This window comes from Scleropages formosus, chromosome 22 (assembly GCF_900964775.1).
Source record: "Scleropages formosus chromosome 22, fSclFor1.1, whole genome shotgun sequence".
NCBI classification, from domain to species: Eukaryota; Metazoa; Chordata; class Actinopteri; order Osteoglossiformes; family Osteoglossidae; genus Scleropages; species Scleropages formosus.
In genome coordinates, this window is record NC_041827.1 from 11,185,244 (window position 1) to 11,320,605 (window position 135,362).

Sequence of the window (135,362 nt, forward strand, 5' to 3'; positions counted from 1 at the left end):
CAGAAAAAATATTATAATGAATTACAACAAATACAAATTATTCTCATTACTGGCTTTACAAATAAATGAACTACATTTGGCAGGTTTGTACACAAAATTATGTCTTCCCCATTTGTGTTCCCTAAAACCTTTAAAGAATGCTACAGTGAATATAAAATGTATGCTTCAGAAATTAAATGCATTATTATTTTTTCCATAAAAAATCATAAGGATGAGCTCAACACAATTCTAAAACATCAAGCGAAACTACTTGAAAACTATAAAACCCACTGGTATGTTTTTCCATAGTAACCGTTCACATTTAGAAGCTTTTTCTTTTTTTTTTTTTTTAAAAGTTTGCTTAAACCAGTCATGCTGGGGACTAAGAGCCAATCAAACCATGAAACAAGGAGCAAAAACCTGCCGTTCTTCTGAGGTCTGTCAAGTCAAGTGATCTAAGACCAGAGGTCTTCCAATGACTGTTGGGGACATAAGAATTTTGAACTCAGTAGATGTCACTTGGTTGGAGAAGCACACTAGTGAGCACAATTTTAATGCAGTATTTAGATTGTGAAATCCTCCTTGTAAAATCTACCTGCACAAGTTATCCAAATTCACAAAACACACACTCACACACACACAAATGAAATACAAATCATGGTATTACAGGTAGTATTAAAAGAAGAAAACGTGGACTTGAGATTCCCAATTTGATCCCGTAAAAGTGATATTTACAATCACACTGTGACAGATCAGTAAACCTTAACAGGTCTTTAATATTACAAAATGTTCAATTTATTTATCTTCTGTTTCTCTTCCGCTGTTACGTTATATTCACAGAGGCCACTTGTAGAACCCGAAGAAAAAGGCCCATATTCCAATAGCATTTCCACAGAGGAATTGTCCATGGCAAAGCAAAAACAAAAAAAAAAAAAAAAGAAAAATAAATAAAATACTAAAACGAAAATAATCAGGCAAGAGCTTCTGACTGTATTTATATATTAAAGCTGAATGAGCCCCGGAAGCAGGCCGGTGGATTCTTTTCTGTTTGAAGGTAACATGGCAGCCGTGTCAGACTCCGGAATCCCGGATCAGGCCGGTAAATTCTAAGTGCTTGGCAAAAAACAAAAGGCTCACTAGTAGTCTTCAGGACTTGCATGAAATCCTTCTAAAAACAAACAAAACTGACAAAAATAGAAGTTATTGGGTGAAAGGGTGCGTGGGGGCTGGGAAAACGGTTGGAGCGGTGAGGGAGGTGGTTCGAGTGGAGGGGGAGTCGGGGGTGGGGGGTGGGGGGGGTCTCCCTGGCGTCTTTTCTGTTCAAAGTCCTCCAGCTTCAAGTGAGGTAGAGAGGCTTGTCCCTGGCTATCATGCTACTGCAGAAAACAAGAGTTGAAGAGGAGAAAGAAGCAGTTAAAAGGAGAACATTTCTTGGGGCTGTGATGGCTGTTACCAGAAAAAAAAAAAAAAAAAAAAAAAAAACAACCTTTTCTGTTTAGGAAAGTGCAGAAGCAGCCGGGCGGCAGCCTGCTCTGATCAGTTAAAATGTCCGATGGCGATTTTGTTTCTCGTTCCTATGAGCGAGCTAGACATTTTTCCGAGGACAATAACTTAGGACGACGCTGGGCTGCGGAGGTTGCTCCAGCGCGCACGTTTCACTAGAACTTTCACACGTGATGTCAAAAGACCGGCGCGGTTTCCGCGTTCTACTCCAGGGCCAGCGGAGCCGGACGCCGAGCAACGCGCAGGTCAAAATACACGAACGCAAAGCGGCGCGGAAAAACTCGACCGTTCCTGCCGATCTGTGCGGAGAGTTCTGAGAATAACTAAAAGACAAAATCACTGAGACAAGCGAGAGCAGCTTGAGCCCGGGTGGGGTGAGGGTCCCCCAGTGTCGTGCCGCTTTCCTGCTACGGTAACAACGGTCCACCGAGACGTTACCTGCAGAGGTTGCCTCCACACTCCCTATTGCAGTACTCGCTGTCCCACTCGGCATTCTGTCCTCCCACCGGAGGGGACTGGGATCCAACACTGTTCTGATACTCTGACTGGATGTGAGGGAACCCCTGCAAACGACAAACACTCGAGAATGACTTCCCCCCACAACCTCCCGTACGTCACTCTCGTGTGCGGTTTTCTTACAGATAAAATGCTCTGCTTTCCGAAATAAAATAAAAAAATGCAGGTTTAATGAGCTGCGGGGAAGTCATCCCATATAAGAGCGGAGATATCCGTGAGGATACTTTATTGCAACGGGGATGTGAGGATATCCACGTACGTTCACATTTAGGAAAGAGGTGACATTTTCGGCACAACGCGCTCAACGTATTACGTAACTAACCTGCTGGCCAGGAGGAGGTGAGTGGAGAGAAGACTGAAGCCCCATTTGGTGGGAGATGATTGGCTGCGACTGAACCTGCTGCATGCGGATTGGCTGGTTGAGGATGGAGCTCTGGTGCAGCGAGAGCTGTTGGTGCAGGGGCGGGCTGATCTGGAAGGAGGATGGGGGAGACGCGCTCATGCCGGACAGGATCTGAGTCTGGCTGAGGCCGTGGTGCGGGGGTCCGCCATAGCTCTGCAGGTCGGGCAGGGGGAAGGAGCCCGGGCCCAGGTACGGGGAGGAGGGCTGGGGCGGCACACTGTAAAGGGGCTGCTTGGGGGGCATCATGTGAGAGGGCTGGCTTGTTTGGGCACTTTTCGATTCTGCTGGGTCATTATAGTTCTGCAAGAAAAGATTGCAAAAGAAGAACACGACACAGCACGTAAATGAAGTGTCCAGACCAAAGCCAATAATGCCATCACATACTTTTAGTGCAGTCTGACACTATACAATACAAATATTGTAAAGTAGATATTAAGGAAAGAAGACCTCCTGATGCATTTCGAAAGTTGGATGAAATCTGATACGCTTTGCTTGAAGTTCGGCTCAGCTTAAACGGAATATATCCCTTTATATAATGAACATTTTTTCCAACAATACATTAAAAAGTTCCAAACAGTGGCGCATATGTTGCAGTTTACATTCTCTGCTCGAATTGCCGATGTGACAAGGATCTGACAGTACTGATTATTTAGAAATGGAGAACACTTCTATGAGTTTGCAGTGGAAGACAGGAAGAACAAGAGCATATCTGTAGGTGCTAGAGGAGAATGATTTGTCTCAGATGCAAAGAAAATGGGGCGACAGTGGAAATCACAAGATTCAGCCGTGGAATATTATGTGATGGGATGAGAGTGGAGGGGCTGGGGGCTCTAGAAAAGGAATCAGAATTGCTCCTGGCTCTTGCTTGCTACAGTGAAATGCCTGCAATAATAAGGACTAGAAAAACAAAAGTTGTGCGACATACACTCATTGCACTTTCACAACGGCACCTGCAAGTTTTGGCTAGGTAATATATATATGTGTGTGTCTGCACACACATCGTCTGAACCGCCAGCCCCATACGGGGTCGCGGGGAGCCGGAGCCCACCCGGCAACACAGGGCGTAAGGCCGGAGGGGGAGGGGACACACCCAGGATGGGACGCCAGTCCATCACAAGGCACCCCAAGCGGGACTCAAACCCCAGACCCACCAGAGAGCACCACCCACCGTGCCACTGCGCCCCGCACCACCGTGCCCCCCTATATGTGTGTGTGTGTACACAAATTTATTTAAATTACAGTATATGTAGACAGTGCATATATTTATATGCATGCACATATAGGGATTGCTAAGCTCATACAGAAAATGTATTAGATGGAAGCTGCACACGTAATAAGCAATAAATACCAAAAGTACTTCAATCAGACTAAAAATATTTTAAGCATTCATCAAATGCCCCTTCAGATATGAAATATTTTCAGTTAGGATACTAAAATAGTTTATTCTGAAACATATATGTCACTTTCTGCTTGCTCGAAGACACATAAGTTATTTGCAGCTATTTGTGTGTTGTCTTAAGCGCTTAGAACACTTACAGATATGACAAAAATTCCCGCCAAGTGTCTGAATTTAGATTTGCCAGAATATTTAACTACACAGAATAACAGAGATTGAGAACCGACTGAAAGCAGTTCTTGATAAACACTGACTTGGGAATCAGCAGATGAAAAACCATTCAGAGTGTAATCAAGGCTCTTGTTTATTGGGCTAAAGTTAATTTGAGAGGGATGGCAGGATAGACAGGGGAGCTGAGTGAGGAAAGAGGTTTTACATGGAAATTCAATGCCAGCAAAAATAACACTGGCAAGAGAGCAACAGTGTAAGGGTACCTTGTGTAGTTTCATTCCAGCGTAACAGATACATGTTAAATTAATTAGCAGTATTCATCATATTCAGTATTTCTGCTAATTGTCCCAATTTATCTTCTGTCAAAAATGCATGTAACACTTAAGTAGAAAATTATGATGCTGCGCAGTTCAACTTAATCTATAAAGTTTATTAAATGAGAAGGAAAAAATACTTGCAATTTAGTATACGTATATTGATTCCATACTTCTTTACTATTACTGTCAGCTGATTTAACGTGTGAAACATTGGTTTATTTCAGTAAGAAAAAAAAAAAAAAAAACTAAAGTCAATTCTCGCCAAACAAACATCTATCACATTTTGATTCTGAACAAATGTGGAACAGAAATAGAAGACATTGATTTTATAGCACTATTCATCACTGTATATAACAAGTTTAATTCTGGCTACTGAGAAAGAAGATCATCCATTTCGAGACCCTCCAAACTCGAACAGTGACAAGTCTAGGAGCCCTATTCCACGATCACAGAGCAGCCCAACACAAATTGGTTGCACTGGTACATCTGGGCATGTATGAGCAAGTTTAGCACATTTCACAACTAGAAAATGAAGTGCAACTTACAGAAACAGGCTAGAGGAACACAGTGTCTTCAGAAAGGATTCACACCCTTGATTCACATCTTGGTCTATTATACTAAAATTTGATGTGCTTCCTGTACACTAAAACAATGAAAAAATTTTTTTACCAAAAATAATTTTACTTAATAAATGAAATGAGAAAAAGATTCTCATTTTGCTAGATTGCGCTGTGCATATATTTTTACAATAATGAGCCCTACAGCAGAAAAGTGCAGAACAAAAGCCAAAAGCTGAAAAGGCAAAAGAAAGCCCGACATAAAAAATCCAACACACACACACATACACACGAGCAATTTAGTCAGTGATTCATCTCCAACATGTCTTTGAAGTGTAGGAGGAAACCAGAGCACGCAGTGAAAACCCATACCGACACAAGGAGAACATGCAAACTCTAAGCAGGTTTGAACCCATGGACCAGGAGCTATAAGGCACCCATTGTGCTTCGCTGCAACCCAAGAAAAACAGAATAAAAGAACTAAAAAGAAGAAAATTATAGTAGAATAAATAGTGAGGGAAAATGAAAGTAAAAAAAGGAAACACGCAAATATGTTAATAGTAATGGCGAGTTCTTTTTACAAGACTTCTTTTTACGGACAGTTCTTCAGGAATGAATTATTTTCGTTATATGAGGGAAGCCTCTATTTTACTTTCATGAGAAAGTGTTGGACTTTAGTCTCGTTAGACTACAAAATCTTTTTCCAGGCAGGACTTTATATATATTTAATAAAAATACATAGTTAAGACATTGATTTAAAGAACCCACGGTTCAACCACCAACTGCATGTCAGTAGAGGGAGCGAACTGAGCTGTACCATATTCATTGCCTTAGTATTTCCTTCAAGAGTGTTTAGTAAGTCAGCAGAGGGGGCATTTCATCAAGTCTGAATGCTGAATTTGTTTAAAGAGTTTTCTGTTTGGCAGCGGTCTTCTATAATATTATACAACATGTGGGGAAGGCATAGTTAACTCTAAACCTTCAAGGTGATGATGAATGTGGCGAACAGAACGCACCGCACCCTTGCGTTGTGCTCAGCCTGTCTCACCTTGACCATGATGCAGCACTGTTCTTTAACATGAAAATAAGTACTGCACCTCATGCCTATAAAAAGGCATATGAGAAGAGAAAATTTCCCCCGTGTCACGTGCGTTCGTTCTTTCGTCACTACCGAAACAGAACTCTGCTGCTGAACTCTTTTGTGGCACTGGAGTAGTGCCCAGTCCTGATCGCAACGCGTACAATAACACAATTCCGGTAATTTATTCATAATTTAAAAGTGGCACAATAAGGTGACTATACATCATCAATTTATATATGTGATTTACAAGAACACGCACTACAGATGTGGCTGAAAAAGGGAGATTCGCAGGCCAAGGTAAATGTCAGCAGTCATTTTTTGTCATTGTGTTCTTTCACCAAACAATCCCTCCCATAATATTAGTATGAATTCTCCACCTAATTTATCATCACTATATCGGCAGTGACCCTTGCGTATCGAAGATGCAACCCCTGTTACCTTGGAAACGAGACTGGCTCTGTATGCGGCCAAGGCCTTCAGGTACTCCTTCTTGGCAGCCTCTGTTTTCTTCTTGTAGCCCTACGAGGAAGCAGGCAGAGCAGCGTTCAGAGCATGGACACGGACACACATTTCAGCCACCCTGACCTTTTAACCCTCAATACGAACATCGAGATACACTGCACACTCGACCTTAATAGGATTGCTATGTCAAGGTGTCAGTGTTCTTTGTCTCCATTTCTAATCCCCAGATTCAATTCAAATTTATTCCACATGACACGTTGACATTAATGCTTCATACCGTTATGTTTGCGTTGACCGTGCACCAGACTTTCATTTCAATTTCTGTATTTCTAAAGATACAGAACAGCTCCTTACATTTATAAATGCTAAGATCTACTGATCTCAGAGCGACCTATTAATCACCATAAACATGTGTCCATTCGAGGTACATAAAGCATTTCGTGTTCTTTTCTGCAGACTGGATGACGTCCAAGTTCCATGGCAGCACCGAAAGAATTTATTGTCGTGTTTTGTAGCGGCTAATGTTAATTTGCTTTGAAAAATACCTGCTAAAGCTATACCTGCATCAGTGTCCTAAAATCCCGTGTGGTCGTAAAAAAATTATGCACAGCTGCAATAGTGAGGGTTTGCTATCTTAAGAGTGAAGAGGCTGCAAATTTCTAGAGAAATGAGATTAAATAGTCAACCACAGATGACTAGGAAGATAGAGAAGGTTATTTTTCAGCCTATATACTTCTTTCATATATACGTACAATACACAGAATCTGTATCGTACTGTGAAAAAGGAATCGCAGCCAGATTCCATATGATGGCCTGGCATCACGCCCAGCGAGTGGAGCTTGGAAATAAAGAGAAGAGGAACTTGCTTTCGGAGAGGGCTTTCTAGAGTAACGTGAGCTCGTAGCAACTCCCCTTTTCCATACCATTTAATCTTGCTCTAATTTAAAAGACACACATATTTTCAAACAAAACCAACAAACCTTTTCTCTCGTCACTTAAATATTACTGGAAGTTGGGCTGCCTTTTTAATGAACTCCAAAGAACTCCCAGCAGTTTTAATTTCAAATTAATTTAACACAGCTAATCATTCATGGAAACCCAGATATTTTTAAATAAATTACCATGCCTAAGGAGTTCTAATTATTCCAAAGTGAGGGGATTCATTAGCAATTGTAGCCGTCTGAGGCTACAGGTCAGGAATGCATTAAAAATAACTAAGCTGCAAAAGAGCATATGCTGTGGTCGCAGTTCTGACATCAGGGTGTCCCAGCAGAATTAGACGGTAATTGTACCTTAATGAAATGTTCTTGTTTGATAACCAGTTAATTACAGAAGACAATAACTCCACACCCTGCTGACACAGGCAGAACAATTACCAAAGCCTGTGAAAAATGACAGAGGGGTGCCCTACTACCAGCAGGTGCTCACCACCCGAGCTTAGCCGAGCTCGGTTGCTGAACAGGAAGAGATCTTGAATTCATAAGGCTGTCACGATGAGATTTCATTACTGTAAACACATGCTACGACTGTTGTTTGCGACCGCACCGACGCGGCTTGTGCTGCTTGTGCTTCTGCTTCCGTTATTTGACTCTAATTCAGTGCATGGGAATCGCACCCTGCAAAACACGTCAAAAACTGCGCTCGAGTGTATGTGGGCTGCCGTGAGATGTCGGACAAATAACAAACTGACCAATTTAAACATGACGAATGAAGCACCGAGGACTCTTTTCTTGGTGTCTGCTTAGGATCGCAAGGGAGAAATCCTATGTGTCGTCTTCCAGATAGTCTTTGGATCTTGCAACGCGAAGCTGACGCTACACAGAACAGTGTCAAATGGTCACGTGAAAGTCTACCATAGGACAGCAGTGCTCTGGAGCCTAACCCAGCAATACAGGGCACAATGCTGGAGAGGGGAGGGGACACACCCAGGACAGGATGCCAGTCCATCGTAAGGCACCCCAAGCAGGACTCGAACCCCAGACCCACCAGAGAGCAGGACCCGGCCAAACCTGGTGCACCACGGCGCCCCCCTCCCTCCTCTGCTGACCGGTGCATCCAAATTACAGTTCGTTAAGGATCAAAATTATTGTCACAGGATCATGACTCTACTTCCAACAGCCCAGGTATGAATGGAAACATTTATTAAAATTCTAAAAAGTTTTAATAATATGAAGGATCAGCCAAAGTTGTAAAAGGGACAAGGGATGATGGGAAATGTGCTGCAAGGACGGACCAGCTTGTACCGGACATCTTTACAATACACCAGATGGGCTGGCTGAGTAACTCTCGTGTTTTTATGTGACATTAGCTAATAAAGAAAGTCTTAAAGCCTCAGAGCTGTAAAGAGTTAAGTGGGCATCCCCGTCGTTGCCGCTCCATTCCCTATTCCCTCCTCATTACATTACTGATGTCGGGTTCCTCGCAATGGTTCATCCTCCACTGCACACCTAAATCACTTCCATTCTCAGTCATTTTTTAAAAATTGTAAAAAACCCATTCTTAGGATATAAGTGTCTCCTCAGGCATTGCAATAACAGCTATTTTGCATCGCCGCCTGCTGAAATCTGTTATTCGCTTGCTCCAGGGTTCAGAAAATATTCGTGTTTTAAACATAAGATCAAATATTTCTTAATCAAAACAGTTTAACTGCAAGAAGCTGTTAAATGGTCTCCCCTGGTTACTAAATATGTTAAAAATGCTAAAACTTGAAGCCTTGGTCATAAAGTGATGAGTCATTTTGTATTTTTTTTTTAAATGTGACATTTTTATAGGCTTACAGATTCTTTTAGAAGCCTACAGGAGACACTGAATGTGAGAATATACATACATTTAAAATACAAATGTTTCCTGGTGAGGTCTGACAGATCATAATAGACTGTAATAGAAAATATTAATACGACTGACTGGTGCAAAATTCATTTTAAAATGAATGTTTTACCTCTGGGGCTGAAATGACAAGTCCAACGGCAAAACAAACTGAACACATTTAATTATAGGGCTATGATTAAGCCACGATATCATTTTCATCGAACAATGATGAGAGAAGCACAAATAACACAGAAGCTCTGGAGATTGTACTAGAAGGCATCAAATTTAAACATGCATTCCTTAGATTAAAGTAACCTAAAGGACTATTAAGTTAATTTTATTAGGTGAATGGCATACTTTTGAAATGACCTTATGTAGAAAAAAACATACTATTTACTAAGACGAACAGAGAGGTAAGACTTTGCAGAAATAATTGCAAAGTTTGCTGTAGGTGGTAGGTGAAGAATTTCGTGGTCGAGATCCATGAATAATCTTTTTCAAAAATGTTTTTACATGAAAAAGCTGCTTACATTTGAAATGAAAACGGAACATCTCAATTCACCGGTACGGACATGATTCAATTCCAAAAGTATTTTTTATAGATTAAAATCTCATTAACATCTTATTAACGTTATTAAAACATGCAGCGATCACGCAACTGTCAAAGCACGGTGAATTAACTTCAATTTGCTTTCTATTTAAATCTTGTTAAAACATATCAAAATAAAATCATGAGGCCCGAAAGGGTTAAGCATCGCAAACAATGCCAGCATTTCCTGAACAGATGTCCTTGAGGCGAATTCAAGGATGAGGCAATTGTGAATTTTATATTCGCAGCATGATCAAATCACCAGGCAACAGATATAAATAAAAAGACAGGAAATGAGGAATTCACATTCAAGGGTGTCAGAAGCAAAATGAAGATTCATTGTGAAGAAACGATGGAGGGAGGGAGGGAGGGAGGCTAAAAATTAACTGCAGGAGGAAGAATGCAGGGCCCACCGAGGAAAGTGGGTTAGGAGAGGCTCACTGAAAATCAACACTGCAGATTAACACACGCTGCCAACATTTCATCAAGAAGTCTGACTTCTATTTGACATGCAATTTGGGTGTTACACTGGGAAACTCGTGAACACGCATCTGTCTCGTGCTGAACACGGAGTATGTCCGCAAGCCATGGCGCTCCTTAAATCAACACATTGTGTGCAACTTTCCATTTGCATCAAAATGTATAAAGAAAAGTGACCAGTGGAATTTTTTTTTGCAGATTAACTCTTTTCATACTTGTGTTTTTTCATTACCGGAGAAATTTGTGCATTCAAACCTGTACTGCAGGCACCTAGACAAGTGCCCCTACACCTATCATGCCAGGGAAATAACCCTACAACAATGATGAAATAACCCTAACCGTGGGATTTTTTATGAGACGCAAAATTAAATAAGAACTATATGTTGCAGCCTGCTGGCCCAACAAACATAAAAACAACATGCGAATGGCATATATACCGATTTCCTCTTTAAAAAATATAAATGAGTTTACGGGACAGCATTGATATTTTCTTTTACATCAAAATATCGTAGAAGCATTTTGAATCACTGTCAAATGCTAAAATCAACAGTGGCCTTGGCAAAAAGTGTCTGCTAATCGAATAAACGTAAATGTAAATAAAATGCAAAGGTAGTTGAGTGTTGTGCACCTAGCACTGCACTGCACTGCAATGACAGAGAGCGCATATCCCTCACCTGTTTCTGCTCTTCTCCCAGGCTGTCCCACATGGATGCCACAATCTTGGAGACATCTCCGAAGGTGGCATTGGGGTTCTGGCCCTTGATGGCAGCCTGCGTGTCCCTGAAGAAGAGCGCGTAGGCTGACACGGGTTTCTGCGGCTCATTGGGGTCCTTCTTCTTCTTCTTCTTCTGCGGCTTGGGCTTCTTGAGCATCTCTGACGAGGGCCGCTTCTCGCCCGTGGTCTTTGAGGAAAGAGGAATGCGGGCGATCAGTAGCTACCCCAGATGAACAGGGTAGATTTAACAAGCAGTGATCATGACATTCTTATCATATTCTCAGTACTCATTTTTTGGATGTTGGATTCTTGCTGAAGCAGTCTGGGTGAAGTGCCACTCAGCTAGCAAGTTCTAGTCTGTGGCCGCTAGTGAAGAGAATGTCTACAGAAGGACTAGAATTTATATGGGCAGTTTATAGGCAGCCTCTGAACTAGATCTCACAATGAGCTTTTCATGTGTCGGTGATCTCATATAGGCATAAATCTGCACTGGGTGAAAATATGGTAGCACTATTCATATGAAGGTCTGTTACCACAATTCATTGATTTACATTGAAAAGAATGTTTGGTATTTAGTACAAAGCTCTTATGAATGTTTCCTTATGACACATGTAATTAAATAAATACAGTTCATTGATATATATGTTGTTGTAATATAAGCATAAGATAAAGAGGGATGGAAAAATATCAGTTTATTCATCTTTTCATTGTTAATTGTTATTGCTTTTGCAGTGATGCAGTGAAATATCAATTTAGTTTTAGTAAAACAGAAATTTAAATTTATAAGAGCTATGTATGGGTCAACATTACAGCAAAACTAAACACACTAACAAAATATTGTTTCATCATTACTCCTTTACAAAAAAAAAAAAAAAAAAAAAAACTGTTATTCCTAAGCAAAAAAAAAATCATCTGATGTATCTGACGTAGAGCAGATTGCTTAATGGGGTGATCAAATTCACTAGCATTTATTTGGAATTAGTGCTACTGTAGCTGACCTCATACTTAGTGCCGAAAGTATGAAAAACATTCTGATCTTCAGAATGTAGTTCTGCATTATAAAATAGTGCATTTAATTCATGTAGGAGTACTGTAGCACCCCAGACCGAAGTTAAAAAAAATTATCGTGCACTAAAACGCTGTCAGCTGTCAATACATTTCTGCGATCAGCAGGGAAATATTTCAAATAATAATGTCTGTGTACTAATTTGACGATTGACAGAACTTATGTTGTCTGCACGCCTGTTTGGGTGTTTTCACCAGGCAGGCCCTTTGAAGTACACTGCCTTCAAGTTCTCCTCTGTGATATTATACTTCACACTCCTCCAACATCTGTCCAGCATGTTAATCAGAAGAAAAAAGCATGAGAAAAATGAGGTTGCCTTGCTTGGGTTGTATATTTTAAAGTAACAGGGGCGCGAACAAAGGTGATCTTAAAAACGAGAACAAGGCTGTCCAACATTCTTTCATCCTTCCTCTATCTTGCAGGCAACACTGAAAACCCATCTGCAAGTGGTTTAATGAACTAAAATATCATCTTGAAGATCCGGCAATCTGCTGGTCGACAAATGTCGGTCCAGTGAAAGCAAAACTTGTAGAAGCGTACCTCTGCCGGCTGGAGTTACGGCGTGCGCTGCCGCACTATCAACACGCTGATTCTTTCATTTACCTTCATTCTGTGTACTCTTTCTGTCCACGTACCACTATGCCGTCTTTCAACTTAAATATACCTTTCTGAGACGGGATGGCGCAAAGGTACAACGCAAGACTCACTAGCTTGTAAACAGGGCGCACGGGAATTTGATTTCAGGAAACCACAAAATTCATTGATCCCAGAAAGTGTATCCCGTCTGTTGTACGTTTCGCTGTTTGTTCACAAGTTTTCCTTTGAATGCTGCTTCGGAGAGTTGAGACAGTCCTCCCGGCCTGCTACAGGGATGCGGGTTTGAGCACCGGCATGCCGTCTGAGCCTGCGGCGATGAGGCCCGAAGAGCACCGGCGATCCTGGGTTCGCCCGGGCAAATGACCGAGCCTGGCTCCTTTCCCAGTGACCTCAGAGTGACACCCAGGGCAAGCTGGGAACAAGGGGGCTGCACATGGCATCAGGTGAATAGCGATCTCCTCCAAGCATCATATCAAGCGAGGTGACTCACAGGTCACCCAAATTTCGGCTTTACTGTGCTGTCCTGCCTAAGAAGCTCTCTCGCAATACAGTAAGAAAGGCCCGAGATGCTACGGGCTACATTTGCTGGTTGCAAAATTAAAACATTGGTTTAAAGCTGTTAACACGTGCAAACTGAAATACCTGTGAATAATCACAATAAATAAAACATTTGTCCGATATCTTATATCTAGAGGGGTTTAGGTACCACCTGTCCTACAACTGTTGCGGTTTCCTTCCTTTTTATACCTCATTCATCTTCACTTTACCCTGTTTTTATCGCATTTCCGACATGTGTAGCTCTCCATAACCTGAATCTACCAGCATTTACCCCACGTTGAAAATTAGGAACTAATAGAGGTGCTAACAAGTGTCCTACCATTAATGCTCACATGTATCCCCTGTGTGCTCACGTAGGCTAAGCCACCGAATGTATCAAAGGGTGACAAACACACTATTTTTCAGGACTGAGATCAGTTTCTTTAAGAGTACTTTATCACTCCTACACAAAGGTAAATTACACACCTCCATGTCTAAACTGCAGGAGTTCTGGGTGACATTCAGACATTCATAGAATTTATAAAGAATGCGGGCGCACAGAGAAAAGAAAAAAGCAGGGAAAAGCTATTTATCTGACAGTTTCGAAAATCTGAGGGACATAAATAGAATGGGACGGTGATGATAAAACAATTTATGTAACAAAAGTGTGTGATCATCTGACCAATATATGACTGTAAAAATATAAAGAGAAATACAATTGTTTCGTGTCTTTCATATAACTTTTATAACTGGATACATGTAAGTCATCAGCCTGGATTCAGCAGTAGGCTACTTTGTGATAGAGATTTTTACTTTAATCCTTAGGATTTTAGCAGAATAATTTTAATGACTCACTTCTGACAAATATTATTGAAAATAAGCAGATGGAGAAGACATAAGAAAATGTGCTTGTGGTAATTCCCTAAAAATGTGCTTTGGTTTTCGTTTAAAAAAAAAATCCCACCGGTGGCACGTTTATAAATCCTACTGTGGAATGCACTTATAGATGGTATGTACTTTTTCATGCATGCCCGCTCTGCCTGCCAGCACTCCTAACTTGGTAGCAAAGGAGAAACGTTTCCACAGCAGTACCTTTGAGTGGGAATCGGTTTCCTCTTCCTGGGCGGAGCTGGAGGGAGAGGGCGTGGCTGATTTACTTCCCGGAGGTGAGGGGGAACCATGGGTAAGGGCACTTCGCAGGCCAACCTGTGAGTTCATCTGGGACAGTGCACTTATGTGATGGGTCAGTATCCTAGGTGACCTGTTTATCAGGGGGCTGTGGTGGGCGGCGTCATAATGTGAGCCATCTAGGTGAGCCATCTCCTGGATCTGGGTGAGAGAAGAAGATGTACTTTACTAATTGTTCGTTCCCAATTGCCTACTGTCAGAACTTATGGCGCTCGAAAGACAGGTTTCACCTTTTCTCGCCCTTGTCACTGGGGGTTGGGGAGGGCGGAGGGGGGGGGGAGAGAAAAACATACATTCTAACAGGCCAATTGGTCCCACTGCACTCCTACATTTGGCTGGACAAGTGACCCACTTTTCCCTCTCTCCTCGGGTTGAAACTCAGTCCATGCTGACTCCCAGCCTACAGCACTTTTCTACAGCTCCTATTCAGAAAACTCCCAAATCAGTAGACATCTAAAAGACGTTGGGTTAGTTGACCAATTTCTGGCATCTGAAAAGTAAATATTGAAATATGTTTCTTGGCTACCGGATGCTTTCCGTGTAGTCCGAAGGGTCAGAAAGAGTGGATCCTTTGTAAAGACCTTGTATGTACTAGACACAAACTTTACTATAGGCCCTACTTCAGGTGCAAAAGGACGTTTACTAAGGATCCTGCTCAGTTAAACTGAACTGTTCACTGCTGATAAACCCAAATGAGGCTTTAACCAGAAGGACCAAGTAATCTGCTACTCATCTCAAAAAGAGCAAAACATCTACAGAATGCCTAATGTAGGGTTACTCTGGTTTTATGAGATGGTATCTATTTTAATCTACACTAAAAACTGCAGCTTGCCCTATTACTGCTTAGATGAAGGGAATGATGATGTATAGTGTTTGGGTTAGGAACAATCCTTCCTGTTATAGTATTTGGTTTATTGGTTTGTTGGACAAACTACACTGAGTCCCCATGTAATGGATGTTTGAGTTATGGATTCTCAGTTTATTTACAGATTTTTAATAGTTTTTCCTGTATGGTAGCACACACTATGCTGTCTCACAGCCCCTGGGCTTATTTGGTGTAGGTTTTAATCCAGCTCAGTCTGTGTGGCGTGATCATGGGTTTCCTCTGGGTGCTCTGGTTTACTCCCACATTCTAAAAACATGTGCTTCAAGTTAACAGGCAAAACTAAATTTCCCTTGTTGTGTGCGTGATGGAATGGCATCCCATCCAGGGTGCACCACTATGGTCAGTGACTTTGCTTAGGCTCCAGGCCGCCACGGCCTTGACGAGGACAAGTGGTTCGCGAAAGCGAGTGTATTTTCTTTATTTCTCTCTTTTCAAAAAATTCATCCCGCAACGGGACCAGATTAATTCGACTCTCTTCCACAGTACTTACGGCTTGTGTCTGGTGTTCCAGGGTGTCAGTGATCAATAGCACATGACAAACATTACACATGCTTATGGCACAAATCAGTTGACAACTGGCACCAAATAGCACTGAATAGCACTTTGTGGAGATTACTTTTATTTTCAATAATTTTAATGTTGTTTCAAGCTATTAAAAGATAATTTAATAAATAGCATGTGCAGCTGATGAAAATTAATTTTTTTTAAAAAGTTTGAAAGTGAATTTTAAATTCATCATAGGTTTAACTGAGGTTTGTGCAGAACCTAATCTCTGAATATGTTGAGGGGTGTCTGCATTAATAAGCTTTATTGAATGTGATGTAGCGTTAAGAGTGACATCTGATTTATAAACGAATTGAGTCACGAACAGACTTGCGGTCCCAGTTGTGTTCGTGAATTGAGCGCATATTCAAAATGTATATCCATACTTTGTCCAAGGCATACTTTCAAACTTTATTATGCTCTTTTCAGATGCAATAGTCCCAAAGAAAGAGTAAAATGCCACAAAACGAATAACAAGTGAACACGAGCAGCCAGTTCATTGTCTGAAATATTCTAAAAAGCATAAGATTCATGCCGAAGAATCCATTTTATCGTGTGCTGATAAAATGATCTCCTGTACATCACCTCCTGTACACAGCAACTGATAGAGATGCAGAATTTATGCAATAATTAATGAGTAGTAAATGAATAACCAGATAAGTGTTGTTTTTCATGTTCAAATTTATGTTTGACACAGGACTTGAACTGAAACATTTCATTATAACGATCAAGGGAAGAATAACACAACTATAACATGGTATACAGCTTACTGTAATAACCTTTGACTCAGACTGTCTTTGACATCTAACACACATTTGCAAAATGTGTAACTTTTATCAAAGGTATTAGTAGTTCAGCAGCTTTTTTAAACGCTAATTTGAAAAGGTGAAATGTATCTTATTTTAACTGAAATAACTACCAACAAGAGCAGCAACAACATTAATAATAATAATGATAATGATAATAATAATAATAATAGTTGTTCTAATATGTGTTTTATAATAATAAGAACAATATTATTATTTTTTTATTATTATTATTATATTTTTTCATAGGTGTAATAAATAAATTATAACTGTGTTTACAAATAAAACTGGAAGGCCCTTTTGTGGTAAAGCATCTATAAGACATATGACTTTTCAAGTACTACAGCTTCCCCTGGAAATTGCCATAATAAAATCTAATGCAATTACTTAAGGAAATCAAACTGTTACACCAAGTACATTCACACAACACTGATTTCCAAAAGCTCTGTGGCTGTCAGCATAGGCCTACCTGACTAATGAGCTTCCTTTGGCATTCCATGTTTTTCATGACTCAAAACAGAACCTCCAAGGTTTAAATAATAATAGAGTGCCACCACTTTATTTCCCAGACATGTTGAAATGGATTAAGAAAAGTTCCCATTAACTTCCCCCCGCAGTATGAGTCTGCCACAGAGGGGTCGATGAGACCAAGCAGCAATGTCAAACCAATTAATCAAATATGAGCAGGCAATCAAAGCCAGAGGTGAGCTATTTCCATAGCAACATAGCAACAGCTCCACCACCTTCCAGCTGTGGACTATGTCATTTCCTCCTAGACAACACAAAATAAGAGAGAGCCAAAGCAAACAGCACTACATATTTACACAAATTTGCAGAGGGAAATTTCTCAGAGTAAGGCATTTCTTGGAATGTGAAGGGATTAGGGAATTATGAATGAGCGATTAAGCCTTTTTGTTGTGATTGTAACGGCTGAAATTGGCCTAACCAGCAACAGCATTCCGCAAGGAAAAAGCCCAGAGTTTTATGCTAGTGCATATAATGAAATTCAAATAGAATTCATGTTTATAAACAGGATTAAGGAATGCAGATGACTAATAATTAAGCACAGAGGAACCATGGCTGCCCCAACATAATTCTTTGCAACATAATTACAAAAAAATTATATTTTTACAGTTTTTTTACATTTATTTTTACTCTTATTTACATATATTTCTACATTTTTTAATGTCAAATGCAAATTAAAACTTAAAAGCAAAAAAATAAAATCCAGCTAATGGTCCGTCACCTTATAAATTGCACGGAATCTACATACTGCATCACCTGTTCTAGAACTTTACCCTCTTTCTCTTTTGTCAGTTGGGAGACACGATCTCATGTCCAAACACTCATCTTTCAGCTGAAGATAAGGCATAATGACTGCTGCACACACAGTGCGAAGGGATCTCACAAAGGTTCTCTATTTCCGGAAAAGTGCATGCTAATCGCTCTGTGCTGCAGATGTCTAGTAACCTGGTAGTGTGACTAACAATCCATCACTTACAAAAGCCAGTGGGAGACAAAATATATATCAATTTTATTCCAAAGGCAGGTAAACAAAGAAAATCCATTTATGTCCCATTGAAAACATTTTATTGGTGTTTATTTCTCTACTTTTGCCTCAATGGAGATTTTATTTAATTTAAAGCATAAAAACACATATGTCAGCCACAATACATGGCCTACCACAACTCCTGTACCTCCATGTAACAATTCCAGATAAAGACTTTGATTTATAGAAAGCACACTGCAGTGTTCCTAATAACCATGGCAACATAGAATAGCTAAAGGGTACTAGAAAAATAAGGGCATGTCTGCTTCTGCAAGTGATGGCATGAGGGAGCAATGAGTTTCCATCCATCCATCCATCCATCCATCCATCCATCCATCCATCCATCCATCCATCCATCCATCCATCCGCCACCCATAAGCACTAGGGTGGTAGGGATCTGGAGCCTATCCTGGAAGAGCATGGTGTAAGACAGTGCACACCCCGAATGTGACACCCTTTCCACTGCAGGGCATTCACACAGACACATCCACTCACACATATTACAGGCAATTTATAGTCACAGATTCACCCGAAACACATACTGTATCTTTGGACTGTGACAGAAAAGCAGAGCATCCAGAGGAAAGACACACAACCACGGGGGACATCAGGCAGCATCAGGCAAACTCCACATAGACTGAGCCAGACCGAAACCTGTGTCCGAACCCAAAGCCCGGAATCCGTGAGACACCACTGCTACCTGCTGTCTGTCCATGACATGGGTGTGTGCTCTCTGCCTCAACAATATCCGTAGAATAACACCTTGTTGAAAATACAGCCTACTTTTTTAAACCACACATTTTCTTGCTTTTTGCCACAAACAGTAAAATAACGAACGTAAACTATCGTGTTAATTTCATTTTATTTGCAACAATAGGTCTTAAGAACGTACGGCCGCTTTTGTACATTTCTAAGCACATCATACTGAGGAGAAATAAAATGACAAAGGCTGCTCGATTCTATTCAGCTCCACGTGTGTATGATGAGATATCAAGAGGGCTCTTCTCCTTTAGATCTGTTGACCTTAAGTCTGAAATAGTTTCAATCTCAGCTGAGATTGCCTGCAGCATCTTATTTGCCAAAGGATATTCAGAGTGCAGCAAGGGCAAGTCTCTTAAAGTCACAAGAACATTCACATTTCACCTAGCTGCCCATTCCTGTTAAAGAGCCTATAAACTTCCTTTGAAAACAAGTCTATGCAAGACTTACAATACAAAGGGAAAGAGTATCAGGACTTGGTACCAGTGACTGTCCTGATGCAGTAGTAAAAAATTAAAAAAAAACAAAAGGACATGATAGATAAAGGGAAATAAGCACACATGGTCCCGCACCTAGACTGTAAATATACACAGTTGCATCACTGTGTCAAACAGTTGGTTTCAATGTGTTTAATGCATTCTCCACAGTTCGGTAAATAAGGGTATGAGTATGGTACCACACACCATTAGCAGAGCAGGCAAACAGAGTGCCCACACTCCCTGGGAAGGGAAACATCTTGTTGAGAGTAATAGCTTACTTGCCAGGTTCACGGTTGCTATTGTAAAATCACAGAGCATTTAATTGAAACAAATGACTATAATAATAGAACATTATCCCTGCAGGCCCTGAGCCGTGGTGGCTTTAATTATTGTTCCGCTGAAGACTCACAGAGCCAAGGCTGGAAGGGAGAGACAAACACGTTTTGGGAGGAAGTAGGCGTGCCTCCATCGCTATCCGCTCCTCCTCCGCTCCCTGTAGCCATCACTCACAATGCCCCTTCTCAACACGTTTCCATTTATCTTCAGATCTCGTCAGATGTATCTAGCACCAAAACTATAGCTTTACCAGATGTAAGGAGTTTTAATAAGGTGGATTTCTAAGCTATGCACTTCTAAGCCCAAATGCACTGCCAACAGTAACTGACATTTAATTAAAACTATGTAAGACCAGGCAGGTTATTTAATACTGTTGTACACCAATTAGCTAAAGTCATGATGCATGGAGATTGCTGACTGGAGACATTAGTAACTGATATTTATAAACATCTGATATATATCAAAATTCTATCGCATACTGGAAAACACACAGAGCGCAGAAATTTTACTCCTTGTAGAGCCATATTGTTATAACTGATGCACAGTACAGACAATTTTCTTCAGCTTGAAAGTATTTGCTTCCATAAATTAAAACTTATTTCTGTCTACCAGTACTGCTAATTCCTTGAAATTAAACTCTGCTACCCAGATTTAATAATTCAGTCTTGCTGCTCATTCCAGGTAGGCAGCTTCTTAATTGCTCAAGTGTCCTTGTTCATGTTGACCAATTTAAATGATTCATTAATTTTAACAACAGTTGTTATAGCTTATTTAAATTAGCAATTAAAATGAATATTCATAAATATTCTGTAAATCAGCTTAATTTAATTTCATTTCATTAGTACTAAATTCGGTTTCTTTCATTTATACCTGATGAAAAATATTTCTTTCATAGAAAAATTTCTTTCCTAATGCTGATGAAAAACAACTTTGCTTTAAATTTTCCTACAGTGAAAACAAACAATAAAAGTTTACTTGTGTACAAGAAAAATGGAGTCAGTGCTTATTATTTTTGTTTTGTTCAGCTCAAGAAGTATACAGCAGATACTCATATGTATCTTCAGAAAGTTCTTCCATGTCATGTTAAAAAAGGCCTGCAAGAACAAATATGCCTTTCATTACTTTTTTATAGAACTACTTTCTGTTTTATACACCTTCATATAATTTAGATTGTTGCCGACTATTACTGCTTCATGTTGGCTCAATCAGCATAGCTGGGAGGGTAGTGGTTGGAGCTACTGCCTTGGGATCCATGGGTTCACATCCCACCCCCATAAAAACAGCTCCAGGAAAAATTACACAGCAGTATAAATGGGAAATAATTGTAATCAGCTTGACATTGTAAGCTGCCTTTACAGAAAAATATCAGGTAAATGTGGATGAAAAAGAAGTTCTCTGCAGGTGAGCAAGAGTCTGAATCATGAGAACAGAAGAAAGATTATGAACAGTTAAGAGTTTGGTTGTTCTTTACTTTTTGAACCAAAGAATTGTGTATGAAGAATGAAGGTGATTGATGTCAGGAGGTGGCATGCGACACACACGCTGTCCGAAACCGCTTGTCCCGAGCGGGGTCATGGTGAACCGGAGCGTAACCCGGCCACACAGGGCACAGGACCGGAGGGGGAAGGGACACATCCCGGACGGGACGCCAGTCTGTCGCAAGGCACCCCAAGCGGGAGCTCTAGACCCGGCACTGAGCAGGGCCCAGCCAAGCCCGCCGCACCACCACACCCCCCTTATGCAACACTCTCTTTTTAAATCATGAAAATGTGCCAAAGAGTCCACTTTATCACCGTACCTCAGAATCACAGTCCCCTGTACCACGTAAAAATAAGCAATTTATACGACAACGCTTTCAAGCAACATAACCAAAATTAAAAAATTATAATTCAGACAATTTATAGCACATGAAGGTCTTCCCACAGGAAACGCACACTTCAGCTCCCATCCCAAAACCCCAAAGAACAATTTGAACCATATCCAGCTACAAAAGCAAAAAGAAACCAGAAAGATATCAGATTCTAAAAACGATTCAATAGATGGAAAAAAAGGCAACATGTTTTGATGCATCTGAAAATAATGTGCCCACAATTACATGGCACCCTCGAAATTGGCCACATTGTTTTCCAGTTCATGTGCCCAAACTGCCATCATTACGAAATGTAGATGGCACTCTGCTTTCAATATTTAAACATGTCAGCGTGCCCCTTGGCATCAGTCCATGTTCCTCATTACTGGTATTGTCAGCGCACGTGCTCTCTCAAAGAACATCACATGCCACCTCCCATTTCGCCAAAGATAGGATCTGAGCCTCGTCTAACGTGACAGGTCTGAAATGGCTTTGGAGAAGCAGCAGCCAAGGAACGGTGCAGACGGTGAGAGATCCGACAGCGATGGTTCTCTCTAATGAGGATGACATCCCCAGTCATGTAAGTTGCCCTTCGTGTGTCTCTCTCTCAGTGACTAAGGCTTGCAGCAACAATTAAATCATTTGCACATGATTTGCAGGTCTGCGTCTGCTCCTTTGATGCATCTCTAACACCGCTCCATCCGAGGAATCTGATTCTTCTCCTTCTGATTGCAACTTCTTGGAATTCAAAGAGCACAAAACCATGGCAAGGCACATGGCACACTGGGCCTTCTGCCTACTCAGCTCTTTTTACTGGAAAAAAGCATCAACAGGACAATGAGAGGAAGGAGTCGTCATGGGACCAGTACTGTGAGTGAACAGGACAAGGAGATGCTTTCCAAAACTGAGGGCCCAACCCCGTCCCACCGCACTAACACTAAGATGACTTTTTTTGCCGGATATTTTACGACCTTTCAATTGCTCTCCTGTCTAGTGCACTTATGTCGGGAAATGGGAATGAACAGATAAAGACTTTAGGACTGAGTATCCCAGAATGGATGGGCTTTTACTGAGTGATAAGCTCAGGAAGCTTTGTGGTTAAATGTAGTTTAAAATCATATCCCTTGTAACCATCTTGCACGAAGCTGTCTTCCAACGCTCTTTCTGCATTTTAGGAGTTAATAATTCAAACTAGTATGCTGTACATAATTAAACAAATAATGAAAAGTACTTAATAAAAAATCTACTGCTGCGAGCAGTGTTCTGTTGACCTTTGTTTCGTTTGGTCATATCGTAATGGAAAATGGGAACGGCCATATGCAAATACTACAGGGTGACAAACAGAAGCCCTGTGTAGAACAAGAGAAAGAAGCTGCAGGTAGTGCAACTGTATTCGGGATTTTTAAAAAACTTCCAGACAAAATGAGGTGCTTAATTCTCAGAGTACGCACTTTTCTGCCAGTTAAAAAAAAAAATCTGTTCAGATTTACATGAATCATGTAACACGACAGTAGGGTTGTACTCCAGCATTAGCTATTCCACACCACCTACAAGCATACATGGTTAAAGAGCAAATTAAGCCAAACTCCATCTTTTGACCAATGTATTCTTAAGGCTAATTGACTTCATTAAAAAAGAAGATGAGTTGCACAAAAGAAATGAAAAGCCTTTCGACGTAATGAAATTGGAAATAACTTTCATTTCTTTAAAATATTTCTCAATATACAGCTCTACAATTTTATATCATATTGCAACAGAAATAAGGCCCCTATTCCCCAGAGATAATAAAAAAAATTGAATTTTTTTCTTATCGGTCATCTATTTTTCCAGAGAAAGCTATTACTTGCTGCCTCTGGTTGCTAAGCAACAGGAAATATTAATAGCAGCTTTTATTAGCCTAGCTTTACCAGAGGAGTACTAAAACGAGGAAGTGGAAAACATGAATGTGTTACATAAATCTTTAGACCTTTCAGGGTTTGCACAAGCCTCTGTTTGTGCAGTGATTTATTGTGATGATGGTTCATTTATGAGAAAAGGGAGTGTGAAATAAGAAAATGGAACATTACCCTGAAGGACTATTTGAAAATAAATAATTGCAAAGGTGAAAAGAAAGCTGTTTAGAGTCTGGGGTTTCTCTTTCGCATATTTTATTGGCTTACTATACAAGGAAAAGAGATTTTTTTTGTTAATTTTTCCCTTTGTTACACATTGGAACATTTATTAATTTGAAATAAGTTTGGAATATTTTCTGAGAAAAATTAAAATAGCATTTTTTGCTCAGTGGCTATAACAGTTTCCGTTTTTTCTTTTATTCCTTCAGGATGTGACATCAGGGCCAAACACAATTATGTCTGACTAGAAAAAGTAAGACCATTTTTAAAAAAATTATTGCTGGTACCTCAGCAACACATATAATGTTATGTAATGTACTTAATCATTCAAGCCATTAGTAACCAACCAGCTGTTTCTTTTTTCCCCTCCTTTATCCAAAATCCATATACAAAGAAAACTACATACAGTATAGATAATAGCTAACATATAGAAAGTATAGATATATTTACTATGTCAACCAATGTTACTAAATACCAAAGGTTAAAAGAAATCTAAAGTAAAGACATGTTGACAATGTGTTGTTTTTGAAACCATCAACTGAAATCAAAGCTAAGAAAGGATCTATATATAAAGTAATTCAGATATGACCATATGGCAAGCTCATCTGTGCTGGAGATAATGTAGAACCTTGTATTATCCCCTCTGTTTACTTTTACTAATACCTTCTCCAGTTTGTACATCAATGGTAAACATTCCCAAAACAGAAGATGACTAAATTAAAAGACTACTCTTCAAAACAGCAGATCTCGGTTCTCTTCTGCAAGACTTTATTTCCTTTTTGACAACATATAATGTGTACATCGGAATTCTCATTTCCTTTTTTTCATATGTTCCTATTTTAAGAAAGAAACAAAGGAACAAAGATGTTATTATCTTTTTTTAATCTCATACAGCATGCAAAATTATGATTATGGAACGATCCTTTTTGCCTTACCTTGATCTTGTCATTGTTTAACTCTGTAAAAAAGACTACATATGTAGGGTTTTACAGTGATATGATTCTCTAAAATAGTCTGCTGTGGCCGCCCACTCACACATTCACTCACTGACTATCATTAACTGCTTGCTCAAGTCAGGGTTGCAGTGGTCCAGAGCCTATCCTGGAAGCACAGGGAGTAAAGTCAGCCTGGGTACACCCGGAATGGGACATCAGTCCTTTGCAGAGTAGTATGACTATGCAAAAAGACACTACAATTTGTTTGCAGCTGCCATAGTACAAATCCATACCTTACTCACATCTTAAACACCTAGTTAAAAAATGGAATGTCAGATATTGGTTTACATGAAATAAAGACAAAAAATGAAGATAATATATAATGCAAATCCATTTCACGTTACAGAACATTGTACTTATTGTATATTTTATATATAAATATATACAGTATATATATTTTATATATATATATACATATACAGTACATATAATGGGGTGCGCGGTGGCGGAGCGTGCTCGGCCGGGTCCTGCTCTCCGGTGGGTGTGGGGTTTGAGTCCTGCTTGGGCTGCCTTGCGATGGACTGGCGTCCTGCCCTGGGTGTGTATAAAACTACACACCCAGGGCAGGATAAAAAATGCATACAAACACTTTATTGGCAGAGAGTTATAGGTGCTGGAATATGCTGAATGAGAGCAGTACTGGTAAGTGTGCCTGAAAGAAGGACTCTGCTGGCATTGCCACCTACTGTCCTTCTGCTGTTTGTGGAATGAAAAGTTCACCTCTCAAAATGACTGAATTACAAATAGATGCAGCATTGTAAAGCTTTGTCAACATGCAGAATTGCATGACGCTATGATAAAATAGAAACTATAATAAAAATAAAATAGATTATTTGCAAATGTCGCTCCCTAGCATCAATTACTGGGAGTCACAGCTCGGAGAGCAAAATGCTGACTTGTCCATGCTAATTTAAAGGAGCAGCACGGTGGCTTATATTTAACTCAAAACCTCAGTAAATCAGACTCTTCAACAGCACCTGAGATTAATCCTTCATTCTATCATATATCATATAATCTGTACATAGAAGAACCATCTTTTCATACACATGATCAATGAGAATTACATCAGCACCACTTGATTTTAAAATAACCTCAGCTTTTCCAGTTTTGTGTTAAATATGCTGAACTGGGTCATTTATATCAGCAATGTTAAAATTAGAAAATTAGGCTATATTCATAAAGAACATATTCATTAATCACAGGACAAATGAAGCTGCAATTTGATAAGAGCTGAACTCAGAACTTAGAATAGCACGTCCATAAATAGTCTCAATGTAAGAGAAGCTCAATGTCTTGTAGCTATTTAAGGAAAAAAGAAACTATCAATGTTCCTCACCAGGTCCTGGTTCCTGTTCTAACCTGAACCCCTACCGAACTGGAGGTATGTGAGTGTTACCCAGACTCTAAACCTTTTTTAATTATGTGTATGGAAAAATGCTCCTTGTGGTCAGAGTGGCCTGGGTTATGCATTAGCAGTCATGCAAAACATGCATGGAGTAACATTTTACTCTGCCTGACCATTTACCTGTGGTTAGTTTGATGACTTCTTGACAGAGCAAAGAAATTCAATGCTCTTTAGGAGCCACAACACACACAAGTGCACTTTAACAGAAGGATGTTTTCTGGATCGAGAGTAAAAGACTGTCATAGAGTACATTGAAAGGACAGCTGGTAGTGTGGTGGTTAGAGCTGCTGCCTTTAGACCCACAGGTTGTAGGTTTGAATCCCAAACCTGGCTATAGTACCCTTGAGCAAACTACTTTCCCTTAATTGCTCCAGTGAAGTTGTACAAATGGTTAATTAACTATAGATTAATTAGCATTGTAAGTTGCTTGGGAAAAAATTATCAGGGAACTGTGCATTTACAAAATTCTAATTGTTGCTTTTACACAAAGCCTAAACTGATTTTTAAAGATATAAAATTTCACATTCTTATATGGCTTATTTTTAGTAACAGAAGGTAAGCGAAAATGACCACGATATTAAAAACTGAACGGAAGGAATATGAAGCAGGACTGCAGCGCTGCGAATAGTTTAATGTACTCGTGTTACTGCAACACTTTTGTTGGGAATGCTGTAAGGCAGATATAAATCATTCATAAAAAGCACATCTATCTGTACTGTTGATATGGAAGTGAAAGGTCTCGAACAGAGGTTTTTGACTGGGCCAGGTTGGCAGCAAAGGGAAGGGCGGATTAGCCTCCACGCCAATTAAAACGTCGCTAATGGTTTACATGAGGATCAAAGGGGGTGATATTGCGTTTTCAGCACTTGCTCTTACTTTGATATCATGACTCTTGACAGAAGGAGTGCATGCTTGCCTCTTTGTGTTTGCTTGCATTTTCGCTCTTGTGGAACGTCTAAGAGCGATCGTAACATTAAGGATTTTCAAAGCAGGAACAGAGAGCTTGCAAAGGGAGTCAATGAAAGCCGAGCACGGAAGAATTTGGCTGTGGTTTTGATAACGTGCTGATCCTGAAAAAAAGAGTCGAAATATCACAAAACAATAACCTCCCCGCTCCTGTGTGATTGGAAACGAGATTTTACAGACTTAGGAAAATGCTGATAATTATCCTTTCAAATCTGCCAAGTTGAATGTTTATAACAGATGCCTATCTGAAAGCAGAGGACGTCCTTGGATTTTGCGTGCTTCATTTCATTATACTGCCCTCTTCTAATTTTCTCCCTTTTCACTCTTCTTTGTTTCTTTATTTATATATTTGATGAAATTCGTTGCCCCAGAGACCGGAATTGGCCACCTTTCAGCATGCATGTGAGCCTGATTATCATCAATCTAATCTCCAATTAGTCATTTCACAACAGCACCATCCTCTGGACCTCCTTGTTTAACACTGGGTGTTTTGTCAAGCCGTAATGTCTCTGCCCTTAATTGGCCAACTATCCTGTTTATTTCACTACGGCTGTGCTTTCCATATATAAAACTTAATTATATGAATGTTGTTTCCAAAATCGCCTTAAGTTTGTCATCTTGAGATTGACAGTGTTAAAAATCTTCCAGATTGCATTATTCATTCTCTTCAGTCTTACTACTGTCATTAATTTTATTCACCACAGTTGAGACTTATTTTCTTATAGATTGTTACGGTTCGCACACCAGACTAAATTTCACAAAGCAAAAATTGTTTCACACTGATTGATTCCTACTCTGCACTAACAAAAACAGTGTGGTTAGAACAAAGGTCCCATTCTGAACCTTGCACTGGGAGTGTGAAACGTTTCAGCTGTGTGACCAAACATTTGGTTAAACTTGGTATTTCTACACCAGTCCAAGTTTTCAGTGAATGTGCATGTTAGGTGGTATTGTGACCTTTTTGTCCATATTAAAAAAAAAATTGAACAAAATTCAGTTTACTAATCTTTACTGTTCAACCACCAAATCTACCAATATTGCGATGTGTGAAAATTGAAGAGAACCTGCTTTGACTTACAGAAGGCATTTGGCTGGAGAGCAGATGTCCATCTTGAGCCAGCATGTTAGACATCATGATGGCGGGCAGCTCCGGGTAGCTGTATGGATTGATCAGCCCATTGTGGGGCAAGGAGTGGCAGAAGTAGCCTGACTCAGCATCCATCAGGTGTAGCAGGGAGGGATCCGGGTGGTTAGGAGGAGTGATGGGAGGAATCTCGTAGTCCTCGTCGCCGCCACCACTTCCCCCACCCTGACCAGCATAATTCTGAAAGGACAGAATGGTTTGATCACTTGGAGCTAAGGGAAAACCCTCTGTCAAAAAGCATAGAAATAAGACGTGGGCATGCTGAAAAAAAAACACCTGTACCAAAACAAAAACATGTAGGAACAAACACAGATACATACAGCATATAGATATGTATATAGGGGGCACAGTGGCACAGCGGGTTTTTCCTGTACCCACTGTGTGACGCGTCTGGGGTTTGAACCCCCCTTGGGGTGCCTTGTGGTGGACTGGCGTCCCGTCCAGGGTGTGTCCCCTCCCCCTTTGGCCATGTGCCCTGTATTGCCAAATAGGCTCCAGCCTGCTGTGACCCTGCTTGGGACAAGTGGTTGTAGGTATTGTGTATATAGGGGGTGCGGTGGTGCAGCGGGTTTGCCTGGGTCCTGCTCTCTGGCAGGTCTGGGGTTTGAGTCCCGCTTGGGGTGCCTTGTGACAGACTGGCATCCCATCCTGGGTGTGTCCCCTCCACCTCCAGCCTTGTGCCCTGTGTTGCTGGCTTAGGCTTCAGCCAATGTGTGTGTGTATGTATTTCACAGTAAAAAGGTATAAAGAGGAGAACTAAAGAATGTCTTGTGTGAATTTGACTCAAAAGGAAATTTTTTTGCATGGATGTAACATCCAAATTCCAGTCCTTACTTCTCTTTATGTCTACTTGGAAGTTTGTTTTTCACTACTGCTTCTAGTAGAAGTCATCTTATACCATAGTGCACACGCTGGTATCACTACTGCATCGTTCACCTGTGCTGAAAAGGTACCAGGCAACCAGCCAAAATCTATCTATAATATATTGGCATCCATCCTACTTTTATATCCATGATTTATAATTAATTTTACTATATTTTCTTATTCATACAGAGTTTGAACTGGATATGCCATGCTCATACCACATGGGTTCTATTTATTCTAGCTTTCTTTTTTTTTTTTTTACTTTTTTTTGTTTATTTTTTGGTTTTTGTTCTGTTATCCAATTCAGAAATAACACAAGTAAAGATTTTCAGCATCATGTTTAATATAATACTGGAAATGAAAATCTGAAACTTTTTTAACAGGTCTGAACATTGAAAAGTTGTTCCTTTATTTGGAACCATGTAGAAACAGACATGTGCAGAGAAATATGATCCTGTGCTCTAGAACTGCGCACTGTGGCTATTCAATGGGGAGCAAAAAGCAATTTTGTCAGAGGCAATCTGACTTCACTCTGTTCATAATGACTGAGTTGAATTAATCATCACAAATAATATTCCAGTGTCAGCCATTCAAGAGGTTTTTAATAGAATTTTTATGATTCATGTCTTGTGGTATAAATCAAATAGTCAGTTCTGCAACATTTCAGAAATAAATTCAATATCATCTTCATGTAGGCTGTCATCCTCTCCACGAGGACAGCCATTTATCTTGAAAACAAATACTTTTAGCAAATAAATGGCAAGATAAAATGAAAACAAATGTTTCTCGGGGGCTGCCATTCTTTCCTTGTTCGTTAACTTCAAAAATGGCCCTAACTACTGGCAAATACAAACTGTCACACTTCTCATTTACAAAATGTGATTTCTTTTCAATGCAGGTTATAAAATGGTTTGGATTTTTCAAGGGCTGGGATTATTTTTTGTAAACTCTAATTCGCTTTTTGCCTTTTGAGCACTGGCTGTGCCCATGTTCAGTTTTAGTTAGTACAGGCATAAATAATCTGAAACAGACTTTCAGCAACATGTTGTGAATGACTGAAGATAATCAAAATGAAGGAAGCAGTTAACCAAATCTTCACATAAAGCAAGTTACCCAAAAATGTCATGTGCAATTTGATTTAGTTCATCCCAGCATTGTCTAAAAACAAAAAGATTAATTTTTTTTGATTGCCCTTTGAAGATGTTTTTGTAGGCTTTCAAGGATATTGTTATTGTTTGGTCTAATGGACAAGAAAAATAACATTTCCTGATATTCAATTTCCCTCATAATTGTTGGAAGGAAACAGAATGATCTGCTGTAAACACTAGGGGCATTGTGCAAAGTGGCTCCTTGGCAGTGTCCATCGGGAACCCCGCACCTCCACGATCTCCCACAATGCCTTTGTGCTTTTATGTTCAGTGAGTCCCGCACATGGTCTGCCGTGTCTCAACGCTATGGAAGCTCAGCTTTAAGTCTAAATGGGAGCTTTGTCAAATCCCTGTTTAAAACGATGAATGCCAGGAAACAGTTTCCTCCAGCATGTGTGTGGTGAGGGAATGGGAGATATATATTTTGCATCTTATAATTCCTACAAGTCCCAAGTATAAAATAACACAGTCGATCACAATTTCACACAAAAACATAGAGCTCTGTTCAGAAATTGTGCCCAAGTGACCGTCACCCAACACTTATCTTTCAATTTTAATTTACATTAAACACACATTAACCTATTTTTGTGGCAGGACACTATTTGCTATGTATTTACTATAATATATTGCATTTTTTTACTTTACACAATGAAAAATTCGACAGCCTTTAAAAAGGAACGGTAGTAATATTAAATAGACTCAAACGCATGTGCTAAAATTAAGCAACATTAAAATCTTGTATTAAGTTTTCGGTCTAGGGGGAGCAGTGTGGCAAACTGTCAAATTATAGAGTACACCTCTGTCATGGCTGCCGAAGATAAAATGTAAATCTCAAGGGCACTGGCAGGTGAATATGTTCAAAATAAATAATTCATATGCCTTTATTCAGAATGTGACTGCGTGCACAGAGAAGATCAAAATTGAATCTTACATATAGATATCTGTTCTCTTTTTGGAAAAAGAACCTTAAACAGATAGGCTACCACTTTTAAAATCAATCTTGCATACTCTCCCTTCGAAACGTTGGCTCTGTTCTTCCTGCTTTACATGCTGCTATTTACAAAGCTACCTATGTGCAGGTCCAGTAGGGTACCTATTGTTTTAAACATGGATTTCAGACAGTTCAGATCTAAAATGAAAGCCTGCCTGCAGCTGTTACAATGTATCTTGATATATATATATATATATATATATATATATATTTAAGTATGCTGTGGGAATTTTATACAAACTCTCAGTTTTATGATATGCATAACACATTTCATATTCACATACAGCTGTTTTAATCACGAAGATCTACAAGACACTGTGAACAAGCTTTTCAATACTTTGCAGTACAAAGGAAAGCAGATGGAGGAGTTTAAATCATCCTTATTTGTGGAAGCTGGAGATTCATTTAGATCTCGAACAGCTGCACTGTCAAAAAACAAGACCATGGTCCAGTGTCTCCATACTAAAAGAACAGCAAAGCTTCCTGGACCCTTAGTGTAAGTTCCATACTGCAGTATTTCATTCTCACTTCTCAAGTTCACCTCTAACTTAAGGAAAAAAGTAATAAAAAGTTTGTTTGGAATCAATCTATATTCAGCAGCGAAACACAAATTAAAAGTGAGTGTTGGTCTGTTACTAGATATATTAACCAGATGTTGTTAAGTATGTGGTGATCATTTCCAGTCCTTATGCCACAGAGGCACCTAAAGGACATACAAGAACAACTGAGAAACTATGTGAAATCGTGCTAATTTGCTTCATCTGGACAAATTTACATCCTTTTTCACTTAGCCTTGTGAAATCCTTGAAAATTACTTTATTTCTGATCGGGCTTGACAGCTGCAAGAGGCCATCCAAAATATGAACCACATCATTATTATACAGTTAGTGAAGTTGACTGTTTGCTACTTTGCCGTCCTGGTTGTTTGGTAGCTAAATCTTAGCAGGCAACATGTTGTCACCAACATAAAAAATCTTCTGTTTTCTAAGAGTGAGAAACTTTGGCTTTACTGTAACTAGCAAGTCATTTAAACGTAATGACAGTGACAATGATAATGATCAACATTGAATATAGCACAGATAATTGACCGAGTGTTTACCGTAAATAGTAGCAGACATCTTATCAGCTGTACTGTTTTGTGATTTTGATACTGCAAGTCAGTGATGATGGCAGCATTAATGCCTAGTTTTATGTGATTTAACTGATGATAAGGCATCTTCTTTTACTGTACTGTACTTGGTATGAGTTGAACTAGAAAAATCTAGTCTATATCTGCCTCAGTGGAGACTTACAACTCAAGGCATGAGCTGACTGTAATATTCAGAAGTGCCATGGTTTCAGAAAAGCCATGCCAGCACAAAACCTTGTTAAAAATGACAGGTGCATATGGTTCTGAACTCTGCCTCTCAATGTGTCCCATTTTTAAGATTTCAGGTATTGTGTAAAATTACTTGTCGTGCTTTGTTAGTATATAACCACTGGAAAATCAATTGTCCATGCAAATTAGCTGTATACTGTATCTATGCATTTATTTATCTTCCACATGGTGGATCAGCTGTAATTACAGTAGTTCTTCTACAACCTGTTATGGATGAATTCATGCTAAGTTTTCCATTTAATTATCTGACTACTTGTATGGAATGAAGTTACTTTTTTTTTTGCATAAACTTGCGTGCTCAGAATGTCCAGATTAATATTATATGCTATAATCTCCTACAGCTCAGCTACAACCTTGGATTCAGTAAGGTAACATATGATATTCTGCTGTATATTATCTGAATATAATCCTGAATAACTACACATTTTCTGGGCAGTGGCAGAAAGCAACTTTTAGTAAATACCCTATGAAAGACTGTTATGCACCACAAAAATTGTTCTTTCTCGTACTGTCAGTGAAGAAATACACAATTATACAGCTAAAAATGGTGTCATTACTGATGTTATCAAGATTTTACAGTGGGTTTCCATAGTGACAGAGTGGTTGGACCTCAATTCTGTCAAACCTCTTGGAAGGAGAGAGGTAGCTTTGCTGGTGATGACAGATTTGTTTTGCAACTAAGATGCACCTATCTGAAAACTCGGGCAGATTATGATTTATGCTTACACCCTGAGATGGAAAAAGTCTCAGTCAGCTATCTGATTTAAACACTGTGAGTTTTTTGAGCTGGAAGTTATCCAGCTGAACTTTGGGCACTTAGTCCATTTTCATTTGTCTGACATTTCCCACCAAGAACTGTAGCCCACATACATTAGCCTTGGGAGAAGACTTGTAAACACTGAAAGTATTTTGTCAGATTTTAATGGAAGGAAAGACTGACTTGATGCACAGAGCAACTTGATATAGTCTTAGGATGAGATGGAAGGAAGTCTCAGAATCATCAATCAAGACTGACCTTACTTGTTCTTTATTCTAAAGTCTAAATCAGTAGCCCAACTAAATGTCAAGCCCAGTCAACATATTTTACAAAAATATAGACTTAAAAATTTCCTTGACTTCATAACCCATTTAACTGTATACATATAATAGATTAAATAGAAGAGGACAAATAAAAGGCTGATCAGAGATATATTTTATTCCTGACTCAAATCGTAATTCTATCCATTGGCTGCATATGAAACTATTTGTTTGGTAAGATATCATGTCAGAAATATCAGCCCATCACAAAGTGCTCACTGGGGCGTTGTTGGCTGGGTGTTTTATTACTGCCATTCTACACCTCACCCGTCCATTTTACCTCTCCAACAAAGTGTCATTCTTGTTTGTCACTCTGCTGCTGTTTGCAAATTTGGGGAATCTGAAACGTCTGCACTCTGTTTTGTTGCCAGAAAATGAAAAGCCTGGACAACCCAAAGTCATCAGTTCACCTCTCAAATACAATGCAGCGCTATTACCTGAATCACACCTTTTTGCAGGGAAATCTAAAAATGCTACAGGCAGCGTCAACCTTACAAATGACATACACAGTACTATCCACAATATTTTGACAAAGACATTATTGAAGCTTAACAATGAGAGAGGATAACTTCTGCAAATTCCATGTATATAAAACAACCATTCAGCACAGCAATATGAACAGCAACACAAAATATATTAACAGTAATGCAACAAAAAATAGTACTTCTGTCTGTATACGTATTACGGAATTAGGGAATAAAGTCACAAGAACCTTCCTTGTTCTGGCTCAGCCACTCCTAGCCAGTGCCCACTCTTCTGCAAGGTCTTCAGGTCACCTTCACATGATCAGATGTCAGCTCAGATTAAAATCAGGCCTTTTGTTAGATGTCATATTTCATTACACATTTGAATCATTCTTGGGGTCACAAGGTCACACTGATTTGATTGGATGACAGAAATGATATAATTTGTGTTTATCCCTGGGCAATATAAGTTCTGAGTGCAGTACTAATGCATTTTGCTGAGGCAGAGCAGCCCTGAGTGGCTGATTTTGAAAAGGCACCCTAAAGAGCCCTTAACTATCTTCATAGTGTTACACTGTAAAGGGTTACAGAGGTCCATCAAGTGATGGATAAGTCTTCTGGTCCCTCTTCCCAACATATAGACACTATAAATTGACTTAAAGAGGATGCTCTCTGTAATGCAGCTGATTTGGCCAGCAGGTCATTATTGCTGCACAAGGGCACGGAGCAAAATGTCAAGCCACATATATATCTGTGGTTCTCTTTCTGTTCCTCTCTCTGTACATACACACCCGTCTTTTGGTTTAAAAAAAAAAACATAATTCAGTACAAGAAGCTTACTTAAAACACTACATAAAACGAAGTAGAAAAGCCATTTTAATAACATTCAATTGCTCTGAGATAAATTAATGTTATACTCTACATGTTAAGAGCCATGTGGTTGTAGAGTTATGGACTATTGCCTGCATTTATTGTGTGGTATCTGTTTTTGCATCTTTCCATTCATTCTCTGCAGCTAGAGAGAGAGAGAGACAGAGAGAGAGAGAGAGAGAGAGTGTGTGTGTGTGTGGGTGTGTGTGTGTGTGTGTGTGTGTGTGTGTGTGTGTGTGTGTCTCACACAGCTGGTAACATAAAGAAAGGGATGTCTGGGAATCTGACACCTGTTTCATTGTTTACATGAAGGCAATGCAGAAGTCTCCTTGTATTGCAAGAATAATGGCCTTCAGTTCTGACCACCGCTGATCTGACCGTGCTGTGCCACGTCTACCCTACCCACGTCAACCGGCCGTGACAAGGCCTTTCACAGAACCTCGCAAAAAGAAAAACAGGGCATTTGATAAACAGGAATGGCACACCTTACACCCAGAGAAAAATGTGGATTCACTGAAAAACTTAAAACTCAAATTAACAGCTTGGTTCCAAAGTACAAACATAACAAGCGGCACATCAGCAACCGGCATATTTTTAATTTAGAGAAGTGAGCATGATGAGAACATAAAAGAAAAACACAAGCAAGCACCGCGCATGATCAGCACGTGAACCACGAACTGATATATATTTGGCTTGGTTTTTACTGTGTCAGCCAGCAGCTATGGAAGTGTCTGTTGTTTGCTTTCATTTCACTTGATGGAGATAGCGACAAAGGGGAAACGGTGAACGGGACAGAAAACGGCACCAGATAGCTCAGCTGCTTGAACATGTGCAGCATTATTTAAACAGCAAAAGGAAGTTGAAAATGGGGATCATGAGCTGTAACTCGAAACAGCAGGAAAAAGCCTTAAACAAGAGTCTCCGATTGATGGAGAGGTTTAATCAGTGAAATGAGCCTGTGATTTGAGTCTCAATCAATGCGTTTCCTGTCACTCACACTGGACTCGGCTCACAATCAGCCATGCGAGGGCTCGCTTTGCGTCCCATCAGATGTCCTTTCAGGACACGAGAAGGAGAAATCCAGGGAAAACCTGACGGAAGACACTGCTTTGTCCATTCAGAATAAAGGACTCAAACTCCTCATTTCTCACTCAATAACTATCCATCTCCCTCAATAACTATTGCTCAAAATAAAACGATGTTCTACAAAGTGATCACTTCAGAGACTCTAAGCATATTTGCTTCGCATAGATGAACAAAGCTGCGCTCATTATACTGTCGTAGAAGCAGCCAAATTCTCTCACGGATGATAAATTTGCGTGACAAAGATCATCAACCAAAGGTGGTTCAGGAGACCAAATCTGCTGGGGTTAAAATGTCCAAGTTCACTAAGAATGGAACATACACCTTTATTCACTACAGTCTATGGGGTTAGTTTGCCTTTTCTCGGTCAAACACACGGTTGAGACAACATGTGCCTTTATGATAGTTGTGATCGTGAAACAACCCTTTGAGTTTCAAGAAAGTGTTGCTATTATACTCTGGTAAAGATGTGCAGCCTCACAAAGTGGATATATAACACACTTTGCATTTACATACTCAGTCAGTGATTCACTTTTTAAAGGAAAGATCACGTGATGTTTCTGATGCAAAACCCAGGAAGTTATACAAATCATAAATAAATAAAACAGTGCATGTCAAAGCCTGTATACTGCCAAGAAACACATGTGGAAAAGCAAAGCGAAATTAATACCTTTAATTAATAAACTGTAAAACGAGCTGTTGGGGTATAAAAAATGCATTGTTGTTTAATTTTTCATTAACTAGATACCAAATTGCCGCCAGTTAATGGAACTGTTAATGCGAGTAAGAAACATGTGTGATGCAGCTGTGATTCATCTTCTTGGTCTTTCAATACTAGCACTTCCAGAGGACCACACAAGGTTCATAATGGAAATGGGTAAAGCACTTATAATATGGTAATGACAGAAGAGGAGGACAGATGAGGACTAGGAGACAGCTGTCGTGATAATTTCTGAAAACTGTTTCCCCTGTTTGGCATTTGACCTTCATTCTCCTGCACCCCAAGTCCATGCCTGAAGCTAATTGAAGGCAGAGCAATAGCTCATGGACACAAGTGGGAAAACACTTAACAGTTATCCATCCCTTCAAAAAAGCTACCGACTGTGGACGTACATATGATATTTCAGCAGGTGTTCACTGAGCAAATAAGCCACATGAGTAAGTAAGCAGAATTTGTGAGTAAGCAGAAGAAAGCAGCTCTCAACTAACAGCTGGACAAGGTGAAATAGAAGTTAAGAGGGTGGAGGGAGCAAACCTGTCCAATTTTACATGTTTCTCCTCTACCTTTGCTATTTTTCTGCCAAGTTTTGTTTGAGTATACCCCTTGAGCTTTACTATCAGGACCTTACCCAGCTGGAAATGTTTGTGTTTGAACTGCACTGCCCTGGCAGGGGAATTTGGCCATGGTGCAGTGGAAAGGGGAAGACAGCTGTCAAATGCAGGGAAGTCAAGGTGTTTCACCTGGGGTGATTCTGTGTGTGAGCGCGATTTTCTGCTGATGAGCCTACTTTTGGCCCACGAATTAAGGCTGCCTCTGCTGTTTTTCCTTGATTACAGCGGCAGCGAGGTAAGGATTAACAAAAAGTGAAACCGCGGCCGAGCATTCGCTCATCATTAGCTTACGTCTTAATTCACCGAGGCCAGCTGCGACACACGACATGTGAGTAAATGTTAAAAAATATCCCCGCCTTGCTCCGTCTTGCACCCCAACAGTTAAAATTTTGTCATACCTCACAAAATATGTGTATATACACAGTGCGGTGTATGTTTTTACTAGGTGCTGGCACTTAGCCATCAATAGCCATCATCTATTCAACACAACAAAGAATTTACTTGTAACTTCCTGTGTTTAACAGTGACTAACTTGCAACATGGGTGTTGCAATAACATCTCCTTTACAAAGCAGGTTTCTGTTCAACATATTCACAGCATCGTGGGAACACAGCAACACAGATATTAGTGATAACCTAGCAGCTGCTATCAGGCACCCTCTGTCTCGCTTACATTGTCAATATAGAACAAAAATGGTGTTTAGCAGAGATCACGCAGAACTCTCATGTTCACATGATGCTCGCCAATATTGAGAATAACGTGTGAAAGAAAGGTTTAGTTAGCTGGATATTAATATTGTGCGAATACCTTTATTCTGACATATTTTATCCATTCTTGACAACGATGTATTCTAAAATAAAAGGATACTGTACAACAGGATGAAAGCACCTTTGTATGAGTCATGGAAAGGTAAATCACATATCCTTTTCTGCTACTTATGACATTCTCACTTTGGGGGTAAATACTGTCTTGTATGTAGGTACTCTTCAGAGAGACTGCAATGTGAGACATGTTTTATGGTCTAGATCCAGGTTATTATTCAGTTCAGGGCATTAAAAAATGTCATGTTTCTAAGAAGGAGAGTTGTAACTTGCTACCGAAGTGGTTGATCTACAACACTAATCTCAGTCATCGCTAAAAACTACTCAAAGTTATCAAACAGAAACATAATTAATCATTCCTCTTTTTCCAAAAATTGCTTATTTTTTAAGCACGTATAATGATCCGAGTTCGATTATTGCGGTTTAATTGAAAGTAAACAATATTAAGAAAATGGTACACTGATACGATAATCCATTCTAAGGTGTTCGCAATTTGCAGTGACAGAGATTAATTGTTGTCTCCCCTTTATGTAAAAAGGAAGTCCACAAATCATAGAATTTAAACACAGCCATACATTATTTTTCAGCTGTTATACTCCTGCTTCCAAACAATTGTTGTGGCATTAAGGCTGTACGAAGATCACTGTGCTGTTTCAAATCTGTGCACTGTCCTTTCTCACACAGTGTTCTGTGACTCAGTTCTCCCGAGGTCATCGTGAACGAAGGGTATTTTTGAAATTCATTATATGATGGAATTCAGTTCTTGCTTTCTGCAAGTTTAAAATGAACAGCAATCAATCCTTAAAGCAAGGTCACTTTGAAATGCAGTCCTTTGAGCATTTGACTTGTTATTGAATCAGCACTCCTACACATGGTCAAGAGTGGTAAGGAATTGCTTGGGGCAATTGCATGTTTAAAAAAGGTTCTGCCTTTGTTTCGCAACGAAAGAGGAACCAAAGCCAATTTTTCTCCTGCGTACTGCCTCTATTATACACATTATCATCACGAGGACACACGATGAGGCCAAATATGTTTAATAATGCAACAGTGAATTATTGTTATTGTTCGGTAATCTTATAAATGTCATATTCCCTTGGCTTCTCCTAGCGAGGGTCATGATAAAATAGAAAATAAACAGCAAAATTACAGGGAACTGCTTTTAAACTCTACTGACTGTCAGACTGAATGTTTTGTACCCTTATAATTTCTCTGTTTTTTAACAGCAGGCAGAGCAGCAGTTAAGAACATGGATTTGTAACCTGAAGGCTGCAGGATCAGTTCCCATTTCCTGCTACCACTGAGCAAGGTGTTCACCTAGAATTGCTCCAGAAAGCGCTAGGCATAAAATGTTAGCTCAGTTACAAAAAAAGCAATAGTGCTTGTAATGCACAACAAAGAAATTCACAGACACTCAAAATGATCTTCTTGGTTGCCACTAGTGGCCTCCATGTCTTACTGTGACTGAATCAAGGACAAGAACAGTGGTAAAGGAATCAGTTCTTATGTTTTTCTTTCTTCACAGAAAGCAAATCTTGAGTGTATATCCTTTGTTATAATCTTCAATTTCTCAGATAGACCGCTACTTTGAAGTCAAAGCTGAACAAAGTACGTCTTCCCCTTGCAGTATCACAAGGATACACTCTCATGTTTGTTCAATGGTCTGCCCATGTTGAGGAACCCTGCATAGATCTGCACCCTTAAATGTAAGCTATGTGTGTTTTTATCCTTTCCTGAAAAGAAACTTCAAGTGCTGGGAGCTTGTTGGAATCCCTATTAGATTTTCCAAGACAAAGATAAACACCTTAATAAAATCAATGCTAAATGCATGCTAATTATTTGGCTGTAGTTTAATGGGACAAGAGCCAGAAGGGAATAATGACTAATGAGGACAAATACCATGAATGCTCTTTTTCACTGAGGGATGGTGTTATGATTAAAACATCCTTCTAGTCAGAAAAACGTATGGGAAGAACTGGTTGTCAGATCAGAGAAAACTGGCTCACTTACCTGATTTGGAGAAATAAACTCCTGGTTATTTTCATTCATGTACATGTTGTCACCATCAAACTGCAAAACAGAAATAAAATTGCAATTACATTTACTTGCTTTGAAAACATGCACGCCATTTTCTTAGCAAATCTTGCATTTCAAATTTTAAAACAATAGAACATTTATTCGGTTTACTGGGCAATTCAGACCTCACTAGGAAGTCATTTCTGAAACCTTTGGTCAGAATTCCAGTTTCTTAACCACAGCAATGGCATTTTTACTCATCTACTGAATAAAAGAGTAAAAAGAGGAGGGTCTAAACATAAATCCAATTATTTTGTCACATTCTTTCAACCTCTGTAGGTCTTCTAGATGTCAGTAATTACAGTTCATTAGACAGAATATAATTAGGCCAGTCACGAAGAGTAATGAACAGAGAGGACATCCTGACACTAGGATCATGTTGGGTCTGATGTCATGCTTCATACATGAGGAGGCGATAAGGGCAGTTAAACTGCTGTATAAATTACATCTCTGATTTATCGTGGGGTAAAAATCTCTTTACGAAGTTCACATTGTGAGGAAGTGCAACACCACGGCTACACAGCTAGCTGCAACAGGGAGACATAGCAGAAAACCCTGGGGTCATAAAGAGTTGGGGGGTGTAATACTGATGTACAAAAGAAAAAAAGGACATCATGCCAGTGTCAGCCACTAAAACCATAACCTGTTGCAGGTATGGCTTTACAGTGGACAGTGAACTCTTCAGAAAGAAAGGTCTTCGTAAGCTTGCAAGACTTGCTTCCACACGTGGCATCGTTCTTAACTGTTGCTGATGCTGACAAAAACGGACACTGGGTCCAAAGTCCTATGTGAGGACCGCCAAAATGCTGCAAAACGTCGCTCAGTCGGCTCTCGATATCTTTTCGTCACCGTTCTCTGCTGTAGGAAAACCGGGCAGTTACCAGAAGTGCCTTATTTTCCAAGATCTCATCGATTTCCCACCATGCTGTTTCGTATTTTTCAGGTGTTACACATCTCTCCTTTTCTTCTATGTAAAGCATCTCCTCATGGGAACCATTTATAGGTCTGTTTTTTTACATGTAGCAAGAATACTCCAGTGAGTAAATGAAACAATTCTGCACTGTCAGAAAACGAAAACCAGCCTTTTGAATTCTTTATGAGAGCAGTCCTAAATGAAATACACAGAACAAAGGCAAAGTATAACTTACAGTGACATTTCTCTTATCAGAATGTCTGATTCAGTTCTTTGTTTCAGTCATAAAACAAAACCTGTTTCCAGTGAAACACTAATACTGCCCTTCTGAACGCATTAAGCAGAAGTCCATTATCATATTTGTAGAGCGCAAAACAACAATGCTAAATACCTGCATCACAAAATATGATTACGAAATCAGATTATTGGAATATGGGAAAATTGTTGGAATCCTGTCAACTAACTAGCAGAAAAATGAAAACTTAATTTCATTAATTGAACATTTTTACCTAATTCTAAACAAATTAGATAAACCAAAAAATGCCCAGGATTTCCATTTACCATTACATCTACATAAATGGTAAAATAACCGTGATAAAAACATTGCATTAAAAATGAGCTTATTCTCTAAGCAAAAATGCAAAAAATTAAAATGAAAATGCAATGAGAAAAAAAAAATCCAAATAAAGCTACAATAAAGAGAGCAATATGCCAGCAAACAACAGGCTCCTGATGAACATCTGCTGCTGACTGGATGCCAACCTCAACAGATTCTAGTCAAAAAAGACACAAGAAGAGCTACAGAGGTTTAGAGAACAGAGGAGCTAGTTTTTTGGTAAGCTTGGCCTTCAGGACATATTGAAAGTCTGACCTAATGCAGCACTTCTAAATCCTGACGTTACAGTCTGGTAAAATTCTTACTTCGGTCCACTAAAATGTCCATATGGAGCACGAGGGAAGCTGTCCATGCTTTACTGCAGATACAGATACTGACGTGACACCCACCAGACTGGTAAGAAACTGCGAGAGCGAAATTCCTACTTCCAATGGAGACAACACAGCACATGGGGGACCTCCACAAAACAAGGGAAACATTTCAGTGCAGTGGCGTGTGCATGTGTGACGTAGGGGAACAGCTAATCCTTCCGGTCTGAGTTGTCACAGGCTTCCATAACAAGACCAGCGACCCATGTTCATTTCAACAATCTGATACATGTCACATCAACTTAACGCTTTTATTGACTTCTGTTTTATCAACCTCTTAAAACAAGCACGCTCACGTCTCTTTGGGGGAATGACGGGTAGTGTTGGATGCGCTTATGGCATTAACTTGTGTTTATCCATTAGATCATACCTGAAATTTAAGACTCATTTTAACTAATCAATCTGTTAACTGCACAAATGATGACACAGACCAATCAGTGGTGGTGTGACCACGTTGTATCTGTTAAAACTCCTGTATTGAAAATCAAAAATCACCTTCTGCTAAATTTACACTGTCATTTTCTTCAGCTAACTAACACATTCACAACACTATTTACATCTTAGAATGCATTGATTTGAAGCTCAGTGAGGCATAATTACAAGTTCAAGGTTGGCCAAGACTAGCGCTGACAGGCACCGACAGTTGATTCTAGAGAGTTTTTTTTTTTTTTTTTTTTTTTTTTAAGAAGAGTTGTTCATGAAAATTCAAAACCATGTTAAATTAATTGAAGAGAGCCTGGTGGAGCTGTGGAGGGACTAGGGGAGTCTGACATCTCTTTATGTCATGACGGTGGGATAAAAGTGCATATCACTGGGATAAAAAGTATATTTAATTTAACTACTTGTTAAGTAAATAACATGTAGTCGCTTGGAGCACACGGGCACATGTCCCCAGGTCAAATTACCTTAATCGTAGGTTAAACTAACATCTTGGTAAAATCTAAAACTCATGTTATCAAACCATTAGCCAGCTGCTTGATACAAGTATACGTGGTGTTAAAATCAAGTCCACAGCTTCATGTCCCAATTGACTCAGCGACATCAAACTTTTTTCAGGCTCAAATCCTGTACCTGCATTGTTTGTTTCAGCACAAATTAAAGTGCATGCTATAAATTAAAGCTGTTCACGCTCAAGAATTTACATTTTTCCAGAAAATAACGAATGAGCACAGTGCTAGGTAGGATTCAGTGCTGCATGGGTTAAACCGTGCGAGTATGTATGCAATAAAACAAAAGATGAAGGAACTCAGCGAGACGAATTTATGAACGGTTTGTCAGCATTAACATTTTTTGTTGCCCAATGTATGACCTATTTATAGTATACAGTTCAATGTGGTTTAAATTGTCAGGGAGGGGCATACATCATAACACTGACTCCACGGACTCCACTTGCATTAAGTACAGTGAGGGTTAATCCCATTTACAGGCCCTGCATTTCAACATGTTATTAAAACACTATATAATACATTTCTTTTTTTACCAAAAAACCTTTTAACTGGGGCCTTATCCTTAAAAATGTTCAAAAACAAGATTAACCGCTTATATCGATGACAAGTATATCAAATTTAATCAAAGTGGTGTTTCAGAGTAGAATCTACCTTCTAGCATTTCCAGATTCCCCATCCAAAAAAAAAAAAAACGAAACAAAAAAGAGAAAAAGTTTTACGGAAGTTTGCCACAGTGCCGGCACTGGGAATTGATTTAACTGTTTACAATTAGTGTAAGTGGAATACCTGCAAGCAATCCTATTTGAAAGAGCAAGGCAAGAGCTGAGACAGCTGAGAGCCTGCAGGACATTCAAAGCAAGAATGGATACTCACAGTTCGCTGACTGACAGGACATTTCTTTTCCCAACAACGCCGCCTTTTATATTGCTCAATGTGACCTCTGCTTTCAGAATATATCAAGTGTTTCATTTATTTAAGCGATACCCCCTCATAGTCAGCCTGTCATAAAGTGGTCTCTTGATAAAAAGGCCACTAAACCTTGTCTGCGGTTTCCATTAAATCTATTAAAACTCCTTGCATTATATCATGTGCCACACAACGGTTGGCTTCCAAGGGCAGCGCCTGGGAAAGGATACAAAGGCTTTTTTTTTTACAGAATGGATTTGTAATTTACAAATAGCAAAACTGCAAAAATTCTCCCTCTCTCGCTCGCTCTCTCTCCCTCTCGCTCTCTGTCGTTTTCGCTATCAGTCTGAGAACAAATGTCACGCGTCTGTTCTGACAGGAAGAGCAGCACGGTGCTCAAAACATTCCTCAGACTTCCATATGCAAAAAAGAAAAAAAATAATAACAAACATTTTTCTTGAGGTTACCAAGGTGTGAAGAGCTATGCTCAGCAGAAGGGAAGGAGCTACTGCGAACATCTCATGTGGTTTCCTTGCTGACTTTCATCAGCCAGATCCAGCTGTGCATTTTGCAATTAGGTGTAGCTTGTTTCAAAGCCAAGTTTCTCGCAGTTCCAAAAATATTAACACTGAAAATGGTCATAATGAGAACTCTGATGACTAACATATACAACGTGTAATTTTATTGCACCGCCAGTAGTGTCAGCCCTTTTCATCGGTAGTTAAGTCTTGTCCTTTCATTTCAGCTCTTTCCAGTGCGAAGTTCACAAAGTACTGGTCATTTTAGATGCATTATAACCGTCTTAATGCCTCTGCATTTTCCAGAGAAGGTCCCAGACTCTCACACTAAAACCCAAATCTATCCCTGGATACATATAGACAAACCAGTTCTCTGTAAGCTGTAAAATGTTCTTGATTCCAACGTGCTTTACGTCTAAATATGACATAGAAGCACTATTTTCTATTACACATCTAATTGCACATTCCACGCAGAAAAGGGATCATTAAGTCTTAATTACACACACGTTGTTTTCTGCAAACATCTCAATTTGGATTGCTTTGCATTGTAATTGTTCAGTGGGGACAGCAGTTTGAGATTTCACAGATTACCGTGAATGAAAGAGGCTGACTGGAACTAGGTCATGCCTTGCAATAAACACAGCACAGTTCTAAAATAATATACTCACACAGTGGAAATAATACTAACATCCATGTGAATCTGGGACTCATATTATATTTATAGGGCCCTAATAGATAAATGTCAGTGGTTTCTGAGCTGTTTTTACAGTCTTTCTTCTCCAGAACTTGTCAGGAAAATCCAAAAATGGGGGTTTTACTGACAAATAATTTTTTAAAAAATCTCAAAAAATCACCTATATGGGTCGGAAAATTGCTCCAGACCTCACTGCCTGACAGCAGAGCGGGGTCAGGGCTCAAGAAGGACTACTGACACACAGGAAGCTAGAGTTACAAGTGTGCATCTGATATTTAATATGAGAGTGAGAACTTTAAATATGGGCTGAAAGAAGTTATGCATAAATGAATCCTTCATTAAGATTACCTTGATCCTCTGACTATTTTATTAGGTTATCATATCACGACATTCTTAATCTCAGCTTTATTGTAAGTGAAAATTATGTCACACTTATAATACTGCAGCCAGATTTAAGCCGATCCAAAATACAGTACAACAATACAGTAGAATCAACCCGGTGATGCATAATTGCCCTTATTGCACTAACAGATCATAAAATGTGGTGTTCTATATACCTTCAGGTTTGGTGAAATATTCAGAAAATATATAAAGCTTTAACGCAATGCGGATTGTGTTCTGAACTTTTTTTATCTTAGTTGCAATGAATTTTCTTTAATAATTAAAAATTTTAGCAGATGACTGCAGTGCATAAGAACCAAGGACCTCCACATGCCGCAATCAGGGGCAGTAAGTATGCTTTTAAAAAAGTGTAAAAGATATATTTCCTGAGTGACTCTGACTTCTTTATACAGTAAGTGTATGCAAAGAGGGCCCATCTGTGTAAAATGAATTCCCTGTTAGAGAGCGAGGATCGTGCAATATTAATGTCGCACAAATAGATGGCAGTTTCAGTCCACCTAATCGCTCTGTTTATACATGATTAAGCAAGCACGCTTTGAACATCCACCTGAAACCATGAGGGGCACCCAGAGCTGCCTTCGCTCCCTGCGAAGGATGCGAACTTTCAGCTGCATTTCAGAAGCTGGAGCACAAACTAACAACCTGGTTAAGGAGTGATAGCTCCCATGCAATGGCGCCAAATGCCAAACAATGGCAGTGGTGCTGATGGCCTGCGGTGTTTTATTGTGCCGCGGCACACGGGACATTGTCCTATAAAGAACGTAGCCAGCGGCCATGACAGCAGGGTCTCTGCTCTACCTAGATAAGGTGTGTTGGCCACAGCCCGGCAGACTCTTACCCAAAAGATTGACTCTGAAGAGCACTGTTCCTATGTCACTGTAAACTTACTCCAGGTTCCCTCAGCGCATCTGCTTTGTTTGATTTCAGTTAATTTTCTGCCATTTATGAACTTGGATATATTCTCCAGTTTTTTTTCTGCAGCACTTTGCTGCAAAAAATGTGACGCGCGAACGGTTTATTATTATTTACCATTCCCGAGGGGGCGATCCGCATTCGGCATTTTCGCACCACGAAAGAGAGAAACGTGCTGGATGAAGCATGCCGTCACAATGCAGTCACATTCAGATCAAAAGAGGCACAGCAGAAAGGCCACCGCAGTCCAGGAAGAGCAGCAGCATAACAATCATGCAGCCATGATCACATCTTAAAATTGGCATTGACCAGCCCAGCAGCCTTTGAAATGAATGAGCCTTGTGTGCTCAGATCACAACAAATGGCTTGTGCTTCCTTAACCACCACATCCGTCGAGTGAAAAAATGAAGAAAAAAAAAAAAAAAAAGAAATTAGAGAATAAGTATGGTAACTATGTTGTCTGTACTGTAAATGCTCCAGGATTTTTTTTTTTTTTTCCTTCAAGATTGCCAGCTGTCCAAAACTAATTGGGGAAAAGGCCACTCAATATCTAAAATCCTACACAAGATTATTTGCTTTGTTGTCGAAAACAAACTTGTCTGGCAGAGCCGCTGCTTTCGTAACACTTCGAGCCTGGCTGTGTGTCTTCCTTGTTTCCTTTCACTTTGTCGATATGCTCTGGAGGAGATGCCAAGTGTTTCAGACACAGCTGTTAGGTGTACAAGTCCCAATAATATGAAGCAGAGCCGTGAAACTTATCAGACAATCCCCAACAGGGAGAATTTAATTAACTCTGGCTTCTGCAAGAAGCTTACAAAGTTTTACAAACTCAAGGGAAATGTTTCTACCACCTGGAGTCTTCCATCATACATCTATTTATCTGTCTACTGTACAGTATATGTTCTCGCACACTCATATCTGATAGAAATAAAAATTTAGGGGGGAAAGGGGAAGACCCGGAGTTGCAAAGGTGATATTTTGAGGTGATTTCCATTCTCACAGCTCTTGCAGGTCAAAAGTTTAAACTATGATAGAATCTTCTTGGCTGAGCAGATTCGACATTGTTTAGATAATAGCTGCAAAATCGCTTCTTTAAATCAAATTGCCCTCATTAGGAAAACAGGAACACGTCTGACCCCAGAACAAATGGATCAACATGACTAGTAGGCTGCTGACTTTTGTTGGGGGAAAGGCTGATCACCTATCTGGCAACTGTGCATTATTTATGAAGAATAAAACCAATGTGCTTAATAAAAAGAATTTTGGAATAAACATATCATATTGCTCTAATTTATACTACTCCGCCCCATTTTCAGTATGTTACAGTGCATTACACTGTTTGCAGTTCCGTGTACGGTATATACAAGCTCGGAAGACAAGTAATGTTCAAGAGTGTCAGACGTCATATCATCGATTCGCCTCAGTAGCCATTAGGTACGTCTCCTTCGTGATCCTTAAACTTTATAAAGTAGGACAGCGTAAGGTTTTATAGATCAAAACAAGTCACTATGAGGAAAAAAAGTGCATATAATTGAAGACAGCAACAATGAAAACCTGCACAAACAGTGCAGATGAAAAGACAAACCGACTGCAGAACCTGACTGAGGTTATATTTGGCAGGGGAGCGGAAACAGCAAGGAACCCACTTTTAACTGAATATGGTAAAGAGAGATGGAGCGATAGAGGGCAAGGTGAGTGAAAGAGGGCCGTGAGTCAGAGCGCTCCGCCCCTGCAGCCACAACATCTGATAACAGCAATGGAAAAACTTCTGGTTTCCTTAAGAATAAAATTAGCTACCTTAACACAGCTAAGAAGCAGTTGCATTTCTTCAAAAGATTAAGCCATCCAGTGTGGGGTTCAGCGTTCTGACAATGTTCGCTTGTCTAGGTATATAGGAAACAGACTTGTAAGCGTTTTGTCTTTTTTCGGTTAATGCTTCTTCGTGCTTTCTGTCCATCGCTGCGCAGCTTCACAGCAGAAAATGAAGAAGAGTGGAAAATGCGACCATATATATTTTATAGTTTGATGGTTGAATGACAAACACAATTTTGAGGTTTACAGACTGCTTCTAATTTATTAAAGCAGAAACCATATGCTGTATTTTAGATACGAAGGCTGAGTGCCACTCTGCTTAATACATGATATCAGTACAGTCTGTATTGCAATTACAAAGGTATGCATCAGCAATATGTGAACTGTTAGAGCCAAATGGAACCAAAATTGTAATATTACAAGGTAATTTTGAAAAACTCTTCTGTGTCATTAGAAAACTACAGAGAAAATGTAATAACTCTTTCAGTAGCACAATAAATAAAAGAAAAATGCAAAAAACCAAGCAACTGAATTGCTTAAAATTTTAGTTGAGATTTATAGGTTTGGTCTTAGAAAATGCAAATTACAGTAAATTTTAACAATGCCTTGCAAATTAGTAAGAAGAAAAAATGATGCTGTAATTTATATTGCTGATTACATGTCTGTCTATGCTACTCATTATAGAAAATATTTTAAACCCATGTTATGTTTTGGAAATATATGGCACAGTGGATTCCCCATGAAGTGAATTTAAATTGCTGAAGGAAAGGTGCATTGTTTTAACACATTCTAAGAGATGGATTGATTTAATTTTGCATTGTAGTGTAGAAAAATTACCCAACTGCAGTTAAGGCTGACAGTAACCTTGTTCTGCACCTATTCTACGTCTAAAAATGACTTAAAATATAAAATCATGGCTCAGATAAAATGCAGCACGAAAATGAAAAACATAATTTTTCAGCAAGGGTAGGAGATAGTCAAGTCGAATCCCATATTTTGCTCAGTTTAATTGTTAATAACAACATTAAAGCAGATACAGTACTTACCGATGAGTATTTTTAAAATGTCCTATTATCTGTGCTGTTGCAAATGCAAAGCAGTTTTCGAGACCAGTTGTGCAGTCAGTGAATGTACTAAAAACATGCCATGGTCTATACCATTTTGCACCGTGTGGTAAAGCATAGGGTGCTACAGAGAAGTGGACGTGTAAACTTGGATGTGCTGCATGTGGGTTATTGAAAGAAAGAGTATGAGTCTATATGATTAACTGATTAATCAACTGATTAATCAATTTGATTGGACTGACACAGAGTCAAAGCAGCAGGGATCTCCACAGTCAAATGGGATGTTGATGAGAAGGAGGCACTAAACCCTGCAGCCTTCAGCTGACAAGCCTAGCGGAGAACATCTTGGTTACCATCGAAGTAGCATCCTTCACTCTGGATGAGGACTTTTATAATGGAATGAGTGAGGTGCGAGCAGGCTGTGTCAGACTGGGTACAGGCTTGACAGATTTTTCTGTGTTTAAAATTCCCCTCACCTCATTAAAAGTGATACTTGACACAAGACCTCTTTTTTTAGACATTCATGTTATTGCTCTGCCTTTACCTGAAAGGCAGTTGAATGGCGACCTCATTTTATTTCCCTTACTGGCATGTGAAGCAAAAGTATGTCCTCCACTGTCAGATTAAAAGATATGACGAGGTTAAGAAAACAGTAATTGTCTATGATTTATTTAAAACTTATTTAAAGGCTGCACAATGATAACTCGGAGGTGCCGGCATAAATAATGAACTTGTTGCTGTGCGGTATATCCTCAGTGAAAACCGAACATAATCGTACTGCGGTAATAAAAGGTAAAATGATTCATTGTTTTGAAGCGAAGGGAGTCACAAAACTGAACCGGGGTAAAAAAAAAAATCAAAGCACGCTACATACATATGCCTGCAGTGCCTACTTACAAAAATACCCCAAGTGAACACTGAAAGACTGCGGGATTTCAAGAAGTGGAGTTCGGCTTATGTGGGTTAGATTAATAACAATACGCCGTTGCACCACAGCAGTTCTGGTTCTGGTTTTTGTGTGTTTCGGAAAGGGAATTAGAGTTCAGCTATGACCGGGGCAGAGGCCGCGCTAGATCCGTCCCCCACCGGGAGGGCCTGTCATTCATTGGCAACAGGGTTTGTTAGTGATCTGCAAAGCATGGGAGTTTGCAAGGCCATTCACAGCCACAAAGACCACGGGTGAAGTGGAACATTGGCTGTTGGGTGGGGGGGGGGGGGGGGAAGCTGGGGAAGGTGCGTCTCACCCCAGCAGAGGGCAGCCTTTTCCCGTCAGGGTTGGGGCACATCGGCAGTGTGCTGAAGAGCCTAACACCTCGCCTAACACCGTGCTCGCCTGCACTGTGTCTGCTCTGTGGAAAGAGAAAGAGGAGAAGGGGGGAGGGAGGTGGGGTTCAGCCTCGAGTTCATGAAGCACCACAATGCACATCATCTCCATCACATCGGTCCCTCCCAGAACACGTCGCTCAGTTACATAGCACGCACTTAAGAGAGCACAACACTTTTGTAAACCCACTCAACCTGTTCCAGAAAGTAAAAAAAAAAAAAAGAAAAACGCAATAAAAAGATTGAAGTTGGGTTAAAAAAACACCAGGGCAACCACGGTCCAAACCCGTGTTCAAGAGGGTGGAAATTCAATATGTCCACAACAAAGTGGAATATGTCAAAGAGTGACCCGTTCTGCCGGCCGCGGCCTACTGTGCGTCGCAGTGTGCTGTGCAAGCCGGCTAATTCACCGCGCTCGTCTGGGCAAACAGAAGCTGCTGGAGTGTTGGCACTCACGCCGGCGAACTGGAGACGTGAGATTTAATGATTCACAGCCAACGCGGTGCCAACGAGAATGTAGAGCGGCCACCGTTATGCTGCAACAGATGAATTCGCTTGCGACACCATAAACTGTTTGCGTGTAAAATTTTCGCTGTTTTCCTCCACACGTTGTATGCTGCCTTACATCCATCCCTGTTGTAAGGGCACCATCACGGTGTTTGAAGACGTACACCCCAGATTCGCAATAATCAGGAACAGCAAGCTGTTGGGAGAAAATCAAAGGAAAGGCTGCTGACTGGCCTTATAAACAAGTTAGTGGATTTTCCTTGTAAACCAGACCGCATCCTAACATCGAACTAACATCCTTGCCCCTAATAATGCAGCAATATTCAAATGACTCAGTGTGATTTTATCAAATACTTCCTAGCAGCACAAGGTGTGGTTGGAAGCCCGACCTTTTTCAGGGTGCCTCGTATGAAAGAACCGCACTTTGCAGAAGCAGAGGACCTGCAAACAAAAACCGAGCTGAACAGCAAACATGCCTCGCCAGTGCGACCAGGCCTCTCCCAGGCTTACATACACATTTACGTTTCTTCATTCAGCAGACATCCATCTCAGAAAACAATAAAACAGTGCATTACGTCGGCAAATGGACAGATCCAGATGCAGATACGTGATTCTTAGGTCCAGTCAATTTTTTACATACCACCGTATGAACCAGTATGCATTACACAAGTAGCTAAATATAGTTCTTCCTGTTTGTTTTGTTTAGGGGGTGCGGTGGCGCAGTGGGTTGGACCGCAGTCCTGCTCTCCGGTGGGTCTGGGGTTCAAGTCCTGCTTGGGGTGCCTTGCGGTGGACTGGCGTCCCGTCCTGGGTGTGTCCCCTTCCCCCTCCGGCCTTACGCCCTGTGTTACCGGGTAGGCTCCGGTTCCCCGTGACCCCGTAAGGGACATGCGGTTCTGAAAATGTGTGTGTGTGTGTGTGTGTGTGTGTGTGTGTGTTTTGTTTAATTATTAAACATAACTAAGTATGTGTTTAAGGAGCACATTGGAGATCAAGAGGAGAAATGAGTCCTAAAGAGATGTGTTTCGAGACCCTTCTTGAACGCGTGCCGACCGCTTTAAACAGTCGAAATATTGTCCAGTCGGGCTGGGGTTTTAGTCGGTAAGAGTCCGACGGTACCCATATGTAAGTTTTTTCGCGTCTCCATGATGGGTTTCCAATAAAAAAAAAAAAGAGAAAAAAATTGTGAGAGATTCAGCAGTTCTGAGTGAGAGTCGGTGGTCATCCCGCCCCATTGGAGCCAGAACCGAAACCTTTGGTCTTATCAGTCGCATGACCACGGCACATTACCACAACGCAAATGTGAGGAAATTCACCGACATCGTTCCAGCAAAGCGCATCCGCTAAGCTATCCAGAGCAGACTGCTGACCTCTTTACAAACCAGGAGCACCGGCAGAGGAAAACGCCAGGTGACCGCTCACCACTCGCCAGTACATGAACCAAGCACCCAGCACTTCTTCCAAGACAATGCAACAGCCCATCTCCATGCCAACAGAGAGAAAGCTCCAGTGCTCTTCAGTTACACTTTACATAAAACTGCAAGTGCTTCCCAATGCAAAGCAAAATAAACACACCATGGGCAACATGAGTGTCTGTGAATGTGGGTGTGAAGGATATGTGGGTTTCTTTATTTTTTGTTAATACGGATTTTTTAAACTTGAGAGGTGTGTTACCCTTATGAACACAGTGCCTTTGTTTCACTTTTTAATGGAATTCTGTATCTTTGCCCGGGTTCATTTGAGCAACAGAGGAGGTTCCCAAGGGAGAACATTTCTCCAGGTCCATTTCAGATTCATGTTCCTGCTTAGGTATAATGAAGCTACAAAGGGGAGCACGGCAGAAACCAACAAAGAGGACTAAGTCATTTTAAAGCCCACCAGCTTCTTCACAAACGGCATACAGAAGGTATGGTAAATGAACCCAACACTGGGTAACGCAAACAAATCCTATGTAGGCCCAACGCTGACCAACAGCTGGGTATTCACGTACCATCAGCCTTCACCTTCAAATCATTCCCTCTGAGGAGCAAGAAAAGGCCTCCAAAGTGAAAGTGCTTTACTACTTTAAAAGCTACATTTGCCCATTATGCATTTTATTGGTCAAGTTAACAAATGCTGTTTCAAAGTGTGTCTGTAAACTGAGAACATGCTGTAACACACGGTCATGTTGTCAGTTAATTGACACTGAGTTGCCAAAGAATTCAAACCCCAGTCACTTGCCATGCCTCCATGGCAAGGCCAACTAAAGTTTATTCATCTTCACAAACGGTATAAAATGAATTATGCACGGAAAATGCATTTTCATATTTCATTAGCTATGTGCTGGGATATGGTATGATTTAATTATTTGTTTTTTTTTTTTTTTTTCTTTTTTCAGTAAAATTACGTCTTTCAGAATTTTTTTAAACGTAACATCTGGTACCCGGTACCCACTTTTGGTTTTGGCCACTCCATAAATTATAAGTTCACTTTATTATGCAGTTAATTGTTTCCAAGTCCTTTGAGATATCATTATACAAATTATGGAAATTGCAGTCCATCACAGTTAAATTCATTATTACAATAACCTGAGGCACCGAGCAAATGCAACTAAGCAAACACATTGAGGACATCTGTAATCCAACACCGTCGTTTCTAGGGGAGGAGATTTTTTTTTATCCTGTATCCAGGAGCATTCATTTCCCTTCTGAATTCACCCCACCGACAACCAGCACTTGACTCTCAATGCCTCTCCTCAGGAGCACTGCACACTGGAACAGAATCCATCGCTGTACATCCCTTATATGTATCCCTTTACGGTGAACCTAAGTGATCTGCGTCACTCAGTCACACATGACATCTGTGTGTCTGCAAGAGGGTGTGAGTGTGTGCGCACGGGTGATATGAAACAGCACCAGGATACGGTGAGGGTGACATGTGTCCCAGGTTTATTTGCATAGGTGTCACATTTCCTTTGCTGGAGAAATGCTACATTGTTACACAGTGAGCCAGAGCCATATGCTGTGTATCGGACGGCGTCAGCTGGGTACACATGGCACCGAGAATCCAGCTGACCCTGGCAACTGATGCTCAAGCGAGAAAAAAAGGAAAAATTAAATAAATGCTCCTGGGTTGTAGGCTAGATTGAAAAAAAACAGTGCATTCGAGAACTGGCATGATTTGACTATGAGATTTGTTTAAAGTGAAATCTGGGGTCAATGATGTCAGCGAAAAAAGCAGGCGCATACGCAGTGTAAACCAGCGTAAAGGATTACTTCCACACGGCTAGATATATATCATGTGCACAGGGAATACGGGTCGATATGATTAACTGAAGACACTAACATACCTTGCTCTTCAATCTAATGCTTCGTTTCTCTCTGGCTGGAAGCAAAAACAGGAAGCTTTTTCAGATTAAGATAAACACTTTCATTCTGCTCCTTTTCAGGTGGGACGTTGAAACTCCCGACAAGTCACTGCTGGTCATTTTGCAGCCTGAATTCTATAAAAACGAACTGGAATGCGATTATTTCTGAGAAAGGCTGCAGTTGCATACACAGGTCTGACGGGCTTCTTTTCAAGTAAGAAATTGACTATTTTAACTCTGAAAGTGATTCAGGGATTATCTCTCCGACGCTGCCACGAGTGCATTAAAGCAATCTGCTGCTCAGCGCAAAGGAAGAGCCCCTTTTTCACCCCTCCGAACCTGGCTCTCGCCATCTGTTCCTGCCACGAACCCCATCAGAAGACTCATTTGAGCAACGGGAGAAATTCCTGCATGTTTAACTGTCAAAAAAGCTTCACGGGCAGCACGGGCCCGGCGAGCACAGCGTGGACCGCGTGTCCGGAGCCGCGCCGAGCTGCATTCCTCACCTTATTAGAAGACAAAATAAAGGGCATTTGGCTTTGTCTGGCAGCCGACGAAGGCCATAAGGTCCCGCCGTACCCGCTGAGGCAGTGCCATGCCAACAGGCTGGGCGGATGCGTGCGACAGGCCAGACGAGCGAGGGCTGCCGCAGAGCACGAGGCCCTACGAGAAACACGGGCGTTGCGGCGCAATGTTGGCACCAGGGGGCCGGGCCGAGGCCACCGCGCTGCTAAACCCCATAAGAGGATCTCCTCCCACTCGTAGTGACACTGTGATCACTTTCAGAGACCCCCAGTGGCACGCGTGTAAGAGTCAGAGAGCCGCCTTGAGATCTTTGTTCCTAAAATACGGGGGAAAAGCTTTGAAATGGAGGCAACAACTCTAAGTTGCGCACACAACATCTGTTGGTGACACCGTCAGGCACCTAGCGTGGATTACAAAGGCGAGCGCAGCGCACGACGGGCGTTTTTATATTCCTCGGGCCTAAGGAAAGGAATATGTAAATGTAGAACACAAAGAAATGCTTCATTTTCTGCATTTTACTGCCGGAATAACGGAGAGTCCCTCGCTGCACTGCGAAAAATGCTCTTCGCTGGTCATACGCAGGCCTACTTATTTTACCGTGAATGAGCGGCATTCAGCGTCCAAAGAGAACAGGAACAGCCCCCGCTACGCACTTTCGCTGTGCTAAACAGGGCCCGCAGCGCTCGAACGTGGTAAAGATTTCTGCATTTGCCTTTGTCTTTAGCAACTTTGCAAATTACGCTTTAGTTTGCAGGAGAGCTATTTAAAGAACGGCTTCCTTCGTTCCGCACTCCTCTCTCGCGATAAACACCTAGAGCTTTCGCTCTTGCTGAAATTTCTCAGTTTGCCACCATAGGTATCAAAGAGGTGTCAAAGAGTAAAAGAATCCAAATCCGCACACTTTAGAATTCACGGCCACGGGCTCCGAGCGTGCGCGAAGCGGTTACTGCCCGTTGTCTTATTCATTTTTTTTTTTTTTTAAATTTGGCACCTAACGTTTCATCAGCCGTACGACAATTACATATAAGGAAGATAAACTCTAGATGCTTTTAACATAAATGTTCTCCTGTAGGCCCTTGTTGCTATTTAAACACGAGACAGATGATAGCTGAAGTATTAACTAAGCCTCTGTGGCTGCTGTGGCTGGTATTTATAGGGCGCGCTGTGCAAGTCCTGACTGCTTGCGTCTCTGCTGGGTTTCGGCAGCAGATGTCTCATGTCGTACAACACTGTAAAATATTATTGCCGATGACTCAAACATCAACAAAAGCCGAAACTACGGGAAATGTGTAAACAGAGAGCAAAAGATGGCCCTCTCTGGGCTGGCCCCGTGGTTCCAGCCCGGTGGGGCGCGCATGCAGCTGGTGCGCTTCCCACCTGGAGGCTAATGGAAGACAGGGTCAGGATGTCCGTCTCGAAAAACCACAAAGCATCTGAGGGCAACCGCTCGGCTTCGCCGCACTTTTTCAGTTCGAAATCCCCAATTTATGTTAAACGAATAAGGACGCACGCATGTCGAGCGCAGCTGACAACAAGTGATTAAAAAAAAAAACGCTTGTCGAACGGAGGGAAATGACAAGGGATTACTTTCACACACAACTTTATCTCTTTTATGTGAACAAAAAAAAAAAAAAAGTTGTGTGGGAGGAAGGCATTTTTCTGCCTTGGTGTTTTATTTCATCACAGAACATTTCATCAAAAAAAGCACGACGGCTTTAGCTGCTATAAAAATGTTTTGCTTGAAAGTGCAATATAATTCATTTTGTTCCTTAAAAGGCCTTTGGTGTTTGGTTCCAGCGAAAAGGACATGTTCCAAAGGGGTGCTTTTAGGGTGGTGTTTGTACTGAGCCATGTGTGCTTCAATCCGTCAGCCCTTACATTTTAGTCATTGTTTTCTTCTGGAAGATCTGCCCTATCCCGGGACTTCCTTTCATTTACCACGTTTACTACAGTACAGGCAGCTAACTTGGAACATGCGGTGCTTTGACTCGGCAGTATCTCCCTGGTGGAGTTATCCACCCCCAACGCTGCCAGCTGACCGTCTGCCCGAAGTGTGGAAAGATTATGTAATGAGGAGAACCGCAATGGCCCCATCCCACCAAACATCCTCATTTTTGACAATATCAAGAGGAACCAGTGAGAGTGTACAGTTCATTGGCTTTCCTCTAAACCACTGTTAAATGATTCATGTTTTCACTTGCATATTATCATAAACGATGGGGCTCTGCGAGCAATTTTGAAACTGAAAATATGCAGCGTACACCTGCCAAAAATTAATATCAACTTTTAATCGGAATTAAAATCTACAGGCCTGGTTGGGGGTGGTGGTGGTGTTAGGGCTTTTGGGGTTATATGTAATGCGAAAAACACAGTGAAACCACAGGCTATGAAAGAACAAAGATCTCGAGATGCAACTGCATATAATGTTGGACCAAAATAGATCACATCTCCCTCTTGCATGTGAAGCTGCCCAAGGAACATTTCATTTAGACGCGAACGTGTCATTTAGATAACCTAAATAAGTTGTGAAATTCCTGCTGCCGTTTTGCCTCTTCCTCACAGCGAGGCCTCAACAAATACATGCATGATACATTAAGTCCAGGTCCAGCGTAAACAATCTAGGCGCCGCCATATTCCACCTAAACTCCAGTGATGCAACAGCTTACGTTACAGGTAACTCAATATCTAAGTGGCCAAGAAGTGGACATAATTATATTAGCCATAATAGAATGCACAAATGGTCCCATCTGATGTGAATGCACTGATGGCAGCTGGTATTCTCAAATAAATGCTAAGATGACAGATTATTTACAATGCCTGACATAAATCCACTTCTTGTGATAAGGTCATCGTTCTGCCTACTGCTGAAATAACAGGGCTGGAACCCACCGCACCCAGGGCCCATTGTTTCCTTCAGCATTCTCAAGCCTTCGGTATTAATTTTTCCCCTTTTGTTCTGGGAGATGCTGTGGAGAGATTGGCTGTGTGATTTCAGAGCTGAACTAACCGGCAGTGTTTGCTTTGGTGTCTGCTGGGGGAGTCCCAGCAGAAAAGCCACCGGTCGGCAGACATTATCTTCGCAAACATGCTGGGTGAGCTTCCTGTGGCCAGAAGCACTGCATTTGCTATTCTGAAGGTACACCAAATGTTGAGCTCTGTCAAATGACGTGTTGCACTGCTCCCCTTAGTCCAGAATAATCACAAATGTTACATTTGCTTTTGTTCATTGACAGGGAAAAAAAAAAAAAAAAAAAAAACATTTTATTTACATATTGGCGATGCTTAACATTTAATATGCCAAATCAATAAAAAAAAATAGCCATTAGGTATAAATGAAATAGATGAGAAAAATCTGCAGTTTCTTTTCACATTAACTTGAGCGGTAGCAATATCAATAAAAATACTGATTTTTACACTTAAATGTTGCAGGATTGAATTCAGCAGAAAGTAATTAAAGCCCATAAGAACATACATGCAGCGGCAAAACAGCAAGGATAAAACATGACTTTCAAGCCTTTATTTTACAGCAGCATTAATATTTATAACCCAAAAGCTGTCGACAACACTCACATCACCAAAATAAAATCCAATTTGGTCTTTGAGAGACTATTTGCACATGTCAATCACAAGCAGATTTTCTTTTCTGAATAACTTGAAACTGTATGCTTTACCACTTCACATTATTACTACTAAAAATTGTGACCCTGCAGTGTTCCTAATGGCTCTGCGATATTTTATCGTACTCCAGAATGAATGTCAGGATGTATTCATATGCATATAAACATTTAAATATTAGTTCAGTTATTTGCGTCATGAGGGCCACCGCACCTGCCCAGATCATGACTGTAAGTAAATAATTGTTCAGACAGTACAAGTTATGACAACAAACTAGATTCGGAACAGGAATGTGGGCTTTTATTGAAGCGGGAGCACAAGTACCTGTTCCAGGCTGAAATATGTTTCTATTTGTTAAGATGACGCTTCCCTCCAAAGTGAATCACAATGTTAGGTTTGTATCCTAACCTACATACCATGATTTATCCATTTATGCAGCTGACAAATTTTTACTGTACCAACTCAGGGTAAGTACTTTGCTCAAGGGCGCTATAGCAGGAAAAGGACATCAAACCTGGGTCCTTCAACTGCAAGGTGGCGCCTCGAACCGCCGCACTGCATGCTGCCCCTCAGGCACTCTTCTGTTGTATCAGCTACGGTTACCAAGCATTTATGAATCTGCCACTACATCTTTAGGAAGGCATTTGCAAGATGTTGTGGTGAACAAGAAACAGTCATATATGAAGAGTAAATGTCATTACTTCATCTACACCAGCATTCTGTGTAAAAAGACACACACACACACACACACACACACACACACACACACAATGCTATATGTGTACTCCGACTTGGCTTTACTGCAGATTTTCTCACATGCCACTTATTTCCTAACAGGTCCAGATTTGTTCCCACCCTCTTTCTGAGCTACCACGCAGGCCCTGAATGGAGCTGTGGCCAGAAGCCGCCGCCTTGCTGCGCACATTTGAGGGTGAGGGAATGTGGCCGGGATGCTCTGGAGGCTGGGAAGCGTCGGTGTCGGAGTCGGACTCCGAGTCGGAGTTCTGTGCCAGCTCCCTAATGAGCGTGTCAGGGTGCGTTAAGGGCCGGTCCTCCCTCGACCGCCTGAAGTCTGTGGACAGCTCTTATTAGTTGGGTAATAGCATGCCACAGGGGCAGATTAAGCTGGCACTGTAGAAACCCTCCTATCATCTTTTCATTTATTGGCTTTGATGTAATAAACCGAGCATCCCTGGTGCTGGTAATGGCAATAGCATCGCATCATTGGCAAATGAAATTAGCACCAGGACTCAGATAAGGTTTAGGGGACATCTGTCACTCAAAGGCCAGAAACAGTGTTACTGCAGAGCAAATCAGCACCTTTCCTCTTCTCTTAACAATACAAAAATGTGTTTAATATTGATAAAATAATGGATACAATGCCAAGTTTCAGTAAAATGACAGTATTTTACCTGACATTTTTGTAATATGTTTGGCACATATTTGTGAAAGCAAATTATAAAAGACATTGTTACATGGGAAATGATTAATCCAAGGGGTTTCACACTGCCTGGTAAATTAAAAATTGGATGCTTTCAACAAGGAAGCAATGAAATCATAGCAAATGACATTTGAGGTATAATAGCTGTCAGTTCGGGGAAACAATGTTGTTGGTAATGCTGTTTTGTGCTACTTCGCCAGATGTACAGTACTGTGTGACACTCAAACGATTATCAAGCTGTCATTATAACACCTCACGCTATCACAGACCTCAGGTCCTCGCTTGTTCTTTCCAGCATTTCAACTGGTGCCACTATGAGTGCGGTCTCAGGAAATGAGTAATTCTTCTAACCTATTGATAGCGACGAAATTAGTTTTAAATATACCGACGACTGGCGGCTTTGTTTCGGCCGACTCCAGCGCGTTCTGTTACGACGACATTGTTAACAAAACAAAACGAGAAACTGTAAACATAAACATCTGCCCGCTGCAGATAAGGGCCCTTGATCGATCGAACGGCCGCCGTAAGACAATCTACGGGAATAAAACGCAAAGTACGTCGTGCCGCTTCCCCGCAGACCCGTGATTCGAGCCCTTCGCGGCTCTCCGCGTGCACCTTCTTCCAGAAGCCAGACCAGAAAAGGTGCAGATTTAGCATTTGGCTGCGACGGCCTCTGCTGTTGGCAGCATTCTTTACGATAAGAAGGTGTTTATTGTCCCACCTAGGACTCAAATACACAGAGCTCAAGCGCTGCTGCTCCGGTATGTTCTCCGTGTTTATCGGACGCTTGATCAGACCTGCCTCTGCCCCCTTTTGTCCAGGTTCTCCCTTAGCACAGGATCCGGGCTGCTACCGAGAATCTGTTTTCGGCCTTGAAGGGGTCCGAAAAAAACAATCCCGCCGTTTGGAAGATAACCCCTCTCGTCTTCCGAAGGTCATTTTTGCGCTTTCCTCGGCCGCGTCGCATGCCTCCGCGCGAAGCGTAGCGTCACGTGCCGAAAAAAGGCGGAGCGCTCAAATATTCAGGCAGGAGAGAGTTAAGTCTCTTATCTCTGGCCTCCAGAAGAAATTCCTACTACAAGCCACAGTCCACTGATTTCCTGCTTTCTTGCCCAATGCCCTATTTTTACTCTCTGCTCTAGAGTACCACTGACAGCTTTTTCCTTGTCACTGACACATTTCCTGCCATTTTCACTTTGACATTTCTCTTCTCTCCAACGACATTTCAAACAGCTCACTTTCTTGGTTACAACCCTCACTTGACTCCTCCGATTCGTGGCGCCCCACCCCCCCCCTCGCACCCCCCGCCCGCATGTGGCCGTTACACACCGCTCCTATTGATTTATTTGCATGCGTGTCGCAGGTGCTTCTCCAATGAGCGCAGGTCCTTCTAATCTCGCACTCTTGGTTTCTGAGAAAAGTCAACAAAATCGATGACGAGGAAATGAGCTTACCCTGTTTATTACTACAGTAGCTTTACAGATTTGCTTTACACCAGAAATGTTTAGCTAGCTAGGCTGACGGCTGTTTGCTTTGTGTTTCGCGGCACCGGCTGATACGGAATAAAACGCGACCGGCTGTAAATGTGTCATTTGTCTTGTTAATCATAGCGGCGTTTTCCCTTCTGTGCAGCCAGTTAAATAACGCTCAGATGTGCGGTGGAGACAAATGAACCCAGCGAGGCCTTATGAACTAATGATCAAACAAGGCACTTGCAGAACAGGGGTCAATGTACAGCTGCAGAGCTAATGGTGCCGACATGCGGCCTAGCCACAGTTTGACCAAAAATGTTTCGAGAACCCTCCCTTTGGCTCGGCGTTCTGACCTCAGCGCTACACACGGAGTTTGCTTCACGAAAACTGCGCGTCCACTCGGTGCCAGTCATTATGCAGCTCCACTTTCAGAGCAGGGAGACAAGCTCCGAAAAGGTCATGCGCTTTACACAAAAAGATATTGAGCTACGGGACTGAATCGAGCCTTCACATCAGCTTACTGCACAGCAATTCAATGACTGAAGAAAATGACTAAAGAGAAAGTCACATAGCAGCAGTTTTCATTTCATGCTGAACAGAATATATGTAATGGGACGAAGCCATTTTCTCAGAAGAAAATGTGAAGGAATAAAACGAAATATATATTCAAAGCATTCGATATGGCACCCATGAGAAAAATAGGAAGTATCTGTCCAAACATCTATTTGACCATTATTTGCGGGAAAAAAAAAATTCTCCACAGACTTCTACATATTGATAGTACAAAAATACATATTTTCTCTTGGCACACCGCACAGTGATAGCACACTCTGCCGTTGGCATTTTATTGTCTCTGCTCACATGTGGTTTAATTATTAATTAATAACATCAGTAACGTGTGAATGACATATTACATATTCTCCCTGAAGGGCCACCACTCACAAAGGACAAAGTACTGTACTAAAACCCCAAATGGATCACTGACATGGCATCATGTCAGGGTGAGTCAAAGAAGCATGACGCAAATCACAGCTTCCTACAAATTTCTAAATAAATGAAAAAAACAGTGATAAAAACCAAACCAATTTCAGCTGAAGAACACAAACAGTACAGTGCTTACTTTAAACATTAAGCTACATATCAGATTAAAAAAATGTCAAAATTCACATTTACATTTCAACAAAAAAGCAGCGTCCATCTAATGGTGCTGCTTTGGAACAATCAAAAACCACAGAAATGAAATCTTGTCATTGTATCAGAAAGGCCACCCAAACAACGTCTGAATGGTGTATTTTTTAGGTATTAAAAGGAGAAATGTGAGTATGTCACAGACTGATTGGATTCAGCAGATTCGGGGTCAGAGATATTACAGCATCAGAGCTGTGCCTCAGACAGGCTCCTTAGATAAGCACGCTCTTTATGCCTTTTCTACGAAATGTATATTTGGCAGCTTGATTTTTACACAGATTTTACTGACGGTGCAATGAAAAGTGAGTGGCTGGAATGAGAAAAAAAAGGAAATTTTATTTGACCTATTTGTAAAGAACTGGACTTGATCACAGCCCCAACAGTGAGGATGGTGTCGATGAGACAGTCCGGGTAGCGGGACCAGTGTCTCGAGTGGAGAAGTCTGCACCTGTGTGACTGGGTAAATATGGATGTGTCTTGGCACTAAACCACATACAACTCAAAATGAAATGACTTCACCCAAGACAGGGAAATAACCATCTCATATGCATAGTGAATGTCAGAATGTTGATGTTTCCTTCTTCCTGGAACAGAGGTCCTTCTTACCCAATTAAAGTAAAGAGAACGGTGTTGCGAGGCATGTAAATTAGCCTTGGCCTGAGTGGCTTCCAGTTGAGAAGAGCGACTGACTGGTCACGAGGCACAATAAAACAATTATATTCAAGAAGTAGAAGAGCAGCTGAAATTGATAGTCCCTTTTTAATTGCAGTCACATTGTTCGCAGAGAGAAAGCAGAATTCTGCATTCCGCAGAGCAGTTCATTTTTATCCATGTGCAGACGGTCTGAGATACAACAGCGATGAAATCGTCACAAAGACACATTCTGTCATTTCATCTCTTTAAGTAAAGAATGTTCAGAACACATCATCAATCTGAGCAAAACAAACGCATTTACAGTAACTTGCGATTATTTTAACAACTCTGTCACGCTTGTGAAAAGGTGCCAGCTTAACGTACCCTTTTCAGCTATTTCAGTCAGTAACATATGGAAAAATTGTGTGGCTGTGTCAAAAAAAAAAAAAAAAAAAGTGTATTCCTTACAGCAACACACCCCCAACATGCTATGAAAAACTAAACCTGGGCTTCTCAGTTTTCATTTCTGCAGCTCACAGTTTAAGTACCTTTTTGCTGGAATTTCTGCCCTCATTAATCTTACCAATCTCACAAGAAAAGTAAGTTGAAAAACTGAGATGAAGAAAGGCTTTCGAAAACAAAAGCAACGCTAATGTTTTGAGAAAATGATCTGAAGATATTGCTGTTTTAGCCTTACTGCGAAGCGATTATCTGCTGTATTACGTGCAACAAAATACATGTCGAGGACTGGAGCAAAAGCTGCTGGTGCACCATGGCCTGGAGAGCGAGGGGGACAGCTATTAAAGGTTAGTGCTACTTCTCGCATGTCCAAGTGTGTTCATTCCAAGCCCAGCTCTGCGAAGGAATAGACCCGACGGTATTTTGGCGAAAGCAAAGTCACACTGGCACTCAAAGAAAACGTTGAGAAGTAGTCCTTGACAAACAGTCATACTGTAATTCTTTATCTCGAGTCGTATAGAACAGGTAAGGTGTACCTGGACTTCTCAGTTGAACGACCCCTAGAACGTCCATGTGCCACCTAGAGATTAAACTTGTGATTCTAAATCCCAGCGTTCCAGAAACGTCGAATGTGACTTAATGAAAAGTTATATTGAACATTTTATTTTTTACTAATTATCATATAATTAGCAATTACAGTATTCACCGCAAAATTATGTTACTGCAGTGTTAGTACAACTTCGCTTAACCATTGTACTACCATTACTGTTGTACTTTATATTCCCCAAAGTGAAAATATAACAAACATACAGACCTGAAAATATGCAACTGTCACTCTGCCTTTGTGAAGCTTGTCATGTGGCGGTAGACACTGGTCCAGTCCACAAACCTGTTCTCTTGATCATTTATCCTAAGCAGCTTCATTTAGAGAACCAAACAGGTGACAACTGGTGTAAGAAAAGACAGCTACTTTTCACGAGGTATTTCCAGATGTAACTAAAAAGACAACGGAACAAGAGAATTGTTTCACTGCTCTATGTGTGGTAGGCAGCAGCCCATCGAAAAATAAAGTTCATTATGCAAATAAGGTTCTGTAAATTATTACCTTAAGCAAACAGGTATGATCAAGTATTTGTTGCTACAACACAGAAACAATGCTGGATTTGTGTCTGAAAGCTGCATTTCTTCACATGGTAAGATGCACCAGCCTTCATTTATTATTTTAAAATGTTCTCCCTTTTGAAGACTCGGTGGCCTCTCATTAACACATATGATTAGGCACCACAGACATGGCAAACAGTACAGTACGGTACGGTGCATAAAGTAAACACATTTTTTCTCATGAAAAGTGTCATGACATTGTCACCGAAAACATGAACATGAGAGTTCTCATACATATGGACTATTGCTGAAAAATGTAATGATTACCCATATTAGAGTATATAGATACATTCATTAAAAGATCCTGTTACATAGTTAATAGCGGAATAAGGTAGGCACTGTGAGTCTCAGAGTTTTTACCATATAGGAGCATACAGTAATTTGTTACACTAACAACCTAAAGGGTTACTACCAGCTTTATATACACATATCGCACTATTCCAGCGTAATATACACAGTGTATTATTGTGAAATGCCAAGCAGCTAATTTGGACAGACTTATGCATACTACGAACCAATGTAAACACTTTTGATTAAATAATACAGCCTCATAAAAACTTAATTCATTCTTCATACTTCAAATATTTTAGAGGACTGAAACAGTAACTACAGTGTAATATGGAAATCTTTCATCATGAGCAGTCAAGGAAATTCAGTGCTCAGTAAGGCAGCCTTAAGAACCCTTTACCCTGAAAGCCACACTTGTAACACAACCAAACAGCATACTGCACTGAGAACATAGGACAGGAATAAATTTGAAATGTCTGTTCTTGAAGTATTCTTTTAATTATGTACCCCCCTTCTGAGGATTATGCACTTAAAACTCTAGCTTCTATATCAAATTTGAGCAGACCGCAACAAAGATCATTCCAAGGAGACTTCTTCGAAAACATTCTTCTTTCTGCATTTTTTTTTTTCCCTCCCTCACAGGTTCATAACAAGACACAAAATCAGGAAAATTATTCTGCCTTCAATTGTTACAGCTGTTTCAAAACACAGTGTGCAGTTACTATATATACATTCAAATCGTCTGTTATTCCAGCATTACCTCACTGTTTCCAACATAGCCCGGGCCAGCAAAATGGCACATGCCTCATTTACAGTCTATAACTCAACCAACCATCAATAATAGAAAAAGAGATTACAGTAAATCCACAGTTCGCAAACCACATACCGCAGAGGTCAAAGGGGAAACTCACAAAAGATGACCTATCCCGCGATGCTCTTCCAGCTGCACAATGCATACAGTAGCCATTCTGATTTGCACTAACTTGCTGCTCAATTATCTTACTCCTGCCTCAACTCAGTAAATGTTCCATTTGTACCTCATTAATATGTCACAACCGTTGAGCATTTTGTCCAAGTGTCAAAGGGCCTAAATGGACACTGTATTTACGCGACCGTACGTGAGTGCGCTATATCTGCTGAATCTCTCAAGCTTGGCTTCCCCGCGAATTCCGGCTGGTGAACAGCGGAGTGAGGAATGTTATTCTAAGCATACATGTTTGAACATATATACACACATACATACACACACGCAGACACTCAATGCCAAATGTAAACAGTGTACTGGGCCACCGGCGAGCTGTGTTTAGCAAAACACATGCAATCCAAACAAAACTTTGAGCTGAACTTGCATATTCCATTAGCCTATTTTGTTTCAGTTCTAGAAAAATGTAGCCGCTGCAACTGTCAATATTGAAATCTCTATGGCAAAGACGATGGCACGCTAACAAAGGGATCGGTGACAGCTCAGGAATGTTAAGATATCCACCCTACTTGTTGCCTTCTGCACACAGAACAGCGCAGACTGGATGGTTAAGGCACCACTACATCCAAACGGCAATGAACCAACACTCCCTTTGGCTCCCCTCCAGTCGAAAAGAGTGAAAGATAATCCTCAATTCTGTTCACTCCTACGCTCAGGGGTTTCAAATTGCTTAATTATTCTGTTGAGTTCAGAGACTTACAATATGGTGCCACAGTGCCATAAAAACACATTTCACAGCTGAACATTTTGAAACATTATTGCACAAGCTAAAAACCAGTCAGTTTGCAGAAAATGTACGGCAAAAGTGTCTTTGAAGGGAAATATGAAGAGTTTTGCGGGAATACATTTTTGAATGTAAAAAACAACATGCAAAACTAAGCGTTATTACATAAACGCCTAACGGAAACCAGCCATTAGGGATCAGACTATACTGAACTAATCACAGTGGCCTTTTCCCAAAAGCATCATAGCACCATGATGACTGCAGTTCAAGAGAAAGTTACAATCATCTCATCAACATCTCTAAAAGCCCGGAAATACATTTCAACTTTAATACTGTGCTACGGTTGTGCTGACAGCCTCGCGTTCAGGAAAAATATTCTCTGTTTGGACACGGATACGACTGTATCTCTTATTACACGCATAGCAGTAGGTAACCTTAGACGGGACTGACCTTACCTTAGTTAATAAAACATTACAATCTTTTCAAGATGGTGCGCTCACTTACACACTAAAAACTGCAAGATCTGTTTCCCATCGAACATTTTCCATGTTTGCAGGTGATTTTTGTTTCTCTCTGCCTTATTTCCAAGGACAATGAGATCGGTATTTTCCATTACAGGCTCTGTAACTATGGTGATGAGTATGAAATACACTTGGCAAAACAACAGCATGTTCTCCGCACTGTAAGGAGACCCTGTGTTCATCAGAGCTGTATTACTCCATGATGAAACGCTATAGTGCTCTGCTGTGACAGACGCTCTCAGTTTATCTGCTCTCTTCACTGCATCATCAACAGTATCTTCAAACAGTACACAGGGCAAAGATAATACTCTGGAAAACTATTTTTAACTGAGATGACAAAACCCTCCCCACCCCCAATGCCTCTGCAAACAGGCAATTATGGTTTTGTAATCTCCAACATTTATGGCAGATGAGCAGTGGCCTACCCAGGCCAAAACACCGGTCGCTGGGTTGATTTAAGTTATTGCGTGCTTAACATCATGCAAAAGCCATTTTTTTAATATTAAATGCGTTCTGAATGGGGTGCAATTTCTTTTTCTGTTTTTACGAAGCTGAAGCCAGGAAGCCCAAGCAACCTTTGGCTTGTGAATATGATATGAATCATCCCTATTCCTTTGACATGTGTTTCATTAAAGCATCCCTTTGATGACTGCAAATAAATACTTTTTTTTTTTTTGATAGATGCTCTGGCCTTGTCATCCTGCACAGCAGTATGAAATTGCTGGATCTAATTGAATTCCTTACACACCAAGCTCAGGTCAAATACCGCAAGCCACCAGTCAGATCTAAGTGTTGCCTCAGGCAGTACACATGCTTTTTCTCACTGTTAAGTGCTCCAAGCACAAAAGAAAAACCTTTTAATTAATCATTACTTTTTTCAGTTGTACTACAATGGGTAGATATCGTGAATGGTATAGCGGCAGACAAACGCCCGAAGCACAGGTTTTTCATTTCAGAAAAGGATGTGTTGTGCACAGATTGAACTCAACAAGGTTCTTCTGTCCACCTCTATGATGGTTCTCCTGACACCGTGCCAAAGGCCTCCGGAGGTACGGCGCTCCTGCCAGTGCGCTTTCAATTCTCCTACTCTCTCATAAAATTAAAAAAATCACAGCAACAAATGCTTATGTGCAACATACACAGGGACACAGTGCCCATGCAGCAAACAATCCCACTAAAATAGCAGTGATTTAAAGAAAGGAAAAGTCTTGCATTGCTGTCCCATGTTATTCAGTAAAGTTAGTTCAGGGCTTCATAAATGTGACTGTCATGATTTCCTGCAAATGCGGGGTGTTTTCAATGATTCTCATCAAGAACAAAATGCACACACCCTCATCTGTTCAGGTCACACTAGTGGAAACAAGATTCTGCGTATAAGGCCAGAGAAGAACACAGCGTCGGAGCTCTGCACCTCACCTGTTTAAAGGTGTGCGTTCCACCTAGACAGCTTAATTCTGCCATCCTTCTGTAAGTACAAAGAGTAAGGAAGGCAGCAGAATGAGTGCTTGATGTCTGGTCCAGGGCACAGTGGTAGCTCCTCTAGCAGGCCTCTAGCAGCCCTGTTCTGAGGGGTACAGTGATAGCTCCTCCGGCAGGCCTATGGAACTCTCCGGCTTCCAAAGCCCGCCATCTACAGAGCTATTTGCCTAGAACTTGCCTCAGGAACATATGACAAATGGTCATCTTCTCCCAGACTCACCAGATCCTCAGCAGCTGTGTTTCTTCTGTGGTTCTTTTCCCTCTGATTCACTTTGCCATTTATCCACATTTACTACACATTTAAACAATTCTCAAATAATAATAATAATAATAATAATAATAATAAGAAGAAGAAGAAGAAGAAGAAGAAGAAGAAATTCTTTACTGCACACGACTGGTGTCTTGTCCAGAGCAAACCCTGCCTGTGAGGCGTCAGCGAATAATATTCTGCAACCCTGTAACGCTAAAGGTAAACATTTTTTTCACTTTGCGACTCCTAAAATGCCCTCTGCTCATAAAGAACATCTTATAAGAGCACTAGAGACAGCTGACAGGGTTGTTGTTTAGTCTCTAGCCGATGCAGTGCTACCCAGCATGATTCCATTGATGGCAGCGGTATGAAAGATTCAGTTTCATACATTTCTCATCAAATGGGGCCAAATGTTTAAAGAGCACTGGCCACAAGAACCTCCTTGTCTGAGCCCCTTCATTCACCTTTTCACCAAGCGTAGAAACGATCTGTGCCCAGCGCACCTAAAGAAAAGACATGCTATTCTTTCAAGTCACTTTGTGAGCAAGCCCACATCTGGTAGCGAGGCTCATTTTGGTTAACAAGGAACAGGGGAGCACTGTAAACAATGCAAAAAGGAGAGCCCCCAAAATTCCCCAGTCAAGACCTCAAACCTGGCAGTTATGAAAGACATAAAGCTACAAGAGCAACTCTGTCTTGAAATGCATCTTTCAGAATAACTGTGATAACACAGTCATACATTATTTATATGCGGTTTCAGCTGAAAATATTGCAAGTAAGTGACAGTGATTCTTTACATATGCTCTCTACATAACTGAATATTAACAAAAAATATCCAAAGAAGACTAACTGTTAAATTGGAACATTTTAAAGACGAGTAAATTTTGCATTCAATTTCACAAATTCTCAACTGGGTATTCTTACTTTCTTCTGCAGCGGTAACACCTTTTTTAGCATTACGCCCATGCAAAAATTACAAATGATATACATAAATATACATAAATAAAAGACAGAAATTGGGCAGTTTCCTGTACTGCACTGTATTGCTTGAAGTGTTTTTGTTAATAAAAAATATTCTCTTTTTTTTTTAAGGCTTAACCTGTAGCAAGCAATTATTGAGCGTATCAACTTGCGGCTATTAACACACATTTGACACCATTTGAAAGCAAGTGGTTCAAAAGGAAGGAAACGTTCTAAACTCTGCAAAGCCAATAACAACTAAAAAAAGAAAAAAGAAAAACTGTATCAGTCACCAGCCTCTGTGTAATAATGAAACTAACATCTCATATTGCACATAATGTGGTACCTGTGTGGATTTAAAAAAAGAAAATGTAAAGCACCAGATGTGTCATTTAAAATAAGCACTTTGCAGCATAAAACATAATTCTGCCTTTTTTTTAGCTGGTCTCCCTTTAATAATCTTAAATGCATATTTTCGTATTGTTTCCTGGAAATAATTTGGCTATTTAAAAAAAAATTGAAACCGGCATTGAAAATGAAGCAAAGAAAAAAAAAAAAAAAAAAAAAAAAGGCAGATTAGCAAAGATTTGAAAAAGACGAAGGTCTGTCTGGATTTATGTAAACAGTGTGTCCTTGAGGCAGAGGGTCGGCCATTATTCGGCTCATTAACGTCTTTGCCTTTGCCGCTGCCCTGCGTCAGAGGGGTTTATTCAGAGTGACACCCAGACCTGCAGGTTTTTGGACTGTGTTCAATCAGCTATGGACTTATCCTGTAGCCTCCTCTGTAGAAAGTCCTCCAATCTGCTTGTGCACTCTACATGCTGAATAAAACCACTCATGTTTCGAGTTTTCTGTGCGCACTCTTTGCAGCCGAACGCTAATTAAGCGGGCCTTCGGCAAGGCACGGACGGGGCTGTATTTTAAAGAATCAGCCATGACAGGTAAACGATTTAAGAGCCGGTGCCGATCAGGAAATGGGTCGTGAACCACGGCGAAGTCGAAGATCAAAAAAGCCAGAATTCAGAAAGTATTTACCATCATATCACGGACACCCGGAATCGATTATTTTATGATGCGTAATGCTGATTTAAAAAAATACAGTAGAATTAATATGAGCAATGTTTCTACTCCACGGCATGGCCTACAGTGTAGATGTAAAGCATCTGCATCTCAACAGACACAGATGGTTAATAATATGCAAATTTCAGCAATTAGAGGGTTTTTTCTGTTTCCTAGCACTTAAAACTATTACCAAATATAATGAGCACTTAATGGAATACCCGTGGGTAAGTTGCACAGTAGGTGTTGGCAGAGCCTGTGAAGTACTTGGCTGCAGGTTATTCTAGAGTGTGGGCCATACCCCACAGGACTCCCTTTTCTTATTTACTAGCAGCTCGACTGAAGCAGGTTCCTTCAAAGTAACAGCCCACTCGCAGCAACAGGCTCTCATATCCTCGTGCCAAACCCCCTAATTAGTGCTCCGCTATCTTCCCTGCCACCACTGATGTGGCGTTAAAAAGTAGACTCCGTCCTCGCGTTGCTTGATTGTCCATTTTCGGCTTTTTTTTTTTTTTTTTTAATAATCCTAGGCTGATTAATGCATGGCTCAGAAATGAGCTAATTAATTTTCCAAGGTTTAACAATGCCTGTGCCTCTGAGAAGTGGATGAAGCTATTTCACCACAGTTTCTTTGTCTTCTCAGACGCACCAGTTTATCATGTGTGTTATGTCTTCCGTCAGCAAATCCGCATGTGCAAAAAGCTGCACAGGGGTTATACATGCAACACCTATGAACGGCATTTAATTAGAAGAAAATATTGAATATACTTGTACTTGTTGTGCTTATTCACAACAGCTTTGAGAAAAGCTATTAAAAGGAAATAACCGTAGCGAGTGGTGAAGGATTCTGGATCATACCGGTAGGAGAGATCATAGCTCACATACACAGGCTGTGTCCTCTCAGCTGAGAATAACTATTGTAAAACATGCAATCCATCTCATCAAAAAAGCACAATGGCACTTTCTCGTAAGTGAATAAGTAGCGCGCCGCCAACGACACTTTGTCATATGGGAATCCACATACATCCGCATAAATGGTCACTATAGCTGCAGAAATGACTAACGTGCACGTAACGTGAAAAGGAATTATATTTTTCTTACATTAATTTTCCTTAGGCAGCAAAATTTCACAAAAAGAGCATACAGTTTAGAATGTTGCTAAAGTAGATGAGGAACAAGGCTCTATATTTCTAATCTTATTTCAGCTGTGCTCTTAATGTCCTTTTCAAGAAAAACTGTGAAGAGGAAACAAGCTGCAATAAATGTTGCCTTTGGCATTTAAAGGGCAAAAGAGACCATCAAATAAAATAAATCATTTCTTACACCAACAGCCTTATCTAAACATGAAAGCCACAAGAACAGTTCTTGTTTCCGCCTTGACACCTTACTGGCACACTATACAATCAGGAAGTCCCAGGCATGCAAAACATATAAGTAAGACTGTTTATTTGCATTACTACTTTTGTTTTGCTCTTGTTTGGTGTTTGCACTTTGACACATAACTACACACGGGCATCAGATGGTTACTGCCAATTGTCCTGAAGCCGATATATAAAAGTGCAGTGGACATACAGTTACCAGCCAAGACCAGGAGCACATGTTTACATGGGAAATGTCATTTCTCCATAATTTTTCTATTTACATAATGAGCATTTCTATACATCAGTACAGCTTTTCGTTTCAAATACAAAGTGGAAATAGCACTATAACATACTAGGTCAAAATCTCACAACAACAGATTCTAAACCTGACAAATATTTAGCATGGATAAACCTCTGGCTGCTTTTTAATACTTGACTTTTTTTTCCTAATCACAACAATTGGTGTTCAATAGAGTTAAGCAAAGTGTTTCTGAATAACTAGGGGTTCTGGAGTTTTTATTGGCAAATGAGTGCTCCTGTTCATTGTTTGGTGCACAGTATTGCATATGACTGCCTCACAAAGTGGTCAAGTGCATTTAATCATTGCTAATCAGCAACAGGCCCTCTCCGGCATGACCTCTTGACATCTGTGGCTGAAACATAAATAAAGGCCTTTCGTCTGTACAATATAGTGAATTTTAATTAAAAGCAGGAATAAACCTGCTAGCCTTCACACACAAAATATGCCATAAATATATACAATCCACTGCTCCAAGAACACCCAGCAATAAAGCTGCTCTTAAAAAAACAGCATATGAAGATGACACATTTTGTTGTGGTGAAACTAGTCACATTCTGCATTAAAGCTACAAAGCCCGAGCGCATCCCTTCAAAATGCATTCCTTGCTATACTGTCTGAATGAACCCACTCTGTTCAAGTATGAATAGCAATAGTGCTCAAATTCCACAGTCAGCAAAACACATGAATGGCTGCAGTAAATTCTAGCACATTCTGCCGACCCAGGACTTATTATTTCCACTTAATTAACATTTTCCATGTGCATACCATGGCTGTTGAAATGGCAACCCATTTCTGAGGACAAGATCATCGCCAAAGATGTAACAATTATTAATTCTGAAAAAAAAAACAAAAGGTATATCATTTTGCATGAGGTTGTGGGAAAAATCTGTCTTAAAACTCAATGAATGATCTTCTATCCGTGCTGCAAAACTTAACGATAGTTAAACCGACAGAAATCCTGATATACTTAAAGAACATAAAATGAAATGGATACCACTGCATATGACTATGATGTATTAAAACTGGTAGTGTTTATTGGCTATATTATTTAAATCTGAGACTAACATTTTTGCTTGGTATAAAATCATAAATATAAGCACAATAAGAGCATGGAAGAATTGATATTGGGCCTCCATATACATTTCATAAATGTAACATCAGAAATATAAAATGTATACACCTATTTAAAAAATGGCAACTACATCAATAATGTCACCAGGATGTTTTTTTAAGTTTGAAGACTAGCTGTACAAGTTTGTATGTACCCTCATACTTTGTAAATGAATAAGTTTAAACCGTGATGGCATTTCCACAACAGTATGAAGACTTGAGGCTCTATTTGGTTGAAGTGAATTTTTCCTCCAAAGACCTCAAAAACCTGGCAATGCTCTAGGCCAGTAATTGCAAGGCTTCATGTTATTTTTAGCCCATTAAATCATCACTCTATAAACTGAAATGGACAAGTTTTAAAAGCTAGCGTACGAGGTCTCGAAATGGTTAAAAGGGAGCCGAGCCCTGTTAGTCCTTCATTGCTTATCTCCCTTGCTTCCCACACACTCAGTCATTTTGAACTCATTATCTAGTCAGCACATCCACAAAAGTGAACTCTTGTATCGTGGAATGGAATTTTTAACACTGGCTATTTTTGTGGCCCTCTGGCTAGAATATGAGCAAATAATGCCTGATCCATGCGTCAAGTTCTCATTTTATATAATAAACCGTATTTCAAAGTTCTCAGAACAATACTGCAACAGGTTATTATGCATAACTTCTACATTTGATTGCCTACTATTCCACAAAGCTTCCAGAGTGGTGTTAAAATGTCCAAGCTGACACTTAATCGATAAGAAAAAAAGTCTAAAAGGCATAAGGAGACCGAACCCACTGAACAATAAATGGCTCTTCTGGCCTTCTTTCTCTGTAAGTACAGGAAGCATGCAGGAGCAGAATGTTTTGTTTACGTAATCAAATTAGCCACTTGAGGAAGCACCATACTTAAATATTTATAAAAAACTTCAGGTGCAAAATGTTCAAAAAAGATTTTACTTTAAGGAATTTTCCCTAGTTTTCTTACTTAACAACACTACAGCATTTCATACCAATTTGTTAAAATTCATTGCAACCTTTTGCCTGTTTCAAGATGTTTGAGGGATTAGAAAAATGTATCTGGTTAATGCAATAAGCAAAAATTTGTACTGGCTAATTATTCTGCTAATTTGACAAACATCTGATCATGAACAAGATATTAATAAACAACAGAAATCCCACAAGAAGGTCAACTTAAAATGTACGGGTTACATTCTTGTTGGCGTTGCTTTTAAATTACAGAACCAACCATCTGAGCTTTGACAGTCTCCTAATTTACAGTAAAAGTCTGTAAAGAAGCACAATGACACACAATTTGACATTACTCATTCACACTTTTTAGTGGGATGCAGTTATCATAAAGGTAGGAACATTGTGACTAATTCTTTAACTTTCATTTTATTAACATAAAAACCGTCACAGAGAACTTTCACACCTTTTTTTCACAAACAATACATGTGTGCATTTGTTATGAAAAGGAATGAAATGTAACTAACCAGATTTTTTTTTTACATTTCTGAGCCACTTAAAGCAATGCTAAACATGTACTACATACAGACAAGAAAGTAATAATAGTTCTTGGATGAAATCCTCTAAATATCACAATATCACAATACAGCATAGTGTATAGTGAAAATAAAGTCTTTACCTTGCTGTGTCACATTATATAAGGACATGTTTAAAACTACCATTATTTTTATATTACACTGCAGGTACAGCTGATTCACTGGAAGTAAAAACAATTCCACATTGAAAAATAATAAATTAGCATGAATTCATACTAGTGTGTTCTGGCAAGTGTTAGAATACTAGAATCACTGATAGGCCCAAGTGCAATTGCTGACGATATGCAGTTCTTGACTTTTGTGCTGAACACTGTTACTTTCATAATACCGACTTCATGGAAGGGGAAAAAAAAGCATAGTGCATTTGGTTCTGCTGAGCCCCCAAGAATTAACACACTTCTTTCGTTCTTAGTATGATGCCTCGTATTCTTTTACCACTTTTCAAAAAGTTAAACCATATAAACCTCATGCAGTACCAATGACGCCTATGATTCATCAGTTATAAGATAAGAAGACACATGAACATGATGTTCCTGAGGCTTTATGTAGCTGCTCAAACCATCAGCAAAATGTTATTGTCAGTTTCAGTCTTAACTCATTTAGGATGTCCTCAACTGTATTATTAAAATAGAATTTTGCAGAGAAAGTACGAAAAACAAACAAAATGGGTCACATAGGGCCATGCCCGTGTTGAGTTGTGCTCACATCAATGTACTCTTTATGCTAAACCCTGTTCTGCCTAATGAAGGACTACATCTGAAGATGACTAATAAGCTTTTAAAAATGTTTTAACACTTACACTTTAATTTATAAATCTGAAGCTAGTGTGGGTTTTTTTTTTCAAGAAACAACCCTGTTCATGAATTTCTGTAAGGTTTAATCCTAACTTCCAAAGTGAATATGAGCATCATTAGCCACCAGAAAAGGTTTCAAAACAAACAAGAGCTCCTTATATCTGAACACATTATAAAAACATTGCAGATAAATCATAAAAGATCTAACATTCTAACATTTTCTGCAATTTTATGTCAATATGACAAATTCTGCAATTTAATTTCTTATGAAACAGGAAAACTTTCTGAACAGCAACCATGTTGTTATGATATACTTGTTCATGTATGTCTGGAACACACCCAGGCTGAAGGCCCAACCATGGATAAGCCACCTGGAGCTTTTTTGGGGAGAGCCACAATAATATAATATATTACATATCTGGGGGGACATTATTACATATATTTCTCTACCTGAACAGCCTATCTCATAATTTTTACATTCTTGCACTTATTAAAGATACGTTGCTACAATAAACCATTGTATTGTATATGCACAATCCGAATGGAGTATTTGCCTGAGATTAAAGGGAATCTGTATGAATTCATTTTCATGCGCTTTTCCCCATATCATTTCAGATACAACTTGTGAAGGGTTTTCTTAACACTGCCAGTTAGCACAAGTTGCTGCTTGCCTAGTGGAAAGTAGATCAAATTAAGGTTGAAAATGTCATCAGGGTAATGAGGGAAATCTGACAATTACTTGAACTGTTTCTCGAGCCAAGAGTTACTAAAACAAATCTACATTTTTTTTTTTCATTTTCTTCTTCTTCTCCTCCTTCCTTGTGTTCAGGCCCACGCTATTGAGCGAAGACACTTGAAACCTGTTCAAAAGTACACGCATGCGCACAAACGTCCGCGACGAGGGCGCGCGAGCCTTTGCACTCGCTAATGAGGGAAGGAGGTGGGCGCGCGCGGATCGTTTCATTTTAGTTATACGCATTAGCCAAAGCCTGTCATGGAGCGTCGTGTGAAAGCTGAGTTGCCGGATTACAGTTCCGCATTGCACCGTATTCCAGCATGTATCTCAGAATATGCTGTGTGTATAAAAACGACGAGTATTTTTATAAAACAGGACCTACATACGAGGCACTGACTGGCACAGCACACGTTCGCCTATAATAAAATATCAGTAACGTCACCGTTTCCTATCACTTTCACAGTATTAGTTCTGACAAGACTATAATTTTGGAAATACACCAAAATACAGGCTACTTAAAGTAAACTTTCCGCTAAAAAGTACTACCAAGATAATTTGTCTTCTTTATGCAAATGTTCGTAAGTGAATAATCATGCATGCAAAATTTTTACCCATGATGACTACGTGCTTTACATACATGTCGACAGTCCGCTATAAAAAGTAGTACTTTAAAAAGAAAGAAGACAATTCTGAATGTGCCTGTGCAACCTACAACCACTAATTTCTACACCGTGTACAAAATTTCATGATGAGGGTCCTGTCAAAGAAGTTATAAAACTATCAGTGTATAAGCTTTCCGAACAGTCAGTCAGAGTGTATATCAATCAATGAGTCGACAAAATCAGTACGCTAGTAGTTTAAAATGCTCAGAGTAATCACCGAACAGTTAATAACTGCTCATAAAACGACGAAGTACGCGCCAACATGCAGTAATTAAGTGCAGTATGTGCCTAGGAAACTCTACAAGTTCAGTCCTGATGTTCGCAATACGAGCCTCACACACACAACCTGCACACAGAAAACTGCTGCCCGCGCGCGCGCGCGCCTGTGTGTTCTACACGGATCGGTTTTCTTATCATGTTTTGTTGCTAACATATTTTACCTCAGTGTGTTGGTTAAAGAGACGGAAGAAGTCGGGAACTAGCAGTTTTCCTGCGAAATGTGCTCTCCCGTTCTTCCGACCGCGGCAATGAATGCTACTAGGGCTCGTATTTGGGCGGACGTCTTGCTTGAACGTTGACAAATCTTACATTTTTTGCATGTGCGGAGTTCATGCTAAATAAAATACTGATACTCCTTCCTTGTCGAGCCATGTCGCGCTGTTAAAAAGAACCGAATGTGGTGTGAACTAGTGAGTGAATGGATGTATGTAGGTCCAGTACGTATATGGGACGTATGTTTGCTAAAGGCGGAGAAGCTCTGCGCCACAATGGAGTCGTTCAAAACACGGACTCCCCAGCGAGGAAAAATGTGGATTTCAGCATTTCGGCACTAATGACACGCCAGAGACGTTACAATTATTAGACCAACGCAAGTTTTTTCGTACTTTACAAGCCGAACTCGCGTTTAACTGCACGTGTTCCGCAACTGCGCACTAAAAGGCACCTTTTTTTTGTTTTCTACAGTAACTACAGTAGTAGTAGCGATGAAGACAAGTGGCTCCGCAAACAGAGACGAACACGCGCACATTCGCGCATTTCAGATGACCCTTCATTCACAGACTGCACCCACTCCCATGCTGCTCCCTATGATGAGAGATGCTTCCCACCTACAAACTATTTTTAAGGCTGCGAACCACAGTAACTTCGCGAGAGTTTTCCCTCGAAAATGACACGCAGCCCGATGTTACAGTCCGCGATGCACTGAAGTTTTGATCTTCGCTCCGTCCTCCGTGTGGCTTCGGACCACGAACTCGGATCGTTCACACGCGAACTAAGCCTGGGTCCAGTTTAGAGGGTCCCGACGTAAATCGAGGTACACAGAGACAGCACAGAGAAGGCAGAAACAACGCGGCTCTGCCGGTACAGTGAGTCTATAGTACAATAGAATAGTACATCACAACACACACACACACAGCACAGCACATCATCATCATCGAAATCGGGGTGACGGGGGACTCATGCAGGACAGTGCAGTGCAGTGGAACGAACGGGGTTGTTCTGTTACCTTGTTGCAGTGGTAATAGTCCAAAGAGCTGAGGCAACTCGGGTCGGCTGGCAGTGAACATGAACCCACGGTACCCACGCTGGAAGGGGGATAAAACCTCACGTCCATCTCAGAGTCCGCAAGACTGACGGCATGAACGCGGATTCCGTGTGTGTGCGCGCCTATGCGTGTGTATGTGTACGCGTGCGAGTGTGTGGCTCGCTCTCTCTATTGTTTAAACCGACAAAAAAGAAAAGAAACAGAAGGATAGAAAGAAAGAAAGGGGGTTGAGTCTCACGATGCACCCTTTCCTCACATCCGTTCGCGGTCGAACTTCAGCACCGACACCACTGGCTCTGTTTTGTGCGCGGAGAAGATGCTCGGCAGCGCACTCTTTTTACATGGTTTTCAAAAAGGGAAAACACGGAAAAAAAAAAAAGTACGCAAAAATATCAGCAAGGAAAAAAATGTGTGTAATGCACGTGCGCGACCCAGTAGCAACTAACGCAAGTTGTCTGCACTGAAAGATGAACTTTTTTTTTGTTCTGCTAGTATTCAACTCGCACGTTCATCGTGGAGCTCGGTTTGGAGATTGATACGCTGTTTTTGTTTTTTTTTTTGTTTTTTTTCTCCCCCCAATTCTTTTGCTCGTGGAACCTCGACCGTCCCTCAGCTGGGCGCGTAGCAGTGCTCGTCCGCGCGCGCTCCCGGAGTTGCGCTCGGGCTGCTCCGCTGCCTCCTCGATGCCATGCGACCTCTGCTGATAATGGCAGGAATGGAGGGAGGAGGAGCGGCCCGGAGTTGGGGGTGGGGGGGTGGTGTAGCCGAGCTGGAGAATCGAATAGGGATCCAGTCGATCGGGGCTTCACACTAACCCAGGGCTGCGGTGCACAGTGTGCACAGCGCGTATGAGAAACGCTGCAAATAATAATAAAAAACTGTAACGCATGCGTACATCATTGATAGGCGCGCGCGCTGCAGGGAGCGCCGACTGGGTACGCCTATGATCTCGCCCGGCGTAGTACGGTATTTGTGCTCAGTTGCTCCAGTAAAAGTTTAATTTCAGCGTCTTTATGGGTGAAAATCGTTGTATGTAGCTTAGCACACAAAATCTAACATTAAAAGTCGCTTTTGAAAAGTGTTACTTTATTATTATTATTATTATTATTATTATTATTTTCTTATTATTTTATTATTAATAATAATTAGAACCGTATAAGAATAATTATTAAAATATTAGCGATATTAATAAACATATAATAATAATAATAATAATAATAATAATAATAATAATAATAATAATTCAGTATGCAGCAGGTGGTGTCTTAGTGAGAAGTGTGGCCTTGCAGTCTGAACTAGTTTGAATCCCTCTTACTGTAGTTATCTTGATCCAGGTACTAACCCTGAATCCATACAGCTGGAAAACTCTGCTGTGTAAATGGGTAAATCACTGTAAACTTGCTGACACTGTAACATCTAACACTAACGTCACCTTGGAAAAAGGGAGTCGGCAAAATAAATTATGCTTGTTGATTTTTTTTTTTTTTTTTTTTAAGAATAAGGCTGTATCGGAACTAAATCTTTTAAGTGAATAAAGAATACAGCATCTTAGTTTTTCTGCAACAAAACTGCATTAAGATTGAAATAGATTATTTTTTTCTTGCACTATCTCAAACAGCTTGTTGTGGAATGCCATGTTTGCTTTCTTTCAGTACACCTGTACAGTCACTTGTACAGTCCAGCACATATGCGCTGAAGCCTATGTGTGTGTGTGTGTGCAGGGAGTTTAGTGGAGTCTGTCTAGCATTGTAAGTCACCATGGATAAAGGTGTCAGCTAAATACTAGTTAAAAATAATTGTAAGTCGCTTTGGAGAAGAGCATCTGGTAAATTAAGAAACGTAGATGTAAATACTGCATGCCACTCAGCTGCTGGGAGGTGCATGGAATTTAAATTCTCTCCTCAGCACAAAAAATGCCTTGTAAACTGAAGTAGGGGTATGAAATTAAATTAAACACATCACAAAGTTGTGAGTGTATCTTGAGGGATGCCTCTATTTCATTTCTGTGGTCTGTATCAGGAGCTCCCGCTAAAAATAAGCAGTTGACCCAAGTGTCAAACTTTATTCCACTAGAAAGCTTCATGTTTCAAAATGAATATTAGAATATCTTTTCACCCTTTACTAGTACTATAAGATCACCCCTGGTAAATAACGCCATACATTTTGCCTATATATTTTCTTATGTATTTAAAATTTCTCAATAAGGTGATATTGTTCCTGTGACCCAGTTCACCTGTTATGTTAATCAGTAAAACATATGCCTCTTAAACCTTATTGTGACCCTATTGCACTTGAAAGTTAAAAAAATTGGTATCCTTATCCACTGATGCATAATAATGTACCTTTGGTTTATTGTTCCTGAAATGACAGCAATACTGTAAATATGTTTAAATGCATTTAAAATAAAAATCTGAAATGTAATACTTCTGTCACCACCAGTGATACTTAGACCATTAACACTCAGTATTACATTCGTACCTTTACTGCAGAGTGGTAGTAACACCGATTTTTATTGTGACTTTAATAACGAGCATTTAGTTTTTGTCTTTCCCTTTTTCTGCATATTTGCCTGAATGAGTAAGCAAATGAATGCTACCTTCACAGTGTTCCTTATCTGCAGACAAACAGGTCAAAGTACTGCTGTAACATTCCCTTTGCTGTGACTGCATAATTCCTGAAGAAGAGCGGAAGAAAATGATTCAGAGAGAAGCTTACATGGTATTATACTTAGTTTTAAATACCTGGCACTGACAGCCAAATTAATCTGGAAAAATAGCTGGAATGAAATGGAACATGGCTATTACCGCAGCATCATGGTCTAATTTCAACATCACAATATTAGCTATGACATCTGATTTGGAGTATGTCTACAATACTACCATTAACAGACTCAGATTTCCAAAATTTCCTTGAAATTCAGTGTTACGGAGGTCTGAATAACCAGATTTTCAGTTTTCCAGATTTACTTAGCTTCTCTCTTAATTTTAAGAACTATTTTGTTACACATATTTGAAGATCTACAGGAGGATGTGGTGATGCAGCAGGTAGTGCTGGTGCCTCACCGTGCCTTGGCATTTGGTTCAGATGTGGCTTAAATTGTCCTTAGTCTGTGTGGCATTGGCCTGTTCTCTCTGTGTTCATGCTCTGGTTTCTACCCACACCCTAAAGACATGAGTTACAGGTGAACTGGTAGCTTTAAATTGCCCACATGGTATGAGTGAACGTGTGTGTGTGATTGTTCTACGATGTACCAGCCCCCTGTCCGGGGTTCACCCTGCCTTACACCCAGTCTTTCCGGCGACTGCCTTCCAGCCCTAGACAAGTGATTATTGGTAATGGATGGATTAATGTTTTACGTCGCACATAATTATGCATATTTTGTACACGTATAGACTAACAAAAATTCCATTTGAAATATGCAGACCTTTTCCCAGCATGCAGTTTCTTTCTGTATATGATATATTATAAAAAAGGAGGTCGGAAGGAAATTTCACAGAACTGGGTGTCAGAGACTATCTGCTGTGTACAAACCAGACATGGCACCTAAAAAAGAGTCCTCAGTCCTCGAGTGTCTGTGTTACCAAAGAGCAAAACAAGCAGTAGAGGCCTCTGATGTGGCCATTTTGTTAATGAAAAGATGTGTACAAAAGACCGAGAAACTCTTTGAGTGCATGGTCTCAGCTATGGAAAGCTGACCATTCTGATATGGCGCAGGGCACATTTTCCCAGAAGCACGGTACACTGGCCGGCAGAATCCATTGATATGCTACTGGAGGGATACTGTGAACCTGTTTATGCAGTAGGCAGCCAGGATGGATTTCTGTCCAAATTGAAATACCATGGAAGAAGGTATATAAAATGGTCCAGTTTATTGCTCTGGCTTAGTTCACCAGAGAACAGAACAAAATGACATGTAGTGCAAATGTACATTTCCCAGTTCTTTGCTGAGAACGGGCTATAAAAACGCCATAAATGTAAATGCAATACATGTGAATGTAAATGCAAAAACATTAAAGCATCTCCAGCCATGGAATAAACATTGAGAATAAGTCACAGATGCATCACTCTGTTTGTTTCATGGCAGTTGACTGGGGTTGCCCACCGCACCAGTTGTTGTGTGGTTAGAGAATGTAGGGTTAACAGGCAACTGGGTGCAGTGCCTTCATAGGAATGGAATGTGTAGTGCTGTTTTCTGTGTTGCGCTCCTGTCCCCGAGTCCCACGGAACCGAAAAACAGCTCACAAAATGCTAATGATCAGTGTCATTAAACAACAAGCACTAATTGCAAGTTACTCTTTGATTACTGCAGCTCTACTGGCAGAGCAAACACATTTAATACTACAAATAAAAGCTACACATGAGAAATGGTTATTTTCCTACTTATAAAATGGTTATTTTCATAGGAACATTACGACGTTGCTGATTTCAGTGAATGAAAGAAGCATGAACATAAAGAAAATGAAGAAGCGCACCATGTGCTGCAAGCTCTTTTTTGAGACCATTCACTAAATTACATCCACCTGGGGGATTACTGGGAGGAAATGTAACTTATGAATGCAACCGACTGAGTATCTGTCCAAATTCACTAGAGAAACAGATTATTTTGATCTTATAAACAGCAGGACTGGCATCGTGTCCACATTTTTTATTTGTGCATTCTGAATAGTTCTTCAGTCTGCGTTGGTCTGAGTTACTGATATTGCAACATGCAATTTCACTGATTCCATTGCATCAGAAATATTATGAGAATCAGCAGTATTCACTACTGACTTATATAATCTTTTAAATGTACTGTCTGTCTTGGGAATGGTTGTCATTGCCCTTTTGTAACAAATTTTAATCTAATTTTATTCCCCCAACCCCCAGCCATCTTCCCAACCAAAACCAGATGAGCAGCTAATCTTGCATCTTAACCGTGTGTTTATTTAAAGGATTTCAGTGCAATTCAGCTGGGATTCACGTTCTTTGTCTTCGATATCTCTCTGACACTACACTGAATACTAATTCAATTCCCAAATGAAGTATTAGTATTTAAAGGCATGCTGATTTTTCCCAGGAAAAAAAAAAAAAAAAAAAAAGTAAATCACACATATCACTTTTTTCAATTAATTTTATTCATAATTTAATGAAATCACATTAAAACTCACCAGCTTTCAGTTCACGCTCTGTCCTAATACAAAGGGGCCTAGTTTATATATAAAGAGAACCATGGTTGGCTGTTCGGTTTCATCTGTTGAATGAGGAAGTATTTTTAACGTACAGCACCAGCAAAGTTCTCTGGGTAGCTGGTTATTATCCCTGTGTGGAAAGGAAAGATTATTCCTGGTGTTCTTGATGGCTGCTGGCAGCCAAAGCCAGATTCTCGCTCTGTGGCTGATGTGACCATGGCTGTGAGGTTTGCACTGGCTGGGAAATAGCTTTCTAAAACCAAACACAAGTTGCCGCCGTCAAGAAATGTCAGCCTAAAATCTGTAGCCTGTGACAACTTAACAGCGTTAGCAGGTCTTCATATCATGTGCCTTAATTCGGGGTTATCAAAAAATGATTAATGCAGCAGCACAAAAGAGAAATGAGCAAAGGAACTTAGTGTGAAATCACGGCGAATACATTTAAAACATTATATCTGATGTGATTGTTAGGTTGCTAAAAGTTGTTAGGGTACTGAAAGTGTTTTTAAAGAAACAGCAATTTTTCAGAGTTTATTTGACTTTCGAAGTACGCCATTTCAAAAAGTAATTCACAGCTGCTTAAGATGAATTTTTCATGACTTAGTGCTTAAAAATGAGCTGAACCGAAAGGATGCTGTACACATGCATCTCTGGCCTTATTTTATGATCCTTCCTCTCCATTTGTTACAGTTCTGCTGCAATGCGCACGCTTTCAGAATGACTTTGAAAGCACCTGAACTTGAAACCGCACTGAAAATAACTTCTGATTAGTCTTCCAGCTCTTTTCTCGAGCCGATATAAGTGCAAATAAAGAAGGCTATGTTGCTTCGTGCATTATTAGATTTACCATAGACTTGCATATACTCCACGCTGCCCTTCTTTTCAGTAAACAGGAAGAAATGTGAAGCATTATGCTGTGACTGTAACATAACCTTCTTTGGGCCCCTGCACTGACAACATGCTTTCAGGGACAAGACGCACGCAGTAGCCACGCAACAAGCAAAACCGATCCTGCACTTCTAACCAACTGCAACCAGCCAGGAGCTGTAATCAATGAGAACTAAATGAATGGCTCTCTGCTGGCTGTGCTGCTCATGGCCTCCCGTCATTGTTCTGGTATTTTTGTTTCTCTCATTCTTCCCCTAAGCACCTCATTTCAATAGATGTGTATTTGGGTGGAATAACCATACACTGTTATTTAGCGCAGGGAATCGTGGAACCGCAAAGCAATTGGGGAGAGCTGAGGTTCTTTGAGACACTGTTTTTCGTATAACAACAAACTGTGCAGAATGCTGTGAAGGAAAGAGTGAGAGTCAAAGGCAAGAGTGAGAGGTCTACTTATATATACATATATTACATATATATGTATACATAGAATTAATATATTTCCCAATTCGCCTAGACTTTAGGTATGATCCGATCCAGCTGCCATAATTTTTCTCCTTTCCAAAAAAAGTGAGCCGCTTTATGATTTTAACTGGCACCTGAGGTTAAATAGCACAGTTGCGATACCTTGTCAAATGACTTGTGAGGAGGCTACTTGGCTATTTGATCTGCTTCCCATTCAGCCTTATTTTATTTGGAGTAATTGTTTCCATATTGCCCGGGTGATGTCACACTAAGAGGCAGAGTCCAGAGCTGAACCGATCGCAAGCCCCGTAACCCTGGTTACGACGTTTCGTTTCGTTTCGTTTCGTTTCGTGTCAGGACAGGACAGCACAGCACAGCACAGGCGAAGCCCATCAGGCTGGCTTCACTAGGGGCTGCCCCTCCTCCATCGGGCCACTAGTCAGTCGCTGTGGACTTGACTGAATTCACCCCAAGGTCAAAGTTCACATTCCACAAGGACAGCCACAGATCCAGCGTTCTTAACAAGATGCGTTAATGCGTGACTACGAGGCACTGGATCTAACAAGAAAGCTGAAGCTTTGCAGACGCAGCGAGCTTTAAGACAGGCATTTCGGACTGAACGTTATGAAATGCGAGTAAACGAAATGATCAGCACAATTTCAGGTTCGTGTCATCAAACATCCATTATTTTCGATAGACGCGTCGCCCTCAAAAGCATAACCTCCATCATACGAGTTATGCAACATTCCTCCTTAAGAAAGAAAACTTTGTACAGGAGAATATCTGCATTCGTTAATGATGTGAAACACAGAGATTTTTGTGGTTACACAACCATCACAAATAAATTGAGACTTGTGCGGGGAGCCACAAAGCTCAGCAGTGTTGAGCTTGAACCTGGGCTAACCTTGTCTTGCTACTGACCTTCAATAATTGAGAATATGTTGTCTGTTGTTTCTGAGACAATCGTCTATTGAAACAGCTGCCAATCAAACAGTCCCCTTGTACCCTTTGGCTGAACCCACTCAAAATTATAATTAGCCAGCAGTGCAAAACCCCCAGTTCTAGACTGACTGTATTTTACCTCTCCTGTTTGAGAACTCAAATGCACGTTTTTTTTTTTTTTTTCCTCTGTCATCATTATAGAAAAGACAGACCGAACACATGGCATATATTTTCTCTGGGGAATTCCAGAACAGTTTAGATATTGTTACCAACAGTCATAAATTTGACAGTGCTGTTTCACATTAAAAGAAAATGATTTCATAACAAACTCTACATCCAAAGAAATCACATTTTCCATCAGGCAAGTGACTTGCAGAAAATGAAATGCTTTCATTAACTTTTAATTATTGTACAATGTTTTGAAATGCTATATTTTCTTTCAGGCACTGAAACTGTTTTCAGTCAAGACTGAGCTGTATAATGCCACTAAGCTGGATATGGATTTTTTTATGACATTTTCTGCATCATTAATGACAGTTGGTGATTTGTAGCTAACAAAAACCACTTGACATGACTTTGGTACCATTCATTTAATAAATGATTGTCAAAAATTTATTTGCAAATAAGATGAATCTTAGAGAAAAAAGTATAAGAAGAATAAAGGAAAACAATGGTGCAAAACTCAAACATGTAAATGAAAAGTCGCATATACATCTAACATGCAGCTCAATAAGTAAACAAAAGCTTCACCTCTTTCATGCAATAATCTTGGCAATGCTTCTCTGGACTTCTAAAACAGACAATCTGTCTGTGGCATAATGGAACCATCTAGAACAACCTATCTCAGCTGCAAGGAATAATGTGAGTTCTGAATTATATAAGGAGCGGAAACTAAGGAAAGAAAGAAATAAAAGAATTTAACTGGATTTCTCCAGGTTCTTCAGCACTGTACATTTAATTTCTTTAGGTGTTTTCTTTCCTATCTAAAAGAAAGATTAATCACCAGCCACTGGGACTTTGAGAGAGAAGCTTAACTGAGCTTTTTTTGTCAAGCTTTAATATGCAGAAGTAAGGGAGAAAAAGAGCTAAAGGCTTTGATCTACATATTAACAATTTTTTTCCTGATTATTCTGATGTCGTAAAATATGTAACCAGAGGACTGGAATGAAGGAGGCTTTGTTTTACAGCAAAAGCTTGTTAAATAAAATGTGGACCTCAATATTCTACATTAAATCATTCTTCTCTTGGGGGCCATCATGGCTCAGAGAATAATGCTCACGCCTTCGGGGTTGTGGATTTGAATCTGACCTCTGCCTGTGCAGAAACTGCAAGACCTCTGGCTTCCTCCCTCACACCAAAGACATGTTGTTCAAGTGGACTGCTGACTTCAAGTTGTCTTTAATATGTGTATGCATACATGTTCCAGGCTGACAGCTCATCCCAGCCTTTTATTCTGCACTTTATAAAACTGGTTTCAGATCACTTCTACTCTAACTGGATAAGTGGAGACTGAAAATAGATGAATACTTTACTCGTCCTGCAGCGCACAGATATGTCAGTGTTTATGAGCGCTTACATAAACTAGTCTGACTACAGAGCTCAATACTTAAAGCAAATCAGTGAACTGCAGTAGGCCTACACATGGTACACATTAGTGTTTGAATTATCCCCTTTGATGGCAAAATCAGGATGGTGAATATGTTCCTCTACAAACATAGAAGCTTTGAGACTGGACTGAAATCAGGTTATGGTAATTCTATGCCTTAAGACTTAAGATTTATGCTCGAAACTATAGGTTGGTGCAGAGTAATCACTTGATAGCATGCAGATAAAGGTAGTGATCGAGCAGCAGTGCTAGCTAACAATAAAGAGCTTGTCAGTTGCAAGTGATTGCACAAATAAAATTTTAGGGGCCATTTCGGGGAAAGAAAACGTGTCTTGGTTAACAGTATGCATACAGTATATGTAGAATGCCTAACTGAAGACTGCAGCATTTAACAGTGCAGAAATCAACCTTTCAGAATTATCTCTACACATACACATATATATATATATATATTTTTTTTTTGCTGGCACAAAAAAATTGTAAGACATTTTGTGGGATGGACTGAACAGATGTGCTTGTATTTATACATATAGAAACAATCATGTACAAAGTAGCAGTAATTGTACAGCATGATGTATGCACTCAACATCTCTTCAATATTAACATGCATTCGGTGCCATTTGGTTTATGTACAATAAAATGAGATTTGAATCTCAAAGACAAAACTGTGCTGGAACAGCCTGGAGTTTCAAAGTGCACTGCTTTTGGAAGCAGTCACCCATGTGCTGTGCTCAGCCAATCTGGTCAGAGCCTGCTGTATGGGACTTTTTATTTCTCCAACAGTGATCTCAGCAGAGTAACGCTGCAAAGCTGGACAGGACACATTCTGGTTGGGTTTCACACGAGATATGTTCTATAGTAAACACCAGTTTTTCTGTTGCTGTGCAAAGGCTTTTGTGCCAGGTATAAAAATAAGCCTTAACGTTGACACTACTGCAGTAGTGACTTACAGTAGCCAGTTTATTTACTGAGTAATATCTGTATATTAATATACACACCCAATTGGTTTAGTGAAATTCCTTGATTGCAGTAGATGCATTTAACTCCAAAAAATCTTTTTCATTCTTTTAAACAGATAATATATGTCCCTGAAGACTGCAATATTACTTATTTTCACACACATTTATGCAAGTATGAAAGAAAAAGACTCCAACACTAAAACGGCAGCAATAATTGTGGATTTCTTGTAATTCTCGTGTAAAAAGTAAAGATAAAAACAGTAATGAATAATAAAAATATCTTTTCAGTTGTCAAAATGCATTAGTGTTGTTTGACATAAATGCATTTTTTTCAAAACATGGAGTCTTCAGGGCCTGCTCTCCGGTGGGTCTGGGTTTCGAGTCCTGCTTGGGGTGTCTTGTGGCGGACTGGTGTCCTGTCCTGGGTGTGTCCCCTCCCCCTCCAGCCTTATGCCCTGTGTTGCCGGGTTAGGCTCCGGCTCCCCGCGACCCCGTACGGGACAAGCGGTTTCAGATGATGTGTGTGTGTGTGTGTGTGTGTGTGTGTGTGTGTGTGTGTGTGTGTGTGTGTGTGTGTGGAGTCTTGAATCATTAAATTTTCGTAGCAATACACTGCACTTCAATTAGCAACACAATGACCATGGCTTCAACAACCCATGTTGCTTACTCAATGAACACTCCACAGTACCTTAATCAATGCCAATGATGCACTACACTCTACAGCATTGCCATAGTTACGTGAATATATGCGTATTATCTGCATATGCTACAGCTATGAATATAAGCAAAGGACATTTACTGAAAACTGGAAAATGTAGGACAAAATTAGCATTGTGTTTTTAAGTGTAATTCATTTAAGATATGAACCCGCACACCTTGAAATGTATCTTTATTCATTTAGCAAATTCTTTCCTCCAAACTGACTTAGCGGTTAACAGCATAGAGATACGGGAAACACATCAGAATAAAAAACAGTGGTCAAAAACACACAAAGAACAAAATCAGTTAGAATCAGTGACATATTAACATCCTAAAAAAATTATATATGAAGTAATTTTTTGTGGCAACTATTATTTTTAACAGCTCAAATGAATGTATGACAAACACGCACAGCAGAAAATTGTACCAGGTTAGTTTAATAGGCAGGACTTCAGGATATCAAAGGTTTAAATATTGTTTCAAGAGGTGGGATTTGAGTCTTTTAAAAATAGAAAGAATTCAGACCTTCTGCCTCAAGGGAGTACGTTGTTCCAACAACGAGGAGCAGGGGTTAAAGAGAGATGTGATTTTTTGCACTTCACAAGTGGGACAGTTGGATAACTCAAGGAGACAGAGTGCAGAGTTCTTGATTAGGTGTGTGGTTTGTTGAGAGTCTTGGGGTAGGATGGGTTTTGTCTGTGGCTGTCAGGAAAAACAGTATCGGGTTTTGAGCTTGATCCAGGCTTTCACTGGTAGCTAGCGGAGGGACGCACCAAGAGGAGCAACACGGGGACATTTCCATAGGTTGAAAACAATCAACAGACATGCAGTGGAATTCTGGATAAACTGGATTGGTTGCATAGCCTGGTAATCTGTCCATGAGGGAGTTGTTGTAGTCTAGACAAGAGATTATCGTAGCTTGGACCCACAGTTGGGAGTGCAGTGTGGAGAGGTAGGGATGGATTCTTTTGGCATTGTACTAGAAAAAATGTTAAAGTTCTGGTGATCAACACTATATGGTGGGAAGATGTTCAGATTTTTACCTTAATGCGGAGGTCGATGATCATGATAAGAAAATGTGGAAAATGGACCCTCTGTTGAATGAATTTGATTAGATCTTGTAAGGAGGCTCTATGAGCAACTACTGAGCTGTTATATAGGCTCTCGTGCCGTTGACTATCACCTTTCCACTGCTTACAAAATGGATTTAGAAGAGAAGCATAGAAGAACAAATGGCATGTACTGCACATCTTATCACAACAAAGTCCTTCTCTGTTTATTATTTAATTTGGCCCAGAAGTCACAATTTGCAAAATATGAAGAAAAGTCTTTCTGCTCAGATCAGTAAAACTGTAGGCTGGAGATAATCCTATTATCAAAGTTGAATAATATGAATTTATATTATTTTTAGCATATGTTGGTATTATCCATATGGAATTAGTTCACCTGTGTCATTCTATTGATTCCATTTTCTTTAATGTTTTCAACAGTTTAATACTCTCTATAATTAAACTGCTACATATTTGTATGTGCAAGGTCATTTTAATTAAGATGTGAAAATATTTTATAGTGGTTTTAGCTAGCTAGATCTGCCACCTGCCAGCTAAGCCGATTTCTTCAATCATGTCCTGCATTCAGGAATTTATTTGTTGCTTTGTTGCTCTGTTTTCCGGAATACAATCAGAAAATATTTCCTAATCCAGTTTACTTTTTCCTTTAAAGGACATCAGTTAAATTACTTTTTAATGGACTGCAAGTTTTTATAGGGGTTAAGGACATGGACATATAACTTAAGGGTTGGCTGTTTCAGACTTTTTTGCTGTGGTACCCACATTCTGGGTACTTTAATTAAATTTGCAGTATCACAGGATTTAAATGACTTAGATAAAATTTTCAGCTAAATAACAAAAAAGGTGTTTTTTTTCAGTAAATGATATTTCTTCTTTTTACTTTATATTTTTACTGTATACTTTATACAAAAAGCACTAATACCAACAAAGGTTTATTATATTTATTTGCTGTTGTTTGGCTATGTCTAAACTATTGTAGATAATCATCGAATATGCCCCAATTACCATGTTGGAGCTATATTGCATTCTGAAATACAGACTGGTATATTGATAGATAATCATGTTTTGTTCTTCTAGCAAGAATAGAAGTATCTTTGCCCTATTATATTAATAACAATTTTCACAGCACCATGGTGTCTTTTTTTAATAAAAATATGCTGAAATTTTATCACACTGTTCATAATAAGGTATGCCCACACTTTATGACTTTGCAAAATATAAAATCAGTGCAAAGCTTATTTATATAAACTTTTACAGCATAATGACTTCTGTTTGTGGGACTAATAAATGTATGTGCATCTTTTTATTTTTCACAAAGCTTCCATTGTATTCATTGCATAAACTGAACATTTCCACAGAGCAAACATTTCATCAATATTTTAACTTATTTGCAGTTCAGGATAACAGACTGATAGCCTGTATAAAAACAAATTTTGAAACTGCAGTCATTGCCTCATTTTTGCAATAAAGCTGCTAATTAAGAATGCCATGATTTGCATTGTGATACACAAATATATTCACAAAATGAACATTATGCTCTCATTTACCTTCAGTGATGACTCTTATGGCCAGTGATGAATTTATGAGTTATGACCTAAGGTTTTGCAGCTGCAGTTTGTTTAGGAAAAACATTTCATATCTGCTTTTGATTTTATCTCATTTTTCATGTCGTGTTACTGTCATAATTAAAATGAGATGATCCATCTGTTGTATTGCTTTTCTCCTGAAGATCACTTTGGAAGTGACAGGAAGTGAATGTAGTGTCTTGCTGTCTCTCCATAAGGTAGACTGAGGCCTGGTGGATGATCGGCTCTGAGATTGAGTCTTAGCCTTGTGCAGAATGCACTGCCTGCCCCTGAAATTTTGCTCACTGTCCACAGGACGAGAGTACATTTAATCTGTTGTGCAGAACTTTCCAAACATCAGCATACATACACAGAGAAACACACACATGCACCCACAGAGGAGGTACACCAGGATTACTCCCACTTTGCACAATGCAACTCCAGAATTGCCCAACTGGACAATAGGTATGGAGTTGAAAACAAGGCTGACCCATTTAATTTTAAGTGACGGGACATCTCTCAGTGAATGCATGCACGTCTGATTATTCCATAAATGTGTTTACTATTTGAAAACTATACACAAATAAATATGTCAATAATTAAGCAAAAGTGCAATTTACAGAATTACAAAGTAAAATAAATAAGAATTAAAGCATAGGCTGTAGAAATTATGGAGAGTAGATAGTGATATTTCTAAATAGCCACCCCTTTCCATTAAATCTGTTATGACTAATGAGTTCTTCAAAAAAATAAATACTTGCATATATAGTTTTAGTTTGAGGCTGTATATAGAAGTCTTCCATTATATTTGTATATTTTTCTATAGTTCATATACATCTATGGAAATTCTTTATATGTACAGAAAGACTTTTATCAGAAAATTTTATTTGTATGTTTTTGAGAAATTGAGAAATGGGTCTGCACTCAGCTCAGTTAGAGAAATGTTTTCTTTCCCCTCCTTTGAACAGAAAGCTCTTCAAGATTATGGCCTAAAACATCCCCCCAGCTCCCTTGCTTATGGGCCAGTCCACTTTGCCGTGAATGAAAAGTACTTTTTAGTGTGCGTTCCAGCAGATGCAGATTCAGACCTTCACTTACGATTTTGCCAAAGGCTTTCAGCGCCACTGCAGTTGATGCTCTCTATTTAAATTAATAGTATATAGGTGTCTTTTCTCTTTGCCCATAACACCTGGATGACTGCCAAAACAAGCAGCTTCTCACAAGATAAGGAGCAGCCATGCAGGAGGTAATGTTTGATGGCACATTAGGAACAAATGGAGCGTCTTGTGATGTATAGTTGAAATACAATTGGAATATGCAAAATGGCCTTAAATTGAAAGTAAGACCAGTCTTACTGAAAGCTTTCTTAATGTTTGGAATACTTATTCAGCCCAGAATATCTAATACACTTGTGTCAAGCATAAAGGAGACACAGATGCGAGCAATAGCGAAATACTATATATATGATATAAATCTCTTGAAATCCAGCAATATATCTATTAAATAAATACAAAAGTTTGAACGGGTAGGTGCCAACCTGCCATCCTGGGAATGTGCGCCATCAGCAAAAGTGAGCTTATTCCTGCTGAAACAGCATCTTCATACACTGAATTTCACCAGTGCATATTGGTCAGCATATTCCCTCCATTGTTGAGCGAAACAAAAGAACGTGGCCAGTTTCTGCAATCACTCAGTATACTACCAACATAACTGTTTGCTTAAGGGTTACACCACCTAGCTGGACATTTGGATTTCCTTAGGCACAACACTCACTTTTCTGAGCAAAAATAATTACACAAAAACTGTTGAACAGTTGTTGCCCAGTGGGCTTTTGTTTGAAACTGGTTTCAGCCACGGGTGAGCTTAGAAGACCGGTATGTTCGGTAAACTGACAGTAATAGTAATTGGTTTGTTTACTTCAGCTTCCTATGTGAAATCATTGATCTTATTGAATCTAACTATATAGTCTTTTATTTCTCTTGGTGTTGCTGATGGCTACGAAAGACCTCTGTGTGTGTGAAAGTTAAAAACCATGCAGGACCCAAGGAAGTTCTCTGAATGGCTGTTGTAGCTGACTTACCAACTTTATTTGCATCTCACTGCAATAGGGGAGAAAGCGTTGCTGGCAATGGCATCATGGGGAACTCTTAAAACACACCATCATTCAAGAAACAGTCACCAGAAATCCCCACCTTTCTTCAACACCAACACATTTTTTAATACCGTCTGTGTTGCGGTGAAATATCTGAGTTTTTAAACATTATTAACATTCATATGAGGAAATCAGAACCTGATAGAGAAAATACATGAAAAAAAACCATCTCTAGCAGGAAGAAATAAACACAGACTTGCAATGAATTCAGCCCAAGTGAACCCATTACCTCAAGCAGTCGTGATCCCAGGCTCAAGGAAAACTAGGCAGGAGAGCCTGCTAAAAATCAATACAGCAAAAGAACTCAAGAGACAGTTTGTTTTCTTTAATCTTTTTTGATTTACTAGCCACATAATTTATGATTAATCCTGAAATACATTAATCTAAAAATCATTTACTTAACATCCTTAGTTGCTGATTGATTTTTCCAGCCTTTTACTTATATATTAATAAATCCACTGAAGGAAGAAGCAGTGTTCTATTTATCAAATGCACATTATGTGATTTTACCATCTGGGGTCTGTTTCCTTTAAGTATTGCACCATTATAGGGTCCATAGCTCAATAGCAAGCCAATGAGCTCATTGCAAAGAAACAGAACATTGAGCAACATAATCCATTCTTAATGAAAAATGTTTCTAAATGTTACGAATAGAAAAGGTAAGTTATCTTCATTCTCAATATTTATTATTTGAAATAAGGGGCTTATTTTAAAAATTTCAAGAACAAAGTGGTGCAAATTCTGTGCTCTTGTGGAGGCTGTGTAAATCAGAGTCAAAGTGCTCAACTGTTTTTGCTGTGTGGAAATTACTGTATGTTGGTCAAGCTAATGAATTCGAACTTGTTGTTGAGCATGATTATGTGAGCTTTTCTATTATGTTTTCTAATAGTTGACACCCGAGCTAAAGTCTAAAAACTCCCAATGGGTTTCTATAAAAATTAATAGATCTATCTTGAATTATATTACACATAAAGTAGTTGAAGGTCCTTTCACCCAAATTAAATTAAATATAAATATTTCAGATTGGATTGAAGACAAATCAAATTTGAGAGTTGAAAAACAAAGCATTTAATCTCATTTCGCCTTGAAAATACCTAAAAAAACATTTCTTTCTGATATCATAATGTACAGAAAACATCTAATCCACATCCATCAGTGTATTAAAAATGTCCAGGACCGTAGCAAAATAAATGAACCGGACTACCAAAAAGAACCCTGCGCACTGGACAAGTATTAAATACATCATCATGCCATGCCCAGGCAAACCTGTTGTAACTGATCTGTAAAATACCTAAACTAATCTTTAGAACCTTTACTTTTCAGTATCAATTACTCATACCTGAGTCTGGACTTTCAGAAAAACTGTGCTATTAAACAAGTTTTTTCGACTATAATTCTTACTGGAAACCCGAGCATGAAGGGTCCATTCTGTGACCCTCCGTGCTGCCATTAAAGTGCAAGAAGAGCAGAAAAATGTTTTAAAATGTTAAGATCACAGGCCTTCAGACACTGAACTTTAAAACGGATCACACTGATGTAATGTAAATATGTCATCATACTCAACAAAGATCCGTATTTTAAGAAGAAGAAGGGCTGTGCTTTTCTGTTAGTGTTCAAACATAATTGTCATTATAAACTGTTTATGATGAGCAGTGTACTGTGAGAGTCATGTTTCAAGTAATAGTGGAGTGCTTAATTCTGGCCAGTGAGTTAGCCTTGGATCAAGGAACTGGGGACAGTGTTGCCTGAACTTTAGCACTTAACCCATGTCAAAAAGGAATGAGATTTACTTACACAACTGATATTCACTTTTGCAAAAATGGCAGCCCCACCGCTATAAAGAGTGAGAAGAAAGGGTGAAATTAATGTTAAAAAATTGCTTTTCCTCATATTTAAAGAAGGAAGTGAAATGATATGATTTGCAGCTTTTCCATCTCATTGTGGAAATGAAAGCAATTAATAAATTCAACAGAGCAATACCAAAATCATCATAAGTCAATGCTGCTGGTCAATACATGTAAAGGTGTGCTGTTGAAAACCTACTGACTGGCCCAACAAAGCGCTGTTCAGTGGAATTGTTTTCGTCCAGCGTACAACCATTATCCTGCTTCCACTGATTCTTTGGTTCCTTTGAGATGGTGGCAAGTTTGCTGCCAGCCTGCATGCTGTAGGGCAACAGTTTCATTTGTACCTGATGACCACGTTCTCCAAAGTTCATCACTACACAAGCTTGTACATCTTCCTTCCAGTTTCAATAAATCACTCCACACAAAGTTTTCAGGTCAAAATGCTATTATTTCACTTGGCTGTGGGACAATTCTCCAAAGCATTTTTTATTTATGGGGACTATCTTAAAGGTTACTTGGGTTCAAAACCAGTGTTGTGCAAATGTTTTGTTTTGCAATATAAACTGCAATAGAATGAAAGGAATTGATATTTACTGTTTCTCACAGTTACATAATACACTCAAGACTCATGAAACACAATAACAACGATTATGTAACCCGTGTAAATGCACTTTGCTACTAGGCAATGCAATAAATGAAGTGCACAGGAATTAGCAGTAAAGACAATACTGTACCAGATTCCCACTTTTATTGCCAAGCTATATGTCTTGTACAAAACAAAATAAGTCCAGATGTACAGTACTTCCCTCATGACCTACAGATGACATGGAAGTTGTAGCTACTTCCTTATGCTGTACATCACAGTTTCTCTCTTAAGTGTTCCCATTATTTTGAGTTAAGAAAATATTTTACCTCTTGTCATTAAAATTTTTGTAAAAGAATTTTTTTCCCACAATCGCTTTGAGCCATACAAGGACATGTCTATACATGTTCTATTTCCAGGCTGACGATGAGTTTAACTACTCCGAGTTTTACAGTTCTTTACTCACAGTCCCCTGGTTCATAAGAATTTGAACTCTTAAATGGACTCTACAATTATTATAGTAAAATTTCGCTTTTTGTTAAGCTATGTTATGTCACTCTGAGAACGAAAAAAAAACATTATGATATACACACACACACACACACACACACACACACACATTTACAGAACCGCTTGTCCCATACGGGGTCGCAGGGAACCGGAGCCTACCCGGCAACACAGGGCGTAAGGCCAGAGGGGAAGGGGACACACCCAGGACGGGACGCCAGTCCGTCGCAAGGCACCCCAAGCGGGACTCGAACCCCAGACCCACTGGAGAGCAGGACCTTGGTCCAACCCACTGCGCCACCACACCCCCCATTATGATATAACAATAATAAAATTAAAACGATGTAAGGAATATCAAAACTCCTTTTCTCTGGTAATGTTCAGTTTTCAGCATCGCAGGTTTGTATCTGTAATTATAGGAGAGTGCAAGGTAGATTTTTGATAAATGTACATGCAGTACATTCACACACACACACACATTTTCAGAACCGCTTGTCCCATACAGGGTCACGGGGAACCGGAGCCTACCCGGCAACACAGGGCGTAAGGCTGGAGAGAGGGAGGGGACACACCCAGGACGGGACGCCAGTCCGTCGCAAGGCACCCCAAGCAGGACTAGAACCCCAGACCCACCGGAGAGCAGGACTGCAGTCCAACCCACTGCGCCACCGCGCCCCTCTCTGCAGTACATTCATTAGATTGAAAAATAAGATCATTATTAAATTGAAGGACTGTTTCCTCCTGGATTTGTTTTGTCTGAAGATAAGGGTCTCCTCAGGTTAGTCGTGAACAATGGGCAGTAATGTGAAACACCAGACATCTTCAGTGAGCAGAATAGTGGTACAGCGAGTAGCACTGATGTCTCACACCACTCAGGTGCTGTGAGACGATGTGGGTTCGATCCCTGCTCAGTCTGTATGGAGTTTGCATGTTCTCTTTGTGTCTGGGTGCTCTGGTTTCCTCCCACAGTCCAAAGACATGCTGTTCAGGTTCCCTCATAGTGCATGTGAGTGACAGAGTGAGTGTGTTCCACTGATGTATGGATGAGTGACCCAGTGTAAGTAGTGTATCAAGCAGTGTAAGTCACCTTGATGAATAAGGTGTTGGCTTGTAACACTACATAGAGTTCTTTGGAATTGCTATGGAAAAAAAGCATCTGCTAAATAAAGTAACGTAAGTCATAGCTGCTGCTTCACATTTGTCTTCTAACGGCACCTTATCAAGCCCAGGACTGCACTTGAATTTGCTTAAGTGTTCAGAATAATTATGTCTGACCTAAACCCACTGATATATTCATGCTTAATGTTAAACTGTTATTTCTTTAGATCAGAATTGTGTTTTATCCATTCCTTCCTTCGTGTTCTTTATGCCTACTGTATCATTACTTTAATCACAGACCTCTGTTACAACTGAACCTGTTATTTAAACAGGTCTTGTACATTGCTTTTCTCTCTTTTTCCTAGTATGTTGGATTGATTTGCTCATAGCTAAAAGGAGTAGATACCCTAAAATCTGTATATTGATGTATTGTGTAGAAAATGTTTTTAAGGCGTACTAGTGAAAAATGAATGAATGAAATGAATGAAATGAATGAAAAGTAGGCATAACCCGTCCACAGAAACATGCTGTTGCCGCATCTTTACCCATTTTCAGTTGCACCCTAGCTGTCAGAAGCCGGCACAGCAGTAATAGGAGGGTATATGTCACCGATACACATTTAACTAGGTAACAGAACAGAAGAGTGTAGGGATATGGTGTCAGTGAGCCAGCTACAGATGTTGCATGCAGACCATGAGACGGGGTTAAAAGGTTCTGTTCAAGGGTACAGCAGCCATCTCCCTAGTTGGACTGAACCACAACCTAAGGTCAAGAGTCAAATGCTCCAGCCGCTGTTTCACATTGATCTCACTGGTAAGCTATCCCGTATTCCGGCGAATTAATGCTCTCGATTAACTTTTAATGTTTATACATATAGCTTAAGTCACGACCGAAAGGATGCTTGAAAGGATTATTCTGAACAATGAGTAAGTGTTGCTAAGCATAAATGTCAATTAAATTCCCATTTTGACTTTAGCTGGATAATATTTTCTGAGTCATGCTTAGATGATCATGGTTCTTGTTTTTGTTTAAAGCCAGAGATGAAATGTATAGAAGCAGCTATATGTATCTAGCAAAAATCTTAGCACTGTCTACCTGCTAAATGAGATAGTAACTAAATCCAACCAGTAATATCTACAGTGGGACATCTCAATCAAAATGCCACATTACCTTATGCAAATATACATAACATTGCTCTGCTTCAGACTTTGGCACAAGTGCGGTTCAGAAATATATCACCTGACCTATGTTTTTTCCAATGAAGAATGGAATCTGTCATATACTTTTACTAAAAATAAGAAAAGCCATTGTGATCAACTTCAAAGTCCAATGATCATGCATATAAACATTTTTTAAATCAATATAGGGAAATGATTTCAATAAGAATGAAATCCAGTCAGTCAGCTCTTACTACTCTTTAAAAAACAGAGTCACAGATAATTAATAGTTTCAATACTGTATAGCAATAGTATACCATCAGTCACTACTGCAACTGACAAGAACCAGTGTGCTCTTTTCAGTTTGGTGATAAAGTAGTAATTTTTAATAATTTAACTTTCATTAATGTTGAAGTACTTGCTGCTGTTGTCGCTCAAAGTTACAACTATAAACTTGGACTTCGCAACGTACAGCACATTTGAATACGAAGTCGTAATGTCAGCTATCTGCATATGGATGAGCATGTTTACAAACAGTATGCACCGTGACTCCGTGCAGCACACACACATGCCCTTGTCTGTGGGTTTTTACTGGCCTCCCTGAGTGCACTGCAATGGAACCATGACAGAAACGTGCATCTAACTCAACTGAATTAACAACCTCTCTTGACATTTGCTCTAAACATATCTAACAAGCTCAGTAATTAGCCCCCCTCCCCATTCTGATTAAACCATTTGTGTAAGGAGAAGCAGTGAGCACAAAAAGTGATCTCAGAAACATATTTGCCATTCTGTTTCTTTCTGGCTCTCCAGGGCCAGAATGACTATTCTTTCACTAGAAAGAACGATGGTGGAGAAAATGCACTTTGGTTTAATGGAATCACGATGCTCTCACTGTTCTCTCTACTTTTGCACAGACCATTTACCAATGATAAAGGGTCACTGATTTGATCATCTTTTGAAATAAGATTAAAATAAAAAGGACATAAAAAAACTGGGGACCAGATGAGTAGCATTGTTTTTTTTTTTTCTTTCTCATGTGCCTGAAAAAATAATATAACAGTAATTATACAGGACACTGACTTTCTCGTCCATTTCGTGGAACACAGCAGGCCTACTTCAGTAATATATTGATGTTGTAACTATAGCTATTCCTTCAAACTGCATATTTTCATCTTAACGATAAAAGATTAATTGTATATATTCCTAATGTGCAAAGAGATGCAAGATGTGTTATAGCCCCAATTCTGTGTATGGGCTCTGAGCTGTGTCTCTCAGAAATAAAGACAAACTAAGTGTAAGGAAAACAAGATACATTGTGAAGAAAGATTAAATGAATGAAGCCAATACATATGCAAATGAGACTGTATACACTGAATGCATATTTATTTTTTATATATATATATACTGTATATATATAAAAATTTGAAAAGACATCCAGCAAATCATATATCTCCCTTCAAGGAAATAAACAGGATTTTCAGTCTGAAAGACACAGCTGTTCAGTAACCAACAGCAAGTGCTGTTTGTCTTTTATCTTCCTCTGTAATGTGCACAGGTGCTGCTTAATTCAATTGGAAAACGTTGCCATGGTTTTACATTAATATGTTTCCATGTTACCAGCACAACTGTTGTCATGGAGATAGGACTTATTTGAACTGAAATGGAGGCTGGTTTAGAAAGAGCTCAGTGTTTTGATTTTTTTTTTTTTATTAATTCAAGCTTGTTTCACCCACAGAAATTCTAATATAATCAATAAAACACCTCATGATTCGTGCTCCAAAATCAGAAAGCACATAAAATTATATTGATATAAAATGACAGTTGAACATAGATTTTACACAACAACATTTATTCAAATGAACATCTGTGTAAGCAAAATATTTATTTAAATATGCTGAAAATTAAATCTATATAAACATTGTTACTCATATTTCTGTTGACCATTTTCACAACTTGTTTTCCTATCAAATGTTTGCAAAAATCTAGAACAGAAAAAAGCACACATGGTTGCCAAGAAAGGGCTTTTGTGATCCAGGAAGCTCAGCTTTTACAGAAAGAGTTTAAAAATGAAAAGGGATGACCATCCTTCTTCCGTTGTTGTAACCACAGATTGAAACACTTTTACTTGCGTCATACAGTAAGCACATTGAAACTATCTTTATATAACTTATGCTGTAATTTGCAGTAAAAATCCTTCTTTGGTAATTGTCTTTAAATGTGAATCTTAACTGGTTTAAAAATTAACCTATAAAGGGTGAATCTGCAAAGAAAAAATTGTTGCACGGTTAAAAATGTAAATCTGAATGCGAACAACAGCAAAAAGCATGAAAAGAAAATGGAAAGAAAATAGTTACCTTCAGGTCTCATTGGTTAATCTGTTCTGCATTATGGATTAGATAATACTTTCCAGGGCTATTGAACAATTTGAGGTATCTGACAGGATGGATTAACAGAAATAAAAGTAGTGGTAGTGCTGGAGAAATAAAGAAAAGAATGTGCCGGAACCCTTCGATAAAGACACGACTTTCAGCTCTAATCTCATGCCTTTATATAGTAGTCGCCTTGTGGGTAAAAACAGCCTGAGCTTAAAAGCAGAATAAATTACATTCATTCATGTCAACTTTTGTGCCGTTGTAACAGAGTAGGGTTTGTTTAGGCTTGCTGGTATCTGGTTTGAAAATGAAAGGAACGATGCCCATCGATGCTTCTGCTGTCTTTTAAGAAGTTTGTACAAACAATATTTATGGATTGTATAATTTAGTTTTGGACCACAATCTTAGACTGGAGTTAAGATAAGATACTTTTACATGTTGTAACTATGTGAGACAATGGTTACTGCTAGTAGTGCTACCAACATACTGTATATTCTAGGTGGTTCAAAGACCTGGATGTTTTACCAAGGTATGCAATAGAGGCAAGTACAGGGTAAACTGAAGCATATGGGATCAAGTGTTCTACTGTCATTTAGACATGCGGTAGTAAAGTAAATATGTAGCTCATATAATACAGTGCAAAAACATATGGTCTTGTTATAAGCGTTATCAATAATCAATTTAGTTTTTGGTTACTTAAGCAACAAAGGGTAGTTCATTTTAGTCATATGGCCAAACTTAACCTGAAAAATATTCAGCTTGATTCAATTTAATTAACTTCAGTTGTCGTATTTTATATATGTATTTATATTACTGATGTAACCTGCACGTTGACCTTGTTTTTAAATCTCATGGAAAGAACTGAGCCTATGTGTGTCCAGTGCAATGATGATGTCAGTCTCTGCAGTCAACACTTTGATTATGTTGCGTGGCTTGGGGCTCAGTTCTGTAAGTCAGGGAACTTACCATAACTCTTCGGTATGTGGCTCTGATTGTTGTGGACAGGAGTATATTCCTATACTGATTCCATCAGAAACAGATAGTAGAGGCTGCTGCACAAATTTCAAGGTGGAGAACAATATAAATATATGAATACGTTGCAACGATGAAAACAAAATACCTCTTTAAATCCCTGAAAATTACCACAAAAATGTATGAATTCACTATGCCTGGTTTGAAAGGGATATACAGCTCAAAACAGTGTTCGATATAGTTTAGAGATCATGGAAAACTGCTCCAGACATCTATGGATAAGTACTGGCTAACATGTCCTATTCTATGCCAGTTACAGTGATTCTTTACACAGTATTTAAAATTTATAATTGATCATGTAAGGCAGGTCATGCAGTGTTTACATCGACAGTTTTTAGACTCAAAGAACCCTTTTTCAAATAGCACTTCCTGCTGTAGTACCCTTGAGCAAGGTACTCACCCTAAACTGCAACAAAAAAATCTACCCAGTTGCATAAATGGCTGAGTAAGTGTAAGTTGATTAACATTGTATGCTGCTCTGGAGAAAAACATCAGCTAAATGAATAAATGTAATTATATTAAATTTGTATTCTTTAAAATTGAAAAATATAGAAGAATGTGATGCTTCTGAAATATTCACCATTTAAATTCCATTCTACCATCCATGTAAAACCGATAACATTTTAAAACAGTTTACGTTTTGGAACCTGGAACCCTTCCAAAGTTGATCTAGGTTTTTACTTCTTAGTGAAATGTGATTAAAAGAGCGCTTTAAATGGAGCATAAATCAAACACTGGTATATTTTCGTAGGTAAAGATGTGTCATGAGCCTCCACGCAATATTTTTATTCATATGTAACTCCTTGCCTACAGTCAGTGACCTTGATGTAAACAGTACCAGCAATTTAGAAATGCACTTTAGACTTTAGACTTTAAGATAAAAAGAACTCAAACTGTAAACAGATCATTACCATTTAACATCAGGAATATAAAATGACTACTTTAGAGATCTTTGCTCATGGGTCTGCATTAAACTTACGGTTCATCATTGTTTTACTTTCTGACTTTCACACAGAGACACCTTTTTGCCTGTACTTTTCAAGCGTGGGATTCCCTGGAGAGTTCACCAAGTGCAGGGAGGTAATCATCGCCCGGCCCATTTGCACTTAATGTATCAAATTGCATTTAAATAAATCAGTAGAAAAAAAGACAAATTTGAGACATTTGAGACATTTCCTTTCATTTCAGATAGGACATTGTTTGCTCGGATTAGTACTATATATGAGCAGTTCTGGCTTGGCATATTCGCATATCTTATTTTGATTAGTTTTCCATGAGTCAGGTGTGAAACGGCTGTTCTCACTGGAAGTTTCCCTAAACAACCAAACGCTCTCTACCTCAAGATAACATTTGCTTACCGTCATTATGAGTTTAGACAACACGGATTTGTCTGTATCCAATAAAATTCCAATTTCTGAGGAATTCTTTTCAGTTACAGTATTTTGTTCTGGGCACTCTATAGGTATTTTCAAAAAGGGCACAAATCAGTGGAGAGCAATCATTCTCAAAAGTGAACTCAAAATGCAGTGACGGATGGAGAAGATCGACTTTATGTTTGGTTTCCACTGCAAAAACCAAGAACTATTGATTTCAGAAACTGTCTCAAACTGTCTGATTGCTAACAAGCATGTACATTGTTGAGAGATGCCAACCATTAATGAAGAGTGTACTTATGAATATTTTAATACTAAAGAGGGGAACTGGGGCTACAGAAAGTATTTTATGAAAAAAAAATACACGTTTTCACAAAGTGTTGCTTTGTATACAATTGTTATATAGTTGCTGAAATGAAATGGGTCAGTTAATGGGAAATTTAATCTTCTTATTTAAATGCCATGGTGTGTACTTCTAAGTAGTATTATGATTTATCTGAATGCACCAGATGTATAAATACAGAACATAAAGTACCACCAAAAACAACGCTCATAGCATAGAAAAAAATACAAGTAGGTCTATGCAAACCTACTAGCTGCACGTAGGTCCATGCAGAGATTGTATATTTGTGTAGCTTTCCTCCAATAGTCAAAAAGCATTTGTTTTAGGTGAATTTGTGACTAATTGCTTTAGAGTGTGTATGTGTGTTTGACTGGTGAGGTACTGGTATCCCCTCCAGGGTGTACTCTTTCACATACCCTATGTTTCAAGGCCAAGCTGTGGGCAAACCGTACCCCTGGACCGGACATGCAGTTCTTGTTTTTTATACTATGCCTTCTTGCACTTTTTGAATGTTTTTCTCTATGACACCTTAAATTTTCACTCTATCGAAATATATTTTCTCTTGAATAACAGGACAATTGAAGCATTTAAGATGCTTTTTTTAATGAAGGATTTTTATGACAATGAAAGAGAAATAATGAACAGAATAACCCATACTTTGTAGATGTTCCTTTATCAGCAGTTACAGCTCTGAGTCTCCATGGGTGTGTCTGAGCATTTATAATTATATTTACATTTTGAAATCATTGCTCATTTGTTGGGGGCTGTGGTGGCGCAGTGGGTTGGACCACAGTCCTGTTCTCTGGTGGGTCTGGGGTTCAAGTCCTGCTTGGGGTACCTTGTGACGGACTGGCGTCCCGTCCCGTCCTGGGTGTGTCCCCTCCCCCTCCGGCCTTACACCCTGTGTTGCCTGGTAGGCTCCGGTTCCCTGTATGGGACAAGTGGTTCAGAAAATGTGCGTGTGCTCATTTGTCCATGTAAATGTGTTCCAAGTTCAAAAGACTTCCAGTAAGTTTTCAGGAAATGCCATAGATTTAAGTATAATTCAAACCTGGGATTTTACTAGACTGTTTCTGAATATAAGCATCCTTCCTACATTTCTTTGCAGCTTTTGTTGAGTGCTGCGTCCGTTTGGATCACGAACCTTTGCTCTGCCCATTTTTTCCTTGATAACAACAAGCTTCCCAGTCCCTCCTACTAAAAAAATAACCCCATATTATGATACTGCTGCCACCATTCTTGAGAGTAGACATGGTATTACCTGGGCAATGAACTGTATTTGGAATGTGCCCAAGGTAGAACTTCACTGTCCAGCCAAAGAGCTCAATTGTAGTGTGATTAGACTTACAGAACGTCACAGATTCTGTCAGATGGCTTCAGGCAAACTCTGTGACTTAATGTTGACCTTTCTCAGAGGTGGTTTTAATCTTGCCAATCTCCCAAAGAGAAAAAACAGTGTAGTCCTGAAAAAGTCCCTGATGTCTGAGCAGTGCTTCACATTTCATCCTCTGAGCTCTGTCAGTGTTAGGGTTAGGGTTAGGGCCTATCTATTACTTCACCGACAACTGTCCTTCTCATCTGGTTTGTATCTGTATCTGTAAGGACTGGTTTATGCCATATTTTTTTATTTTAGAACAATGGATTGCAACTGTGCTCTGAAAAGGTTTTAAGCTTCCCAATTTTCATAAACTTCCCCAACTTTCTGCTTCCCTGCAACTTAATTTTTAAGTTCCACAGGCAGTTCCTCAGCTTTCATATCTGGTGTTTGAGTTCTGAGACCCCACGATGTCTATAATATTTATTCTCTTCTCATGAAGTTGAACACATGTGGATTCCAAGTCAGCACAGGTGGGGGTGAAAACTTCCCGAAGACACAGTGTCCTTAATGAAAATCTCATTTAAAATGTTATTAATCATGTGTATTTCAATTGGCTGATCTCAGGAATATTTATTGTACAAGAGACCATATCCACAGCGAGAAGTGCACATGGTACTTCTTTTAGGGTTCTTTAAAGCTATATATATAGCATGTTCAGCTGGACTGATACTGTGTCTAGTAAAGAGAGACAGTATAAAATGAGACCTTATCTTTTTCCTGCATTTTGTAACCTCTGCATCACTGTTTCCTGCTTTTGACTGATGGATACAATGTCTGTCTTGGTTTTCAAGTAAACAGGTAGAAGAAGATGTTGATTCTCATTTGAGATTAGCACCAGTAATTAGGGTTAAGGTCAGGGTTAAGGTTAGGGTTAAGGTTATTTTTTCATGCTCGTCTGGCGATTACAGTTAATGTTGTGGTGCTGGAACATAACATCACACGAAACATTTAACTTCAGCTACTTGCGCTATTGACATACAAAAGTTGTCCTGTATCCTCAGTAATCGGAACAACACCCTCTAAATTGTTCAGGGATAATATTTTGCACGTTTAGAGTACTGTCACTGTCCCACCAGTATCTCTGTGGTGGCTAAAATTAAGGACCTGATAGCAGAACCTGGTCCTGGGAAAACATAAAGGGAGACTATCTGTTCATTTTTTCCCAGAGCTCTTTTTTCAGGAACATTCCATTGGTCCCAATGAGCCTAGAAAGTGCAACAGTCCATTGTTTTTCAGTAGCATCAGACACGATAATGAAAATAATTGTTCCACTTCTCTTTATTTATGTGCTAAAAAAATGAGTCATCACAATTCATTTTGTAAATCTTTTAGAGCAATCTGGCAGTAATTATGCAGCAAAGTGTTTCTTGTTTTAATTCATCTAGTTTAAAGAAACAATTTTCTTGCGCTGTATGGTAATCACGTATTTAATTTGGGTTGCCACACAATTACGTCTTTTTATGTCTATGTTGCGTCCGTTCCTAATGCTGGGGGTGAAGTTCTGGAAAGTAACTTCTTTAATCAAAAGCTTATGGTGTTCCTTTGCGGTTTCTTACCACTCCTCTAACTTCAAATTTTTATCATACAAATGAACGCAACTCAAGATGGAGGCCATAACAAAAGAAAAATTTCTCCAAGGCATGAGTGATAGCTTGATTCATGCTGATAGCAGAGGCAGGAGTGATAAGGTGACATCCTCGTGTGCACTGACAGTAAACATAGTTGATGCAACAAACTGTTTTTGTCGTCTTTAATTTAATATAATAGTAGCGATCCAACTGAAAATAAAACCAAATTTGAGATGCCTTTCTTTGACACTGCTCTCAATATTTAGTATTTAAGTCCTTCTAAAGGATTTTAAAACTTTTGGATCGATAATGTTCGTAGCAACACCCCTAGTCTAGGGAAAGCATAGCTGGCATTTTTGGGAAGTGAAGACAAATGTGGAATATAGCTCTGACAATACAACACAATAATATTCTTCATAGCTCTGGTATGTATTTTCTCACGTCCCATCTACGAAACTTGACATGTGGTAGAACAATATATGAATATATTCCTTCATCTGACAAAGGTCTCATTACATATAGTTGCAGAGCTACATATAAATGCAAAGTTTGTGCCATACTTTGCGTTGCATTGCTCATAATAATAAAAAAAATCATATTCATCTTTCAGAGCACACAGCATTTCCCAGTTCTTACACAGACACAATGTGACAAGATGGCTACTCCCTCTCTCTGCTTTGACAGTTAATTCCAGTCTAGGAAAAATGTCAAAAATGTTTAGTTCTGCCTGACTAGAGTTAATCATAGGCCCGGAGGCAACCCTAACTCTCTCTGCTAATGCTGCTGACTTACAGATAAAATTCCATTAAAATGATTTTAGCTACCGATCTTATATAGTCGCCATGAAACAGTGAGGTTGCTATTGTACATTGCTATCGTTTACTAAACAAATAACGGCTAAAATTCCACATGCGTGAATAATAATTGTCAGTAACCCATTTGTCAGACTTATGAGAAAATAATGGAAAATGCAATTTTAGCATGTACTTTTTGTCGTTTGAAATAATTGGCTTAAATAGTTGGCCGGGACTTGCAATTTGATTTTTACATGCAATCGAAACAAAAGAAAGGAAAGGAGAATGAAATTATCACTTCTTTCTCATCCAAGCCACGACAGTAAAGTAGCCGCACTTCCCTTCACAGCTGTGCAGCGAGCTTTGCTTTGAGAGAAAAGAAACCTCGACTTGATGTATGTAGCTTTGGGATAAATCAGGGGAAGGAGACAGCCGCTGCAGCGAGGTTGACTCATACAATGAAAAACATCAGTCAGACACCACTTGTCATAACAAGACTCAGAAGTTCAAAAGTTGCATACATTGTGCCCAACATAATATAGTTAAAATGCATCAGGTTTAGCTTATCATACACACGTGAGGCTTAGGTAACAGGGCCTCTTATACAAGCAAAAATGCATTTTCATTTAAACTAAGCATATTAAAATGAATACGCTTGTAACGACTTCAAAAATATATTTAGTAAGTGAAGATTTCCTGTAAATGTCCACATTGCTGATGAACTCATTTCAGCCTGCAAGACTTCCACACACCATGAGGGTCTGAAATATCTCCGTAAGACAGAGATCACATGTTTACTCAAGTAGATGACGCTTCTCTGTAAAACATCATAAAGCGTTGAGCTGCTTACAATGATCTATTTCTCCATGTATAATTTTTTAATGTATCATTTGAGGGTAAGTACCTCGTTCAAACCAGGGTCCTTTAAGTGTAAGGCACCGGCTCTAATTACCATAGTAGCTGCAGCTCCAAAAACACATGAAAAATAAAATTTAGAAAATTGTGTTTTTTTTTTTTTTTTTTATTTTGCAGTCGCCTCTAAAAGTATTAGTCACACAATAATATCTAAAGAGTGGTGTGTATGTAGTACTTGCTTTACAGTTTAAACTAAGGTGCAGAAACAACCGAAAGCATACTCTGCTGCACAGTTAATGTTGTTTTTGAATCATAGCCAACCCAAACGTACTATACAATACTCTATAAAAACTCCCGGAACCAGGTTTAGTGGGGAAGGGGGGAAATCAATCACGGTGCACTTTCATACACGCAATTGTCCTTTGAGGAAATGTTTTATTATGTCTGCTATCAGCATGAAAAATCAATGTTGCATTGCCATAAAGAACTGAAAAGCTCCCTGGTAATGTGGAGGTTACAGAAAGCAATCAAAAAAAGTTTTAAGAGAAATATTTAGTTTTATTTTGCAGGTATTAAACTGGCAATCTTAAATTATACGTGACGTGTTACCTATATTCATCGATACGATGAATTCAAAAATTTAAAGAAAAGGAATTTCAATAAAACCTTCATTTATTTAGTAAAATGTAGCATGTATTTCATGACTTAAATGTATTTCAAGAGTTCAAGTGAATAACATGTAACACGCCACTGTGTTTCAGAGCACATTTTTACCAGTTTCAGTGCAATCCACAAAAAAAATCCACCTCTGTTTGCAGCAGGCTAAAACAGATGCACAGCTTCATTTCCATGATGACACCCGTCGTCATACACAAAGTAGAATTGGGAGATAAAATAAACTCTCTCAGAGGTGATTGAACTCTAACAATTTCCAGAATGGTTTGTCAGATCTCCCCTAAATTGAGACTCACAGATTTTCCCGAAAATGAATACAGTCATGTGTTAAAGCTGAAATGGTACACTGAATAATATTTCAGAAAGCATATATTATTTTTGATCATATTTCATATTGTAATGCGTGATTATTTTTACAGGCATATAACAGAGGAAGGCCAAAGGCAGCCTACTAGTTCGGTATATATTGAGCACTCAGACTGATTTCCCATTAGCCATTCATTGTTCCCATGACGCAAATAAATTTTGAACAATAGAAGTTTAGTATTTGTCTCATTATTGTGTATTGTGAATGAATGCAGCATGTGTTAGAGTTCACTTGTGCTGGTTGCCGTTCACACCAGCTTTTCTGTCTTTCGGAATATCGGTTTAGCGAACACGGTCTGAATCTGCCATGATTAACTTCTTAGCGAACATTAATCACATGAACTTTAAAAACTTCTGAAGAAGCCTCAAATTTTAGTTAGTAATCAGCTCACATTTGTTGAGACTGATTTTATTTAAATGACAAGAAAGGAAGAACAAAAATGTGGTGCAAGTCAGCTGGTAGCTCTGCCCTGACACACCTCAAAGGTTCCGGGTTTGAATGCGAGCCCTGAGGGCCTCTTCTGATGCTGAAGAGAAATTGTATTCAGGCGGTGGTGTATCAACTTGTCGGTTCTTTGGAGGACAATAAACATATTAGCAGGAGCATTCTGAGAAGTGTGCTTTCATGTTTCTGGGTAACTCAGATCTCTCAGCAATGTGGTAATGTGACAGTTCAGCACATGGAGGCATGGAGAGCCCCACGGTGGACAGAAATTATATCCCGCGCATATTCCATCTCGGCGTTGTTCTGCCTAGGACCCCCACCTGACTGCCGCAAGGAGCTTCCCCAACAAAACTGAATGAATAGGCGGCTTATTGTCAACGGCTCTTTATGTGGATGCACTTGCAAAGACGTAGGTCCCTGAAGGCATTATTCCTAAAAGCTGGTAAAAAATCCCGATTACTTAATCATGTTATCCTTTGGCTCTATATTCTAGTATGTTGCATATTTTAATATAGAAATAGGAAACTGTGTAAGAAGCACTGTAACACACACACACACACACACATTTTCTGAACCGCTTGTCCCATTCGGGGTCGCAGGGAGCCAGAGCCTAACCTGGCAACACAGGAGGGGGAGGGAACACACCCAGGACGGGACGCCAGTCCGTCGCAAGGCACCTCCAGCGGGACTCGAACCCCAGACCCACCGGAGAGCAGGACTGCGGTCCAACCCACTGCGCCACCGCACCCCCCAGCACTACAACATTTTTGTCAAGATGTGTTTCTGTGAAATTATATTTTGCCTGTTTTTTGAAAATATATCATATTTTAATTATGGCTGGAATTTTATACACTTAACGTCTTAGACCTACGTCGATGCATAATTGTTTCAAACTTATGTTAAGTTCCTGCCTTCGTGAAACTGACTAATGTACATATCTCGGCTGCAAGGAAGCCATTTCTTTTTTTTTTTTGGTGACTCATAGGACTCAGTAGTGAAAAGCAACCTACATTAACCAATCAGTCTATGATACAATCTGATACTTTACATGACATTTCTCATGCTGAGTGCTGCATTAAATCGCATATAAAACCACTAACACAACCGTGTTTTGTTTTGTTAGTAAAACAAAGGTTATTAGAAATCACAATGTATTTTTTTTTAATGCACTAAAATATGTTATTCAAGGATGAAATGTAATACAATTATTCCAAAAATAAATACAAAGAAACAAAAGATGAATTTGCCGTTGTTTTCCTGATCTGTTTGTATTATAAATGGTTAACCTAGAAATCCAGTTTGCTAATAGACACAACAGGAAGAAGAAACTTTGACAAAGCGCCATTAATGTGGTCAGGAGTCTGCACTTTGAAGATATCTGAAGTAGGTTCTATGTCCTCGCAAATATGCCCAGTGTGGAAGCCAACTTTTACCGAAAAGCAACAATCTCATATTCCTTTGTAAATAACCTATATACACTGGGAATACTAACATGCAGGCTATCCACATTTACTATATATTAAATCAGTACAAACAAAATCTCAAAAAAGTCTTCAACATTTATGAACCTGAACAATCAGTTTCAGGGAAAATGCGATAAAATCGAGAGGTGGAGTATTTTAGCAGTCAGCACTGTTTGCATAAAGTAAACCAAGGTTCATTAGGTAGCATGCCCCCATACAGAATACAGTTTTCGGGTTTCTTAAAAATTTCATTGTGAATCTTCTGACATTTAAGATCTGACACCCACCCGTTACGAAGCGCACATCTAATTCTTTTTTTCCAGTACCTCACTGTTTCGGACTTCCTTTGACCTAGCTCTCAGTGCACTCTACCCAGCCATGTGATTGTGCCACTTCCCTAAAGGCCCCTGCTGCAAGAAGACATGAAAGCAATGGTCTAAATCGCCTTGCAAATAACATATTCGTACATCACAGATACTCACTGTTCTTCATCTGCTATGAAAACGACAGAGGAAGCACAGTAGCAGCAACCCAATAAAGAAAATAGCCCAGAAAATTACAAGTAATATTTCAGTATGGATTTTTATGGCATAAAAGCAACATAGTGCTCTTTCTGTGATGCACATGATGGCTAATTTAAAGCAGGAGTCACTGTAAATTTTATTGAAAGAAACCTACACTGTGCAAGAATAAAAGTGGCCCACATCCTGAATACATCATATTAATAAAAGCAATGTTTGAAACCATTTGTTGCTCTATTCCCTATGTATCAGGCATGACTAATACATATAAATCTATACGTGTGTGTGGGTGTGTATAAATATACAGTTTTTGGAGAAACTTTGGTTAACATATTTATAAAAAACCTGATAAATAGTTTGACTGACTGATATATAGACAAATGAGCTCTTTTGTTCCACTAGAACAATATGAGAGCTTTCATTATTGATAGCGGATTCCGTGTGTGCGCATGATGCATTAATTCATTCATTCTTTCATTTTCAGTAACTATTAGGCCAATGCAGGGTTGTGCGTCTTGTATTGTTTTAATAATTTAATTATTAATAATTGTCTTAATCTTAATTGTTCTCTCCCAGAAGCATGAGGTGTGAGGCAGGTTACAGTGGAAGGGACGCCTGACCATCGCAAGGCAACTGCACACATTCATTTTCTCACACATTCACACAGGCTACGGGCAATTTGGAGTCACCAGTGTGTGTTATTATTTCCTAGAACGTGCCACGCTTATGGCATAGGGAACTTTTCAGATGCTTCTCTGAGTCATCTTACTAGAGATGGCTATCATTTACAGACAAAGTGGAGTGTGCCTCCAGTGTGTTACTGCTTCCCTCACGTAGCCTCGGCGTCTCCAGCAAACAGCTTCATTAGCCCTGTACACACAATATTCCGCAGCATCAAGCAGCCACCAACCTTGACTAATTTTTATTTGCATTATGAACAGAGCTGGTGGGCCTGGGGGAAAAAAGTGCCTTTGTGTTACCTCTGACTTTGCTGATTACTTGTAACGTGATTAATTGCCCCATGTACGATCAGCAGAGGAGGAAAATTATTTTTGGCAAGGTGTAGGCATTAATTAGTCAGTAAACATCTGACATTGTTAATGTTAGCTGTTAATCTGTGTAAATACTAAGGAATTCACACAATAAAATTTCTTATTTTCCTTGTGATCTGGTTAACTGTGGCAGCATGGAAATATCAAAGGTCAGTGGAGACTGTCCACACACGTGAACACGCACACGGTTGCGCACGCATACATGCAGAAAAATGCTGTGATACAGTTTTAATGCGGTACGTGTCTGTTTCTCATGCACAAAGAAATCTGAAAACATGTGAATGTAAAAGAGACACATTCAGATTTTTTTAAGCTGACAAAACATTAGAAAAAATCTTTTTTTTTTTTTTTTTTTTCTCTGAGGATGCTCCCACTATGTCTGTTTTTCTACATCTCCTGTCCTGGTGAGAACATTTCTGAGCAATCAAGATCAAGGAAAACAAAAAACACAGGTAGCACAGTGGTGCAGTGGGAGCAGCAGGTGCCTCGTGACACCGGGGTTGTGTGAGCAGGTGTGGATTTGGTTCCGATTCAGTCTGTGTGGAATTGCATGTTCTCCCTGTGCTCACATACTGTAGTTTTCCTCTGGGTGCTCTGGTTTCCTCCCACAGTCTACAGACAAGTGTTTTAGGTGGACTGGTGATTCCAAACTATACTTAGCTCAAGTGATTGTGTGTGGCTACCCTGCCATGGACTGACATCTTGTCCACAATGTGCCCTGCTTTGCATCCTAAGCTACTGGGATAGACTCTGCACACCGCGACAGGGCAAGCGGTTACTGATAATTGAGCGAGTGAAAACCCGAAATGCAGACACGATAAAAGAATCAACAGCCTCACTGTTATAAAAATGTCTTTATGATTTGTTGGAATCTCATTGCTATTCGCTACCGTGCCATCTTTTCTGGGAGAAGACCAAAGGTGTATTGCATATCATTTTTAGCACCGCACTGGTTATGGCTATAGACATAGTACACATAAACGGAAAAACAGAAAATACCGAAATATACCCAGCTGGCTATTTGTTCAACTCTCCATTGTTCTAACATACATTATTCTGGTTTTTGTACGATAAAACATTTCACCATTTCCAAATTACTGATCGTAGCACTCAGCCGTTAATTGCACGTTCTTCCGTTTTTGTTTTATCAGAGCAGATTTATGTCTTAGTCCAAGTTAAATGGCACCTAATCAAAGTAAATAAGCTTTTTTTTGTATCATATGCATTTTCAGTTGTTTCTCATTGTTCCAGATGTATTGTCAGTACACACGAGCTGAAAATTAATGTTCTTCATGAGACATTCAATCAATAATAGTGAAACTAGGCCCATCTAGCTGTTCTGCAGCAGTTCCCAGAGATGTACAGGACACTCGTGGGTTGCTTTGCTTTCACTCCTCTGTCTATTTCCTCCCTTACAAGTATTGCCCAGGTTGCCCCGGTGTATTCACACTCCTGACTGGTACTGTACGCATATGAAGGTCTGATGTTCTTTACCAGGACTGTGCCGCGGAGTGCTCAGAGACCTTGGTTTTCTCACATTGAACACATTATTTGAGCAATGGGCTCCTGACAAAACTAAGCCGAGGTCCATTAAGAAAGAGCTGTTTGGCCTCCTGCAGCGTTGGAACTGAAACACAATTACTGGCCATGCTGGAAAACACACGGTTAAGGACACGGCTCAGAAACTAACCCACCTCGTGTGTCTGGCCCCTTTCCTTCTGATCGCGGTGTATTTCTCTTTGTCTTTTTGGGTGTTTTCCACTCAGGGTCAGGTGCACTTAGTGCTGAAACCTCCGGGATTATGAGGCTTTTGTTCAAAATGAGTTTCAGTCACAGCATTTAAAGAAACAAGTCAGGAGGACAGAAGGGGAAAAATGTTTCTTTTTTACTGGAGCCTGTTTTGCCTTCTAACAGACTTCTTTGTTTGCATGTAATCTCACACTGGATGGGTTAGAGGATTTAATTTCATTTTAAAGTAATTAGATTTTAATGAGTTCTGGTACTTCAAATGAGTCCCGTCCCTGTTTGGGAATAAAAATATGTTTGAAGTTGTACTGTTAATACAATTTTATGAGCTAGTTTTTTACAAGCAGCATATTCCCAGTGTCATTTTGCCAGATTTTGTACGGTTTTACAAGGAGACCCAAGGTACTTTTAAAGGTAATCATTCAAATTTCATTCAGTATAGTGCATTGTTACTGGAAAATCTGCTGAGGGTTTTAAAAGGTAATATTAAAAAAACAAAATGAAAAAGGCTTTTCTTCATCACTTGTATTAAAATGATCATATGACTGCATATTATGCATGTTCTGCCATTAGGTGCCTACAGGACCACAAGGACCCTCCCCACAGGTGATAGAGACGCAAGGGGTGGTTAGAGCTGCTGCCTTTGGACTCAGAGGTTGCAGCTTTGAATCCCACCTCCTCCCGTAGTTTCCTTCAGCAAAGTACCCACCCTGCGTTGCTCCAGTAAAAATTACCCCGTTGTTGAAATGGGTAAATAATCCCAGGCAGTTTAACATTTTAAATTGCTTTAGAGAAAAGCAAACGCTAAATGAACAAATATGTGGCCTCCACCCTATGGAAATATTTCAGATCCCACATTTTCTGTGGATACATTTATTGCAATTAATTCATCTTTTGCTCACACTTCTATCCAAAGGCAATAGCATTACTTGACCCATTTGTAAAGCTAAGGAGTAGCAGGAGGCAGGGCTTGAACCAACAACCTTCTGGTTATATGCTTAGGTCCTTAGCCACTAGCCTATCTAGTGGACCATGCCCCCAAATGTATGAATGCAAAGGAGGGCTAGAGAGCTAATGGGTTATGTATTGAAGTGAATATAATAAGAAGAGACTTGTAGCAGCAAAGTGTAAGCATGTATCTGGCTATGGCTGAGATAAGCCATGTGAGTGTAAAATGTGAAGGAAGGGCCAGATTAGAGTCTTGAAACCACAGTGGTGAATACGAGGAAGAATTAATCAGCGTTAAAGTAGAAATTGAGGATTTCCTCTGCGCTGCATTCTAACTTTGAACCGCGACTTGTATTTCACACTATGGTGCACAGCACTACTACCTTTGGTGGTACTTTGGAGGGCACCTTTGAAAATGGGTAACAATTTACAAACTATTGCTCTTCTGACACATAGTTCAAAATATAAAGCTCTCACAGGAAGTCCGAAACTCGGTAAAATGAAACCGAACGTGTTTTTCCAAAAAAGTCTCAATATTCTATAGCAGCAATCGTGCACATCCTGTTCATCACATTTACATCTTATATCTTTTTTTCTGCTACAATCCACCTGTTTCTATGCTGCCACCATGTGATACATAGAGTAAATAAAAACACTGTCTTGTTTTTCCAACATTATCATCATGCTTGGGACTGAAAAGATAAGAGGCAATGCATATCTGTTTTTTAACTGCATTTTTTAGAATGCAGCCCTTGGTGCTGTGATTTAGAGAGGTTACATGAGATTTAAGAATTTTGTCTCAGTCTTTTGGGAAAAATGTGCAGTATTAAACACAAAAACCACAATCCAAGAAATCGACTCACCTGTCCTTTCTTTTGCGAAACAGTAGCTCCACACCAGTAATTCCAGCTCGTACGAACACTGCAGTCTTAGTAGCGATGCAACAATAAGGAAAGCCAGAGACGGCACAGATTACTGTAATACAAAAGAAATGAACACAGTCAGTTTTGCCCCTAAGAAAACAGGGTCTTATTTAGAGCTCTGTTGGGACATTTCTCATAAATGAGCTCCTCTTAAAAAATTTATGTCATTGTCTTCTTTATAGTCCAGTTCTGCAGCAAATGCTCTTACATCTCAGCTCATTTAAAATTGATGCACACATTTTACTGTTGTATAAAATTCTCCAGTGTTTTAGGTTTAAATATACTGAGTGTATGATGCAAATATATAGCAAAATATAGTAAAATGGCATCAATATGCATTAGTGCTCTCCACAGAAGCGAAAACATTCACTTTCACCTACTTTTGAGTAACTGTTTTTCATGTAAAATTCCATGACATACGTGCACTTGAACAGTGTAGCCCACTGTTCAGCTATTAACCAGACACCTGGGGAAAGGGAGTTTCAGTATGTATACATAATGAATTTAGTGGAATTAATGTTAATCTTAGTGTAGATCAGAGTGCATAGGGAAAGTAGCGTGCAATGAGTTGGACGTTGTTGATGTTACATCTGGAATGGGCAAAGTAAATTAGTCTAGTAATGTAATTCTCACTCCACTAACTAAAATGAAAAGTTTATTTTAGTATCAGGAGCACAACATTCAGGTACCATGAACACAGAAACCTTTTGTTTTTCACTCGTTCATTTAGGACCATAATTCTTGGGTACATGTATAATATGTTATCCTGGGCCCTAGACCCATTGTAATGACACCACTGAATTCAAGATTATGAAATAAACACATATTCATTTAATATAGACAAAAGTCTCAACAATATAAGGTTTGCAGGGATGGATCAGTTTCATAATCCATTCCATAGAATTACTGATCATTGCAAAAAACTGCAAGCCATGTAGAGACTTGGCAATGATCTGAACATAAGACAGTCAATCTGTTAGTTCACAACACTTTGAAAAGTGGAGATGAGCTGGAGAGGAATTGCTGGCAAAAACATTATTTTTCCCATAGACATTAAAAGGAAGCATGGTCTCTTTTCATATTTGTGCATCACAGCTATGCTGTACATTGTTTGTATTCTAGCTTGCTGCATTGTACCAGAAATGGTGTAAAAGCGGATGTGGTAAAATGTGAAATAAGAAGTGGACAAAAAATGGCGAGCTCTTTGAACATCACGTACTGAACAGAACTAAATAAATGAAATTACCTGAAGAGTGGAAACTTTATTATTTTAATTTAATATTGCCACATTTGGTTTCCGTGATCAAGATTCCATGTCTCCACAAATAATATTCTGAGCACCTTGGACAGAATATAATAGTTATTGTTTTTTTCCTGATTATTAATGGATCACTTAAACATAAATGTAAATGTACTCCTGACCTACATATTCCCTAGAATTAAGTTGAAATGCCAAATGCAGAAGTTAAATGCAATTTAAATGCTATTTATTTCCAGACCAATAGCTTCATCAAGCAAGCTTTGAGCTAATCACAGGCAATTACAGTAAAAGCCCCATGAAATAGATATTGTCAGTCTGGATCTGACATTTTCTCATCACAGCTGAAAAACTTTCCATTGCCAAGAATTCGTAGTACACCTTATATCAAAACCGATTAGATTCCAGTTCTACAACAAGTGGAGAACTCAGCCTGTTTAGATGGTGAGTGCAATTTTATCCTATAAACTGAATTTAGTGTAGCCCTGTTAATTTAGTAGACTGTACTTGAACCTGACGGGGACACGGTAGCGCAGTGGGTTGGACCGGGTCTTCCTCTCCGGTGGGTCCGGGGTTCGAGCCCTGCATGGGGTGCCTTGCGATGGACTGGCGTCCCGTCCTGGGTGTGTCCCCTCCTGCTCTGGCCTTATGCCCTGTGTTGCCGGGTAGGCTCCAGTTCCCCACGACCCTGTATGGGACAAGCAGTTCAGAAAGTGTGTGTGTGTGTATATTTGAATCTGAGAAGAAGTTACTTGTATAGAATGAAAAGCAGTGCTGCTGAGAAGAAAAATGAATTAGGTCTGGGAAGTTTAGGCTATATAAAGCAAGCACTGATGTGTACTGTATATGTTATTCACTGAATGATTTTATATCATCAATCTTGTGTCTGTATGAATCATGTCAAAGCATAAGTGCAGGTAAAATTAACACCAAATAAATGTGGAATTTTGAACAAATTGCATAATCCAGTGTCAAAATGAATGGATGCAATACCCCTTAAGTCTAAATTTAAAGCAGCAGAGAATGTGAAAAGTTGACAAGAAATAGAAATGTTTTTATAGTACCCATGTAATAAGAAAGCCATCATAGGACTGCAGTATACTAAGTTGTGTGGGATGTTTTCTTGTCAAGATTCATCTGGCATATGGGAGGGGAAATTTACTGGAAATAACCAAGTCCCATTTCCTAGACACACCAGTTATCATTTGGGGCATTTCATAATTCTTGGTTAGTGATTATATTTTCACAGAATAGGGCTACTGTGCTACTGAAGATAATTTTTTTATTTACCATAAAATCATCACCCAATGGTTTTTCTGGGCAGTTTTTATCACGTTTCCTGTCAGTGTGTTTTTTTTCTTACTTTCGGCCGAAAAACAAGTACTTCCGGTGATATTGTTAAAGAGGTTTTCATATAATATAATGACACCTTTTTGCCAAGTACAGTATTATCATGTTCTTGGAAATTATTTTCTAGTTCATGGAAAACATAAAGTTGAATTTGTACAAAGAATTTCTTTTGGAACGAAAGTAAACATAATTTGAAACCTTCATTTTTAATTATGTATGGCAGTTAACCTTTTTCATTGATTAAATTATATAGGGTTAGAAATATTAAATTACATATAGCATTACCAACATGATTGTCAGGTGTATTAAATTATGTTAAATTGGCTGTACTTTTACGATTTGAAAATGAGATGTAAGTTTTATAGCCAATAGGCTTGGAAAAAAGCCTATAAAGCCTTGAAATGTGTGCATGCAAAATATAGTATTTTTCACTCATTCTGTGAGATCCTGACTGTGCATTAATGGATCTGAGTAGTTAAAATTTGGCTATGGTAAAGAGGGAAGCAGTGTATCCAACCACTAGCTAACTTGACTTCATTTAACACTTGAAGATATTTTCAAGCGTTAAATGAAGTCGAAATGCTGATTTTTCTCTGTAGAGACACATGCTGTGACTATCTTGTTAGCTATGTACTCTTCTCCCAGTCATTTCCTACATAGTTGCCTTCTGGCATAGTCCACAACCAAGAGATGTTATAGGTTCGAAATTTCCACCATTTAATTTTGAAGTGATGTGTATGTGTGTGGGGGGGGCTCAGCAATGGGTGAAACAATTTGTTTGTTTGTGTAGAAGGGGGGTGCGGTGGCACAGCGGGCTTAACCTGTGCCTGCCCTCTGGTGGGTCTGGGGTTCGAATCCCACTTGGGGTGCCTTGCGATGGACTGGCGTCCCGTCCTGGGTGCGTCCCTTCTCCCTCCAGCCTTGCGCCCTCTGTTGCCAGGTTAGGCTCCGGCTCACCGTGACCCCCACTTGGAACGAGCGGTTACAGTCAATGTGTGTGTGTGGATCAGTCACCATCATCTTCAGGGATACAGGGGGATTATTGATACAAATGCATAAGTGGTGTAGGGTTTTTTTCATAAAGGGCACTAAAAAGGCCTTGGGGGCAGGCTCTTGGTGGTATGTGCAGACTTGCAGACTCACAAGACCACTGTCAAACAGAAATACAGCAATGAGAAACATGAACAAGATTCATCTACTCATAAAAGTAGAACTTCGTCTGTCTACCGCTAGGTCTGGGATATTTATAGATATCATTTGACTTTTCTTCTCTCTACGCATCGCTGTACTGAAATTGCAATAACTCATTTTGGTTGTGTTTTTTTGTTTAACTGAAATTTGCAGGGGGTGCGGTGGCGCAGTGGGTTGGACTGGGTCCTGCTCTCCGGTGGGTCTGGTGTTCGAGTCCTGCTTGGGGTGCCTTGCGATGGACTGGCGTCCCGTTCTGGGTGTGTCCCCTCCCCCTCTGGCCTTACGCCCTGTGTGTTACCGGGTAGGCTCCGGTTCCCCGTGACCCTGTATGGGACAAGCGGTTCTGAAAATGTGTGTGTGTGTGTGTGTGTGTGTGTGAAATTTGCAGATGAGGGGGCGTGGCGGCGTGGTGGGTTTGGCCGGTGCCTGCTGTGTGGCGGGTCAGGGGTTTCAATCCTGCTTGGGGTGCCTTGTGGCGGACTGGCGTCCCATCCTGGGTGTGCCTCCTCCCCCTCCAGCCTTACGCCCCGTGTTGCCGGGTTAGGATCCAGCTCCCCGCGACCCCGTATGGGGAGCAAGCAGTTGTTGATGTTGGTTGGTAATTTGCATATAATTGTTGTTGTTGTTACTCCTTTATAAATAAAATATCTAAATTTTAACATATCAGTGGCAACTAAAATTCTGCATTGGAATCTGTTTTCTATATCCAGCCAGAGGTAGTTCTGGAGTATATGAAGTGTTTTGGGAGGCTGGAGCTCACTTTTGATGTCTCCCTTAGTAATGCCAAACAATCTGAATAGTTTAAAACTGTTGTGGATTTGTAAATGTTTTACACATGTTTACAGCACCATACCATCAACACACTGTTGTCCTTTTTTTCTTGGAAGCAAACGTTTTCAGTCAAATCCAATCAAGTACAGAGGGTTGAAGTTAACCAAAGATGACTCATTCCAGAAATCATGTTATAAAGGTTACCTGATTCAAAACAGCAAAAATGGCAACTTAGAAGTGGCCTCTTAAGGCTGATTCAAATTGAAACCACAGACAGCCATGTCTTCTTGGTATTTTATATGCATTTGGTCTGAGAAGATCATTGCACAAACAATATAAATATGTCCACATTTTTTAAAAAAAAAATGGACAAACTAAAATTTTAGGATATAGTGCTGGGCCCTCATAATAATTTATAATTACTGCTCACATAAATTACTCTGAGCTGTTTGAGAAAATATGAAATGCATAAATGTAAATGTGAGTACAGTAAAAAAGAAACTATTTTGATGTCTTTTTAATCTCAAATATGATATCAGATTTACAATTGTGCTTTTACCATGCAAGTCTGAAATAAAATTGAGTCTTTAACAAAGTATTTACTACACAATTACTGCTTGTGACTAATGACTGTGATCCATAAGCAGGACGCTATAAGTTAAAAAGAGATATAATATTCTGGAAAACCTGCAGACAGGACAAGTCATAGATTCCTTTGTTGTAGCTCTGAATGCACTACGGAGTACATCCTCTAGGGCCACAGCAGATCTCTAACAGGCCAGCTTTGTTGCAGGTGAAACACAGCATTGCTGCAATCGAAATTAAATGTCACCACAGTGGCCATCTATCTATATGTGGTGGACTTTCTCCCCATCACTTATGCAGCAGCTGAGAAGATGCCTGGGACTGGCAACTCCCCCATTAGACATATGAAATCCTAGCTCCAGCAAATACTGTCAGCTACCATTGAGGTGACAGAGCAGCTGACTAAAATTGGAAATTCACTCTTTCAGGTCCAGTTAGAAGACTGAAAAGAGCCACATGAAACCCAAATGATCTATTTATAGATTTTAGTACCATGACATGGAGAAAGTGAGTGACCAGGCATAAACTGGAAACAGGTGGACCTATGTGTTTTATTAAACTTGCAATGCATAACAGAGACTGTTGAATAAATATACAGAGTGAACAACTTTTCAGCTCACATATTATAAAGTTAAAAAAGCGAGTTTTAAAAAAATAACAGTACTCAGCAATGTACATAAGCTTCAAAGCTCTAGAAAGCCTCAAAAGTCAGACTACTGACTAACAGAGAAAGAAGAACAATGAGATTACTTTTCTAGAAAAATATTTTAAAAAAACTGAGATTCCTTTCTCAAGTCATCTTTTTAAAATGAATCTCAGTGAGGTATGAATGGCAACACCTGGTGCTTGGTTTTCCTTCACAAGCCTTTTCCAGGGGCAGCCATCGGTTCAGGGTACCAGTGGTAGGGTTTAGAAATACTGTCATCTGCCAGAGTTTGCAATTACATTTACATTTCTGCATTTGGCAGACACTTTTCGCAAAAGCAACCTGTACTCAGAGTAATCAAAAATGTATTGCACAACACATAGGGGTTTTAAATAGATATACACACTTATTGAAGCATAGCTTATTTAGTCCATATTGCCATTGTCATAGCACAAATATTTTAATTGCTCTTCCAGTATTATAGTATTTACATATTTATATTTTTAGTTTCAGTGTCGAACATTCTGCAATTAGCATAGCTTGTATATCTCCTATAGTGCATCACAAGTACCTACTGTAGCAGCTGTTAAACTGCATTAAAAGGTCTAATATAAAACATACAAAAAGTAAACCTCTTCACCATTTAGGCAGCTCTCATATGAAACTTGTGAATGTAATTTCCACTCTGTTAAAATGTGTGGCATGCAAAGTGAAGTGAGAAAATGTATTGCATCATTTTGGCATTCAGCCTGGGCACTAGAATTCTTAATTTGACTAGGCTACCACTTATTTAGATGCCTTCTCAGTGAGATGTATGCAAAACAGAACATCAAATAACAGTTTATTTTAATTTTGTCAAACTTCATAGATATACAACAGTAACTATAATCCTGATCCCAGTCCTAGCCATAGTGTAGCCTTCAAAACAGTTGCATTCTTACTTGCAAATGCTGAAATACCCCAGACCAAGGAAATATAGGCATAGTTATTATGGTATTATCATCTGTGAGCAGCAGGTAGTATAATGGTTAGAGATTTTGAAATCAAAAGGTGCTATGTTTGAATCCCTGCTCCTACTATAGTACCCTTGGCCAAGGTACTTACTTTAAATTCCTTATATAAAGGGGTAAATCATTGTTTGAATCTTAGTACACAAATTTGACATCATAAGTTGCTTTTGAGACAAATGTTAGCTAAGCAAATGAATAACAGCAATTTATTATATAATGACTGTTTTGAGGGATACCGTAATGACCTTGCCTTGCACTCACGAAACCCAGCATCAAACCTCACCTCTTGCTGTAGCAAGCTCAAATAAAATCCTGAATTACCATATTAAAATCACAGTTGTTTAAAAGGGTAAGTCGTTTAAATTAAGTTAAGCATCTTAACACTGAAAGTTACTCTGGAGAAAAGTGTCAGCTAAATGAATACGTTCCTAAATAAAGTTATGATTCTCCAAAAAAAGCTTTCATGCGTCAACAGCGGGCCTTAAACCTTTATTCAGGAGACGGCTAAAGCTATTGATGTATTATCAACCTTTGAGAGACTTTCTATAGTCATGCTCTACAAATTTTAGCAAGAATTGTGACCAAAAAATGCACACATTATTATCACATAATCACATTATTCCCATTCTTTGTTCTCCACATTGGCTTCACATGTCTTTTATGTGTGCTTCCAAAACTTCAGCTCCTTACGGCTGCCAGGGAGTGGGCCCTGTCTTACCTCACTGAACTTATTACACAACAAATTGTGCACTTCATTCACAAGACACCTCCCACTTCACTGTTCTCAACACCTGTTTGGAAGTGTGTAGCTACAAGACCCATTAACAGTAGTTGAGCTCTAAGGAGCGCACAAAACTTATACTGAAGATCCATTGTTTTGAAACAGCTTTTCAACAGTCTGATGATTCAGTCTGTATCTCATTCATTCCTTTTACCATATCTTATCCACCTGAAAGTCTTCTAGATCTTGAGTGTTGTACTCACCCTTTGTCTTCTCTACTGCTTTCTGGGACCATCACAGTGCCCTTCTGTACCACCTGAGTCATTTGAGAAGGCCCTAACTGTGATCGGACACTGAACTCCACCAGATTATCCGCCTCATGATTGGATTATGATGAGTGCATTATTATGCAGGGGGGTGGGGTGGTGCAGCAGGTTTGGTCGGGGCCTACTGTGTGCTGGGTCTGGGATTTGAGTCCCGCTTGAGGTGCCTTGTGGTGGACTGGCATCCCGTCCTGGGTGCGTCCCCTGCCCCCACAGCCTTGCGCCCTGTGTTGCCGGGTTAGGATCTGGTTCACCGCGACAAGTGGTTGTGGACATTATTATGCCTATTGGGTCAGCTGCCTGAAGACTAGGTTATGACTAAATTATGACACTTATCTTCACTGACATTAATAGACCAGTTTTTGACTAAATAAACTTATCTTCTTACTTACAGACACTCCCTATAAAGGTCCATTTTAATACACTAGAAGGCCACGGGAGTGGGCAGCCATTAGTACTTGGACCCACAGAGGTCTGTTTTTCTTCCATTTCTTTGGGTTGGGAATTTTTTGTTTTCCTCTCCTCAGCTGCTGGGTTTACTTACATACTGTTTGAAAACCATTATCTTTGTCTTTCGGTTTTCTTTCATCTCTTCTGTATCACTAGTTTTCAGTTTTTCAGAACTCAGGATTGACATCTTCAGAAGAGAACTTTCTAAAAATAAATTGAATTTACTGGAACTTTCATAGAGTTCTTGTTTCCCTCTTGGTGTAATTTTACAGTCACAGTTTGACCCGAATTGCATCTCTTTGAACCATAGGAGGAATTCTGCATAAATACAATGAGAACCTGCAAACTTCACACAGAGCCAGATGTTTAATGGGTTTTTTTTTTTTTTTTAAATCTAGGACACAGCAGAATGCATAAGGATGTAATGCACTTCATATAAAATTATTTCCGATATCGAGAAGACTTTTAAACATGAATGTATTAAAGAAATGTGTTGGCATAATTTGCTGTTGTCATTAATGGAAAATAATTTCACTAAAAGGATTTTAATTACAGTGGGATTAAAATGGATACAATTATCTCCCCAAATTTTCACAGATACTTGGTATTTCAAAGGAGAATTGAACTTTTGAAGTTGATAATGGGTATCATTGGGGAATAAATTATGATTTAAAAAAAAAAAACCTTTACAAAAGCAATAAATGATATGCAGTCAGCTATTGAACATTTAAGATTAAAGATATCTGATGACTGTGCTAAACATTAATTTGGACAGCACTGCTCATTTCATGACAGTATATAACGCAAGCCAGGCAAAATCTGCAAAAATTTCTTAAAAACAGCCTACTTACATTCTAATTCTAAATATATGAGTTGTTTTTGAATTAAACAGGAATGCAAAGTGGTTTAATCTTGTGCTAAAGTAAACAAGGACACGGACCACTTGTTACAAAGTCCCATAACAAGGTTTCCTGCTGACCATAAGTTAGTTTCTGTTGTCGTTGTATTTCATTAGTACTAGCAGTCATCACTGGAAACAACATTAATGCTCTCTATAAGATCGATCTACTGATTTGGATTATAAAACGTGGTTCTCCTCTTTGTTGCTCTACCTTGATGAGGTCAGTATAAAATTTAGACTTATTATGTTATGATGTATTTGTGTTGCTACAAGAAGGCTGCATAAAGTAGTACTGCAATTAATGGCATGATTATTAAAAATTGCTTTGCCATGTCTTGTTTGTATTTGTTGCCCTAGAAACACTATATAAGCAGTAAAATGATTGTTTCTAGCCTTCTTTCACTAGAAGTGAATATTCGTAATAAGTACTTTACAACAGCGATCACAATGCATCAGCCTGGCAGCTGCCAGAGTGTGTGAGCTTTCATTACACCCTTTGCCTCATTAGACACAATTAGGAATTTTCACCACTTTCTGGCAAATATAAGGCGACCAGGTTGAAGCACTTGACATTTTTATTTTTACATTTTGTGCAAAGCAATTATGTGTTTAATTAAGTGCAACTGATTACTTTATGAAGACTGGAGGAAAAGCCTACCTAGCCGGTGTATGACCAGGATAGGTGCCGGCGACCTCTGTACGCATGCACGTTTGTTTGTTTCTAACAACAGCCTTGAACGCCTGAAACGGCATAAGAGACGCTTATCATTTCGGCATTCGCTTCTCCTGTTCTGATGACATCTGGTTAAAATTAAAACAGTTCGGCTCCATGGGAAAGTGTCCCAGTTTTGGTTTATGCTTTCAGCCCATTTGAGAAGCAAGTAAAGCTGAGCCAGTAATATTAATACCTGAGCAGAGCAGCAACAGCCACTGAGAGAGAACGTTTCTCACATATTCTCATGCTGCACCCAGACCTTAGTAATCTTGCCTGTTTGGCTCTTTGCACTATGACTCATAAGCGTTCTCTTGTTCTGTAAAGTCAGTCCATTTTCACCGTGAGATGCCTTGATAGATTACAGGGCGCTTGTGGAAAAGTTGCGCATTTTGTTTTATTGCAGACTATTTTTCGGGGATTGCTATAACCGATATAAAAAGGAAAAAAAGCTGCAAGGTAATAAAAGTAAGTCTTTGTGACAGGAAGTAGAATGTATATTGTTATTTCCTCGATATGAAACAGTAAACAAATGTTTATTTCTTCCAGTCCAACTCATGCTGATGATCAATTTTGCATTTTAGGTATTTAGTGCGGCATGTAGAAATTTAAAGCCGTTACTGTAATATGTTAATTGATTTATTTACGTTTAATCAGTTTTATTGTCGGTGCTCGTTGAAAAGAATGTCACCAACCAGAATTCATAAGTAACGCTAAGAGGCAAAATACAAAAATGTCTACTGATATACAAAACAAAAATGTACAACATACTGTATGTGAAATATATGAATTGAACAGAGTAGTCTGTTCCACACAGTATCCTATCAAACACTGTAACCATAACACACAGTAAACAGATACAATTCCAAGATTGTACAGTACAGAAAAACCCTTTGCAGAATTTGCTATACGTGGTTTAGTACAAAGAACCCACTGTGCCGTCTGGCCTCAAAAACAAAATGCTATTACAAAAATATCTGTATTTATTATGGTTGGCAAAGTAGCTAGTAGTGGATTGGGCATTCTAACCTACCAATCAGTTCAACTAGGTCAACATGTTCGCTGTTTGACTGATCCTAATCCAATGCAATCACTGGCTGACACTCACTGAGTATATGTACTATTTTTACTGGGTATCTTTCATATTTTTACTTGGATGACGGTAATTGAAGCATGCCGTGGTTGAAGCAAAAGGCACTTTCACTTGCTAACTTGACATTAGGAACAAACATTGCCACAGTGTATATTTGACATATCTGTCTCCATGAAGCCTTTTACATGATTGCAATGTCTAGAAAGAATGTAGGTCATCCTAGTCAGAAACACACGACTTAAGAGGAATAAGTCATGCATACTAGTTTAGCCATTGTGAGCATCAGTTCCGAGATAAAAACAGCTTAAAATAGAAAACAAATGGCACCTTCCTTACTTTTGCTCTAAGTTCATGGCTGTCTTTAATTCTACGTTTAGTCACTGGGTGTGGGACATTTTAGAGCTTCCTGTTTTCTCTCTCTCTCTCTCTCTCTCTCTCTCTCTCTCTCTCTCTCTCTCTCTCTCTCTCTCTCTCTCTTCTTTTTAGGTCATGCTCATCAAGACAGAAGAGAATGGCATTTCAAATTTAGACGAAGCATTCTATTACCGAGAACTTTCAGGTCAACAAGTAATTGGTGAACATAAATTGGAGTTATATAAACTGAGATGCTGCTCAAACGGATATAAATCATAAAATTACAATGAATTAGATGCCTTGTCTGTTAATTTTACTCCACCCTTTTTTGACAAACCTCTGTTGCTGGAAATTCTGCAGCTTTCTATATCTTTTGGGTTCAAGACAATTCACCACACCCAGCTTTTCCTATTGTGGATAATAAATGCATCGGTTTGCTTTTGTGCCTTTGTGATTGTATTGCATTAGCCAACTGTCCCATGTTCTCGCCCCAGTTTATGCATCTCCAGCCACCTTAGACTGGCTTTACACAAGTTCCCCTGTGTTTTAGAAAAAAAATTGTGATCCACTCTCAGTTCTGCCAGTGGTTGCATGGTGCTGTACCAGAGAGAAACTGCAGCACTTTTGGGGGAGCAACACAATCCCAAACACACATGACAGCAGTTCTGGAGATGCTAAAGGAAGCTGCTCATGAGGAATGCTTGGCATCCATACCACCGCTGATCAAGTCAATGTCTCCTGATTGCTTAACATATGTCCAGACTTCCCACTTTTTACATTTCAGTCTCTCCCAGTTACCATGGATTTGTCTTCAAGACCCTCACCAAGTTGGAGGAGGTGTGTGTCATTATTCGCCCTTTCCCATGTGGATGAAGTGGACCGCAGGCTTCAGCAGGCAAAGTACCACTCTCTGAGGATCTGCAGGTGTTGCTGTCAGCAGAAGAGTGGAAAGAATTCAATTTGTGGGCAATTTGTGTTCCAATAGTCTCATCAGAAGAGAAATGGCTAGAATGGAGAAGGACCCGGGTTGGGTGTATATCAGTTTAGCGATACAGCACAGAAGAGGCTTATCCACCTTTACCTTGGACTTCTATCCACCTGAGCTCCTCATGAAGGATGTCTTTCCTTAGCGGTCCTCAAACTGACCCCATCTTCGAGTTCCTAGTGGTACATTTACAATCACAGCAGCATTTATCATTGAAGTGCTTGCCATATGCACACCAACAATTACTCCCCATTTAGAGACACTGAAATCTGCCTTGAAGCCATACTTATAACATGAGACTCAAAGTGCAGCCTGTCTATTTATACAGAATGAATGGACAATCATATACAGATTTAAATACAGCATTTTCCAGTTCCATATGTGTGGCCACCATATGCTTTGAATATGTTTTTGGTCTGCTCCCTGGATCTCAATTACTACTGCAATATTTTTTATATCTTCCAAATCTTTACATCTCCCAATTGTTTCCAAACCAGCTTCTTTCATTCTTGTGATAAAAGAAAAACTCAGAGAAAAGACTGCAATCCAAAGAAAGTCTAGGCCAACAGTTATTCAACGGAAATGACAAAAATGAAGACCTTGTCAAGTTAGATGCAATTTAATTGAATTTAAGCATCATGCTAAAAATCAGAGATGTCAATAAAATGTGTGCATCATAACTATCTTTATAGAATAATCGCATGCACCAGTGAATAAATTTTTAACTGAATACAAGACATTCAAATAATATAGTACGCAGATGTAATTTATTGGTTTTAATAGTAAATCTCACAACTGTGGAAGTAATTCTTTATAAGTATATGAGAGTGGCAAATACTTAGATTACCTCGATATTATGAAAGAGGAAAAATGCAGAATGTGCCAGTCCTTTTTATTGTTCACTTGACCAATGAGCTGTAGAACTTGGCAAATGAACATTATTTCTCTCATAATTTGAAAGTCTGCTACGGCACAGTAGATCAGATTTACAAGCTTTGGTAATGAAAAAACTAAATTTTGTGGAACTCTAAGGTATGTTGTAACTTAAGTAACAAGGGCAGACATTAATGAAGTGTGTCTGAACAGATTTCCGGATGTATTAAAAACCGGCCTGATTCCAATATGGCCTTAAATGATTAGAAACAATCCACAGCATCCTTTGGTTAGCGCAATATGGTAAAATGAGCAGTAATTTCATGAAACAAAGGCATGATTGAATATGCACATTAAACATTTGTGTTTCATTAATTAAAAGACAACATGATAAAAAATGTACAATTTTTGTATTGCTAATGAGACATCATCTGTTTTATCACCTGTCATGTATTTGTCACAAGCTGGACAAACTTTAATGCCATTAAATTAATTAATGTTAATTAGTTAATTAGTGCAGAATCGCTTCCGTGTTTTTGTGCCAAAGTGCTCAGAAAAATAGCAGTTATCTCTGTTACACCTTATTATAGTTAAATATTGATTGCTATATTTTTCTTTAGAGGAGAACTTGGCGTTTTAGACTTTCTCTCATCCCAGTCCGAGATATTATTTCAAATCAAAATCAGCAACGTTAATACTGCTGCCACTTTAGATATTAATGGTTAAATAGAGACATTTTAGTAGTGTAGCCAACGACTACATCGAGATGAGACTAGTGATGAGACTAGTGTCGGTACACTCATGGTGTTTCTTGCTTCACAAAGGACAGGAGACAAGAAACAAGGCCGAGAGTTTTGAATTTCCAGTTGTGTTATTCATTTTCACCAGTGAGAACAGTGTTACTTTCTCCGTCGCTCCCTCGGCTTTGGAATTATGCGTGCCTTTCACCTCTGAAGCAGCTTCAGCAGATTTATATCATATGACAAGCTTTTAACCCTCCAAGTGCCTAACAGTCATCTGAAGACGCCTCAGGGCATGTGGCACAAAAATCTGATTTTCTCTTCCTCCATGAGATGAATCAGAACATCTTGCAGCAGGTGAAATACTGTTCTTCTTGAGGATGGTGCAGTCAGCGCAAGGGCAACATGCAGTAAATTAGATCATTGGAGGACAACAATTTAATGTTTTTCTATTTTTTTTCCCAGCTCTCCTTCAACGCAAATGCATAACTTAGTAAATGTGTTGTGACATATAAGGCAATCACCCTATTTTAAATGGTAATGTCGCTGCATCTGAATGTCGTCTGTAGATAAAAACAAAATGAAATCCCATTAAGGAAAACAAATGTTTGCGGCTTGATGACTATGTTCCCATTGTGAAGAATAAACTTGATCTTTCATTTGACCTTTTGTGGCTTTTTTTTCCTCCTGCCTATTTTAGTAATGGGTATTTTTTCAAGCGGTTTTATAGTGATTTCATGGCAAGCATGTCTCCAGGAAAGATGGTTGCTTTGAAAAGATTGCTTTGAAATGAGCGCTTTGAAAGGAATTGAGGTGCTATTAACAGGGCAGGGCCTTGTTTAGGCTTTTGAACTGCAAGGATCTCAACAATTATTTCAGCCCTGTGCCCACTATAGATTTCAAATAATTTCAGTGTTGTAGCAAGACTTGAGGATTACATTTATCTACAGTGCTGCATTCCAAGCACATATGCTGAAGAAGACAGAGCCCTTCCCATGACTAGATTTGCAAGGCTTGGGGAGGGGGCTTCATTTGCATACACTCTGGCAAGAGCCTATATTCAAAAAGATGCAAATGTAAATGTGATTTAGAAAGTCCACTCTATAAAAGCTGGTCAAATGGTGCACTTATGTAGACCTTTGAGACTGAAAAAGCAATCGAAGTAAAACTGCACATAGACGCACGCAAATAAAAGGCAGCATATGTCTCATTTACACTGGTACAGGATAAAAATACAGTACGTTGCTTCACCACAGACACTGTAAGCTGGTGGTTTCACAAAATTCACAAGAGCAAACTGTGCTTCCATTATTCTGGTGGTGCTCAGCACTTCTTTCATGTATGTATAGATATATATATATATATGTATGTATGTATGTATTTGTTTTTTTCCTTATCATTAAAATGTTTGAAGATGTCATCTCCCCCTACAGTCGACTTGCTTCTCTCTAAGTTGACAAACTGAAATGAAAGGTCGCCATCAAGTGGCCATAAATTCATCTTGCACATCATGGTTCATTTTTACCATGGTATTGTTTACCATTTCGGTTTAATAGAATATTCCTTCAGCCGCTGTATTGTGCTATTGGTTTTAGTAACAGAGATACTGCTTTGACAAACTCAATATAATTTAAATATAACCTCAGTCTGTACAAAGGAGAATTCAATATCAATTTAAATGTGTTAATGTAATGAAATGAAAACCTGTTACACAGTAAGAATATTCAAATAAAACCAAAGACGGCCTTTTGAAATCTGTGACAAATTTTAATAAGGAATAACCATAAGTGCTTAGGAAATTCCTCATAAATACTTTCATGTCAAGGGAAGAAAATGCATGACTAAAAGTAAAATGAGGTTATCTGTCTTGGCTGAGACGTACATGTCTGCCTTTGGGATATCAGAAAGGATTTCTTAAACTTCTTGGAGACGTCAGAAAGAATTCAGCCATCCTGGATGCGGTTTCACTGGTGAAATTAGGAAAAGAATTATGAACAATTTAAGATTTATACTGTATATAATAAAAAACAAAGGATGTTTCCATCAGAGAACTGGGAACTGGCTGAAACTGACTGCATGGAGTTTGGTGCAAAGTATCTAGCACCGTCAGCCGCATAGGACAAAGGGGTCACCGAAACAGTACATAGTCTTCATTATAAGTCGTTTGTGCAGAAAAGTGTCTCCTAAATGAATAACTGTAAATGTAATTGTTCCATAATGAAGGTTGGCACCTGAACTTCTCCTTCTTAGACACACATCTGTATTCGGTACAGCTCAGCCTTATACATCACAACCGGTGCTTTGCAAAATGACAAGTGTCAGTTTCAGGGTGAGATTTTTCCGACAGACAAAAACAATAGAGTTGCAGGAGAACGTGCCAAACGGCCAGCGCTGACAGTGCTTCGAAAACAGGAAGGGCACCACAGCGCCCCTGGCACCTCTCCCAGCTCGCTGCTTATCTTAGAGCAGTTCACACCGAGCGGACTTCCCGTGCTTTGTGAGAACGCAGCTTCTGTTTACGGCCTCAGAGTAATCCAAAGGCCCTTACCGGACCGGTCCCGTTTGTGGTAGCCATGGACCTCGTGTCTGACTGGATCCTTTACTAATTGTTGTTTGAGAATTACTTCTACAGATATCCGTGGGTGTGATTTGTGAAGATTAATGCACGTCTGATCACAAACAGCCGTTGATATTAACGTGTTTTTCCGAACTTCAGAGATACGGTTGCCATCGTGCTGCTGTTTAGAATTCAAACAAAGGGACAGCAATGAGACAAAAGGTTTTCTGTTAAAAAATCCAGCTCATGTGAAATGAAACTGTGATAAATTTATACTTCAGCAAAGTGGTCTTAATTAGCTTTAATTTCTGGTCTATTTTACATGTCAAAGAAATGAATAGTGAAAGTAAGGGGGGGGGGGGGCACAGCGGGTTTGGCTGGATCCTGATCCCTGGCAGGCCTGGGGTTCAAGTCCCGCTTGGGGTGCCTTGTAACGGACTGGTGTCCCATCCTGGGTGTGTCCCCTCTCCCTCCAGCCTCGCACCCTGTGTTGCCGGGTTAGGCTCCGGCTCGCCCGTGACTCCACTTGGGACAAGCGGTTTCAGATGATGTCTGTGTGAGTAATGAAAGTTTCAGATTTCACATATATGTCAAAAAAAAAGAAAACAGAAACTTGTAGTAAATGAAACTCGGTGACTTGCAAGGTAACATATCACTTACACAGGATGTAATTCACAATTACAAAGGCATCTACACAGGTGACTTGAAATGAATAGAACTCAGAAACCCCTCAGCTTTATTTGGACAAATAACACTTTTATTGACAACAAGAAAAAATACATTTTCGTTTTGGATGGGGAACAAGGTAAAACTCTAAAATCAGAATAGAGGAACAGTCTATCGAGTCAAAGTTCG

General features: G+C 39.6%; 1 protein-coding gene across 6 annotated transcripts; it reads right to left on the bottom strand.

The window, feature by feature from the left end:
- Window positions 1-1,105: 1,105 nt before the first annotated feature.
- Window positions 1,106-80,132, bottom strand: tox2 (TOX high mobility group box family member 2). Of its 6 annotated transcripts, none has more exons than XM_029247780.1 (10): window positions 79,389-80,132; window positions 50,691-50,795; window positions 40,229-40,288; window positions 28,128-28,373; window positions 14,270-14,506; window positions 10,937-11,164; window positions 6,362-6,442; window positions 2,321-2,701; window positions 1,921-2,045; window positions 1,106-1,355 (listed from the first exon to the last, which is right to left on the bottom strand). In XM_029247780.1, exons 1-10 carry the CDS (start codon window positions 79,494-79,496, stop codon window positions 1,316-1,318), a joined length of 1,611 nt encoding a protein of 536 aa, XP_029103613.1. In that variant the 5' UTR covers window positions 79,497-80,132; the 3' UTR covers window positions 1,106-1,315. The 6 variants fall into 6 exon arrangements, with proteins under 6 accessions (XP_029103613.1, XP_029103616.1, XP_029103614.1 ...); XM_029247783.1 differs by lacking the exon at window positions 79,389-80,132 and adding an exon at window positions 67,566-67,658; XM_029247781.1 differs by lacking the exon at window positions 50,691-50,795.
- Window positions 80,133-135,362: the final 55,230 nt, after the last annotated feature.

Coding starts and splice junctions, on each gene's coding strand:
- tox2 (XM_029247780.1), bottom strand. CDS start 79,496: ATGGACGTGAGGTTTTATCCCCCTTCCAGCGTGGGTACCGTGGGTTCA. Junction 6,443..10,936: donor TGGGAGAAGAGCAGAAACAG/GTGAGGGATATG, acceptor GCTTCCTCGTAG/GGCTACAAGAAGAAAACAGA. Junction 1,356..1,920: donor TGTGGAGGCAACCTCTGCAG/GTAACGTCTCGG, acceptor TGTTTTCTGCAG/TAGCATGATAGCCAGGGACA.